General features: G+C 42.7%; 1 protein-coding gene across 7 annotated transcripts; it reads left to right on the top strand.

The window, feature by feature from the left end:
* The first annotated feature begins 30082 nt into the window (after positions 1 to 30082).
* On the top strand, positions 30083 to 106642 carry FGFR2 (fibroblast growth factor receptor 2). Of its 7 annotated transcripts, none has more exons than XM_042863667.1 (18): positions 30083 to 30149; positions 33877 to 34130; positions 48240 to 48506; positions 49180 to 49254; positions 56498 to 56667; positions 62438 to 62561; positions 76936 to 77126; positions 77774 to 77921; positions 81411 to 81613; positions 89237 to 89388; positions 92307 to 92428; positions 92989 to 93099; positions 93849 to 94039; positions 97471 to 97593; positions 98816 to 98886; positions 100510 to 100647; positions 101576 to 101681; positions 104897 to 106642. In XM_042863667.1, exons 2-18 carry the CDS (start codon positions 33956 to 33958, stop codon positions 105059 to 105061), a joined length of 2532 nt encoding a protein of 843 aa, XP_042719601.1. In that variant the 5' UTR covers positions 30083 to 30149; positions 33877 to 33955; the 3' UTR covers positions 105062 to 106642. The 7 variants fall into 7 exon arrangements, with proteins under 7 accessions (XP_042719601.1, XP_042719604.1, XP_042719603.1 ...); XM_042863670.1 differs by lacking the exons at positions 30083 to 30149; positions 77774 to 77921 and adding exons at positions 31468 to 31854; positions 79248 to 79392 and having other exon boundaries at positions 81411 to 81607; XM_042863669.1 differs by lacking the exon at positions 30083 to 30149 and adding an exon at positions 31468 to 31854 and having other exon boundaries at positions 81411 to 81607.
* Positions 106643 to 144179: the final 37537 nt, after the last annotated feature.

Below are 144179 nucleotides of genomic sequence, written 5' to 3'. Positions count from 1 at the left end.
TGAGTAATCCTATCTGTTTTGCTTTCTGGCGTTGTCTCCCTGATGTGCCAGGGGTGAGGGGGGCAGGTGAGCTGACAGCATTTGTCTGGGGTGAATGCCAGCAGGGAGAAATGGCAGTGGAGCAGCAGAGCTGCTGAGACGCATGAGGAAATTATGTGGAGCTGGGACAGATGTCCCTCTGGGTCTTCCCCGCATTTTAAAACTTGAACTGCAGTCTGGGGGTTGATTAGAGAGCTTCTACCTTCCTCCAGCTCCATCTATATGGATGAGACAGTGTCTGTTCTGCTGAGTTGAAGGTACTTTTGTTATCCCAGTACCTCTTCTGTTATTTTCCCCCCTCTAGAACAATAAACATGTGGCTCTGCGCATGGCAAGAGAGGATTTGAGACTTGTGTTCAGGCCTGGATCTGTGAATGGAAAGTCTGAGCTCTGCTCACCACTGAGCGCGGCTCCTTGCAGCTTTCTGCCCAAAGCTGCATCTCCTGTGCCAGCTCTCCACTCTGCCCAGCTTTCCCAGAACGCTGTGCAAAAGCCATCTGACTTTCTGCTCCTAATTGCACAGAGCTCAAAATTAGGAGCAGGATGCGTGGCTCAAAAGTTGAGTGATCTGTTAGGTATTGTCATGGTCCAGCTCTGGAAAATGTGGTGGATAGGAGAACACCACTGAAAATATCTGACGCTGATCCTGCAGAGGTCACCCGGTGTGATGGAAACAGCTTTCGTGTGGGTCTGCCAAAGAAGAGCAGAAAGAGATTTTTAAATGCTTCAACTTCTGCCTAGGACTGTTGCAACCCTCCTCTATTTGCTGCATCACCCTCCATCGTGCTGCTGGATGGGTGAGGAATGCAGCCCTGCTGTTTAATCGCTTGCCTTTACTGCTCACTTGTGGCTCGTACTTGCTCCTCAGCATTGTGAGTGGAATGCAGTAGCACTGCTTTGCCTTACCACCGTGTAGCTGAGACTCAGGCCAATATCGTCAAAATTCAAGGCATTCCTTTCCCAAAGGCATTTTACATGGAAAAGTACCCTTAACTCTCTCTAGTCCCAAATACCAGGCTGGAGAACCTCTCTACTTGCCAATGATGCTGGGCAAACTTACAGCCCAGATAAATCACAGGCAGCTGGGGAATGGGTGGCGGCTCTCGTTTCACCACATGAAAGGCAGCCTTTAAAAATTGGTTGGAATTCAGCCTTTAATTTTGCACCCACAGATTTGAACCCATAATAAGATGTGAGCGTGGATTTGCAGATCCCATCTGTTGGAGAATTAAGGACATCACCTTGCTTACTGCCTGCTTAATCCGAAAGAACAGTTAGATAATTAAATGTCTCAACGTCTTTACTTTTTCCCACCACTAATTATGAACAGGGAATTAAAAGGCTTTGGCTCCTCTGCACAAGCACTAGGTAAGCACAGTCTTATACCCCCTATCTCCAGGTCACTTGCTCCGTATAGACGAGTGCTCCCTGCAGCTTTCCCACTTTATTCCAGACTGCTTTCCTAAAGGAGCCCTCTGACATGCTGCTCCAAACAGAATTGTTTGTTTAACAATCAGAAACCCAAACCCACACACTTCCTAAAATGGGACTTAATTTACAGGGGAGTTCTTTGAAATACATAAACTTTCTTTCCTTTTCCAAATCCAAACTTCAGAAATGGTTCACATGCGGCAGATGCTACAGCCGTGGCTTGGGGCTGTGCCTGCAGGCAGCACCTCAGCACTACTGCCAGGGGATGCTGCTCCTCACAGCCCAGCACTGAAATTTCATAGACTCCTTAGAGTTGGAAGGGACCTTTAAAGGTCATCAAGTCCAACATCCTTCTAATGAACAAGGACTCCTTCAGCTCCACCAGGTGCTCAGAGTCTGGTCCAATTGAAATGAGGACCAAATCCAAATGAGCTTGGATGTCTCCAGGGATGGGGCTTACACCACATCTCTGGGCAGCTTGTTTCAGTGCCACACGGTAAGGACTTTTTCCTTATATCCAACCTAAATGTTCCCTCTTTTAGCCTGAAACCATTTCTCCTCATTCTGTCACCACAGAGCCTGCTAAAGGGTTTGTCTCCTTCTTTCTTCTAGCTCCTCTTTATTTAAATGCATGGATTTTTGTTCTGGGTGATGCCATGGCTAACTAACTTCATGCACAGAATGGTGAAATTCAACTTGTACTACAAACGAAATCCAACAACACCCAGAATGACTGGATACACCATGAGGTAGGTGATTCCCATCTATGTTGCATCCATTTTTAAGAGAAACTAAAGTCCTGCAGGACCATGATCTCAGTGCACTGATTTCCATCTGGATGAATGCCACTGGCTGTGAGCACCATGCCCAGCCACCCTGCACATGGATGGAGCTGCAGACTACTCCAGAGCCTCATGTCTAATGCTGTGGCTAGTCTGCAATGTTAGATTTTTTGTAACTGGGCACTGAATTTGCTTTATCGTCTTCCTGACTCATCTGAACTTGTGTCCAGCAAAGCCCTTCTCCTCCCCTGGAAAAGCTCTGAATCTCTGATCATGCTTTCTTTTTGGAAAGCTTCTGTTTTTCCTCTCCCTCCTACCTTGCACTCTGGAACTTGCAGCCCATGTATGTTTGTCATAAGTAGATACTATTCCTTAGGACTTGAGATTCATATCCTTTTTTCCACCCTTCATTTGCATTCTTTACTTTGCTTTGTTGAAATTTAGACAGTAATATCTGTGGGGTAGGAATATGTAATTTTACTTTTGTGTGCAAAACACACCTACCGTGCTATGGAAATAATGCAGGATCTGTAGTGTGTATTTTCATGGGCTGCCAGTGTGTTCTCTGGAAGAGATCTTCTTGCAGATGGACAGACAGCATGGAAATCAAGAGGAATTTGCAACTTCATTCCCAGAATTTAATTACTTTGTGCTCTTTGTAATGTTCAATTCATATGGAGCACCAACGCTCAGGTAATGTCAGATATCACGTAGGCCTTGTGGCTACTCACGAACCCCCAAGGATTTGGGCACTTTAAACATGAAAGCCAACAATCATCAATTCTCTGGGAGCCCTGAAGTGGTAGAGGTAACTTTGCCTCAAAGCCATGTTGCAACAAGACTCTGATCCCATGCAGCCCTCTGAAGTTTCTACCTCAGCCTCTTGGCTAACTTCCCAGTAAGGATAATTGGATATATTCTTTTCTGCTCACGTTTCCACTGCTTGTTAAGTGCTATGCAGTATTGACTCCACTGTTACTGGCTTAAATATGGAGCAGCATCGCTGAATGCCATTACCTGTCCCAATGGCAGTGGTGTGCGAGAGAATAGGGGGCAGAGAGAGGTTGTGAGGCTGTGCAGGCTTCTTCCAGATGAAAGACCTTGTCCTAGGAATATCAGGTTTTATTATTTATTTAAGGGATGTTTTCATGACACTGCAATTTCTAACCCAGCGTGGTGAGGCCATAAAATAATAGCAGGTCTGTTTGGAAGAACGTGTTTTATTTGGCACATCTTGGGAATGGCAAGTACAAAGAAGGAAAATAAAGTTGTGATGTTTATGGCAGCCGAGCTCTCTGTCCATTGGTAACAACTTACCACAAATAACTGCTCGCTGGTGCCCACACATGATATTTTAAGATGTGAGCTCTTAAAAAGAAGCTCTTAAACTTTGACAATATTTAGTGCCGTGCAGCCTCCTGGCCACCACATAATGACAGCAGTGTTTTCAATGAAAATGAATCTCATCACATTCTGGTCTTTGCTGAGACCTCACATCAATCACTCAACCCCAAGCAGTGCCTCGCACCTCTTCAGTTCCCACAGCCTTGCTCTTTCCATTACATTAGGCCTAATGTCTCTTTTTCGCCTTCTTCCTTGCCTCCTGCTCTCTGAGGAAATAAAGCTGCTAGATGAACAATTCTCCCACTGATCTGGAAGGAAACCAGATCCAGTCTGCATGCCAGATACGATGAGAGCATTGTTACAGACTGCTTCTTACAATAAAACAAACTGGGCCCAGGTAGCAACAAGATCAAAGAGCAGGTAAGGCAAGAAAATGTATTCTTGCCCCACACAAAATTAACTGTGGGACTCACTGCCACAGGATGTTGAGAAGGACAGAAATAGATTTGAAAAAGGCACTGAGCAAATGAACGGAGGCTGGATTCATCGCTCGCCATAAGCGCCATGACTCAGGTGAAAGCAGCTGCTGAGGAGCACTAGGAAGCCAGCAGCCCTGGGCATCCATGGCTGGTCCTGCAGGAAACATTGGCTCAGAGCCTCTCCTGTGTACATTCCAATTGTGCCACTCGTTAGGACTAAAGCAATTACAAAACATAATTACACACTCTTGCAGGTAATTCAAGGTAAAGCTTTGCCATATGGATGGAACAACTCAGTTCTTTCAGTTCGTCGTCCACTTTCCTCCCTTTCTGCCTAGTACTGTGTTTCTCCTACTCTGCTGTCACACATTTTGTTCGCATGCTCATCAGGGATCTGGCTGTTTTTGTTTCTGCAAAGTTCTCTCGTGCAACTGAAAATAAAAGCTTTGTTCATTTGCTCTTACGTTCTTCCATCCCTTGATATTCCCACAAATGATGGCTCTCCTTGCTTCTTCATGTCCTCTAACCAGGGGACAGTAGTGCTGTGCCAAGTCTTTCTGTCAAGCGTTGCTCTGGCCTTCATAAGGAGCTTGGTACTGGCGCGGTCTGCAGGCACAGCAGCTGCTGGTGGAGCCCTGGTTCACAAAGAAGTGAGGCCAGTGCTGAGTGTGCTGGGTGCCTGGAAACTCTTTCCACGAGGCTCTTTTGCTTTGAAAATCTCCCACCCACTAGTTGTTTTGAATTAGGGTTTTGGCCAGGGATCACTGAGTTACACAACGTGGCATGAGAACGTATATTGCAAACAGAACACTAAGCTGTGCAGTGGCCATTAGTTGCTTACACGGCACTTTAGCAGCACTGAGCACGTCGTGATTTGGATAGCGTAGCTGCAGTCAGCTGAAGTTTTTACTCTGAGATGGCAACGTTTCTTATCAAATATTACGATACTATGAAGAAAGGGAAAAGAGAGAGGTCACTGCTGCATAAAATGAGTGTATTTCGTTCATTTTCACTTGAGATGCTGTACAAAAAGAAGTACTGTTTGTTTCAACTCATTGTTGGGGAGGGCAGCATCTCTGCAATGCTCAGTGCCACAAGTCACCAGATGTCCTGGTGCTACAGAGCGCAAAAGGCCCCCAGCAAACAACCGTGGGCACAATGGGGCTCTAAGGAAAGGGTGGGTTTGTACCAGGGCTACCAGCAGCACCCGCAGTAACAACGGGGCAATTCAGCTTCTTGGGGTGGCAGACTGCAGCAAAAAGAATGAATGAATGAGGACAGATGAGCAAGGCTTGGCTTGTGCAGGCTGGCACACGATAATGCTATTGGTCCTGTCATTTGATGCTGGATGAAGAATGCAGACAGAAAGTGCTTTCAGTCAGCTAAGTCAGCGTAGGACGTTGGTGGGGTTATTTTCTGGTATTTTCTGCCACATTCCCTCCTCCCTGACTCACTCCTCATCTCCTTTCATCTTGTTATTCTCAGCTATCAGGCAACAACACGATGATTCCTGGTGCCGCCGCTCCAGCAGTCACTGTGCTGATCGATACAGCCAGAAATTCTCTGCTTGCTTCAAGCAGGTTGGGCTGCCCTTGAAAGCACCAGAAAATGGGTGGCTGGCCTGGGGCATTCACAGTGGAGGAGAGGTAGAGGTAAGACCCCGAGAAACTGGGTCACTCTGCTTGGGATAGAGTCATAGAATGGTTTGGATGGAAGGGACCTTTAAGATCGTGTAGTTCCAACTCCTGCTACAAGCAGGGACACCTCCCTCTAGACCAGGTTGCTCACAGTCCCATCCAGCTTGGCGTGAATGCTTCCAGGGAGGAGAAAGTGAGCATGCACTAAGGAACCCAGTGCTGGGCAGCTGGGCTTGGAGAGGTTGGTTTGTTCTCTGGGTGACATACTTTGTAAAACAGAAATCTTAATGTAAATAGTAGCAGATAAAGGATTTTTAAAATGGCTCATTGCCACAAAGAAAAGGAGTTAGGCAAGCAAACAAGCAAATGCAGCTGAGAGAATGAACATCCCATAACTCACAGGACGTTTATTTACTTACTGGGACACAGGTGTGAGGCTGTTCTTTGTTTCCTTCTGAGGGTTGGAAGAAAGCCTGTCTGCTCCTGCCACGCAGGTAAAAGAACTTGAGTATTGGGGAATATTCTTTAAAGCTGTGCTTTGCTGCCTTTATTTTTTAATGAAAAAGCACATGCCGTGTGGAAAAAAAAGAAGCCCAAGGATCTGCCGAAGTTAAATAAATAAAATCTGCCAGCAGTTTCACACAGGGCTCTGACAACAGCTTTCATTTATTGTCTCACTTCTCCCAGAAATGAGCTGAACTTTGAATGTTGGTGGATTATTCTCCCCAGCTCTGCTTCCTGGCATGGATCTTTGCGCATTGTCGCCTCTCTGGCATTACAGCTCTCCATAGCCCCCGAGCCTGCAACGTTGTTTGTATTTTGTTTGTGTTTTACATCTTTCAAAGGTTATTTTTTTTAAGTACTTTTTTTTTTTTTTTAAATTTTAATTTTAATTTTAGCCAGCTCAGACCCTTCCACTGAGTTTTTGACCATAGCTTCTCTGAGCACGGGGCAGGTAAAAATTTGGTGTCAGGGGAACTGATTCGGGGGAGAAATGGTCACATTCAGCTCCAGGAGAGGGGATGTGCCCTCAGAACTAAGCCCAGCTGTGGGGCAGCCCCAGGAGGTGCCTCAGGATCACAGGGTTACCAGGTGCCTTTAATGGAAGGCAGGTGAACCTGGCGATGGTCACCTCTGTGGGCTGTGAAATGGAGTCTGCTACGTGGAGCTGTGGAGGCTGCAGAGCAGGGAGAGGAGCAGCTTGGGCAAGATGCACCGATCTGGCTAATGAGGGCAATAAAACAGGATTATCTGCTAGCCCTGAGCTGAGATTGTGGCAATTGTCAGATACTTTGCTTCTCCTTTGGGAGTAAATGAAGGCGGTGGCACGTGGAAATTACTTTTCGAGGCTAATTAGCTGGGAGTTAAGTCTCATCAGATGTTAACCTATCAGGTAAGTACAACCTGCAGCCCCCACACATTTGCTTGTCCCGTTGGTACCTGTCACCATAAATGACTGAATTCCCCCTTCAGTGCTTCAAATGCTTGCTTTCAGGTTGGTCTTTGCCTATTTCTGATGCTGCCAGAACGCATCAGGAGCTTTCTCAGCAAGAAGGAGATGTGCTTCCTGCTCCATGGGCTGCATGATACGAAGGTAGGAGATTCAGAGAGAGCCTCAGTCAAGACAGCGTGTTGATACACCTTATGTAACTATATATCACTGGCTATAACTATACAGCATGGCTGGAAGGTTTTGAGCAGGAGAACAATCCCACCTTTGGAAGGGTCTGTATTTGCAGGTTTGGGCCTCACGGGGTTGCTGGGAGCTTGGTAAAGAAACCAGTGACTGGGGAAAACTTTATTAGAGCTGACTCATGTGTTCTTGCCATACCTTGAATCAGAACACTTGCTTTTACTGTCAGTGTCCTCTTTCTGGCTGCTGTGCCTCCTCTGCCATGTTTGTGGCACAGATGGTCCTCTTGTGATTTCTGTGTACATCCTCTCACAAATATGTTCTTCCAGGGGAGCCTTGTTCTAGGTGATGCTCTAGGCAATCTAGTTTGCAATGCTAGGTGATGCTAGTTTGGAATGAGCATTAATTGGACAAAGCAGCAAAGAAGTGGGCTGGCACATGAAAATCCTTCTCTTGATCTCCCTGTGCTTATCTTTAATACCGTTAAGCTTACAATATCAAAATAAGTAATTAAGGTAGCATTTCTGTGGTCAGATTGAGAGTGCTTGCTTGGCTCACAGCTCAGCACAGCTGCTCAGCTGACATGTCAGCAAGCATTTGCTGTGCAGTGCATATGTGGCATGCTGCAGTCCTGCTGGCTGAGTGCAGGAGTTTATTTTGCAAACTGCTAATATCTTTGTTTGCACGTGTATTCCCTTTGCTGAGTGAGAGTTCCTATGATAAGAAGCTGTTTTGGAGGAAAGCAGGTCTTAATGCTTTGGACACCCTTAGATAAAGCCTTCAGCCCATCCACTCAGAGGGAAGCATGATGTCGTTTGCAGCTGGGCTCCATAGGCTGGGTGATGTTTGCTAGGGTAAATATTTAGCAGTTAGGAATTTGGGAATACAAATAGACTAATGCACAGGGTTATTCAGGGCACTGGGTTGCTCATTTTGAGGGTCTGGTTCTGGAGCCATACCCAGCTGTGCCAGGAATGCCTTAAGCCGATTTCTGAAGGAAATGGGGCAGTGTGCCTTTCTCCCAGCTTCTCTGTGCAAAGTGCCCAACTCTCAGTACCGAAAGAGAAGGGGAATTAATGAGCCATCCCCACAATGTGTTCTTGTAACTGTGTTTAAAAGGCGGTCTGAAGACACGAACACACTCAAACGTTTAAATATTAAAGAAATATTAATATATGAAGCGAACTATAAACTGTGTTCTTTATTTTGGTACTGCATACAGAGCGTGTTGTATTGCCTTCACAAATTAGCCCAGACCAGTTAGCTCTCATTACAAGTTTTAGTAATGCTGATTCCCATATATATCTCCAGCTTCTATTAGTGAGAGAGGCTTACTTATATGAATGATAATTTAGAAGAGGGAAAGCTGAATTATGATGGCATTTTAACTGAAAATCTTATTTAATTGTATTTGTTTTGTTGGTCAGATAGCTTGTAGGAGCTCAGTTTAAAAAGGGGAAAAAAAAAAAGCAGTGCTCATGGATTTTATTTTTTAATGTCTTTTTTGGATTGTGCAAATAATAATATATAAAATCAGGCGTATTTCCATAGCTGCCATTATCAAGTGAACAAAGCTTGTTATTAGATGTCCAGTTTGTCTGGTTTCAACTGCAGCCAGGGGAATAATGGCTTGGCATTGTCTAAAGCAATGCCAGCCCAAGCTTCTTTATGGAAACTAGAGAAATTCAGTCAGGATGTTCACGAGCAGCAGTATTCACTTTTAACAAACTTAAGTATGTAATCATTTTTGGTCACATATGTTCAATTTTTCCACTTTTTGTTTATTTGAAAAAGTGCAGGTTTTCTTAGATATGGAAACAATACTAGGAAAATCCATACTTGTCTTACACAAATGATTTTGTTTATATTTCCCACAATAAGTAAGCATTATGTACCCTCTAATGGGAGAGGAATCTTGCCTACAGCTGTTGCTGTAGAGAGCCATTACTTGAACAGATGGTGGAGAAAATACAGAGAACTTTGCTGATGGGTATAGAAGTAGGGAGAACAGGACAGGGAGCAGGAACTCAGTGCCTTGAATTGAACTCAGTTCCTTGAATCCTGAAAGTTCTCTAAGTACAACACTGAGCTGATCCCCATTGAACAGATAATATAGGTGTCTATTTATGTTTTATTGGCTTCAGTAGGGCTTGCACGTGTTCAGTGACAACATACAATAAGCGTTTGGTTGAACTGGGGCTCCAGCTGCGGTTTCTAAATTATGGATAATTGTATTTGTCCAGCTTATCCTGATAGGTACAAATAAAGCTACCCTGTCTTCAAAGCAGCATTATCCATGCTTGAAAATGGCAGAGAAATGGCCAAAGTTGGGTCGTTACTCTTGGGATCCCTGGAGATGCCTACTGTCATTGCATGGAAGTGTGGTGCTCGTTAAAAGATCTGCCATCTCCGTGAGTTAAGATATCTTCACACCAAGGATGGGCTATCTCCTGGTCTCAGTACAAACTCTGGTATGAAGCAGCATTTCACTGGTATCGCTGAGAAGCCGCCAAGCATATGGGGTCTGCCTGAAATGAGGGCAGACCAGTGTCACATAGGCTAAGAATGCAAACTCTCTCTCTCTTGCTAATGCTCCAGTAAATTAATCAAGGAGGCATCTCTTCCCACAGCTGTGAAAAACAGCAGACCATAGAAAGCAGGGCAGATCCTCCCAGCTGCTTGATGCTGCCTTGACTCAGCTAGGAGGGCCTGGCAGGTCACTGCTTGGGCAAGGGATCGTGAGCAGCTCTCTCCTGGGGCACTGGCACTCTTTGTTCCGCAATTCCACACTCACCATGGTGCATAGGATGCTCAAAGTCACACACAGCAGCAACAAGTTCAGCCAAGACCAGTGTGGCCCAAGACATCCTGGCTCTGTCTCTTTCCAGCAGCAGCAGGAAGTGGTTTCAGAGCTCTGAGTTTGGGTTCGTGCCACTGAAACAGGGATATTTTTCTGGTAAATAAAGAATTTGTGTGCAGCTTACTTTCCCTCGGTAAACACAGTGTGAGGGTATGTGTAAGCTTGATGCAAGCACAGAGTTCATGACTTTGGGAGGCTGGAAGCCAAGGAGCTACTGGCAACCACAGTCTGGTCCTTAGGTTTCACAAGCAAACAAGGCTGTATCGATGCCATTGGATAGAGCAGCACGTCAAGCAGGATCTTCCATGGAGGGACAGGCTGGGATGGGCACAGAGCCCTGCCAGGCTGCCAAATGCTAAGTCTCAGTATGCCAATAGGGGAAACCAATGAAAAGGGCAGATGGAGTGCAGTGTGCCAGTGGTTAAACCACGCTGTTAGGTGATGCAATTCATCCGTGGCACTGTAGTGTGTGCTCAGTAACAATCAATCCGTGCCTGATCTGCTAATTCTGGAAGAAGCAGCTTGGCTAGGAACTTTAAGGAAAGGGTAGTTGTAGTACTTAGGGGCATGGCTTAGTGAGCAGCATTGGTGATGGGTGGATGATTGGACTAGATGATCTTGGAGGACTTTCTTCTTTCTTGTCCTTAATGATTCTATGATCTATAAAGGGTCTCTTGCCTGTATTATGGATACAGCACATAGTACAGTTGGTTTCAGGAACGAGAGCCTGACGTTGCAGATCCCTGTAGCACACAGCAGAGTGGGGCTTCTCAGTCACTCAGTTGTTTTTCTAACGGCTGGCAGCCACCACTCGGATTTTCCTGACTAACCACATTCTGTCCCAAATATATTTTTCTCCCTAATCAATTTGCTATGGAAAAGAGATTGCAAACTTTGTGCACAGAAATTCCTTGTCATCACTGTAAATTTGTGTTTCCCTCATGAAACTACCACTTAGGGATGTTTGTGGTATCTTCAAGTCTCTTTTTCTCATGGGCAGCTTCAAGGTTAATAGCTGCTAGTAGCAGCTTTCTGAAAGCTTCACATCAGACACAGTAACTAAAATCTAACATTTTATTCTTTATTAGTTTGCTGTCTGGGGAAACTTCACTTTTTTTTTTTTTTTTTTTTTTTTTTTTTTTTTTTTTTTTTTTTTTTTAGGAGATTAACAGGTCGTCCAAGCAAGCATTCATGTGAGGTCAAAGACTTCTGTAAGCAGAACTATGTTCAATGTTTCCACTTCCAAGCAATTCTCAGCCCTCTCATTCCATCAGCGTGGGATTTCTGACAGCTTTTGGAGTGATGTTTCCACTCTGTATATGAGCAGAGAGCAGCCCTGCCAATGCTGCTGCCAGGCTGCATGCATTGCTCCTCATCTCTGCCTAATTCTGCATGATACTGCTGTTTGTCTGAAGATAGCTGCAGTTTGCACACACTTTCATTCCTTCCACAGATCTTTTTTTGATGTGTTTTGATCATTTGTCAGCAAATGTGTAACTGGCAATGACAAATGGACCCTCAACTCTATCATCAGGTTCTGCCAGGGAATATTCAGCAGCAGATCAGCAGGCATTAAAGGTGGGGACAGAGAAAAGTAATATGGCCCCGATGAGGCAAATTGGGAAAGCTCCCATAAAGTTCAGCAGGATCAGGATTTAATCTCTGCTGTTTGACAGTAGGACAATGCTACATGGGGGAGAAGCTTGGAAGGAAAAAAAAAAAAGGCAACAAAAAACCAAACCACCAACTCCTCGTTATTAAAGAACAGTTGTGATCTCATGTGCCAAATGCATTTAATTATGATTTTTTCCAGTATCTCTATAGAACTTAGGGACACTGAGTGGGACCTTCTTTTCTGTTTGCAAAATACTTTGCCCATTGTGGGCACTAAGAGAGGAAAAAATTGAAATAAGCTGTCTTCAATTGCAATGTAATGGAAACGTAATACAATGGGAGAGGGCCGAGACCCACAGGGAAGCCAATGGCACAACTCCCACTGACCTTAATGGGAGCTGGACCACATCCCACATGGCCTCGGAGACATTGGTGGGAAAAAAAGTCTACTGTAAAACTGAAAGATGAGAATGGAGAAACACATGAATTTCAAAACTTTGTGGCTCGAGTGGGAGCAGCGCCAAAACCTGCTGAAGCAAACACAGAGGCAACGGTCAGGCTGACTTTGACTCGCTCCTGTCTGCCTTTGTTGCCTGGAAAGGTTTGTCAGCTCACTAGCTGCTACTGCTGGAAAATACCTGTTCATCAGGTGGATTAATGCCTCACCAGCACTTCTCCTTTCTTATGCTTTGTGTAACAGATACGGTGGCGCTTATACAAAATTGTAGCACAGAGGATATTTGTGCATTTGCAGTCCGTGCTGATGAAGTCCATGAGAGCCAGCCCTGTGATCTCTGCTCTCTGGCATGCCCAGCTTGGAGATTCTTGTTGATGGCCAGCACGTGGTGTGACATCTGTGGCCAAGGCTGGGTCACCTCACAGTGTGGGGACGGCTGGCAAAAAGGGCTCTTGCAGTGACAAGGTCTTCATCACTGTGAGACAGGCTGTGGTGGTACGTGGATCACAGAATCACAGAATTGTAGGGGTTGGAAGGGACCTCCAGGGATCATCGTGTCCAACCCCCCTGCCAAAGCAGGTTCCCTTCAGCAGGTCGCACAGGTAGGCATCCATGCAGGTCTTGTACATCTCCAGAGAAGGAGACTCCACCACCTCCCTGGGATTCTGACATCTCACTGGCTATAGGGCCAGCAGCTAATCAGGGAGGAATTATCATTAACAAAATTTCTAGGTTTGAGATGTAGTCAAGGAAACGCTTAATGCTGGTTAGTTTGCTTTATGTAGGAAACAAAGAACTCCTAAAGGGCTGCAGGAAGGGGCTGAAAATGTCTTCTACATTGACAGCTTAGGGTCAGCCGACGCCAGAAGGCCTTCATGCTGCTATTGTCTGCTTACCATTTTGGCAACGTATAGAAAAAACAGCCAGTTTTTCTGGCATTTCTGAAGCCCAGTACTTCAGTTGGTGGCAATCAGGTGTCTAACCTACCAATGTGGACAGTGGGAGGTGAAGATCATATGAACATAGAGCCCAACCTTGGGTGCCGGGGCATGCTTTGCTCTGTGTCTCTCTGAGCACCCAATTCCACAAACTATATGAAACCTTTTTTCCCCCAGTTTTCAGAAACTTGAATAAAGCTGGCCAGCACCAGCTTTGTAGGAACCCTGCTCCAAGCAGCTCTCATAGGCAAAGCCTGGTTATCAAGAGTGAGCAGCAGGCAGAGGAGAGCCTGGCTCCTGAGCAAAGGGTTGCTTGTGCCTTCAGAAGAACATGCTAGAAGCCACGATGTGCCTTGGAAGGAACGGGGATCGTATTTCAGCTTCAGATTTTAGGCACACGTTGTGACAGCCCGCGGCAGACATGCCAGGAACTTCATTCCATAAATCACATTTCTTGCAAAGGAGGCCTCTGTGCTCGGTAGTAGTAGCGTTTGTTTCTTCTTTTTCTTGGCTGCTTTGCTTGGAAGTGGTGTAAAGACTTAACCCTGGTGAGAAGGACCTGCAGAGAAATAATGGAGTATGTGAGAGCTCCGGCTTTTGCCTTGTTAAATGAAACTCAGTCTATATAAACACCCTTGAAAAAACCCACTGGTAATGCTGCAAACACAGGATTCAGCAGCGGGCTGTTTTCATTTAGATTTTTGGCAGCATTTTTAACAAGAATATGTGTTTTTTTGTGACTTTCAAACCAGACACATCATCTTGGATGAACTATAATGGAAATAAAAGCATTGCAAATATCTCTATTTCTAACCTAGGTTTTGCTGGAAACATCTTAATGCTTAGAGGAGCAATGGAGCCTTCCTGTGTAGTAAGAACTTGCTTAGAAGTGAGAGTGTCCCAAAGTGCATTCCTGGTTTTACTCACACCCCAGCTTCACTCTTACTGTCCCTCCCTTGGTTTGCTCAGTGCCTGCCACACCATCTTGTTACAGATGGCTTCTCCTTTCATCTACCCCTACTGCAGAAACTTCAGAAGCTTGTGCCCTGGTGTACCTTGCCTTTTCCTTCTGAAGTATGTGGTGTGTTTGCTATGAGAGTGTTTCGTATACATTATGAGTTGGAGGAGGAAAGTCTGTTCAGGCAGCTGCTGAGGATGAGAAAGGTTGTAGCTGCTAGGATAGAAGATGTTGCAGTCTGGAGCAAGCTCTGCTTTGAACAGGGCTGTAAAAATATTTTGCAAATAACAGTGTATATATAGAAGTAGATTGTTCAGCTTGACTATAGTGGCAATCCTAAAAAAAATATATATAATAAAATGGTGGTGGAGGGAGTGGGTGCTCCTGTTAAATAAACCTGTTTGATGGTGACTGATGCGTGCAGCAGATATGAGTGGCTGCAGTTCAAAGTTCCTGCTGAACCCACCAGCTCTCCCAGCTGCCTGCTGCAGCCCTTGGTGTGTAGATCTGGCTCTGCAGCTGGGGTGGGAACTGAAAAGCAAGCTTCTGGGGGCTCTCCTTTTTGACTCCATGCTGACAGCTTGCTTCCAGGCTCAGGTGCTATCTCAACTTACCTGTGCCTCTCTGCTAGACTCTGCCTGTTCTTCTGTCCAAAAGATGGTGAAGGCCACCTGTGCCTGGGGTGCAAGTCCTGGTTTGTTCAAGCACAGCATTCTTTTACCCCCAGTTACTGAGCAGCCTACAGAAAAGCAGTGAGGGTTGGTCACTGGATTTAGAGTGGGCAAGTTCTGAGTTACTGCGATTCATTTATTTTACATAGTACTGAAAGAATGTGAAGAAGCATTGAAAAGTCCCCATTTCCAGAGTGAAGTGTACTCTCTCGCTGTAGAAATGAGAAAAATAAGTAAGACTTCTCTGCTTAAAAATGTCTGAGAATGGTCAGGAACTGGCTGAATGGGGAGAGTGGGGACATGACTTGGGTAAGGCAACAGCTCATACCCAACCAGTAAGGCCAGTGTTTTATAGTGCCTGGAGGTGGCTGAAATATGTTGCAATCCTCTTCCACTCTTTGACACATGAGAAGCAGTCTCTGTAGTGCAACGCCAAGAAGTACATCTTCTTAATATGAAAATGATTAGAAAATGCAGAACTCTTGGATCCACAGCTGTCTGAGAGCCAAACACATTTGCTTGTTGTCAGCCTTAATAATCCTGAGCTGAGTGTGGAAAATAAATTGCATCTTTCACAAAAATGTTGGGATTATAAGAATTGTAGCTAAAGGCATAATAATCATCAGGATCTCGCCAGTACCTCAGATACCTTCCCTTAACAAAAGCACAGGCTTGCTGTCTGTGATGGTCCAGACTCAGTATCTCACCACACAGCTGCTTGTTACCAGCACGTGGCTCTCAAGTGGTGATGAATCACAGACCTCTGCAGCGTCTTTGAGTGTCACAATGTGAGGAAGGAATGAGAGTGCGCTGATGTTGTTGTACCCGTCGCTATTTCACCCTGCACAGCGTGTCAAGGGACACACGGGGAGTTAACGTTGTGGTGTGCTCTCACTCAGAGTTGCAAGGCAGTTGCTCTGCATGGCTGCTACCCAACGTCGAGCTGCAACACGCAGGAGGCACCCAAGCACGCCTCTTCGCCTCCCCTTTCACCTCTCATTGCCTTAGTGCTCCAATATTGAATGGAAAATAACGATCAGGTGCTGTGTTGTTTATTTTCAGATTTTCTGTGCCAAGCACAATAAGCATTCCCCGTGCTGTGAAGCAGAGGTGGTCACAGAATCAGCCCTGCTCACAGTGTGTTTTCCTGCTGGTCTGTGACTACGCTTGGCTCTCTCTCTGTGCACTTTGGGTCCATGGTGAAGAAAGCAGTTCCATACCTGTGTGCTGTGGGGCTTCAGCATCACTTTCATCTTGCTTAGTAGTGTTTGGTCTGATGTAGCCTGTTGGAAGGTGGGATGGGGGCTCTTGCAGGGGCTGTTGCTGATAGTCCTAGCATAGTGCTGGTGCAGAGAGCTGCTGGAACACAACTTCCCTCTGCATGCTGTTGGTACTACTTTGTGTCTGCTTCTGTAACCGTTTGCTGCAAATCATCTCCCTCCTAAACCCACTGGGCTGTTTAATTAAAAAAGAAAATTGCTGCAGTAATGCTATGCTGGTTCGGTGACAGGACGAGGGGAAATGGCCTCAAGTTGCACCAGGGTAAGTTTAGGTTGGATATCAGGAAACACTTTTGTACGGAAAGGGTTGTTAAGCACTGGAACGGGCTGCACAGGGAGGTGATTGAGTCACCATCCCTGGGTGTGTTTAAAAACTGTTTGGATGTGGTGCTCAGTGATTTAGCAGAGGTTTGTTAAAGTTAGTGTAGCATGGTTAGGCTGTGGTTGGATTTGATGATCTTTAAGGTCTTTTCCAACCTGAGCGATTCTGTGATTCAACTCACGGTTTTGCTGGGGGAAATGGAGAGGATTACAGTGTATGGAGGTAACCTCTGAGAACAAGGGCTCGGTGGTGGGAACAAGTCCCTTCAGCACTGCTCTGTGTGGGGTGAGGGGCTACAGTGCTGCTCCCACCTGGGAGTGCAAGCCTGGAGCCACCAGCAGATCTGGGGCTGTGTTGTACCTGCTGTCGGTCAGGTGGAATAGCTGGTATGTGCTGGGAGCATGCTTACCCCACTAACCATGGGTTAGTTTCTTCCAAATATCAACTTGGTCTAAAGAAAAGAGCTGACCATCATTTTGGTTACCTGGGAAATCACTCTGTAGCAAACTTATATTACGTCTCATTCTGTGCAATATGTCAGCTGGAGTGTCACCCCAATTTTCTCTATGTGGACACACCATTTGTTCAATGCTACCTGTGTGGGGAAAGGGCTGTTTAATGAACCAATGTTATTATGAGGTTCTGTGGCTGAAAGCTGAAGCTGAAGAATTCAGGCCAGTAATAAGGTGTGCATTTTTGGCCACTGGAGAATTTAATATCTGAAAAAATTTGCCTAGGGACATGATGAATTCTCTCTTTGAAAACTTAAATTAAGATGGGGTTATTTTTTTCTAAACAATCTGGTTCAACCAGAAGTTATCGTCTTGGTGCTGGAGTTACTGGGAGCAAGTATATGACCCAGGCAATGTAAGAGTTCAGACTAGACCCTGCAAGCCTCCACTTGGGTGAAATACAACGTTAGAATGGTGTATTAAAGCACTGCTTACCTTAGTGTTTTGTATCTTAGCTAACTCGACCTCTTTTTTAGGAAGGGGGGTGGGGGGAGAGGAGGGAAAGAGAAAGAATGACATTGTCTGAATTTTCATGTGGGATGCATTTTTACTTCTTCTTTGCCTATTCCTCCAGTAACTGCATTGACATTTAATGTGTTTGATCTAAAAGTCACTGGATCACCTTTGTAACAGCTTTCAGACTCCTTTCCTTGTCTTGGGGAATGGGATATTGCCTACCTGGTAGAACACCAGAGCAAAGGGATAATTTACCAGGAAATACCCCAGGCCAAGCAATGAATTGCACAGTACAGCAGTCTTCTTTCTACTCATTTTCCTGCAAAAACAATCCATGTGTTTAAGTATTTCAGGAATGCAAAATAAAGTAATGGTAATGACTTTGAGCCATTAAGAAGTATATTTTTGTACTCTTCCCTTAGCGTACCACTGCACAGAAGGGAGCTTCACAAAAGTCCTTGTGTCTGGTGTGGCTCAGAACTCCCTGACCCCAGTGCTGCTCCTTGGGCCAGCTTCATAGAATCACAGAACTGTAGGGGTTGGAAGGGACCTCCAGAGATCATCGAGTCCAACCCCCCTGCCAAAGCAGGTTCCCTACACCAGGTTGCACAGGTAGGCATCCAGGCAGGTCTTGAACATCTCCTTCGCTGTCCTTTCTCCTCCCAGCTCTCCACAGAGCAGTTGTAGCTGCGTTCAGACCCCTGCCCCAGCAGTTCCTTGTATCCATGATTGACTGCAGCTTAGCCAGGACTAGTATGGCCACAACTGGAGGCTACTGGAAATGCCTTGGGGTAGGGTCAGGAGTGAGCAGTGTCTGTACCACAGCTGTGCTGAATGGTTAGCATTGGATTTTTAATGAGAAAGAAGGAAGAGGAGAGAGAGAACATGGTCTTTGTTATAACCCCACAGGAGCATCACCTGCAACCCATGGCTACTCTGCATACTCTTGGCACTGTACAGATCTGCTAAATTAATTTGATAGTGATGATCTAGATGAACCCTTGTGCTATTACTGATAATACTAAAGTAGGAGGAGCTGCTGACCCCCCTACAGGTAGAGGGGCCTCGCAGAGGGGTCTTGAAAGGCTGGAGGGGTGGGCAATTGCCAACTGCAGTAAGTTTCACAGGAGCTGGTGCTGGATTCTGCACTTGGGGTGGGGCAGCCCTGGCTAGATGTACAGACTGGAGGACAAGAGGCTGGAAAACAGCCCTGTAGAATGGGAACTGGGCATTCTGGTTGACAGACAGCAAGTTGAATCTGAGCTGGCAGTGTGCCCTGACAGCCAATAGGGCCAGCCATACCCTGGGGTTCACCATGCCCAGCACTGCCACTGGGGTGAGGGAAGGGGCTGTCCTGCTCTGTGCCAGAGCTCAAGGAGTGTTGGGATGCTGCTCTCAGACACTGGGTTTGGGTGGTGCTGTATGGAGCCAGGGGTTGGGCTCGGTCCTTGCTTTCCAACTCAGGATGTCTGTGATTATTTTAGCTGCTCCCTCATGAGAAGCCTGAAGAAAAAGAAGATAGGCCCATTTGCATGGTTTATTTGACTCTTCTCTGTCACTAAGATAGTGGTGAATGAGCACATGCAGGGACTGCAAAACTCGATTGTCTTGTATGTAAATTGAGGAGTCTTTTGTTAACACTCTACAATTAGTACGTAAATCAGGTGAAATCTATGCAGTTGTTTGAATATGTCCCATGATTTTACATTTTAAATTTATTCCGTTGGCTGGCTGGACTGGCACTCAAATCATGTCACTGCAGCTCTATCAGACTCCTGTTGTACGTTAGGGAACAATTCTAATTAATGTGGATTGTTTTAAAATTCTTTTACTATAAACAGTTCAGAATTAGAGAAGTGAGTTAGCTGTTTACTTCAGGTGATGTCTTATGAAAAGCAGGTAATGCTCAAGGGTTTGGACACTGGAAAATTATTCTTTGATTTTTTTTTTTTTTTAATGAAGTGAAAATCAGGAGCCATCATTTTGCCTGTACTAAATTATTCTTCATTACGTATAATGCAACTTCACAAATTCATATGGGTTTTTAAAACTTATTGTCCAACATTCATTGAAAGTAACAGAAGTATAGACCTGGGAGCTCTGCTGGTTGGGATCCCTGGCTGGAGCTCCAGGCTGGCAGCTGGGAACATCCTTATGTTCTGTCTCTGTGTCTTTCATCAACAGAGAGCAGCAGGATGGCTTTTAAAGGTTGTAGCTCACCTGGAGGCACATGCTAATTTGGGAGAAAACCCTGAAGACATGCAAGGCATTGATTTACACCATGAAGTTCAAAACATTGAATTGAGAACTTCACATAGATCCATCTTTGCTGGGCAGATGTTTCCAAATTGGCACGAGACAGACTTTGCTGCTTGGTCAGTAATTATTTAACGGAACAAACAGTTGATCCTTATTGTCCCAACCTTGACTTTGGCTCTCTGTTCTTCAGGCTTCACTCCAGAGCGAATCTTTCTGCTGACAAGTTCTCAGTAATGTTTCACGTTTTTGTCAAGGTCTGACATATTTCTTCAAGGAAATTTTTTCCCCTTTGTATCAAAAGGGGAATATTCACCTAAAGAGAAACTGAATGAGGGATGGGGATTTTTTTGCACATTCTCTAAGGTTAAGAAACTTATCCTTGTGTTTGAGTCTGGAAATATTTTATTGACTTTTAAACAAAACAAAAATACTCTTGATAAGGAAAAGAGCACACAGTAGAGCTGACAAATATCTGTATATTTCTAACTTATGTTTTTAACAATTAAGGCAATCATTTAACTTCCAGGAGATAAGGTGCGTGCAATGGCAAGAAACCCTCAACAAGGGCACAGCAGATTTATTGCCAAATGGCTGCTGACCGATGGCTTCTTTTGGTGTTTTTGTAAGATGCAGAGGGCCTGGGTGCTGGATACGTGCCAACACTGTTAGAGATAGCCCTATCTCAAAGTAGTCTTTAGTGTCCCCAGTCCAGGTATGGCACTGTAGAGAGCTGTGGCTCTGGCATTAGACTCAAAGTCACATTGATTGTTTTTGCCAGAGATGGCAAGGAGGGTCATCAACTGGAACATCCACCAGGTGTGAACTCTTGGGATACGAGCTCCTTTGTGATGAAGAGCTTGTCACATATAACCTCCCATGCATTGATGCTGCTGCTGAATACTCTGCCTTGCACTGATGCTGTATAAGTAAAGGAAGTCATGGTTCTGAGGGGGTCCACAGCAGCAGGGTCCACTCAGTAGGAAGAGGCCAAAACAAAAGCACGTAACTGAGCCCTCCTTCCTGCGTGTGATATTTTGAATGGAAAACTGATCTCAGGGAGATCAGACACTCTGCCCTCACAAGGAAATAATTTCCATTGCTTATCTGTAAGCCCCTCTGCAGTATGGATGAGCTGAAGTCAAATATTACACTTTAAAAGACAATTACGTGTCCTTCACTTCCTCGAGCCCCTCAAAAGCCAAACAGCACTATCTAATCTAAACCACCCCGGCTCTTCTCCAGCTCCTCAGACATATGCTGCACATTATGTTTCTACAGAAATCTATTGCAATCTGGCTCAGCAATCCCTTTGAAGTCCTCGGGAGCTTATCTGTACTCCAGTGAGACAAGGTGTGTCTCCCGGGCAGCTTGCATGCGGCCACAAAGCAGCAATCTACCCAGAGGCCACAGGTGCCTGGGTTTTGTTTTGTTTTTCTGAGTACTGAGAAATCCCCAGAATCCATCCCAGAATGAAGGGCTGCCTCCTGAGGTGTCGCTTTGCTGAGGGTGCTGCATGAGAAGGGCTACAGCGTGGCGCACATCACAGTGTCCCACAGGCTGAGGCACCATGTGCTGCCTTACACAGGGCAAGGAGGGGAAGTGAGCTGCAGATGTTTTGTGCCCACACGGCTGTGGGTTCCCTGTCCTGGGGTCCACAGATCCCTCCCAAAAAGCGATGGATGGTTCACTGCCACAGCTCAGCAGAAAAAAATGTATCAGACATCAATCTTTAGATGGAGATGGCCAAGCAGGTCTGTTTATGAGGGCTTAGGGCTGTTCTTGTTACATTCTTGAAACTACTGAGGTTATCTTGTAATCCATCTGAATTACAGCCTGTGACATTTTAAGCTAATTTTCAATCCTGCTGCATTTAACTGTTCTTTCCCTCCTGCCTCCCTGTATGTGCAGGAGAATGCACATTGTTTTTTGAATCCCCTGAATGTTTGAGGTCTATGCATTAACAAATGGAGACAGAGCCCTCCGTGAGAATAGAAATTTGGAGGGGGCTGATAAGACCTTACTGAAGGATGACAGCTTTACTATGCTGGTCTTGGGCTGGAGGAGGGCTCAGCTGAGCAGCACTCCTGCTTATTTTCTGAATGATTTGAGTGCATGCATGTCTCTACCTGTGTTTAGAGAGTGGCAGCGCTGACAATGGTGTTTATTTATCCACAAGATACGCATCATGCACACAGCTGCTTCTCCCCACAGCTCTGCCTTCAGCCCCAGCAGACCACCCCTGGCACCCAGCAAGCACAACTCCCTCCATGGAAGGCGGCAGCAGTCTGTGCTGCCTCTCCTCAAGCAAGAAGCACACTGTTAGGCATCTCTGCTGCATGAAGCAGAAGGATGTTCTGCCAACCATGCACTTTCTGCTAAGTGTCTCCAAACACTTTGGCTTGCCAGCCAGCACCTTCCTGGGTGTAAACAGACGGACAAATCTGACTTGCACCACATGTCCCAAAGCCTTTTCTGCAGTGTCCATTTGCTGCTCAAGTGACATATTTAAAAACTAACAATAGTCCTACATGCCTCTGAAGGACCCAGAACTGCTTCTGGCTATGAACATTTCCCATTGCTGGAGTTCTGTGCAGCAAGCAAGAACAAGCTTCTCAAAGATTCTTTTTTTCTATGTTGACTTTAATTTCCTTCTGTCACCATTAATAGGAGAACTCCAAATGGCTAACAGCTTTGTCAGGTCTTGTCAAGCCATAGGGAGCTTTCTCCTGGATCTGCTTGGTGACCGTCTCAGCATCTCATTACTGAAACATGGATGTAACATCTGAGGAGTGGGCAGATCTCCTAGAGGACAAAGCAGCCATTCAGGTGGATACCAATCTCTTCTGAGGAAGATTGGCAATGCATTGGCACTGCTGCCCAGGGAGTGGTGGACTCATCGTCCCTGGAGGTGTTGAAGAACTACGGAGATATGGCACTGAAGGATATGGTTAATGGGCAAGGTGAGAATGAGTTGATGGCTGGATTTGATGATCTTAGTGGTCTTTTCCAACCTTAGTGATTCTGTCATTTGGATCTCCCTCGTGTGATGGAATCACAACATGATTTTCCTCTGGGATCTTTTGCAAGCCATTACCTGCAGCAGATGGGGTTAACCAAAGGGATAACAGAACATCCTCTGCTTTAGAAGAGCTGAAGGACACATTCTCATTCCTGGTGAACTTTTTGTCACTGTCCTTTTGACTGCTATAGGAACCATCACTTGTGACTCTTAAAAGCTCTGTTTTCCTTCTTAAACAAGATCCAAACCTGCACTTCTACCCTGCATGAAATTAAAACCCTTCTGGACATTAACCTGCCTAGGCAGTTACTGGCATTGCTATACCATGCTGTTTCCATGCACGTAATTTTAAGTTCACGTGAATCTTAATCCAACTATTGCTTGTAGTTACTGTTGTCTTTTTGAGGAGGCAGGGTTGAACAGTGCATTATTCCTTATCTGTGAGTAAAGTTTTCCCCGTTGAGCACAATTCCAAATGCAGCTCCTTTGCTTTTGGTTTAATTTTTCACTGTTTGCTTTCCCCCTCCCCACTCCCTCTTCGTTGTACTGTGCAGATCACAGTAGTTTCTATTTAAAACATTTCAGCCTCTGTGTTTTCCAGACTTTGATTGGGAGCCTGTTGCTACATGCTGAGCAGGGTAAGACTAAGAGTCTTCCCCTCAGCCCCCCTTCAGAAAATAGATTGCTGAACGTAAAGCTTCAGGGAATAACATTTAAAGGAGAGCACTTGCCTTGTGTGTTTTTACTGTGCAGACACTTTGTTGGCCAGCACAGCCTTCCACCCTTTGCATGCCACAGAAAGCTGCTGTTAGCACTGATGCTTTCTGAAACTGAGTGTGCAGCAATTGTCCAGCTCTGCAAAGGAAGCGCTGTGGGGGATCAGGCAGATGCTTTGCCTCTGTCTGTCTGTGCTCTCAGGTCCTGCTCTTCCCAAGCAGCACAGGGTCAGGAAGCGCTGCTTCTGCCTTACAGGGCCAGCTGGAAGGCAGCACGCAGTGAGGTCCCTTGGTGCTCACTCTTCACTCAACACCTCCCAGCCAAGGGGAAAGCGCGTGCTGCAAGGTGGGAGAAGCAGGAGCCAGATGAGCTGTGACCCAGCCACCACCTTGCCATGGCTGGGCTGGGGGAGAAAGCTGTGTGACTTTCTCAGCCTCAGAGCTTTTGTGCAGCTTGCTCTCATTGATTATTTCAGATCGAGTGAGCAACAGACCTAAGACTTTAGGCACCTTGTCTCTGACATTCCTTTTGCCTAAAATGCTCGGGTTGCCTGATTGTCAAACACAAGGTCATCAAATAATCAAGCCCCTTTGGCTCTGCAAGGCTCCATTTGATAAATTAACCCTAACAGACAAGAAGAGCGAGCAGAAGAGTTTCTGCACATCTACCAGACCTGCCATATTCCTTCCACTAGAGGACGGCAGCTCTTCTATGCAGCTTTCAGCAGCATTTTACAACAGAAGCTAGGATAAAACAGCCCAACCCTGCCTGTAGAAACACGTTCCTTTCTAGTGGTTTTCACATAATGAATCCCAGTGAATATTTAACTAAGTCTCCCCTGTAATCAAGTTTCTGTCCTCCTCGCTTCCATCCACAATGTAAAACGTTTCCTGATCGATTGCATTTAGCAGCCCAGAAAGTCTCCCTCTGTGCCTGTTTCTCTGCTCAGCTGGCCCCAGAAGAGCCATGTTTGATTGTTTTTGGGTTTCCTCACCCAAAAAGCATGATGCAAACTGCTCTAACTGGTAAGGGATGGAAAGGATCTTTAGGACCTCACCTTGGCCATCTAAATCAAAAGCAGGCCTTCTCAGAAGCCCTGAAATGCTGCTGTATGTTCATACATATATGCATGCCCATTGCTTTGGGCATGAATATTCAGCAATCCAATTCTGGATTTCATGCAAACTGAGCTGTCCTGCAACCCTCCCTTTAAAATACTGGAATGTGAAGAGAAAAGGTGCATGTCTGGGTCTGTGTGAGGGTGGGGTGGGCTTGTAGTGGCATGGGAAAATTTTCTGTGATAAAACCTACGGCCTTTGCTTAAGGAACTTCATGTATATGTAACAAACAGTTCTGTTTGTGCTTGGCTTTTGTCTGTTGGACAATTACCTTTTAGTCCCAGTTACGGATGGCAGCTTGCAAATGCAGTTACAGAGTCAACCAACATGGGCTGTTAAACCTCAGGCACCTCTGTTTACATGGAGGCAGAACACTGGCTTCACTCCAGGGCAATCCAGCTTCTCGAATGCAGTTGTGGGCACCTCAGTCACCTGGCAAAGTGGGCAAGGAGGTCTTCCCCTCCCACCTGGGGACTGGTGGGGGTAAGGGCATGACTTTCACTGGGAGAGACATAAATCAAAATCCTGTGAGAACTCTACTAGGAGACCGAGATTGTGTGCAAAAGGTGGGGAGTACATGTAGTGTGAAGGGCTTGCAGGAGCTTGAGGGCTGAGAAGAAAGAGAAAGGATGTTAATTGTAGACATTTAATACTTTATTACCAACGTATTCTCCAGGGTTATAGAAAGTTAAAAAATGACTTTATCTTGCTTTTGTAAGTGTTTCAGCCACTAAGCCTGGCTGATGTCTGCAGGTGGGCCTCCATGGTGAAGCTGGAGATAGAATCATTAAGAAAAAGACCTCTGAGATCCCCAAGCCCATGACCACCGGTCTGTCTGGTTGGACTGCAGAGTTTTAGTGAAACAAACTTGCACCTATTGATCAACTGGCAACAGAAATGAAAAGCGTGCTGGCCAGCAAAGATTCAAGAGCTGCAATGGAATGACAAATGGTCTTGGCAGCCTTTGTCTTCTTGTTTTCGTAAGTCTGCCTCTGTCTTGCTGTCTTGCTAAGCACTGAGATTTTTATTCATTTTGTTTCTGCTCGGAGGATTCACTGCTCAAAGACATTCACCAATGGGTGCTGCTTTCCTCTGTTTTAGAAGAGATGCTGTTCCCCAGTAGCCAGAGGTGCTTTGTAGGACACCGTGTAACAGATTCTTTATGAGGGAACACATAATAAATTGAGGATTTTCTTTTATTTTGATAATTCAGTGTTCAATATCTGCATTATGGAAGTGCCTGGAGGTTCCAGCTGAGCTCAGTGTCTTATTGTTCTAAGCCATGCATAAAAGCGTTGTCTGAGATGAGGAGCTTACCATCTAAATAGATGAGATGAATAAAGGGTGGGAGACAGGAAATAGCCATTATCCTCATTTCATAGCTGGAAAGTTTGGACATAAGCAAATTAAGTGACTTTCCTAGGGGTTGTATAGGAGAGCTGATGTAGAAAGGCAGAAAGCACCAAATGCCCAATACCCAGGGTAATACCCTGACCGAAACACGGCACGTTTCCTATTTCAATATATCTCACAGCACTGAGCAATGACAACTATTATTTTTTGACTTTTTACCTTAGGACGTAAAAAATGAGGAGTATTGAAGAGGTTATATGGCTACAGGGCATAACAATCTGGAGGCAGTGCTAGTACTCAAGTGCACGGTGGTGAAGATTTCTTTTCTCCATCTGCCTGGTATTACTCTCTTAGATTCTGATGTGCACAATGGAGAGAGATCAAACCAAAGTGAGTTTGGTTGTTGCAAAAAAGTTCCTTTATGAATACTCTGTTCCCATACATGTTTTGTTGCAAAAGAACTTGGTAGCCAACGGCTTACACTTTCATGGGTAATTACTGGATCTATTTATTTACTTTAAATACATTTTTGTTTTTCCATTTTAGCAGCATCTTGAAGTAACACAGCGAGGATTGGTGATGGAAGTAGCAGTTTTTAAAATTAGAATGGACTCATTTTACATCAACGTGAAATTATTTTCCCCCAAGTCTCTGACAAACATGTGGAGCAACTTTGCCTATCTTTGAAAGGAATGTGAGCTACTGAGCCCAGATTTTCAGAAGTGGTTTGTTTTGGCATCCTAAAAAACTGTTTGCTGCTACCAGGGAGGGGCCCAGAGAAGTTGTGGATGTCCCATCCCTAGAGGTGTTCACGGACGGGTTGGATGGGGCCTTGGACAGCCTGGTCTAGTGTTAGATATGGAGGTTGATGGCCCTGCATGTGGCAGGGGTTTGGAACTTGGTGATCCTTGTGGTTCCAACCCAAGCCATTCAGTGAGTCTGTGAAATACTTTGTAAACCAGGTAAATATTTTAGCTGCCAAAGTTTGGGTTTGGGCACTTAGCTGTAGAAGAACTTCAAAGAAAATACATCTTGGACAAATATTTACTTGTATCCAGCAGGGTCGAGAAGAAATTTTAGAGTGGACCAAAATAACAGGGAAGAAGTGTTGCTTTCCCGTTGTCCTCTGAGGAGTAGCTGAGCCCTCGGTCATGTGCATGGCTCCATTGGGATGCAGGTGATTTTTCCCTGTAGTCCCCTGGAGCTTTAATGTGTAGGCTTTTCTTCTTTCTTTCTTTTTTTTTTTTTTTACTTCTTTATTCGTCTTCCTTCCTTCTTTCTTTTTATTTATTTATTTTTTTCTTGGTTGGATTCCCTTTTTCTTTGTTCTCTGTTCTATTTCTATTTCCATCCGATAGAGACGTGGCACGTTAGGGAGCCTGGAGGGCGGGCTGGTATTGGAGGAGCGCTCCGTGCGCTGTGCGGAGCCGTGCCTTGCGCTTCGCTGCAGCTCCTATTTCACCTCTCAAAGAGGCTGCGAAGAGCCGAGCAGAGGAGCTCTCAGCAGCTTTGCCTTGCGGTTCTTTCTAAGGTGGCTTTTCCCACGTTGCTCCACGGAATTAGCCGCCTGCCTCACCTCTGGACAGACACAAGTGCTTTGTTTTCTGCTTCGGTTCCATTCTAGAGTTGGACTCCGGCAGCACGGAGTCCGGCACGTTCCCAATGCGAGACCGCACTGTGTGGGAGCATCCCCGGCTTTCCGGGCCCTGCCGTGCCCCGAAGCTGGGAGCACCGCGCAGCCCCGCACCGCCGCTGCCTTCGGATGGGACCCTCGGCCCAGCTGACAGCGGTGACAAAGGGCTGGCAGCGCTGAAAGATTCAATTTAACTTGCTTTCTCCTCCTCCCCCCCCCCCCCTCCGCCTCCGTGTGCGCGGGGACGGCACCGCTGGCGCTTTTGAAAGTAGCGGCGCAAAGGAGCATTGGTGTCCTCATTTTCCTTCCTCCCTATTGATGTATCATTGCCAGGATGAAAAAGGACGTCTCAAGAGCTTTTGAAAAAAGGGGTGACTACTCAAGACATTTTATAAAGGAGGAAGAATGGGAAAGAAAATAGAGCTCGGTAGGGGGTAGAAGGAGCCTGAATGCGCGCCTTGTCTGTCCTTTCTTTCGCCTGAAACCTGGAGCTGTTGTTCCTATTCCAGTTCAAACTGTCACCTTTAGTTCGTGATGGCTTTACTGCCCTTGCTCCTGAACCTCAACAGATTGGGGCTTATTTACCTATTCACACTCCTCTGTGGAACCTCATTAATAGGCTTATTAGCCACACCATTCACGTGCAGGAGGGCTCACAAAAAGATCCCAGCCACTTTGAGAGGAGGAGGAAAAAACTGTAAAGAGATTATGCCCTCATTCAGCGGCCTCGCTGCTGTGAAAGGCTCCCTGGGCCCACTGAGATCTCTTGAAGGCTAAATATGATGACAGAATTGATCCCCCCTGCTCCCACCCTGCCCCCCTACCCCCCCTTTTAATTCCAAACATGCTTCTGCTTTTCTCAGATGGAGGACTCGGGCCGCTGTGGGCCACTTTAGGAGAATGAGGCTCCTTGGAGAGAATAGGGTGCCATTGACAGACTGCTATCTTTTCATCCCAAAAAAGAATAAATTCTGACAAGTGCTTCCAGACACTGAGGATAGGTGTTCTGATTTGTCATTTTTAGAGGAATGCTTCCTTTTCTTTCAGAGCGTGCAAAGATACCGATGAATGGGGAAAGGTATTGCAGCTTCCTGTGTCGGCCAATAATTTATGTGAGAATGCATTAAAGGGTGTTTTCAAAGGGCAGTGGACATGCCTGGAGCTGGGGAAAAAAAAAAAAAAAAAAGTCCTTGAGATAAGAGACAAAACAAAAAAAGGACTGTGACATCGCAGCTCCTCAATTAGAACATTGAAACGTCTCTTGCTTTAGGAACAGCAGCAACAAAGTAAGAATGAAAGCTGCGCTTCTGATCGGCTACAAATTCGTCTGCTGCCCCTCGCTGCTGCTGGTGGCAGTGGGAAAGGCACTATTTGGGAGGTAGGCACACGGTGCACACAAAACTTGTTTTCAGCTTTTGGTGCTTGAAAGTGTGTAAATACGGGGCACCACTGCTGTGCGGCCGCAGTCCTTGAGAGCCTCCAATCAATATTGCACAAAACAGATCGGATGCACGGCAGAGCTGAGCTCACATAACATAACGTTGCATTGATCAGCACTGATTTAATTTGAGGCGAGCACCGCTTATCGATTCAGTTGTCAGGCTGATTCGACAGAGCAAGCACTGCACGGACTGCGCTCGCAACCTTTTAGTTAATGGTATCTAAAGTAAAAGCTTTATTAAGTCATGCTCAATTTTAGATACCGATGTTATGCACCGCCTTAAATGAGTCTGCAGTACTACCCGGCTGCCGTCCTTCTTCGGGCACCGCCGCTGCTCTCAAACATCACCCACACGCACAGCCGACCCCACGCTGTGCATACGGGCGGTGTTTGCTGGGTGTCACCAGTAACCCCTCAGGACCCCCAAATCCTGCCGGGTACCACCCTCGCAGTCAGGTGGCGGCGGTGGTACCGGGAGCGGGTGCCGACAGGGCGTGAGGGCTGCGTGCGGGCTGGGGGCGGCCGCCTCGCCCTCCCCGCCGGGCCGAGCAGCGACCGGAGCGGGGCAGGAGCCGGGACCGAGGGCGCAGCGCTGCGGGCCGGGTTGGGCGACGGGGGCAGGGGCTCCGTACCGCGGCCGCAGCGATTGGCAGAGCCGAGCAGCGCCGTCCAGGAAACGGCTCGGGTTGCAGCGGGGGGAGTGACCAGGGGAGGAGGGAGGAAGGAGTCGGAGGAGCGTGTAGAGTGAGAGAGAGGGAGAGAGAGAGAGGGAGGAGGAAAAAGAGGGGGAAAAAAAAAAAAAAAAAAAAGGAGGGGGGTTGTCGACTTGACAAAGCTGCGGCGGCACGGGGAGGGCGGCTGGATGGAGCGGAGCGGGACCCGCGGCGATGCCCGCGCGGGGGAGGAGGCTGCTGGCGCCGAGCACGGCGGGCTCGCCCCTGTGAGGCGGTAGCACCGCAGCGCAGCGAGGGGACGGGACGCCGGGCGGGCTCCTGCCTCGCCGCCCCGCCGCCGCCAGCCCCGCGCCCCGCGGGGGATGCGCCGCGCTGCCCTGCGGGGCCCCCAGCCCGCCCCGCCGGGGCTGCCCGCCGAGTGAGCGCGGCCGCGGAGCGCTTCGTCCCCCCCTTCCGTGCCGCGGAGCCGCAGCTCGGCGCCTCGCCTCGGCGGAGCCTTCCCGCGGAGCCCTTCGGCTGCAGGTAATGGCACGGCCGGCGGTGGGGAGGAGCGGGAGATGGGGGTGAAGGCGAGGAGGCGAGGGCTCGCGGCGCCCCCGACGGGACGGGGAGGCTCGGGATGCTGCGCTCCCCCCGCGGCTCGGACTGCGGTCCCGTCCGGTGCGGCGAAACCTTTAGGGGACGGTGACAGCGGGGCTGAGGGCAGCGGCCCTCACGGGAGCTCCCCACGGAGCGATGCTCGGCGGAACCGCCCCCGTCCCGCACCGGGAAAGAAAAAAAAAAAAAGAAATCCTCGGTGATATATAGGTTTAAATGCAAAACGGCGCGTTCAAACAGTGAGCCATTATGCGGTCGGTGTGAAACGCTATCAACATTTAAAACTTCATTGTCTCCTTTGTACCAAATCCCTGTAAATCTTCCACTAGCCTTTACTCATTTTCATCTGAAAAGCCTGTTTGGGCTGAATAGACAGCAATCAACAGCCTCTGGACTTCTCTCTCTCTCTCTGGAATGTCAATTAAAATGCAGATTTTTTTTTTTTTCTTTCCTTTCCCCCTCCTCATCTCTTAGTGGTAAAAGACTTGAGAAAAACAGGACAGTCTTGGAAAGCGAATGAAAGAAGTTCAAACAATGCGAAAGTACGGAGGCTGCCAGCCGGTTCCCATTAGTCGTCCAGAATTAATGTTTAATAGCTGTGATGCTCAGATTTGCTCGGAGACGCGTGCGTACGTATGGCTGCATCTCTGTATAAATAGGTGTCGGTATTTGAACGCATCTGTGCTCGCTGGGGAGCTCGGTGTGCCTGGATGGTTGTGGGGAAGGCTGCTGGGTGCTGGCACTGGGCGAAGGTCCGTATTTCGTTCAGATTTCGCTGTTCCCCACCTAATAGGGAGCACTGCTAAGAGCTGCCCGATGAGCAGCGTATTGATTTGGTTAACATGCTCTACAAATTGGACTCTCCCTGGGGAGTGATAAACATCTTATAAACAACAATGGGAGTAGATTAAAAAGAACGCTGAGCGTTGAATTTAATTAATGCCACTGCTGAACAAGAACTACTTGTTTGTGCGCGAGTGTGCTCGAAGTGGAGGAGAGCTCGGAGGAATTTGGTTGGGCTCCCAAACCAGTCTGCGTTCCCATGCTCGTCAGTTTGGCACAGAAATTTGGGCAGGTATGTGACGAGGTGAAAATTGACTTGATGAGCGAGTGGCGAGGAGAGCCATCAATCATTGGGGGCTGACAACTCCTCCCCGAAGTGTAGGCTGAGAGGAGAGACAGAGTTCCCTTTCAAGGGGAAAAATAAACACTACGTGTGGCTTTCACTGAGTCTGAGACTCCAGGAGGGATTATGGTATTGTAGTCAGGAAGCCAGAATTGTGGAGGCCAAAAAGCATGCTGGGGCTGTGTTCCAAACATTGAGATAGAGGTACATAATTACCCAGCGCAGGAGGTCCTTCCAGGGAGCCGTCCCCTGGTGACTGTGGCTATCAAACTATGAGAAGAATTTGGGTTCGTTTTGTCTTCGTTGGACTCCGCTCGATTTGGGAACAGGAAGCACTCAAACTGTGATTGTAGAGTTGGGTTCTGTGGATGGACCCAGGGCTCCGACCATTGCTTTGCTGCACCTTTTTGAGCCTCTGCTTTGAATTTAGTGTTGCCCTGCTGAGGAAGAGTCCCTCCGTGCTGCTGTTGGATGCTCAGTGCGAGAGCTTTCAGCTGCTTTCAGGTGAGCAGTGCTGTCAAGTGGCCTTGGGCTGCCATTCGGGATGGGCGCTGGGGCAGGAGCAGGCACAGGCTCTAAACGGCATTGGGTGCAGCCTGAGAGTCCTGTGCTGCTGAATTGTAGGTGGGATTAACGCTGTTTAGAAAAGAGTCTGGGAATATATGCTAGCGTTCTGGTATGTTTTCTTTTTGCAAAAATATGGTTAAGCTTTGCATTTATATATATAGCCTTTAATCAGGCTTTACAGGATGATTTATGGAAATTAAATTAGCTTTACCTCCAGCCTGTTAATTAGGATTTATACCCGCTTTACAGCTGGATAAACTGAGCTGCAGAGCTGGGGCCGTGGGGCTGTGAGTCAGAGGCTGAGACCCGTCCTGGGGGCAGAACTTTGGCTCCACACCTGCATTGCCCTCTCATAGGAAGGTGCTCTGTGGGCTCTTCTCCAGTGTCTGTGAAGTGGTCTGGTGGTGGTTCTGCTGGAGGTAGAGCAGTTGCGCACTTGTGGTCTCATGCTCTTCTTCCATCTCTGAAGAAGCAGCAGAGCATTGAGCTGGGATGGGAAAAGATCCCATCCCCAGAGGTTCACCTGAAATGCTGTGTATGAACCTCTTCCCCAACTTGATCTCTTCTAAAATCTGCTTCTGCTGACCCTGGGAGTTCCAGGGCTGCCCTGCAGAATGCCTGGCCTCAGTGCTGGGAGCCGGGGTTGGGTTCCAGCCCTGACCAAGAGGTTGAAGAAGTCTGAATTCACTCCTTAATGGTGGACTCCATAAAGGGAGAAGGTTTGTTCATTTTGCTGAGTTCTGCATGCTGTGGTACTGCAGCTCAGGCTTCTTTTTTCCGTCTCTATTTAAGGATGGGGGCAGGAGGGGACAAAAGAGGTTTTATGCTATTCTTTCCCCAAGACCAGTGCTCTCTAAGCTTTAGTTGTGTCTCATTACTTCTAAGACGAATTGTTGGCTGATTTGAACAGCTTGCTTGATTTGTCCATTGACAGTGGTGTACCACCTTGTATTTTTTGGGGGGCGAGAATGCAGTGTATAGTTGTCAGGGTGAGCTGTTGGGTCACCCTGTGAGGATGATCTCAGTGTGGTGCTTGTGAGGTCCCCTAAAGTTTCTTTGGCACTGCTTCTCATCTCTCTTCCATCAGCCCATGGCAGTGCTAACAAAACACTCAGCTCCATCTATTGAAATTAATTTTACGGGGAATGAAATGAACTCCTATCTGAAACACGTATTAATGAGGACCGTTGAAAAGAGGACGCTTGTGTTCATGCGTGTGTGTGCTGTACAGTTGAGCACATAGAAGTGATGCTGGGGAGGTCTTGTGTGCAATTCCTGCCCAGGTTTATATGTCTTTTAGTTGCTGGAACGCAGTGTAGTTAACCAGTACCTCTGTGAAGATGGGTCCCTGTTACCTGCATGGAGCGCTCAGATGTTAAAAGGCACTGAACTGAGGTGGAAGAGGGTACACCTATAGGAGAGCTGGAATTGTTGAGGCAAAGTGAGGTTTTATGGGCTGTCTGAGCCTACGGAGTGTTTTTCAACTGTTATTATAGTGGAAAACTACTGAATTATTGAAAGTTCAGCTGCCTGCAGAGCTGCCTCGGTGAGGGAATGAGAAAACTTACATAAACCTTCAAACAATAACAAGAATATAATTTGTGTAATTGTGGTAATTTTGCAGCATTACAGGCTATGTGTCTGTACATGTGTGCGCCTTTATTATTTGTTTTAAACTGTATATTTTTTCTGTCAGTAAAATAGCTCTCTAAATACGTGCTGAGAAGTGATTTTGTGAAAACAAGGAGGACTTGGTTACACCTCGGGTGATGATGGAAACTGCTAACAGAAAATGAAAAGTCACTCACTTTTCACATATACTTGAAGCTGGAAAAGTATTTTTCCCATCCTCCTCCTCCTCCTCCCCTCTTATCCTCAGCTCTGTTTGGGGCTTTGTGGGGTTTTTCGGTTTGCATGCAGGATGGTTTTGCTGACAGCATTTAATCTCTCTCCCTGCAGCCGCCGCCGTTCCTGGTGAGGAGGGATTGCCCTGGCCGAAGGCACTGCGTTCTGTCCATGCTCCTGTAGAGGTGCTCAGATGGGATTAAAGTCCACATGGAGATATGGAAACGGACCAGGAACTTACTCTAAAAAGATGGTCAGCTGGGATTTGGGTTGCCTTATCTGCCTGGTGGTGGTCACCATGGCTGGACTTTCCCTGGCTCGACCGTCATTTAACTTAGTTGTTGAAGATGCCACTTTGGAACCCGAAGGTAAATCATTCTAGAGTACTTAATTCTGCAAAAGGCGTTAAGTTTAAATACGTCAACATCTGAAATTGAAGTCAACAGCTTTATGTGCGTTGGTAAATAGAAGGCAAGTAACAGATTTGCCCTCAAGAGTTATGTTTTCCAACTTTCCCTATTCACACGCAGACTGCGTTCATGCAAGCATGCGTTTATTTAATCTTGTGCAAGCAGTGGTGTCAATGATTTCACTTGGGACTGTCATCGCGTTGTATAATCACAGTGTACAGCTGAAAGCTTTCAGGAACGGGTCTTTAAGGAAACCTGCTGCGCTTATGTACCTGTTATATATTGCTCAAGAAAGGACACTGCTGGGTAGCTGTACGTCACTGTGATTTGAGCTACCTGGAAAGCTGGGAGGAAAAAGAAACGCCAGTTGTTTTTAATCACGCGCCCTGATTGTTTAGCTTTGCAGGGCGCTCTGCGAAGGCAGGTGTCACAGCCCTATTGGTGTGTGTGGCTGGTTGCTATAAATTTCCCTATTGTTGTTAATGTCCAAGAACAATCAGTACGCTGTCTGGATCGCAGGGTATGGAAGTGCACATGAGGAGATCTGAATAGCAAGGAGAGGTTATTGCTATGAAAGCAAAAACTAATTGAAACCTTTGCACTGAAAGAGACGTTCTGATAAAATCTCCTGCCTTGAGCCTGCACCTGTTGGTATGTTCTTGTAGGTTATCCCACCCTCAAACTTCCCAAAGTGTTTTTCTTTATGGAGCTAAGGAAGGGCTGCTTTTCTTCTTGCCCTGAGCCGCTTGTATTGTGATCTTATGAGAGCATAGGATCGTTTCTGCCCACTGAACACCCTGGAGAAAAGCAAGGCTTCCTTCTTATAGTTTTATTTGTCATTTGGAGGGCTGATTGCACTTCTATTAACTGTCCAAACAATGTAATAACCCATAAACCATATTTCGTCAGGCAAGCTTTCTGGGGGGAATTTGGCCTATCCGTGTCCTGCTACCCACGTCCAGGGATACAGCCTTGTTTTTATTTAATCCACTTTCATGCAAAACGTATTTGTTTCTATCCACTGCCTCTAAAAATAGACGTCACCAGCTAACGCATTTCTAGAATCTCTTCCAAGTACATTTTTATTGATGGCAGGGGAAAAATTATTTAGAGACGATGAGCCCTCCTCCCTAGCAAGCATTCCTGAAAAAAAAATTAATGCAGTGTAGCAATATTGTCATCTGTCATGGACAGGGACTGTTGATAGCAAAGCCTCTTTGGTTCATCCCCTCCCCTTTTGAAGGTAACATGAGAATTTGAGAAAGCTCAGCTCTCATCAGCACTTACTGTATGATTTGTTAATTGGCACATCTGGTGCCTTTTTTGGCTTTTCAGAGGAGAGACAAAATAGGGATAATCCTGATTTCAGATGAGCTGTTTATAGGGAAGTCCACTAGTTTTAGGGGTAAATGGGGAAGAATGTGACTGCATGAATCATGCAGGGAGAAGGGTTAACATTTTTGACTTGTGCCTTAACAGTTTTCTTTTAAAAAATGTTTTTTCCATGAGGAATACCCAGCGGGTGAGAATCAAAGTGTAAATTGCTAAAAACTACTGAAAACTTCTTCCCTGGGCCGGAGTGTTAACTTACATGAGATAATCTTAGACGTAAGAACTTGAATCATTACCAGAAAGGGGGAAAAAGAGCTCCTCAGTTAATGGTATAATATTAATGGTATAATAAGAGCTTTTATGCTGTAGAATACAGGCAATTGTGTGGGATTTATATCTGAGATTTGGGAAATAAAACCTCTTTTATATACTTTGTTAAACCCTTCTCTAAAAAAAAAATACCCTCTCTTTACTGAATCACCTTCATTGGTTCCACTGCTGCCACCCACAAACTCTCCGTGCTGAAAGGAGAACAAAACGCTCTTTTAAAAAAATCTCTTCAAAGACAAAGCTGACTTTTATTGTTATTATTTTTTTAATTTAGTGAATGCCAAACATTTTGGTCACAGCTAATTTGAGGCAGTCAGGTGCTCCAAAAACATATGCTTTTGGTTGGGTTGCTGACTGAGCAGTCGTTAGAGCAGTGACATTTTGGACCAGCTGAGAAGGTCGCCAGGGCTGTGACCTTTTGTGACATACTTTGATCTGTTCTTTAGTCTTCCTTCGTGGACATGCCCTGGATTTTGTCTTTTTTTTGGTGCTAAGTGCTTGTATTGTTGTTCTTTATTGTCTTAGTGACTCAGAATATTCAAGAAGCTGCATGCAATGTTAACAGGAATTGAGATTGTAGCTTTTGTTCTTTTGGCTGTAATAAATAACCCCTGGTTGAAATACAGTCATCTCTTAGCTAAAACACGACTTTAAGGACACTGCAACCACTTTCTTCAGGGTCTGTAGTTAAATACGTGCTTTCGCACAAGCAGTATTCATCTCTCGGGGGATTCAGCTGCATGGCTGTGTGTACACGTGCACTGAGGTGCATTGCTTTGTTACCTGCAGTATATCTGATCCTTTTGGTAGCACCCTTCTCTGAGCTGCTTTCATACAGCATCGGGCTCTGGATCTGATCTGTGCCCGTTCGCTGTTACTCTGGGACACGTAAAGATGCTCATGCTGAAGAGGGTATCTTGAGCCATAGTAAACTGTAGTGTCAATATTGTTATCATGGATACCCACTAAGGACTGGGTCCTGGGTCTCTTTATCATTGGTTGCAGTGCTTCCTTTCTTATTCTCTGATGGCAAGAACAAGGCTGAGGTGGTGTAAGCAGAAGCATGACCCGTAGGAGCTGGTTTGGAGACTGTCAGCAATCGATTTCTGCCTTGTATCAAGTGTTTACAGATATGTTTTTTTATCCCGGGGAGCACAAAGACTTTCTGCTTCTAAATATTTAGAAATGAGTCTGCCCCAGCGTGCATAAAGGAGCCATTCTCTTTCTGTGTACCCAGCCCTTGAAGGCCTTTGACAGCCAACGTTACAAAAGGGCTTTGACCGCACACATGGCTTGAAGGGTTACTTTGTGAACTGAATAATTAGTTTAGACGTAAATTTGATAAATAGCAAGCTCTCCCTTGACCTTTCCTTGCCCAGGCTGTGTGTTATCGTTCTGCTGGGCAGCTAATTTAGCCTCTTCCCCATGCAGTGATGCTAGCCTTGGAGTGCCCGCTCGGAGCCTTCGCCTGGTGCAATAACAACGTGTTTCAGTTCTTTTGATTTAGGTCAAATTTCAAAGGACTAATTTAAGCTTTCCACAAGGGACAGCCTAAGTCTGTGTCCCACAAAAACATCATAGTTTAAAACGGCCCTGAATGCTTGTTTGGGTATCTGCTAGGAGCTAGAGCGACCAAAGATTTGTCACCTGAGCTCTATCTCAGTTCATGGACACTGAACAACATACAAACACGTTCAATGTGGTACCCAGAGGAGTATGGAGCTTTTTGTAAGCACACCGCTTTATCCGCAGGCTTGAAGGGTAACGTTGCAGGTGGTCACAGCGTGGTGAGCTGATGGGGGTTGCTTCATTAAATGTTGTGCCCCACCTGATGAGGTCATGGGGTCCTGCAGGGTGTCTCAGGAACCATTCTATGATGATTCTGTGACCATGCAGCAGATGGAAGGAAGGCTGTGTGGCAATGGGATGTCTGCTGTCACCCGGAGCAGTGTGCACTCTTGGTGCGCCTGGCTCTCTCTGTGCTGTGGGCTCTAAGGCCTGGATGCACCTCTGGGTCAGGTAGGGAAAATAAAGCAAAAGCATCCAACCAGAATTGCCTTGCAATGTTGCAGTTTTCAGAAGATGAGTGCTTGTAAGTTGAGATTAACACTTCAAACTGATTAGTTAAATCCGAGGGCAATTACTGCACACCATTACAGAGGAATGTGCCATCCCTATGGATTCAGGTGGATTGGATGTCCTTTTAGAGATCCAATTCCATAAGTTTTGGCCCAGGGCAGGAATTGCTAGCTGAGATTTTGGGGAATCGGACAGGTAATCAGATTTAATTGGTTTTAATGCGTCCATTCTGCTCTGAAAATCCACTGTCCATCAGCAGCACCGCAGCCTGGAGCTGCAGGCAGATGGACTGCAGGCATGGCTGCTGTTTATGTTTGGTGTTGGTAGGCACTGCAGACTGGTAATGGGTCAGCATGGCAACTGTTTTGCAGAGCGGCACAAATAATTGGATATTTCAAACTAAACTGCCAATTTAAAAATCATATTTTTTTGGTGCATGTTTTCGTAGGGGGGAGGGCTAATTTTCTGGAATTTGATTCCTTCAGTGTTTTTTTGGAGCCAGAAGGTTTTCAAACACGCTGAGCTTTTTTTTTTTTTTTTTTTTTTTTTTCCTCCTTTGACTGACTCCAATGGCAACACAGTTTTTAATTTTGAAATAGTTGTTCCTTGGCAGAGGATGTGCAGTGAATTTCAGGCTATCGTAACTTTTTACAGGCAAGTTGCAAGCCTTTGAGAGCAGCGTTTACAATGGAAATGCTGACAGCCCCGGTTATGCAAGGTTGTGTATGCATGAGATGATGGACTATTGTGGTGTTGCAATAACAACTGTCGCATAGCCCTTAATGAGTGTATGGCTATATCCAGCTTCAGCACGAATGATTGCTTGCCTTTTAGGAAATAAGTTCAAAGTCCTTTTTTTTTTCTTAGTGTGAATATCAAATTTAGGTAGAGATGGAAATGTGAGAAAAACACACAGCAACCCTTAACTGTCAGATTTTAATCTGTGAAGCATTTTGTGAGCCCTTATGATTGAAGCTTTACAGTGAGAGCAGAGACTTTCCCTTTTGGAAGCAGCACTCTTTAGTGATACAAATCCATATTTTTTCAAAAGAACCATCATTCACTTAGGCAAGTTGCATCTTGTCTGCTTGCAGTAGCACACCTGGCTTAACTAAAAGAGAGAGCTTATTTCAGTGCAGTTAAATGCAAAACCTGTGCTGAAAATTTGCCAGAAACCCCAAGCAAGTCTGAAAAGATGAGACGTGTTGCAGCAGTGTGACCTTATTCCCTGGTTTTTGCCCAGACCTGGTCAGATATGAGTGTTTTTTGGTCAGAGTGTGGTAATTTGTGCTTGGGATGGCTGTGGGGAGCAGGGCAGTGCTCAGCGCAGAGCCTGTGGGGTGAACTTAGTGAGTAATGCTCATCTTCAGTGTGTCCTGTCTCATAGCTATTGTGAAAGGTGTCTTTGTAAGATGAACCCGTTTTGTAGGAACACAGAGTGCTGGCTTCCTGTTTTAGAGCATCAGAGCATCCAGCACCTAGCACAGAGATGTGCCCCATGGATTTCAGTTTGTCCTTGCACTGCTTGTTGCCCCTCACATGACATTATCCATATCAAGGAGAGGGACAGAAGGGCAAGCTCGGTGCTGGCAGAATTCTACTGTGCAGCTTCCTTCGGCTGCCATGCTATTTTTATTTTAATTGTATTTTTAAAATTACTGTACTGAAAGCATTTGGTGAACCTCAGAGAAGCCGAGGAGCTCGGAGATGTGACCTACTTTAATTCCCTTCCTCACATGCCATTGCAAGTTCTGTGTAATTATTGCTTTTCCTCCCCCACAAAAGAACTGGCTCATCAGTTTGGGACATTGACTGATTTCGAGCTGCCTCGCCTCACAAGCTGAGAGGAAAGGAAAGTCAGTTTGTACAAGGGGAAAACAGCCTTCCTTTTGGAAAGTTCAGTGGGGTAGGCAGTGTCGTGTGCTGGGGGACTGGTGAGGAGGAAAGGGAGAGGATGAGACGTTGGTTGAGGAGGAGAAAATTATGGTGTTTTTTTTTTTTCTCCCCACTGTTTTCTCTCCCTCTTAGTTTTCGTGAGTTTTGTTTGGAACAGGGTTCTGTGACATCGGAGTTATCGCCTTGGACTTTCTCCCGGGGGGCTTGTCCAAATTGTGGCTAAGTTTAAATGGGATTCGGGGCTGGATGCTGCGGCCAGCCACGCTGTAGCAGTCTGTGCTATGCAGGATGTGTCTGTAGGAGGTTAAATCATGGTTGGGTGGAAGAGAAGTGGGTCAGAACACCGTGCTACGACTCAGTTCTCGCACGTAATAAAATGATGTGGTATATAAAGGAAACAACAACTACATAAGGTTCACTATATTCTTTAGGATGGCCTGGGCCGAGGTGAGCAGCTGGCAGGACGGGACAGCCGGGCATCCAACCAGCTCTGCCAGTTTGCAAAGTGCCCTGCTCAGTGTCTGTGTTGCAATGTTTAATTTGTTTCAAGAAAAGCAACATTTATAATTGTGAAGGCTGCTTTAGGCCACCCAGCTGTTTTTAATAATTAAAGAAAAAAAAAAAAAGTTTAAATGTTGAGCAGTTCCTGAGCTTGGTTGTGTTGAGCATTGTTTAATCACAAAAAAATAGCTGTGCTTAGATCCTACGGTGTTGAAGTACCCAGATTCAGCTGATGTTGTTTACTCAGCCGGGGAGCACAGGTATTTCAGCCGGGCGGGATTAGCACGGAGGCATTGTAATAAATCTGCGGTGCGTGGCTGCTCGCTAATAGCCCTTCTACTAACAATTCAGAAACATTCGAACCATCTTCCATTAGTATGGCACAGTGCCCAGGAGTGGCTGCTACAATAACGAGTGACCCTGGTGTCTGCAAGTTCAGAATAACCCTTTGTGGGATGCCTGGAAGGGCAGCCCTCCAGCCTGGCTTTAACTTTGGGGCTCGCTCAGTGCTCCTCCTTGCTGCCAGGTACGTGGTCCTCACGCTGCAGAGCTCCACTACCTGCTGATTAAATACTACAATCAGTTAAAAGTCTTTTTTTTTCTTTTCTTTTTTTCTTTTTTTTCTTTTTCTTCCAAATCCCACCTTAGGAAGTGGGGAAGATGAATTTCAGAGGCAGAGTGGGGAATAAGCAAGATGAGACTTCCAGACGAGCTGCTGAAATTAAAGAGGATTTGTATAGTCAAGTAAAAATGGGACCATGTACGAAAGAAACAACTGCCGACTTGCTTATAGGCAATCTGAATAGATGTTCTCAGCCTCCAGAACTAGTGCTTGAAGGTGAAATTGTGCAATTTTTAACCTCTCGGTTGTAATTTACTACTTTTACATGTTGAATAGTAATAGTCCCAAGCACAGCCTTTGGCAAACCTGGAAAAGAAGTAGGGTTGTGTTTTTATTGTCTGGATTTATGCCGTGTTCTGTTTTGTTTTTATGCTGCTCTTGCAATGCAAATAAGGGACCTGGAGAAAAGCTGTAGATGGGAATGGATGCAAGAAAATATGGAAAACAGTAAAACCCTATTCAACTAAATATATATGCTCATACCTTTTGCCTAGGCTGTCTGTAATAAACAAAGCCTTTCCCAAGCAAACTCTAGCACTAAGCTGGACAATGAAGTTCGTTAAATTGCTTTGCTACTTGGTTGCATGTAGAATATGGTCAGGAAGATTTCACATCCTGTTGTTGCTGCAAGTAAAAACACCGACAAATGATCCCAGCCTCTTCCTGAATTTTACCTTAATGATATAGAAATTTCTTTCTTTTTTTTTTTTTTTTTACCGTTCTTCATTTGAGATTCTGGAAAAAGGTGATACGTTTCCTTCCCCTTTGTACTGTATAATAGATTACATGAGAAGATTCTTCTGTAATGACTCTTCATTAGTTAATTATTTTTGAGATTGCGTTACAGATATGTTACATTCATATTATATTTCCCAGTGCTCTCAGTTAGCTTAGGGACCAGAACTCTGTTGCTTTGTGCATCTAATGGAGTTTTTGTCTTGAAGTGAAATTTGATGCATGGAGCCAAAGGTTCAAATCCTGGAGGTGACCTGTAGCTTCTCATCATATCAGTGACATATTCAAAGGCACTGTAATCATTTTAGGGTTTTTGGTGTGGCGATTCAAGCTTGGGGGTGATTTCTCTCTCCCTTGTTATCAAGCCTTTGTGCAGAAGACATGCTGATGTTTTACTGCCTCTTACTTTGTCCCTTGTCTGGAACCATGTCTTATGCTGGCTATTGTATAAAGAAGTCTTTATCCTGTAAGGAGCAGACCGTGAAGAACTGGGACAAACAGGAAGAAATCACAGGGCCGTTCCCAGCAGCAGGAGGTGGCCTTGCTGGTCTCTCTGCTGTTTACTTTGAACTTGGCATGCTCCATGTCTTCCCTGGCTTGGCTTCCAGAAACATGAAGCACACAGCCAAGCCCATGAGCATGTGATAGTTGGCATTTTTGATGTGTGTTATGTGGTTGTGCAGCCGTAACTCAACGATCACAGCCATAAAGACAGGTAGGAGCAAGCAGGCTACAAGTTATAGGAATCTTAATCTCAGTACAAAGCCTGGACACGTACAGATTTTTTTTTTCTTTCTGCTTCTGAGGAGCAGTCTGCTTGCTTTAAACACGGGTATGGGGTGTGAGGTGTCAGTATGACTGATTTGCAGCCATGTCAGCTGGGCTCAAGAACCTTGGGCACCACAAGAGAATGGGGCTGAGGTCCAGTTTGCCCCCGCAGCTCAGCCCAGCTGGGCCTGACTCAGGCCCTTGTGGTTCGATCTCCCCTGGGGTGCTGCAGTTCTGAAATTGCTGGCATGCTACAGAACACGATGCATAGCAGATAGATGTATTCATCTGTTGATAACTTTTTGGTGCATCTTTGCTCTTGGCCCAGCGATCTGCAAGTGATGGAACTCTGCTGATCACCAGAATTATTTATTTTTCTAAGTCTTCAAAGCTTAGGAAAACAAGTTAGGGCCACGTAATATTTTCCCTTAGCAGTGATGACATTGGCAAGTATTTCAATTGGAGCCAATTCTTTTATTTCATTTTTCTTAATGATCTTGGTATATGCAACCCTCAGTAGGATATTGGCACAGTGCTGTGGGCTCAGAGCAGAGCAGGGTGGCTGGAAGCTCTACGCTTGCTGGGGTACCCTGCATGTATAACGTGGCAATACTTGCTTCATTTTGCAAGTCTTCACTTCCAGAGCAAAAGGATTCTTTCTGTACTTCACATCTTCACCTCAGCCCATCTTTTGCCTGGTTTTATCTCCCATGCAACCATCAGATGACTTGATCCTTATAGAGCAGGGATAATAGGGTTAAAGAAGATGCCAGGAGAAACACCTCCGTTTATTTTGGAGTCTGCTGCATGATGTTTTTGGAAGTTGCTGTGTTTTCAAATAGAACATCCCAGGAGCTTGTTTTAAAGCAAGAGGGGAAGACTTAGACTCTGCCACTTTTTAATGTTTGTAGCTGTCACATGTATCCCCTGCTTGTTGTGTGGGTTTGGTGAAGGTTTCTATAAGGCCTTTGTGGTTTCTATAAGATTTGAACAATTACTATTTTTAAACAGTAAAGGGGAGAAAAAATGATTTGCGCTCTTTAGAGTGCTGTTCATAATGACAAGGGGTGTTTTCATGTTTTAAAATTATGAAAGGAAGATGAGTAGCTCTGAAAGGAAAGTATTTTATCAGAGCACAGAGACTTCCTGATTTCCTGGCCAAGGCAGAGCCTGGCATAGCTGGCAGCTAGCTGGCATAAGCACGGCACAAATAGGACAGCAGGGAATCCAGTGACTTCGGAGAAACAGATGGATGAATTGCAAATGCTGTCTTGTCATCCTTTGTGTAAGGAGACGTGCTCAGCCTTGGTGACTTTGGTTCCCTGTTGGCTAACAGCAGTTAGTCACAGCCGCCAGGATCCACTCTGCATTTTTGAACCAGTGGCCATTGCTTTTGTAAGCTGAGTTTGCTGTCCATCATCCTATGAGAAGAAGACGTGGAGCTGCTCTTAACATTAGGCTGGCGCCTTGTACTGTAGGCTTGGACCAGGGAGATGAGAAGGTTGCAAACCTGGTTGATACCTGGGCTTTCGTTGATACCTGGGCTTTCATTAGCTCCAGAGGCGATCTCCTGCAGAGAAGCAGGAAGTTTTGGTGTTTGTCTCAGTCCCTGGGGTCTGTGGCTATTCTGCTTCAGGCATAGTTTAGTTCAGTGTTTCCATTCCATGAAGCTCACCCAGAGTGGTTTCGGATCTTCTGCAATTCTCAGAAAAACAGCAGGGCAGGAGAAGCAGCGGGAGGAGTGTTTGCCAGCCTGGCATCTCCCATGGGGACATTCAATTTTGCAATGAACCTCTTGGATTTGTGACAGGTCAGGTCTGTTGACCCTTCTGGGCATGCTGTAGTGAGTGTTTAGTTATTTACTAAAGCCTTTTGAAGCGAAAGTGGCTTGATGGGATCTGAGGCTTTTGTGTTATGGAGAGTTGTGTGAGAATCTTTGCTGGGGTTAGCTATTAGCTGATTGTTTAATTATTTGGCTCTGTAACTAAGTAACTAAATGCCTTGAGCTTTAAGATAAGCAGCTCTTTGTTAACGTTTTAATAAATGGAGACAATTAATAATTATTTAAAATCTAAGGAAGTATAAATCTCTCGTTTCAGTGACCAGTCTTGAATAGAAATGTGACTTGGAATATAATTCTGCACCCCATAATAATATTTAATGGGGCTTTCAGAATGTTCTCAGTTCTCCATTGTGGTCGCAGCTTTCATACAAACAGTATTTACTCCATTTGATGGCTGGGTTGCGTTAACCATGCTGTGACCACGTGTGAGCAGGTGAACAAAAAGTTCCCATCATGTGTTTATTTATCAGGGACTTAGTTTTCCATGGGGTGCTGTTCAGTGGCTCCACCTATAAAGTTTCAATATGCTTACGCTGATTGCAGCACTATTACAAATAAGGATGTAGCTGGGAGTAAACAATAGCAGAAGCAGTGTTCCTTGCCTTGTCCTCCAGTGCTTTAGAATGTCAACAGAAATGTTACACATGCCTTTTGTTTGTTTGTTTTTTAAGGGTGACAGGCAGGTGTTAAAGCACCTTTGCAGTGGGATCTGATGCCACAATTATAGGATTTGCAGGTGAAGTCCCTAAGAGAGGAATCCTGGGCTGTGCAGTTCTCACCAAATGAAGTGTTGGGTGATGACTAGCAGCTTATGGGGATGGCTCAGGGATACAGTTTTAGGCAGGAGGAGCATAAACGCGTTATCGAGTCATCAGATGTGATGCCAGGTCATCAAGCCTTGCTTGGCAGCTTGTGCTCTGCTGGGCCATCTCCTCCTTCCTCCTGCCTGAGACATAGCTGGTTCTTTTTGCTTAGGATCTTTATGTTTGAGAGAACTGCAGAGGACGCTGCCCCAAACACCAGAGGATGGGTGTGAGTGAAAGCTGAGCATGGCTCATTTCTTCAGTACGCTGCAAAGATGTGCAAGTGGGGAAATAATCCTCGTGTAATCCTCAGGGGTGGCGTTGCTGTGATTGTTATACAGTGTGCAAATGTGTCCCTATATCTTAGAGCAGTGTACAAATGGCTTCTGAAGGGGTGCAGTGTCCTGGGGGAGTTGACTTTGCAGGGTACGGCTGTTTATGCACTGCTGGGAATTTGTTAACAGTTTGAACCTGTCGATTTTCATTGTGAAGCTATTGGACAGGCTAATAATGCCTCTGAATCCCACCTGTTCTCTGTTTGCATTTGGGCACCATTTCAAACCCACACTGGAAAAGTTTATAGGCAAACATTATAAAAAGTGACAGTCTTAAGTGCTGCTACATTCTAGTTTGGCAACACAAAGGCTCACCTGAAAGAGCTCACTATTTCCAAACATGACTTCATTACTTCATGACAACGCTTGGTGATGGATCTTCTCTGATACTCTGATGAGAGAGACATGCAGCAAGATAGCATTTACTAAACTCTAATTCCTTAATATCTCCTCTTTTTTTGTGTGTGTATTATTTTTATGTTTTGCTGCTAGCTTTCCTTTTAAAACTGTATTTGAGTTTGGATTTGTGTTGGAAGAGTTTAACTAAATTGGAGATAGTCACTTTAGAAAACAAGGATGAGAAGTAGAAAATGATTTTATTTGCAACCTGTGTGAGCATCCTGCAAGTGTCCCAGTGCTGCTCAGCACAGCCTCACAGGCACTTGGGGGAGGGCTGAGCTGTCCTCACCCATGGTGGCTTTAACAAAGACCTTTTAAAAGACTCTCAGTACATTTTCAGCACAGTGTAAACTCTGTAAAAGAAATGTACTTTGCAGGTGGAGTGCATACAAAGATGTCTTGTAAACGTCAAAGTAAATTAGCAAGCCAGTGTCAGCTATTTTTTTTTTTTAAGCTTATTTTGACACTGGATTCTGTATTACAAATATTCTCCTGTATACTCAAATGTATTTATTACAGATGTATGTGCAGCAACAGTCCATGCTTCTTCTGGAAATGAGATTTTGAGCAGCACAGTGCTGTGCTCAGTGAAACACCTGCACTGCAGACCCATGGATTCCTGGCTGCATCAGCAAGACTGAATGAGTTTGTAAAACGTGAAGCTGTGTTGTAGCGTGTTGTAGGCTTCGAGATGGAGTTTTGCACTCTGGGAAATGCAGAGACCCAGTTATAAGATCTAAATCTGTGAAATGTTATAGTGCCCATAAACGGTCTCGCTCTGGTTTTGCTGAAATGGTTCTCCCAGCCACTGCCCTGCTGTGACGTGTGCCACTTCTGCTGTCTGAAAAACACACTTGCCTTAGGGGAAGAGATGGGAAGAGCTTTGCTGGCTTTGCAGGGGCTCGTCCTTGGATCTGGTCTCTTTTTGCATCAGGCAAACTACCATCCAGCTCCCTGAAATTGTGCGGTTTCCAAATGAGCGGGAGGGCAAACTGGGCTCACTGCTTTCAAGTAGAACAAAAGATTGAAATGCCCAAGTGTCCCACTGGGGTTCTGAGAGAGCTTCAGCATGACCAAGCATCCACCTAATGGCTAGCTTGGACCTGGCGCTTGTTTCAGCCTTCTCTGTTGAAGGTGATGAAGGCAATGTGAGAAATGAGCACATGGGAGGAATGTGGTTTTCAGGGCATGGTATTCTTAGAAGCAAGGGTGGACACTGAGGGAATATTAAAAGGGGTGGCTCCCAACAAACAGAAAGCAGCATGTGTTGTGCTTATTTGCACACCCATGGGAGCACAGTTGGTGTCTGTGTAGGACACGTGTCAGGATGAGAGCAGCAGCCAGCTGGGAGACGTGACCATCAGGAGCAAGCAGAAAATGTGTTCACGTTTTTCTCCCATATTTGCTATTTTATCCTGACGAGGGAAAGGAGGTGGTGGGAGAGGGATGCTGTGGCTGTCAGGTGAAACCAGTGACAAAAGCAGTCCCTAATGCACGGCACTGTTGGGGTGCTTCATAGTGGTGGCTTGGAGAGCTTCCTTCACCCCATACTACTGCCCCATGGGGATGATGCACCTGTAGTAACTACAGGCAGATGTCATTTTGCAAGGATTTTTTTTTTAAGACTGTGGTTTGATGCGCTCAATGTTTTGTTACAAAAGGGAACTGATGGATGAGCAGGTTTGCTCTGAATGGCTGGGAAAAACATGCCTTCGGAAGTTTTGTGTTTCTAGGTGTCTGCTGTGCTCTGCTCAGAGAGGTTGTAAAGTAGGGAATGGAGAGGAAAAAATAAAAAAGGGAAAAGTTAGTGTTGCTTGGAGCAGAGCTGGCAGTGTAGAGAGCAAATGTTGAAGCTTTGGAAAAGGTGAAGACTAAAGGGCACCGTATAGGCTGTGTATGGAACTTTGTGTTTACTAGCTTACTGTGGTTTTCTCGGCTATTTTTCTCCAAAATAGCTCTCTTCAGGTTTAAAAGGAACCCGAAATCTAAAATCAGATGAGGACAGGTAAATGTTGAATTACGGACAAAAAAGCTGTGGTATGGAACTGAAGTTTTTGTTTCAAGCTCTTCCTGCCTCCTCCAAGCTCTCTATGTGCCCTTAGGTTCAGTTCTCGTCTCGCTGGGGTTGGCATGGTGTGGCTGTAGGGTGGATTCTGACTCTGTGGCAGCTGAGATAAAGGGCATGACAAGGGACCTATGAAAGGGGAATGAGCTTTCTGTGTGGTCATTTTTTTTTCTTTGAAAATACAGCTTATCTGTATCTTCATGTGATTCAGTTTTACAAGGCAGGTTGCTGGGCTAATCTGGATGAAACTTTTTATTGAACGTGATTTCTGTGGATAAAAAGGGCCTTCACTGACTTGTGTTGGAAATTCTCTCCTTTCCTTCCTTCTTCTTTTTCCTCCTTCCCTTCAACCTTCGCAGAGCCGCCAACCAAATACCAAATCTCTCAGCCAGATGTACACTCAGCACTTCCAGGAGAACCACTTGAGTTGCGCTGTCAATTGAAAGACGCCGTCATGATCAGTTGGACTAAGGATGGGGTCCCTTTGGGCCCTGACAATAGGACAGTGATTATTGGGGAGTACTTACAAATTAAAGATGCTTCACCCAGAGATTCGGGCCTCTATGCTTGCACTGCTATTAGGACCCTAGACAGTGATACTCTGTACTTCATTGTAAATGTTACAGGTGAGTGAGCTAAACATAGGTTTTGCATGTAGAAGCTGTAAAATGTCATATAAAAATATATAATAATATAACTTGAAACAGTCCAGTTGGGCACAGAAAGTTTAGCTGAGTTCTGCAGTTGAGGTATTTTGGGTATTTTCCCCTTTGTCCTGATTCTAAAATGGCATTGGTTTGTATATACAACTTCTGCTTCGTGGGGTCTGTACTAATAGCTGCCGAGTAGCCCTCTGTTTTATGCCTCCATGACAGGTTTAAATTGTACAGAGTTGCTGTTATGATGATGATAAAACCAGTAAAATGAATATGAGGTTATTTCCCCCCGGTCCAAAGAGGAAAAAAGGCTGTCCTACATCCTTTTACATGGCTTTGTTTAGAGACAAATCGCTCTCCAGGCACTCAGTTCTGGTCAGCTGAATGTCTCAAAAAGAAGCAAAGCTTTTTCAGTCCAAAGATTTTTGGAGTTAACGGGGTCTCTTTGGAAGCATCTGTAGCGTTTAAGGTTTATTAGCTAGTTTTGTTAGGATTTTGTAAGAACACACATTTGTGCATTTTCTATAGCTTCTGCACAACTAACATAACTTCTCTTCTTGGTAGATAATATAAGATGTAGCATATTGGTTTATCTGTCTATAAAATACTCTCTTTTAAAGCCTTGGTTGTTTTTAATGTGCAGATGCTCTTTCTTCTGGGGATGATGAAGATGACAATGATGGGTCTGAGGACTTTGTGAATGGCAGCAACCAGATGAGTAAGTAACAGCACGCTGCCGGAGGTGCCTGGCAAGATAAGCTTCACATGGAAAATAGCATCCAGTTTCTTGCACTCCTGCCTTCAGAGCTCCTCGACTGTTAACTGCATGTGCTATCAAATAGTATCTTTTGTCCTCTTCCATCTTCTGTTTCTCCTGGTTCATCATTTGGAGCAAAAAGATAAAATAAACTAATATAATTTTAAACACGCTTTCCTGGTCTGTACTTTCTGTCTCCCTTCTTGCTTGCATTTCTGAAGTTTCCTGTCTTCTTAAATTGCAATTTGGTCTTTATCTGTTTTAGTTAATCTTTGAGAATCTTATGTTTCTCTGTACCTGGGCTGAAATCTAGAAAAAGCAAACATCCAACTCATGTTGTTAAAAGGTGGTAGTGTGGAAGCCTTAAAAATGTAATTGAGGCTTTCTGAGGCAAACCCCTCAGTCCTTAACCAGGGCAGAAATATCATGGGAAAGAAGGGATTTGGATGCAATGGATTTGGTTTTGTTGTTGCTTTTTTTTTTTTTTGTCTGCAAAGGACCTCAAGGTTTGTCACAAATAAGGCAATCTCTCACCAAAACCACGTTTTGTGTTACTTATGCATGGTGAAAATAAGGCTAAAAGAATCTTAAACCTAGCTGGATGTTCAACTTCAATCCCTTTGGAGAATTTGGAAAGCTATTAATAGACTCTAAATAGAACAGCCGCTAAGAAAAAAAGGAAAGTAAAATACATATTGGTTCCTTATGTTCCCATGCACCACTGCAAAAGCCCATTGGGTGGCTGGTATTTCGCTACTACTCATGCTTTGGAAAGTCAATAACACAACAAACACAGAAGTCCTCCATGAGAGATGTCAGCTGGTTGCAGAAGCAGTAGCCAGCAGTGCGTTTGCTCCGTGGATGTGTTAGCACGTGGCAGTGATACTAAATACTTGAAGCACTTGTTGGGATGAAGGAGCACGTGCCTTATTTCAGCTACCCTAGTTAGTAACTACTGTATACGACTGCCCTGTTCTGAAGCTGTGAAACATTAGATGCTATTTAAAGGGATATAAGCAGTTAGCTGCCGGCTTGGTCCCTGCCATCTGTTAGTGCATTACCCCAGTCTGATGCACAGGTGCAGCTTGAAGTGGCCGGAGTTAAGCAGATGTAGGCTGTTTGGACAAAGGAATGCAGTGGCAGAGATAATTGGTGAGTTTGGATAGGAGACATTGCTTTTAAAAGGAATTGTATGGGCAAAGCCTCCAAGCCCAGGCAGTGTTAGTATTCCCCTGAAAAGGGCTTGTAGGGAGGAATTCTTTTTAGGAAACATCCCTGTATCTGTTATCAATTCAGGGTTTTATTGGTGCCTGTCAGAAAATGGCTTGCAAGATTTTCAGAGCACAGTTGTTCTTAGGAGCTTTGGAGATGAACTGGGAAGAAATGGATTTTGGAAGCGCGTGCAGCAGGACAAAGGCAAGGACCTGATTTCAAGGCAGCTGGTTGATGTGGTAGTCATTCCTCACCTTTCATTGAATGGGGTTAGCTACACTGTGGTATCTCCAGTAACGCTGCTGATACTGTGGTAATACCAGCATCATTTTGAGCCACTGTGAATGCATCTTTATTCAGGAGCTGTTGGAAGGGTGCTGACAGCTTCTGCTTGCTGGGGATGGGCTGAATGCTTTAGCAGGGGTCAGCCACGCTTTCCCTGCTCAGAATGAAAGCTGCCTCTGAAGCGTGACTCTTCAGGCTTCTCAGGTGGTGGGGAGCATGCAAACTTCTGCAGAGTGGAACTGAGGCAACACCAGCTGGGTAGATGGCACCCAAGCAGAGCATTTCCCAGACAAAGGCTCATAAGAGTGCCTTTCACAAGGTACCCACAGGCTGCTGGTCCCCTTGTGAGCTGCAGGTGGGCACAGGGTGCAGCCCAGCCTTCCTTCTCCTGTATGAGCATTCAACAGCAAGCGTGGGATCCAGAAAAAGGATTGTGGCATAGCATTCCTGCAAACAGTCTGTTTTCAATGAAAAGTTGCATCATAGTAACTCAGTTGGTTTAATACAACTTTGCTGAAAGATGATTGTGATTTGGCATGATCAGAGCTGCCTGAAAGTTAGGAGTGGGACTCAATTTGATCCTTTTGAAAACCACTGAAGCTTGCCTATCTGATACCTTGTGAGCCTTCCCATCAGCATTCTTGGCCATTACTCTTGTACTACTCTTATAGATTTTGTGTTGCACCCGAAAGGCCACATCTAAATTAAGAAATGGAGTTGTAAGACTCATTGAAAAGTGAATGTGGAGTTGAAGAGTAGTCTATGCTGAGAGTGCCATGGGAGAGGCAGTGCTGTGCAATGCTCAAACTCCTTTGCCCACCTTCCTGCTGTTGGGCAGAGCCTGCGGAAGTCGGGACTCCACCAGTCGCTGGCTGCTGCTCCTTAAGAGAGGAGCTCTTTAAGTGTTTCCTGAATCAGAGTTTGAGCACTGCAGATCTAAAACCATTTAACTGATAATTTACATGCAAATTACAGCTGTGATCATTAAGGATAAGCAATGGAAATTGGCCTGGTTATGCCTTTAGTGATGGAAACAAAAGGCCATAGTCTTCAAAGGTTGTTGCTTTTTGATGAAACAGTTCTGATAAAGTCCAGCTGTCTTGGCATGTTAATTATAATGTGATGAGGCAGGAAATGGCTGCAGTGCCTTTCAGGGAAGCTGAACCTTGGCATCCTCATTCCTGCATATTTAAACCCAAAGTGAGCCTTTTAGAACTGTTTTATTTACTAGTTCAAGTACTCCTTTAAGCTTTTTGAGAATTTTTCTTTGCCTCTGTTACAAATGTATTTACTGAGGCCAAGGTTTTCAAATGCAGGCGAAGGGATTGAGGAGGAAATCCTGTGCTCCAAGGCTGCCCTGAAAACACAACTGCTCCTGGAGGACTGAGGTGTGGGTGCTCAGGAGCCTGAGCAGCAGCTTGCTCTCAGGAGATGAGGGCACTCGTGTTGCACACGTGTGCATTCATTCAGCCATTTGGCCTGTGTGTATTTTTAAGTAAAAGGCATGCATAGCAGATTTCACACTGCGTTTGGTGTCCTCCTAGCCTGACAGATATCTTAACTGTCTGAAAAAAAAAAAACACACACACAACAATGTGGTAGATTTGTTCCAGACTGCATCCTGAATAGCTTTTTATTACTTCCAGCTTTTGTTGAAATGATTAGCGCTCACAGGGAAGGTGCAGGGCTGTTGCACTGCAAAACCAGTCCTCACTGTCCACACAACGGCTGTGTTGGATGCTCAGTTCTGCTCCTAGTGAGGTGCCTCAGCCTGCTGCCAGAGGGCCATCTCTAGGCGTAGGCCTAGACTTCCTATCACAAAGCTGAGGGCTGTCCTCCATCAGTTCTTACTGGTAGTGGCTCTTTGTTGGTGCTTGTTGCCTTGTCATCACTGGGATTTTGAGAGATAACCCTAACTTCAAGTGTTCCTATAGTCCTGACAAGGTTGCACTGACATTGGGGTTGCACCGAGGCCAGCCAGCAGTCGTTTGCTGGGTAACACAGGGTAGCACTGAGGATGCTTCTGGTCTGCCTTCAACTCTGATCGGGTGATGGGAAGTTTATAGCTTTTTTTTTTCTTTCTTCCTTATCATCCTTTAAACAAATTCTTCTGGGCCAAGCAATGGTAAATTGGCACTAAGAACAAAAAGTATCTAAATGTAATCCACATGCTGTGCTTTTCATGCCTTGAAGAGTTTCGGAAAGGATAAAACAAGATTCAAATTCATCAGATCCTGCAGAGTGGAAACCTGCTTAAGGGAGCAGCAAAAATTGGATGCTGCCTAGAAGTGTTTTTTAATTAAAGGTCAAATACAATTGCACTGAAAAGCTCGGGGTGACTTGGTGTGGTCATTCCAGGTGCACTGAGTGGCTCAAGGTGCTCCTCGGGCGAGTTTGGAATGGACTTCTTCTTTATTTCTTTGTATTAGGTGTACTCAGAGAAAAAAAAAATAATCAAGAAATTCTGAACTGGTCCCCTGGGCCGCCTAATTTCAATTTCACATGCAGGAGATTTGCCTGATTAGATGTAATGTATTTGCAGCAGAGTGCAGTGAGGGTCAGCAGGATATTTTCTTCACTAATGAGAGCTCTAAAAGCGATCAGGAATTCCCACTCCTTCCCCTGCTGCTTGCTGCTGCTGCTTATGGGGCTGGCACTGGTTGTTAGCGGGAGCTTCTCCAGAGATGTGTCCTTCATCCCATAAGCAGGGTGGCATGTCACAGAGGTGGCCTGTAAGGGGTCAGCCCGTGCTGGTACACTACATTTATTCTTCATTTTAAGATGGATTTGCTCTCAAAACAAAAGCAGAAATATGCTTTTTGGTTTTGTTAAGTTTCTCTATGAAGAGAAAGGCCATGCATCGCTGTAAGAAACCACAAAAGGAGTGTGAGTGGCACAGTTTAGGGATATTGCTGCCTTTCTCGTTTTCCTTAAATGTGCTGGTGAGCTGCCAATATGCACTGCTGGTACCTAGTGAAAAATGGCAGAGTATCCTACTGATCTCAGACAGTGGTTTCAGCATGTGATGTCTGCATGTTTTTCTCAGAGTTCCCCTGTAATTCAGGAACTCTAGAGGGTATTCTGATGTGAAGCTTGTGTGAGGGAAAGCTTTCCAAGTACAGCCCTTGCTCCTAGCCTGGAGTTTCCCTCCCTCTCTCCATCCCTCCCTCCTTCCCTCTGTGGCTGCTTTTCTTTATTCCTGCCAGCATCCTCCCAGCCTGTTCTCTGCTCCCACATTTTCCATGGAGTAAATTGTTTCTTCGCTGTGTATTTCTTGCATGTGAGAGTTATCTGGGCACTTCTTTACAGGAGACTTTTCAAGGATGGGTGAACAAGGGAATATTGTGCAAGACAACCATAGGATGAGCTGCACTGTAATGCAATACAAGCTAGTATTTGTATAGAACGTTTTTATAAGAACTTGGCTGAATGAGGCATTTGAATACTGACCTACTCACATGCCTTAATCCTCAGTTGGGCCCCATGGAGAGCTTCACACTGAGCTGGGTGCAGGCTGCAGAGCATTGCTGCCTTGGAGGGGTTGTGGAGCCTGAGCTTAAAGCTCCTGCTTGCCCATTGGTGCTTCCTGAGCAATCAGTGCTTTGGACACATGCAAATGCATGAGATAGATGCGATGAGGAGGGACAATGATTGCTGCAGAGCTTTGGAGTCAGAGGAGCCTATTTGGAGCATAGAGTCAATTAATAGTTTGGGTTGGAGGGGCTTTAAAGGCCACCTGCAGGGCAGGGACACCTCCCACCAGGCTGTCCAAAGCCTTATCCAGCCTGGTCTTGAACACCTCCAGGGATAGGACATCCACTGCTTCCCTAAATCTACCCTGTTTTAGTTTAAATTCGTTACCCCATGTCCTGTCACTACACGAGCTGCTGAAGAGTCCCTCCCCGTGTTTCCTGTAGACCCCTTTAGGTGCTGGAAAGCCACAATAATGTCACGCTGCAGGCTGAACAAGCCCAGCTCCCTCAACCTTTCTCCATAGGAGAGGTGCTCCAGCCCTCTGATCAGCCTCATGGCCTCCTCTGGACCCTTTTCATCAGCTCCACACCTTTTCCTGGGCTCTGAGATGGCAATACAACCAGTTAGGGTGGTTGAAGGTCTGACGTGCTGCAGTTTGGTATTGGTCATCTTACGTTGCCCTGTGAGATGTATCTACACATCCAGGGAAAATATCCTTGTGACATATCACCACCAGCCTGTAATTCTGCCCTCGCCGCATACAGACCTAATGTAATTTGGTCTTTGAGTGTAGTATGTAATTCCTTTGGTTGGCTTTGTTTAAACTCTTCTGTTGGTTTAATGTGATCCTGGTTTCAGCAAATAACATTAGCAGTAATTTTCCTTGCATTTCTAATTCACTTTAGTCTGTGTAACAATTTCTTAGTGTGCTAGTTAAATTTCCAATAGTTACCTGATTTTCTGTTTTGATTGCATGCACAAATTTGCTTTGCTTTTCTACTTCATTAGTTTTAACTCTAATTGCCACTTCAGGCAAAAAAAAAATCACTTATCGTTCTTAGCATCATTTTAAGACTTGCTTTTGGAATGTTTTCTTTATACAGAAAGAGATGTTGTTAAAGAATTTATTCCTGTATTTTCTATCCAGCTGTATTTTTATTTAGGGAGGGGGGCAGCAGGATTTCTGAGTTTACACTGATTGTAAGAGCTGCTATAAATATTTGAGGAACGGAAGAGTTTATTTATAGTGGAGTGTAAGGCTGCTAATGAAGGAAATGAAACAGGGCTGAGAGAAATAGAGTTCTTTTTCTGGACCCCTCTAGTCCTCAAAATTCCACAGTAATCTGATTTGCTTCGGGAAAATGCCATTGTAAAATAAATTAATGTTTCCTAGTGTTAAACAGATCTTGAATACTTAACTTTTTTTTCAGCTGTAATAGGGATATAACCAAAGTGATGTCAGGAAAGCACTGTGCAATGTAGCCAAAGTGGCATATGGGTTCAGAGCGTGGGCTGGTCTTCGGTGTTTTGGGTAAAAATGTATTGGGTAAAGGAAGATGGGTAGACATGTTCTGTTGTGCTGTGTTTGTCATTCTAGTGCATGACAGAGGATTGATGTATCAGACAATAGAGGCATTTTCCACGCTTCTCTGTGCTGGTGGGCACTAAATGACAAACTTGCTGAGTTTTGCTGATCCTCTCTACTCTTTGGTTAAGTTTTTGGCAATATATTCCATTTGCAGATAGATTTTAATGGCATCTCAACAGCGCAATCAGCTTTGCCATGTTGCTCTGTGACTCGCAGGCTTTCGGCAGGTAGTTGTGCTTGTCTCCCTTCAGATGGGGAGAAGATTAAGGCTGAGACTTCAAATGGTTCTGCCTTTGTCCAGATTCACAACTGGGCTTTGCTGAGTACTTGAAGTAACTCAAATGGGGATCCTGATCACTGGAAGCTTGACAGAGGGACTGAAAGCTTGGTCCCTCTGTCTTACTCAACATCCACAAAGCGAGGAATATCTGTGGTTAATTATTGGAATTCTCTCATAAATCATGTATTCAAGGCTGCAGACTGAGCTGCTTGCAAAACTCTTGCTGCAGATGATTTTCAGTCCTGTACCCTTCCCGGAACACACTGTCCCCACTAAAACACATGCAGCTTCCATCCATGGAAGGGGCTGGAAAGGGAGGTTGGGTGCCAAGCACTGATGTTTCTGGATGTTTCTCCTTGCAACAGGGGCGCCTTATTGGACACACACAGACAAAATGGAGAAAAGGTTACATGCAGTGCCAGCAGCAAACACTGTCAAGTTTCGTTGCCCAGCTATGGGAAACCCAACACCAACCATGAGATGGCTGAAAAATGGGAAAGAGTTTAAACAAGAACATCGTATTGGTGGCTATAAGGTAAGAAGATCTCATTAAGTTATTTTGCAATTTCTGATCTTGACCAATGCTGAAAAAAATGCAAAAACCCCCAACAACAATTTGCTGAGGTCAACAGAAAGTCTTTAAATGGGCTTGGATCAAATTTAGAAGCAAAAAAACATAATTGTTTTCTTCTGAGGGTGGTTTCTTTGGCTGCTACTGAGCTTTAATTCTGATTTTTTTTTCCTAATATTCAATACCAGTGCAACTAAAGTTTGTTTATAAAGACTTATTTGGAAAACTAAAGACTGACGCTGCAAAATGCAGTAAGATCTGAAGATTTTTCTTCATTCATTTTCACCTGCATTGTTAAAGCCATGACCATCCTCAGTGGTGATTGTAGGCAGTTTAATAACAGAAGGGTCGGAAGTCAAAAGTTATTATTTTCTATACAGTTTATGGTCTGTGAAACTGAAATGGGAAGCAGAATTTGAGGGAAAGCAATAATTACTTAGAAGGGTTTGTTTGAATTTTAAATAGGTTCAGATTAGATGTCTCATTCAAAGCTGGTGGTTACTTATTATGAGAGTGGTTTGGGAAGGCCAGCTTGTTCTCTGGCTTAATGCATGGACCTTTAACCTCCAGGTATCTGCCTAGGTCAGGTCAGAAGTCAGAATGGGGTCATCTTATCCCAGGGAATGGGAGCTCAAGGCTTGGATGCCAGGTTGAGTTTGTGAGTGCGCTGTGCCGTCCGACACCAGACTTCTGAGCCACCCTAATTTCTGTTATGGGCTTTCTGATGGTGTCCCTGGTATGAGGTATGAGATGAGAAGTTTCTGAGTTTGTCTTATTTTGTCAAGTTGGTTGTAAGCTGCAATGTACTGCTGAGGAGCCCAGAGCAACCTGCAGCCATTGCTTCATGCTCCAGGCGCCGAGCTTTGCAGTGTGTGGATGGAATGAGCATGGATGTCGCATTGTGTGCTGTTGACTCAGATTCTGCTCATTACAAAAAATGTTTTCCAGTGCAGAGGAGGACAAGCCGTAGCCTCCTTTCCTCTCTAACTACATTTACTGTAGAAAGTGTCAGTTTTTCCAACGTTTGTGTTAGCAGAGAGTGAAGCCCAGTAAATCTCCCTGCACGAACGCTAATTATCCAAGTAGACTTTTCCATCTATTTGCTTACACCATAAATTGCTGTTGCTTATGAGAGTACACCTGGCAGCACCTTCTGCCTTTCATAATGCTATGGAGTGTTAACGAATTGGCTACAATTCAGTGGTTTTCACCTTTCTCACAGTGCTTATTTAAAAAAAAAATTAAAAAAATCAATTAAAAAAAACTCTTAATCCTGTCTTGGAAAATAATAGTAACCACTTCAGTACAGACTGAGATGTTGTCTGTACACTCTGCATCTCACGAAGGAGAAATGCAGATATCACACTTGAAAACCATGAAGGAAAGATGGTGTCTTGTCAGATACCTGTCTGCTTTGGAAAAGTGGTCTGTAAAGGGCTGAATCCCTGCTGCTGCTGTTGGCCTGGGTGAGAGACCTGGGTGAGCTCATTCCTGCTCTACAGTAGACATACATAAAGCAGCACAAATTAAATTTTTGGTCATGTATATTAAATGTGTACAATTTCCTAGGTACGTATGTGCTTTGGAAAGAAACTACAGATGCCTATTTCTAAAGCCAGCTGGATAAGTGAAGTATATACCTATAATTCTAAATCATAAAAACTTCTTACATCTCCAGTAGAAAGGAAAAAAGGAGGGCATGCAGCTGTAGGTTTTAGGCTTTCTTCTTGCTCATAAATACATCAGCTTTAAAATGATCTGGAAGCATTTACTTATCATTGTCATTTTGCTTACCAAGTCCAAGTATATTCCAGATTCTTTTGGTGTTTTGAGTAACTGTGCTTTTAAGGTGGAAACGTTATCAATGGGTGACTCCTCAAAAATGAGGTCTCTAGAGCTACTGGACACTGTGTTCTTTATTTGTTGGAGAGGCTGAGGTCACAGCAGGCTTGCTCAAAATTACTGGGGAATAAAGAGAATTGTGTCTTCTCGGCAGCTTTATGCTGTGTTTTCTGCAAAGGAAAACTCAGAGAAGAGTCAGTCTTCCTGTACTGGCCCACGTGCAGCCAGCGTTAACAGCAGCCCATAATATTTCTTGTACACCAGCTTGTCTTAAGCCTGGGCATTGCAACATATGAAGTGCTTCCGCCATAGATCTTCATACACAAAATACTCTGAGCAAATAGCATGAACCAAGTTTGGCCATATCTGCCATGACCAGACTTAATGCTTCCTTTTGGAAGGGGCTTTAAGAACAAAGAAAGGCAAGGAAGAAGTGAAGTTCTCCAGTAATCCTCCAGCCACCTCTCCCCTGCTGCTTTGAGCCACGATATCTCTGCGTTGTATGCTCTGTATCGCAATCAGATAGCAGCCTGTAGCACTTTGTCCCTCCAAATGGGGAATGTCTTGAGTCAATTTACATTCAGGCAGGCTAGCAGAAGGGTGTATGCACTGGCCAAGATAGCTCCCAGTGTGAAATTCCTCCATCGTGACTAATTGTGGGTGGTGAAATTCAAGATTCTGTTTTTCAGAGCATACCTGCAGCAAGGAGGATTGGTTATTGAATTTCTGAGCACCTTTTTTTAATGCCTCCTCAAGTAGTGATTCTCGCTCGTATGTTTTAAGGTATTTTATGAGGTTATTTTAGAGTGAATGCTCTAAACCCTCCTTGTGAGAATACAGCAGCCTTCACTTTTCTATACACCACCCGGAAAGTAAATGTACTTCTATCAGTGGACGCTGTTTAAGTATTAACAGGTGTGTGTTTTCACATATGTCTTTTGATAAGCTTCATCTCTACGGTGGTCTTTTCCGCATTTAAATTCAGCCATATACATATGGAGTAAAGGAAAGAATGCTGGCTTCTTAGGAACTACAGAAACCTGTGGCTTTTCTGTGGATATTCTGTACTTCATCTAATTCCCTGAGCAATACTTGTTTGACTGAACTGTGCAGACTTTGTGGGGAAATGAATTTTAGTTTCTGAGCTTTTTGCTTTGAAATTCATTTAATATTGACCCATTCATACTATTTTTGTTTTTTTGCTAGATGAAAACTTTTAATCATGAATCTATGAGATTATTTTATTATTAAAATTAAACAATTGTCCACAATTATTGCATATGTAAAAAGCAAAGTATTTCTATGACAATCTCCTTATCCATTGCATTGATTCCAGTTAGGTTTGCTCACCACCAAGTTATGCTTCAGAGATAGCTGTATATATTTCACATTGGTGATTTGGTTTAAAAATTAGGTTATTTGGAGAGCCTATCTGAAAGGATTGGTTAAAGATGTCATGGAGAAGATTGCCCAAAAAAGCATCTCAGTGATTTGCTAGAAGTGTCAATACCCGATTTTCAGGTATTCAGAACTGAATGGTGGTGGTCTTTCAGTACTTAAAGGGAGTTTATAAACAGGAGATAGGCATTTTACAGTCTGGTAGTGATCAGGCTGTGCAGAGAGGTGTGGATGTCCCATCCCTGGAGGTGCCCAAGGCTATGGATGGGGCACTGGCCTGCTTGAGCTGCCCCTATGGCACAGGGTTGGAATAGGGTGGGCTTTAGTCTATCTTCCAACACAAGTCATTGTATGACTCAGAATGAGGGCTTCAGTTTGGGAGCCTTTGTTGGGAGAAGATGCCCTCATCCCTGGCAAATGCATTCAGCTGGGCTTTGCAGTGCTACACTTGTAAACAGAAAGCAATCAGCCGAAGCCGAATCCTGCTGAATCCAGATTCACAACATAAATCCAGTAGTATGATAATCTGTCACAAATGCTTTGTGCTGTCATAGCAGTTGTTTAGCTTAAACTAAAGAGACTTTGGTTTTTTATATAAAAACATCACTTGCAACTCATTGGATTTGCTGAATTACTACTTACTGGCATTGCAAGAAGCGAAATTACACAAATAGATTCTAATATTTCCATGTAATATATGTACTTACTACAAGTAAGATACTTTCTTATTGAATGCTACTCAACTTCTTGTGTTCTATCAGTTAATTACTCACAGCTTGTTACCTTTTTTGTTTTAACTTTTCAGGAACTCTGTTCTGTCCTTTCTGTTTTGTGATCAAAGAAGTTAAAAACTCTTGTTCTAATTCTGAATTTATAAGTTTGTAATGGCAAAAAAAAAATTAAATCAGTTAACTTTGATCAAGTCTTACCCAAAACAACTCATAAATTAGTAAAATATTGATTTACTACTGTTCTAGAGTAATTCTTTCAGCAAATGCTGACTTAGTATTCTGTTATCTCCTTATTAACACATTGAACTGATTCTATCTTGTTAAACTTATTTCTAAGCTCCTGATGTTGTGGGAAAAAAAAACCTACAAAAAACAAACACCAATGCATTATTTTGATGCATAGCCCCAAAAGGGGGAGAGGGGCTGTGATTTGGGGCTGGAGGTCTTGGGGTCTTGTTGTCACACACCTGGCAGTGCAATGGTTAGCATTCATGCCCTCCACCAGATGCTGGGGGATCACCTGCATTTTATTTCCTACTCCAAGCCCACATGGCCAGTCAGGACTCCTAAGCTTTGGACTGAAGGGATTTTTACTTACGCTGTTGGCAGCAGCCCTGAGCAGCCCCTTCCTGCTGGATGTGGACCTACAGAACAGCAGAGCAAGGAGCAGGATTTCAGACCTGCAGTTGTAATGATCTTTCAAGAACGTATAGTTACTGGAAGTGCTGCTGATGGTCAATAAATTTTTCTGGTGTACTGTGCTGAATTACTACTTTCAATTCAGATGATTAAAATTACTGTACTAGACTGTGTTTTATTCTATTCTAAAACGTGTACTTTGTGGTTTAAAAACTGTACATTACAGCTGTGTGATGTTAAGGTTCGTGAGCACCTTGTCAAAAGGGTAATTCTGAAATAAGGAAGTGTTGGATAGCAAGCAAGAGGTCATGTTGGGCCTTCATTTATGATGCAGAGAATATATATATGAATGAGATTGCTCTTTATCCTTCCGGTATTGGGCTGGATCCTATTTTCTGTGAGACCATTGCCAACACTCCTTTAGAATTCAAATGGGAGCAGAACCAGCACCTGTAATGCATCACACCCAAGGAATGTGTGGAATAAGTGCATATCCTTATATTCTGTTTCAGCGAGGGTTTTCTTTTCAGGCATTTCTTTGGGGAGGTGCCACCATTTCTTCCAGCTGTGGTATCCCATAGCATTAGATGTGATTCCTTGTGTCCCTGGGAGGCAGCCCAGGCACTGCCCTTCTGCACTTTGTTTCTCAAAAAAGGCGGGCTGTGTAATTGAGCTATCAGAGCACAACACAGACCTGGATGTTATGGGATCAGATCCATCCCATATTGCTCGTGCGTAGCTAATATTATCAGATGATTGTTTGGAGACAGATGGGTAATATCTGGAGGGTGTGAATTCACGTTGGAGTAGATTGAGAGGTAAGCCTGGTAAGACAACTGCTGCTAATTGGTGCTGCTGTTTTAAGCCTGATCGAACTGGATGTGCACTGAAGGCTGAAGTGCTCAAATTAGGGCTGGGGGTACGTTCATAACTGAGTGCATGAAAGCTTCCACTGCTGCAGCCATGCTGTACCTGATCAGGCGTGAAGTATTTCAAAGTCCTGATGAACACAGGAGAGATTAATTTCGAACACGGACTACAAAAGATTGCTGAACAGCTGTTTTGGATGGGGAGAGGGGATGCTGTGCTGGGGAAGTTCTCAGTTTCTGTTTATAACCCTCCAGGTCCGCAACCAGCACTGGAGTCTCATCATGGAGAGCGTAGTCCCATCTGACAAAGGAAATTACACGTGCATTGTGGAAAACCAGTATGGCTCCATCAACCACACTTACCATCTCGATGTTGTCGGTAAGATGCCCTGTCAAACACATGAGGATGCTGTTAGTTAATGGCCAAGTTTCTTTATAAAAGCATTTAGAAGTAAGCTGATAGATTCTACTTAAATTTGACGACAATTTCATGGTATTTGGAAGAAAAGAATTCGCTGCATCAACAACTCCTGCATAACTTAATATATTATCTGTTTTCATAGTGTCTATAGGACTAATCTACCTATATCTTGGCAAAGCTGTAGTGTCTGTGCAAGGAAGCTCTTGGTAATTGCATGTTGCTGCAGTACACTTACAAGCTTACTGTAAAGAGCAAATAATAAATACTAATGCAGTTTTAAGTATTAGTGTTACAGCTTAATTTTTGCTGGTACAACTAATATTGGCACAGATTTTGTCCTGATATACCCTTGGTGATCAGCCTTGGATATAGTGTGGAATAGTTGGATAGAGTGTGGAATAGTTGTATTGAATCTGCAGAGGTTGCTATTCAAACTAATCAGTTTGGCTGTTACAACAGGACTTGGTAGTGGTACCTTTGGAGGTCTGAACTGCTGTTTCTGAAGTATGTCTGAGTGGGCTTTGCTATCCTCAGCTCGTGGGACCATCTGAGTGTTGTAAGCTCTGGGAATGAATTAATTTCAGTACAGACTGAAATTAAAAATGAATGTTATTATTGTAAGCTATTTCTGGCTGGTGACTGGCAGCCCAACTTGTTTTCTAGAGTGAATCTTAATGTAACTTTCAGTGTATTTGGTCAGAGCAAGACAAAGTTTTCATTTCGCTGTCTGTTGGTTATTTTCACATGAATAAAAGTGCATCCCTTTTAGGTTTAGGACCACTTAAATCTGCGGAAACTCCCCAGATTTGAAGGTTTAGCCTTCATGCAGTAGGAGAGGAAGAAGGGAATTTTCTGATGAGGACGCCCTCAGTCTGAAGCCACAGCACAGCTTCTATATAGTGAGCCAAGTGGCTGACAAAGCCATATTTGCCTGAACGTTTGTTTAGACACAATTTGCTGAGGGTGCAGCAGCGGTGGCTGCTGGTGCAGGCAGTGCATGGTTCCCTGCTGCTGCTTGACCTGCCTGGCCTTACGGGGGAGGATGAGCACCCAGGGACTTTTGGAAGTTCTGTAGAAATTATTTAGCTATTTTCTTAATCATTTTGGGAATCTAGATTCGTTCAACTTTGTTTTTGCTTAAAGCTGCATAAAAGGAAAGAAGCCTCTTTTGCAATAGTGGAATTTTCTTTGCTCGAGAGAAACTGATCAAAATTTCCCCTTCTTCCCCTGTTCCTTTTCCTCATTGCTGCCCCAGTCCCAGCCTGGCATGTTTCAAGGTGACTATAGATTTCTTCACCCATTTCTTTCTAGCAAATGTGTTCATGGTTGATGCGGTCACTTGAGCAAATATTTGTCAGAAGTCCTCTCACCTCCTCTCTCCCTTTGAGCTTTTTGAATGGCTTACATTGAGGAACATTGTGTAGACGTCTATTTTTCCTGGCAATAACTTATAGTGACTTGTGTGAATGAGTGGAATGGCAATAAAGATGATGTCACTTAGTGAAATGTCTATTCCTTTTCCTATAGAGAGGCAGAAATGTAAATAGTGAGGTCAAGTTCTTCAAAAGTGACTGCTGACCTGGGGTGCTGGAGTACACAGCTCATGGCACCCAAAGGACACTTGATTTTCCCTGGGGGTAAATTCACCTTTTTGTGATACTTGGGCCCTAGGAGATGGGAAAGCCAAAGCCACTTCTGCAGATCACAATCAGCATTATGGAACTCAGCATGCTTCATCGTTTCACTCCCTTTTTGCATTTGTTTTGGTGTGTGAAAGGGTATCATTGTTAGTTTAATTTGAAAGCATACTTATAGGATTGTATACCCTAAGATAACTAATATTGTGTGTTGAATATACTGAGAGTCTCTCAAGAGATTCTGCACTGGGGCTTTAAGCTGAAAGGGGCATTGATGCTAGAGAGCTCAGCCACTTCTGTGCTGCTGAAAGCTTGTGATAATTGTGGAGGTTGGGCAAGAAACCATTGAAGCAGTAAATTACAACAGGCCAGAAGGGGAAACTTTGACAGTTTTCTAGTTAAGACAGTTATACAGAAGTTAATTTTCTGGATTATTATTAATTTTTTTTCCCTTTTTTCCCTCTCTTTTTTCCTTTATATGAGTTTTCCATTCCCATAGAGCTGTAGAGAGTTATGGGTGTTTGTTTAGAGGCTATTGCACATGTAGACAACATCTTACAAGCTTCAGGTCATAATTTTAGGCCAGGTTGTGTGTGGAAAACTGTCAGTTGAAAGCCTCTGAAATTGCTTTTCCTACATGGTTTAACTGATTCCAGAGTTGATTAAGTGTAAGTAATAGCAAATGGTATTAAACATGGTAATGTATTATATGAACACAAGAGTCTGACTATATGGAGTAATGTGGAGAACCCTCTGATTATGTCACAGATTTGGGAAGTATCCCAGCAAAAATCCTGCCAAGTAATGACACAATGCTAGTTAGGAATATCCAGTATGACTTGATGCCAATAATTTTCCAAACCTTGAACTCTTTCAACAATTAAAAGCCTGGAGCCAGCAGGGCTGAGAAGTTTTTCAGTGCAAATGTAGGTGTGAATTATTCTCGTTTTTACCTTGTAATTACTTGCAAGAACCCTTTTAAAACAGTCAGCTCTGCTCAGATGGTCTTGTTCAAATTTACAAACTTGGCAAAGCACTTCTACTGGATTTTTTTACAATGCGAGTTAGAAAATACTGAAAAATAAAGCAGCGAATTGTCAGCAGCCTCTCTGTGCAACACCAAATACTTGTCCACATTGACAACATTAGGGGGAAACCATGCAGTGAAGTTGGGCAGAATGTTCTGTGCTGAACGAGGTCATTCTTGAAGTGTTTGGGACACCCTCAAGGGCCCCTGCTCCTCGCCCTTCCTGTCTCCAGGCAGGGTCTCAGGGCTGCAGCTGTGCTGATGGCATCAGTGGCTAATGGTGACCGTGCAAAATGCTGTTGGAAAGGAAGAGGAGCAGTCTCCAGCTATTTATTGGAGTGCAACCCAGAGGCTTCAATTAATATCAGCTATTTGTTGCCCAAAGCAGCATGCCAGCATGTAGTAATTGCTTACAACCCAAATGCAGAGACTGGGAGAAGGGAATGTCACTGTCTGTTTTATAGATGTGAAAACCAGCTGTGGAGCAATGAAATTTCTTGCCCTGGGTCACACAGGAAGCTGGTGGCAGAGCAAAAAATGAAGGCTGGTACTCGAGTCCTCCTCCAACACCTTAATTAAAAGAATGTACTTGCCCTTGTACAATTCAGCCCATCAGCTGCTTTCTACATGAAACTCGAGTGCCTTTCTATTCTTTTGTGTTTAATAGCAGGTAGAAACTCAAACTCACAGTTTTATAGTAAGCTTGCTAATCAACTGACTCCATTCTCATTACACATATATAAAGTCACACGGTCTTAAGGGAGAGTGCTTGAAAACTGTGATTTTCACTTATGAGTTGTATTGTAGTGAATCCGGGTTGTAGAAAGCAACGTGGGAATGCAGCCACTGAGACTTGTACATAATTAGATCACTGTTGGATTGCAATTATCGTTGGAGTACAATTTCAGCAGCGGCAGTTCTGCTTAAGCGTGGAAGTAACTAATTGAATTTATATTCTAACAGCAAAAAAGGCTTGGTCTGTTCCGTGCATACTGCAGGTAGCCATTTCTGTCCTATTTAATGTCATCATCCAGGGAAACGAACCTCGTTTTGGTTTCAGATGGAGTTCTGCACATTACCTCATTTACGGGGTCTTACGAGCAGCTGCCATGGCACGACACATCTCCCAAGAATGTGGAGTAAGAAGACCCTGCTGTTTACTATGAAAGTGAACATAACTTGTCACAAATGTGCATATATATATATTTAAAAGTCCTTTTGCAACAAGTTTAACTTTACCTTGAGCTTCTAGTTTGCATGCTAGCCACGCCTTTGGCTCACATCATTAAGGAATGAGGTCTAGAGGCATTTCAGATGGCTCTCAGCTTACGCCTCGTGCCCCAGAAATTCTGCTTATGAGTGCTTTTACCGATGGTTGTGCAGAAAAGCGCTTGTATTCTGAACCCTTGGAGGTTTAGAGGGCGTTGGGGTGAATTTTACTCATGCTTTTTACAGCGTGTTGTTAAACAAACAAAATCTCATTAAAATGGAATCTTCTTTTTGCTCTTGATACTTGTTCACTGTTTATATTTCCTTTTGTTTAGGCACAAGAAAAAAAAAAAACTTCTCTTTTGTTTCTAGTCAGCTTTATTTTTGGGTTTTCCTGTGCTCTTACAGTCTCTGGCTGTGAGCACGGAATGGGCATGTTTTTTTTAACGACATGTTTCCACTTTGCTGTTCCTGAATTCGTAAAAACATATGCATTGTTATTTGTTTTCACCAAGGCTTGTTTTGTCAAAGTGAAATTCAGAATTAGTTTGACAGAGCAGTAAAATGTTCCTTAATTTCCAAAGGATTATTTTTAGCAGCCAGGTTACATGCGAAAAGAACTGACAGCAGCTGAACTCAACGCGTGCCTCGTGCCTTGCATCACTCTTGCCTGGCAGGAGTTAAATGTAGGTATTGCAACCAAGCCCAAACTTGTGCTTCTGGCGGCTGGATTTGCAGTTGTTGATGCTCCTTGTGGGGACAAGCTTTGGCTTGACATCCTCACCCAGGTGCCTGCGGCCTGTGGCATGATGAGACGGGCTGCAAACATGCAGGTATCCCTGCTGATGCCTGCCCTCAGGTGTTGGGTTAGACCAAGAGGGAAGAAGACTTTATTTCATGTACTGATAAGGCTGAGCGTGGACTTTACACCTGGCACTTGGCTTTTGGCAAGGTGTGCACACCTGAGAAGAAATTACATAGATTGTTCAGCGCTGGAGGCTGTGCAGTTTGCTCCCAAAAACAAAGGCCACAGTGTGATGGTTTAGCTGAAGGAAAAGGAAGGCTTATGGGTCCCTCTCTTCTTTCTTAATAAGGCAAAGACATTCCCAAACCCGAGTTTTATAGCACTGAAGCTTCTGATTTCATTGGGGTAGTCTGGCTAAATTACATTTTATGAACAAATACTGGTGTCATTACTTCATCTGCTGGGTGAACGCTGCATTTGTCATGTTTGGAGTGCTTCCTGCAGAGCCTGCTGGGGGAGGACTGGCCTCCCTGTCCCACTTTCTGTCTTATTACAGCCCCTAGGCAGGCATTTCTTTTTCTTTTGATGAATGAAGAACAGGATATTGTTTCAGCCCTTTTATTATCATTTTTAATCATGCCTCCTAATTCATGCAGTATCACACTTGTGGAAATATAAGGAGGAATTTGCAGGAGTTGCCCGAAGATGCTAAGCAGACTGTTGTGTTGTTCAGCCCGCAGTTGGCACGTGTTGAGAGCCATGTCTGTGCCTGCAGGTAATCTCACAGCCACAGATTTTAGCTGGGATGCTCGCCCTTGGGGATGTTTTCCAGGGACACAAGCATCATAGATTTTGGGGGTCAGAGTAGGATTGAAAGAGATGTAGAGTTGGTGGAAGCGGACAGGGATGGAGCTGAACAGCAGGTTGGAGTGGTTAGATGTCAAGGGTTGTTTGTGGCTGTAGCAAGGTGAGGTTGAGGGCAGCGGGGCTGGGAAGATGCTGCAGTGTAAGGGTGTGGGGTCTTTTGAGAGGCTTACAGTGCAGGAAAGTAAAGATCTTGAGGGACAGGTAAGAGGGTGAGAGATCTAGGAGTACTGAAGTGTGGACAAATCAGTGAGATGTGGCATTCTGTGGCTGTTAGAGAAAAGGTTATCATGACAGCTTTGATGTGGGTGTCTTCTAACTGCTGTGCCAACATGTGTAACTTGGAATCCAGAGGTGGCTGTATTTTATGAGTTTTCTGGATTTAAATTAATTTGGTCATTGTTGGATTACTCCCATTCCCGTGGTGCAGCTTCAGCAGCAGTTGCTCCATTTAAACGTAAAAACAAAGTGATATATGATTTAATTGTGATGTAAAAGCCTCATTAAAAATAGTAGTTTGTTAAGTACTTTTGGATGTTAAACTACTCTGTAAATGTAAAATGTTATGATTATTATTTCATATTACTATTTAAAAGGTTTCATGAATATGCTGAAATTTGACTGCGTTCATGGAAGGAAAAACACAGATACCGTCAGAGTTTGAATAATGAACTCAATGTTGACCAGTTTTTACCATTTTTATAAGATGCTTATGAAAGTTTAAAATGTGTATTTATTTTTTTTAGTTTACAATCACCATTGTAAAGTAGGTGATCAAAGCAGTAGATTGTAATTAGTTCATGTATTCTGTATTAACAAGTTAATGCATGTCTATTTGTTCACTGTAAACATCTGATAGATGGTCAAGTGGGAGGAAATAGCTGTGCTGATTTTACACTTGAAGGAATCTCTCCATTAGGTTATGTATAATCCCAATCAGAAAAACAGTTGTAGAAGTGTGACTAATAACTGTAGAAGATGAGAGATAAAAGATTTCTGGTTTTGGAGCACAGACTTTGTGTCCATGCATGGCCAGGCGTGTCTGGAAAACTTTGCCTGGTAATCCAGGTAAACCTGAATTACTAGAAATATGATGGCACGTCTGTAATCGGGGTCTTATGTGGGAGAGATGGTATTTGGATGGCAAACCTCGGGTAGAACCTGGTGGGAAGCCCAGTTTGCTGGATCCCGGTGTTGTCTCTGTGGCTTGGTGAAACAGCTGAGTGCTGTGAACAGTAGAAAGAATGATGTCTCTGCATGTAAAACTTAATGCAGTTTCTGGAAATGGACAGAGCAATAAGATATTACCACTTGCCTGTGAGAAGCTGCAAGTTGGTTTTCATTATCTCTTGTAGCCTTTTTTTTTTAGGGCATGGTGGAAAGAATATTTCAGCTATTCTTTGTTCTGTTTATGTTTTTCTCACACCAAAGTAAGACCTCTCCTCTCTTTGTTTAGACATGCATGAAGATTTTGCTTATGCATGTGCTGTGTCAGAGGTATTGCAAGTTTCAGGGTTAGCGCTGAACATCACTGTGCTATGGCTGCTTTTGCTCCATGATGCCAATGAAACACACATGATGTGATCCTGACAGTTTTGCTTTAAGGACAAACTGCTCCTAAAGCCTTGTTGGTGGTTTTATGTTTTACAGCAAGAACATTCGTGTTGTCTGCCATAGGCCTTGGCTTTCTGGACATTTCTCTGTCTCATTTAATCCCCCAGTATACAAATTGGCTTAGTGGGTAGTTTTAGCTAGTTCTGATTGTGATTTTTCTGCTGTTCTCATTGACAAGAACAGGATTTGTGTTGAGCAACTCATTCAATCTTATTGCAGCTTTTTCTTCCTTGGCTTGCTGCCATGTGAGAAGAGGTGTGCAGATGAACTGATGCTATAAAGGTGCTAGGCAAAGATGAATTTTAGCTAGGATGTGTATAAGACCACAAGCTAAAGCTCTACCGTAGGCTGTCCAAAGAGACAGATGGGAGAACATAAGTGGGAACTTTGCCTGCTGTAATAACAGTGCCATTACTTCCAATTGGAGGTGAAGGTGGTGAAGCCAAGGGCAAAGAGTTTGAATACATCTGATTCATTTCTGCAAAGTTTTAAAAAGGCACTGCCTCGTACTCTGCTGATGTTGGTTAGCAGGAGGGTTTTGATGGCACGGGAAGGTTGGGTAGAATGGTAAATATTTTGCTTTGAGTAGGAGGCTGCCTGCTTTTGATGCTTGTGACAAAATGTCTGCAGAAAGAAATACCTCACGTTTATATAAAAGATTCCTGAATTAAAGGAGAGGTTAGAATGTAGTTGTGGATGTCAGCTACCTCACTGCCCTCCCCGTGGCCCCATGCTGCTCTAGGCCTTGCAGGTTTCTATGTGATGGCCAGGAGCCCTGACGCCCCTCAGAGCTCCTGGCCACTGAGACTACCTCTCTGAAGCATGGGAAATGCTGATATATGGAGACTCATGCTGCACAGGAATGTTGGACGAGAACTTGCTGGCTAGTACCTATTGGTAAAAGGTGCCAAAATTTGCAAGGCATGATTTCATCAGCACTGGTAATGCTGGTCTGATCTGCAGGCTGTTCTGCTTGTCGGTCTGAAGGCTCCTGCTCTTTATCAAATGCTCTTGCCAGGGATGGTTGTTATCTCTCAACATTTAATGACAGTGATCTGTTACTCCTTATAGCCTTAAAGCTTCTCATGGTTTTGCGGAGAGCTTGAGAAGGGAGCATCGTCCCTGATGTGCCGTGGATGATACCTTGGTGTGCATAAATTTCCTCAGAGGTGGTGGTTTGAGGGGTGTGTATGTATGCACCTGTAAATGGAACATGACAGTTCAGCAGCACTTCTGAATTGGCTATAAACAACACGCAGGGCTTCATACTAGGCAGAAGGGAAACCAAACTGACATGCAGCTGGTAGAAGCTGCTCAGCTCCTGGCTCACGTATATACCGTGTATGACATTAATTAGCAAAGGCATTTTGCCTGCACCTGCTCAGTTGTTTCTGATCTTCTGCAAGAGCAGCCAGCACCCAGCCTTACTCCTACACACCACTGAACAAATAGTGGGCTTAGCAGTGTTTGCCCTCCAGCCTTTCATAGAGTACAGACCCCATAAGCAATTGCTTGTTTCTAAGAAGGGAAGTGAAGGTTTGGCTTGGCCATATGTAGCAAGCTACCTTGAAGGAGAAAATTCCTCTGGGGGCTCTGACATCTGTTTGGTTAGACCCCTCCTATGCCACTCCACCTAGGGGTATGGAAAGCAAGTGCAATTTCAAGGCAGATCCTTGGATAAGACTGTTTATAGGGAAACCTGAGTGGCAGTTCCTCATGCCTTGGCTGCCTCTGGAAATCTCCTCAATGGTGCTCTCTAATTCAGAGAGCAATAATTAATCCAGCCTCTGAGTGCTTGTGGACTGGGGCCAGATTAGCAGTTTGTGTAAGTGGGATTTTTCGTGAAGGACACTGACTGTTGTGTCTCTCCTTCCAAACCAGTTCATTGATTGTCAGCCAGAGTAGGCTGCTCTACTGGTAGAGCTTTCCTCATTTAATGTGAGGGATTAGGCATTCATCTCTTAATGGTTGATATTTAGCCCAAACTGGTAGTGATTGCAGACTGTGGTCAGCCCAGTAAATGTCCTTACACACTGAAATATTTAAATCCAAGTATATGAATGGAAAAAGCTGTGCTTGTGTTTTTTTTTTTTTTTTTTTTTTTTTTTTTTTTTTTTTTTTTAAGGCTAAAGAGTCAGTCCTGCAAGTTTGAGGTGCAAAGTGAAAGGCATGGCAAGGGCACATGATTACTGCCTAGCCTAAAAGACTTTAGGATGCTTTTAGACACCTGTAATTTACAGATCATGAATGCTTTTCAAAGCAACAGATGTTGCACAGTGATTGAGTGTACAGAATCTCTACTGAGGTCTCTGGATCCAGAATGGTTACTGATGCCACGCTTAGAGGCATTATTGGAGCTCTCTGTAGCTTCACAGCATCAACTGTCAAGATGATTCCTTAGGAGTTGGTAGTATTTCAAGACTGATGATAAAGGCTCTGGTAAATGTGTTTGTCTAATGAAAAGCTTACTTCTAGTTTTATTTTCCCCTTTTAATTGAGAATCTCTCCATTGTCCCCAGAACTCTTGCATTTGCTATTCAGCTTTTATTTTCTTAGCTTGCACTTAAATCACACGCTTGCAAGGAGAGGAAACAAGCACATTCAAAAGGAAAAAATAAATAGTTTCCATTTTTCTTTTTCTTTCTGAAATGAATCAAATGCCTTATCCAAAGCCCATTGAATTCCATGTGAGCTCTTCCCCTGACTTCAATGGGCTTTGGTTCTGGCTTTTAGCTCCCATGAAAGGTCCTGAACTGTCTGTCCTGGGATGGCAGGGAGGCTTGGATAGACAATTGCCAGAGCTCTTCTCAGCCCTCGATACAGCCAGGTTGCTAAGGAGACTTGGCCTTTAGATGGGACCTGGAGCTCATTGCTTCCGGGGTTATTGTCTCCTTTCCCTGCCAGCACACTCCAGGAGCGGCAGTGTCACTTTTTCAGTCACAATAGGCTCTCTCTTGGTTCTGGCAGCAGCAAGCCCTGTCCTACATCTTTCTTCAGCTGGCATGCTCAGCGAGCAGCCTCTCTTCTGTGTTTTTTCATTCCTGCACCTCCAAGATGCCAAGACCAGTGGTAAGATCAGATCTTCTGGTCACTGTTGGCTGTAAAATTTGTCTTCTGGCCCCTGTTGACTGCCTCCATCTCTTGGCATCTTCATCTCATGTCCTTGCATCATGATGTTCCTGCCTCTCACCTCTTAGATTTCCCTCTCCGTTAGTTGCTGTGGGTCAGCAAAAATACTGGTGGAGATGAAGCCAAACACTGGAGACAGGTGACGTTCTGTAGGAACCACCTGCCCAAGGGCTTTAAACTTCTGAAAAGGCCAGTTCTCAGGAGCTCTTTGGGAAGCATGCAGGCTCCAGTAGTAGCTTCCAGGCTGGCTTCCCTGCACTGCTGGTGGCAGGATTTGCTGCTTGCCACCCATCTCCTGGTGTCCATTTGTGCCCATTTTTAGGAAACTTGGAATTTTCCAGCTGCCTTGCATTCTTTACAGTTTCCTGTCTTGGAGAAAGGCATTCTAAAGTTTTAACATTAACAGACTAAATGAGAGTTTCTTCTGAGCCATTGGGCAGCTCTCTTTGTCCATTGTCTTTTCCGACAGCAAACTGTTTGCCGATAGATAAGCTATCAGAACTGTTCAAGCAATTTTGAGCAGAAATATTTAAGCCCTGGATGCTTTTATGGTGGTGTAGACTTCACTTAAATGCTTGTAGCCTTGAATTTGACATTCCTTACACGATCAGCCAGTTTCACTGCTGTCTGTAGATAATTGTCTCCCCAAATGGAGCCGTTCTTATTTTGAAGCAAAACTGCAAATTGGGGAAAACAAACTGGTGTCTTCTTTTTAAGCAATCTTTCTCTCTAGGTCAGCCCAAGCCATTCTATGAGTATATGAAAGATAACCTACAGAGATCTATACACACTGATTTAGTTTGGCTTGCTTTCAGATCAACATACAGAAAGTATTCTTCATTTTTAAACTTCCATTGTGCTTTAGTATAACCAGAAAAGTCTACTCAAGCAAGCAGGGCGTATCCATGAAAAAACTTGTAGATCTATATGTAGTTGACTAAGTAATTAATATTTATGGTAGCAGAACTTGTATCTACTACTTTTTATGGTCTTCATAATGTAGTGTTTAGTGTGCTTGAAGACAGTTAATCTTTGGGGGCAATCTTCTGTACTATAGCATAAGCTGTTTTTGAAAGGTTGTGTTAGCAGTGAGAATGGAACACTAAATTTTAAGTAGCCAGATGGCAAAGATTTATTTCTTGAGGTTCAATTCAACAACGATGAACGAAGGGCCATATTGAGACCAGTAGGGTATCAGAGTTGCAACCTTGATTGCCAGCTTATTCAATATGAAAATGTTGTTTGAGTGAAATAACTAGGGATATACAGAGTCACTATAGTTTAGCGATGGTCCTAACTGTAATTAGTACATTATGTAACATCACATTCAGCAGCTTGTAAGATATTTGAGAAAGCATCTTTAACTCTTATACTAGTATTTAATAAAAAGGAAAATACGATATTCCATATAACAGTAGCATAGCCAGTTGTTTGAGTGGTGATAACGGCTTGTATTTTAAATGTGAAAAAGTGATGTGAGATTTATGAATGCGGTTTGTGACAGTACCTACATGTATGTAGTTTGGTGAGAAATAGCAAAGACAGGATAACATCCTGGGGTGACAGTTTCCAAGCAATGATACTGTACAGAATTTAGCCATTAGTGGAAGTTCCGTCTGCATTTTGTTACTTTCCCCAGCACACGTATCATTTCTTATGGCCCATGGATTCCAGGATTGACATGAAAGCCCTCTGAAGGAGCATTGTGATATTTATGGTCCTCTGTGTTTCTTGTGCGCAGACAGGAGCACTCCCTTCTACTGAGGCAGGGGAGCTGAATGAGTACTAGACATGGCTCTGCATGTTGGAGGGTAACTGAAGTTTCTTTTTCAGCACACATACCCTCAGAGCAGAAATTTCACAAACGTTTTCCCTATACATGCGCATACTCTCTTTAATTGTTTAAGGAATTTGGGATAAGAATGTAAGAACTTTGCTTTTGCTTCTCTGCTTGGCCTTTTCTATTTTGGTAGAGGAGACGTTTGACAGTCATTGATAAAAGATTAAATCACTGATGGCTATCAGGATAAACTAAACACATTTCGTGTGTTGGTGCTGCCATAGTGGGAACTTTTCCAAGATGTTTCAGGCCTCGTTCTCTGGTTTGCTTAAGGGCAGCGAGTAAGGTCACAAAGGAAATCAAACCCTGATGTGGAGAAATGAAACATGAGGCCTACTGACTTCTAAAAAACATTTTAAATAACATTCTCTAAGGTTTCATTTTATACCGAAGGCAGCTGTAATAAGTTTTGGAAGATGGTGTAAGGTTTCTATTAAAGAGAGATCTTGCTTGCTGTTTTTGTACCCAAATGAAGGGGTGAGGGAGATGGAATTAGAGCTTATTTAGGATAAGGTGAGAAACTTCAAAAGTTTTCTCTAGAACGGGTAGAATAGTAATTTGTACAATCTACTGTAATTCACAAGTAAAAACACAAAGTTAAACCGTTCCTAGGTCTTTTGAAAACGACATACATAGCCATGGAATAATTTAATAACTGCAATACAAATGCGCTTTTGCCACAAGTCAAATAAGAGTGCTGCTTTGTAGTGTGCTGCCAGCATAGCCTCAGTGAATAAATTCCCAGTAGATGTTTGCCGCATGCCAAATATATTGGACGGTATGAAAGATCCCATTGTTCCATGGGCATCATTATTTGCTGTTACACTCGCAATGTTTGCTTGTGAAACAGTTTATTGGAAACTAGTGTGTTTAAGAAGGAGCACTTGATTTGAAATTCAGTTGATCTGGCTCTTAACGCCAAAGCTTTCGCAGCGCACAGCCTCTAAAAATAAATATTTAGATTTGCTCCTTTTTTGCTGATCTTCAGAAAAAAAAAATTCCTGGAGCACTGAATCTCAGACACTGATGAGCAGTGGGCTCTTCGCTTCTGATTCATAGACTGAACCTGTGTATGGGTCAGTATTAACTTTATACTCATGAAAAGATATGCGTAGAGTTAAGCTTTCATATGGGCTGCCCAGGGACGTGGTGGAGTCACCAGCCCTGGAGGTTGTGTACAGGGACATGGTTTAGTGACAACTGTTGGTAATGGGCAGATGGTTGGATTGGATGGTCTTGTAGGTTCCTTCCAACCTTGGTGATTCTGTGATTCTGTGATGAGAAAATGAGTTCCCACTTACAGATGGATTAAGAGCTGCAGTTGGCTGAAGGGTTGCTGTGTCCAGGCTCATGCCCAGATCATCACCAGGGAAATTTGAGCAGCATTCAGGTTGGGCTTGGTGGCAGTGGTGGGAAATTGCCTCACCTCGTAACTGAGGAGAAGGCTCCCATCGATGCTTTGCTCAGAAACATCCACAAATCCAGGCTTGGAACGCTGGCTGCAATGCCTCTCTGGATGCCCAGATGAAGAATGTATTCAGTGATGCCAGCTCAATGAACAGCATTTATGAAATGCTTAGGCTAGCAAATAAATGATAAACTACATTGGCTCACATTAAGTATATTATTTTTATTTATTTATTTATTCTAAATGGCTCAGTATTGGTTTGAGTCCTGCTCAGGATAACAAATTAGTATTTCTGCTTCTCAATCTGAGTAGAGTGTTGCTGTAGTATTGATCAGAGTGTTCTAAAAACTGAAGCTGTCTGGGATGTGTCGTGTATGGTGCATTCTGGAGCTGAGAGTTTTGCTGCTGCATTTAGGAAATATCTTTTGGTTTACTGTAATACCTTATTGGTTCAATTAAAAAAAAAACAAACCTGATTGTTTGCCCCAAATTGGTGGAGGTTTAGTCCAGTTACAGTGTTTCGAAACTTGGAGGTACTTCATCAGACTAACTCTTGAAAAAGAAGATATTTGCCTTGCTTGTCTGCACTACAAAAAATGCACAAAGCTTTTAGTCAAGGCTTGTCCCCTCCCCCCAAATAACTATTCTTTACATTACAAGTGTAGTGCTCAAGTCATCTCCTTTGAACTGTAGTTTTCGTTATACGTTTTGGCTGCAGTGTTATTTCGGAGGAGTCAGCCAACAGGCTTACAGGGCTTTTTGGCTCGAGTTCACTTACAGTTTTCTTGGCAGCTCTGCTTATTTATGCATCTTTATTTCTCTCTCTTTCTCTTGCTCCTCACCCTCCCCACTGGAACAGAGCGATCACCGCACCGGCCCATCCTCCAAGCTGGCCTTCCAGCAAATGCCTCAGCTGTAGTCGGAGGCGATGTCGAGTTTGTCTGCAAAGTCTACAGTGATGCTCAACCCCACATTCAGTGGATAAAACACGTAGAGAAGAATGGCAGTAAATACGGACCAGATGGACTGCCTTACCTTCAGGTTTTAAAGGTGAGGCATTGCAGATGCTGCTACTGCTGGTGACAGCTTCTTTAAAAAATGTATTTGATGTAAATCCAAGGATTTTGAGATCGGAACTTCTTTTGAAATTGGAAGTGTTTGTTACAAATGAAAAGTTAGATAAACATTTGGTAGCTTGAATGCTAATTATGCAGCTTATAGATGCTTTTGATTTCTTTTTTTTTTTAAACTTCCTTGAAGTCCTTCATCTCTAAACATTTCAGGCACGGCTCGTTCAGAAAAGAACGAAAACCCTCTTAAATAACTTCACTGATGTTCCCTCACCCTGTTTGTTTCAAAGACTGTTTAGACACATGACACCTGTTGCCAAAAGTTTGTCGGAGGGTTGGGTTTTCTGGATGCTGAGCCTGTGAGGATGTCCATTTGTCCCCAGTGTGATGTGGCATATCGGTGGCACCGGGTTGTTCTGCACCGTGGAGTTTTCCAAGCTGGTTGGCGATGCTTCGGATTAAAAAAAAACAAGCAAACAAAACTCAGACCCTAAATGTTTTGCCCATGATGCTTGCATGAAGTGGAAATCGTATTCGTATGAGGTGTTGGTGGTGGGACCTTAGACAGATTTGTGTCCTTTTTGGACAGCAGTTACATTGTTCTCCTGTGTTATTGGTCTATTCTAGCATTCGGGGATAAATAGTTCCAATGCTGAAGTGCTGACACTGTACAATGTGACAGAGGCGGACGCTGGAGAATATATTTGTAAGGTCTCCAATTATATAGGGGAGGCCAACCAGTCTGCCTGGCTCTCTGTTCTGCCGAGTTTACAAGGTAACAATGTTTTTTAAAGAAAGCTGGATGTAGAAGCTGGAAAAAAAAAAATAATGGTGCTTTGGGAGACTGCAGGCAGCTTGTAGGATAACTCCTTGGCCTTGTGGTATATTTGTAATCCTCCTTTGGTGTTGCAACTGGTATTACGCCAGCAGCCATGGAAAAATTCCCACAATATTCTGTGTGCTATATTCAGTGGTTTCTGACGTTGGTCTTTATTCTCTCTTGTGTCTGGTGTCTGTGTGTTCATTTATGTTCAGTTTTGTTGTTAATCCCTGCGTACTTTGCAGTTCTCATCTAAGGTACTTGATGGGTGATGTAATTACAGTCTAATTGGTGTATCACATGCACACACATACACATGTGTGCATGCACTTATGAAATGTTCACATAAGTGCCCATTGAAGCACTTATGGCCTCCATTCATCCATTCCTGGTGGGGTAATAACCCATCATGAGCAATAAAGATTGGCAACAGTGTGACTGCAACTCACAACTAAATTTACTCAGAAATGGTCTTGTAAAAATACTTTTATTTTATCATCACATACTTCAAAGTAATGTTTTTGGGTGGAATACAGATAACAAACAACAACCGTCTCTATTTAAAATGATTTTTGTAAATCTTGAGAACAGAAGCTTTGGCATGGATTCTTGTTGTACTCATCTTGGGACATCTAGAGAGTTCCATGTCTAAGAGTCTCTGGGTTTTGGATTCTGTCTATTTGTAAAAGATTGGAGAAGCACTGAATCCCTGATAGGTTTGGTGCATAATGACCTAACAGTGCTTCTTGATTTAACTTCACTGCAGCAGATGATGCAGGGACCATCGGCTGCGTGAGACTTCTGCCAAGTGGTGTCATTTGGAGCAGAATTTACCCTCTTTTGACTTTTTAATAAATATATACATATATATTTGTAAACTAATTCTTCTGATGCGGGTAACTACATATAAAGGATACCACATTCTGTGTCTGTTTTCTCTTTGCTTTTCTTTCAACACTCTTTTATTGAAAACAAGGGAGAAGGAAAAACAAAACAAAACAAAACAAAACATTTGTGGGTTAATTTTTCCATGTCATATGATTGCATGCATGTCTAGGTGGTGAGTTTTGGTCTGGTGAAGGGTGTTGATTACTTTCTGAGGTGAGCTGGGACCTGTTGGTAAACGCCTTTTGGAAGAGGGATTGTGGATGGGGAAGGAGCTTTGCATCTCTCTACCTCTGCCTTTCCGAAGCGCAAAGCCCTGTGGCTCCATCTCCCTATCCACAAGAGTTCTCTCAGTGTCTAGCTTTTTCTCTTGCTTCCCTCTTTTTTTTTTTCTAGGCTGCCGGTGTTAACACTACGGACAAAGAAATTGAGGTTCTCTATATACGGAATGTAACTTTTGAGGATGCTGGGGAGTATACATGCTTGGCGGGTAATTCTATTGGGATATCCTTTCACACTGCATGGTTGACAGTTCTGCCAGGTATACACTGCTTTCTTTCAGTGGTTTTTCCTCTTTTTTTTCCCCCTTGTTGAGTTCTGCAGAATTAGCACAGCTTCTGTCTCAGAAAATGACTTTGGGCTTCCTCAACATTTTTATGGTGATTATACAATGATTGTATGTGCAGTCACACTTGTCGCAAGCCAGTGGATTGTCTTGTGACACATTCTAGTCTACAAGTCCAAATCCCTTTAAAAAAAAACAAACCAAAATCCAGGCAACTTCTATTGCACTTAAATTATGTTTACATCTGTTAGAAGTTCATCAGAAATGTTGAGGAACTGCATTTCTTTCTCACTTCAGTGGGATAACTGAAAATCAGCACATAAATCCTTGTAAACTTCAAGAGGAGGAAATTCAAAGTTATCCTAAGAAACTTGGGGACTGATTTGGCCATAATCGTCTAATGGTTCATCTGAATACACAAGCTATTCAGGATGCTTAATTCACTGTTACTTATCATCCAAACCTTTTATGAAAATTCTGATTTTGATGCCCATGGATTGTGTACAGAAGCAGTGCCCTTCATCTCTTGGGAATCAGCTCCATGCATCTTTGAACATCGCATGCTCTAAGAAAACGAGTAGTCATTTGCTTTTACTGCAAAGCATGTCTTGCTGTTCTGGGGTTGATGATGTTTCTGTCCTGAAAAGAAACAAACATCAACGTGCTTTATTGCCTGAAAATTGTTATCAGCTGTTAGAAGATGTAACCATAGTTGGTTTTGACGTTAGTCAAATGTTCTTGTTTATAGCTGTTGGCAGCTGCCTTAGGAGTTCCTTTGAAAAAATGTGAACCACCTGAGGTTTGCTGGGTCATCTTGTGCTTACCATTTATTAATTGCTAATCCTGAGTAAGAGGTACAAAGCCTGCATGTACATAATGCTGAGATTCATGGTACACGAGTGAAATTTTCTGCAGATATTAACCATTATCAAAATGTATTGAATGGCGCCATGTTATTACATGTCATTCTGACACGAACACCAAGCCTGCGTGGTCTGCCACCAAGCAGACAGCCAGTGCCTGTGTAAATCTTGCTTCTGCTAGCAGTGTTTGCATTTTGCAAGTGCTTGAACAGCGTATTTTAAGCAGTTTTCTTGAATGAAATATTTTGTTGGCCTAGAACAAGGCACAAGAAAATTTTGGCTTGAACGTGCATTGCTTGTGGAGTGACTGCTGATTGCTGTGGAATGCTGCCTGCCTGGGGGATGAACCCCAGATAAGGGATTAGGGACTGTGTTTGTACATATAAGTATCCTGAAGATGGTTTCAAAGTTGTTTGTCAGGGTAACATCTAGGTAGAACCACTCCCTCTGCAACCAATCTCATAGACTAGCAACCACATTCCTTAAATATGCAGCTTTAGTGTGGCTGACAAAGGAGGACTCACAAAGGCATATTGCTAGCAGTTCAATTGAATTTAAAAGTATGGTGAGGGACCAATTTATCCTTCTGTATTATAAGAGCCCAGTGAGAATTTTGGATAAACAAGCAATGCAGACTCAAGCTCCAACTTCTATTTGCACGTTGTGATAAAATACTTTTAGACTAGCAAATTCTTTTCTTTTTTGTGTCTTTAAATATGCCCTTATGTGGTTAAAAGGAAGTACAGTGCTTTTGAAGGTTGACTTGAGCAATACAATGAACATGTACCTAGTTTGAGCACTCAATTCCTTCTGCTCCCCTAAAATAATAGGGGATAATTTGATATTTTGGTGAATGTGTCTCCTCAGCAGGCAGACACAAGTGTATGCCTATATAGGTCTATTTACGAGCACACACACTGTGGCTGAGATGTTAAAATGGTGATTTTTAGAGAGGAACAGCCCTCAGATTTCAAGATGGCCTAACTATCCACAGCGATCTATATGTCGCAAAGTCACTGCTAGAACTGCTGATGTTTGAACTGTTTCATGTTGTTCCATGTGCTGAGCTGTGCTTGTACTGTGTGCTAACTCTGCGGCATGATTATTCCCTCCCGAAATCCTGCAATCCAGCTCCTGAAAAGGAAAAGGAATATCCAACATCTCCAGACTACCTGGAAATAGCAATTTACTGCATAGGGGTCTTCCTGATTGCCTGCATGGTGCTGACGGTCATCCTGTGCCGCATGAAGAACACCACCAAGAAGCCTGACTTCAGCAGCCAGCCCGCTGTCCACAAGCTGACAAAGCGAATCCCTCTGCGCAGACAGGTAACAGAAAGTAGATAAAGAGTTTGAAGAACTTTTATCAATACCCAAAGCCAGCACATCCTTTAGTAGGAACGTTGGAAGGAGGAATAAGGGCGCGTGAAAGGAAATTGTAATGAGGGTCGGATTTGGCACCAAAGAGACTGGCATGGGAAGAAAGTGCATCTTGCTGCAGCGATCTCAAAGGCAAGAAAGTCAGGGATGTTGGAGCAAAATGTGAAAGATGGAATATATTCTGTATTAGCAGTCCTATAGATGGAAAAAAAATGTATTGCAAGTAATTTGGGGCCTGACCCCACAGCTTGTTGAAGTCAATGGAAAATTTTTTGCTGACTTTGGAACAGAATTCTGTTTAATTGTGTATTTATGGTGTTTCTAAGGTGACTTCTATTGTAGTAACTAGGTATCAGATACAGAGAGGTATTTTTCAGGAAGAGGAGGAAATTTCATAGCTAAGCAGCCAGGGAACACCTCAAAATGGAAAAGCTGCAATAAAGTAAAAACAGGGGCAATATTAAATCAGATCTCAGGCAGCTGATTAAGCTGCTGATGTTTCTGAGTGAGAAACAAAAGTGAAAGTCAGATGTGAAATGCACACAACAGAATTGCACAGAGCATAATTTGCAATTGCTTGTTGCTGGTGGTGAGCATTGCTGGAGAGGGCAACACTATGAGCAGCAACCCAGCTGAGCAGGTAACATGCCTTAGGCTTTGTCATAGGCCATCACCTGCCTGAACAGCCTCTATTCTACAAAGTATGGCCTCCTAAAGACTTTGGATCCAGGTCTGGCCAGGGCAGCGTGGATCTGAGGGTTTAGTTCAGGTCCATCTGCAACCTCATGGATTGGGTTGAATTTCTGCATGTGGTTCTTGCAGCCAACCTGGGATGTTTTCACTATCATAGCAATATCCCTTCCCTCTTCACTGTAGGTGTTTGATAGTTTGGATGCACACTTTGGGGGATCTTGGACTTGGGATTTCAAATGCATGGCTAGAAATATGGCAGCGAAATCCCTATGTTAATGTGTTGAAGATTGTCCCTTATGTTGCGGTGTCTAACAAAGTCTTGGTGTGAGGGACGTGACTGTTATCCAATCTGAAAAATATTTGGTTTGTTTTATAAGCAAAAATGATCATTCTTATTTTCTCTGGCTGGCTTTGCCACTTAAAAAAAAAAAAAAAAAAAAAGTTTTAGTCATTTGCTTGAAAATCACCAGAGAAGAGAGGTACGTTGGCCTGTGAGTATATCCCAGAGAGATGAGAAGCCTCAATTTATGCTCAGTTTATGCCTCTGTAGCTAAAACTCAGTGTAGTTTTGTGGATAATGAGGGCTTTTCAGAAGCTGTACACTTAACTAGGCAGAGAATGATAAATATCAGCTGCTTAGAGAAAAGACATTTATTAGACTTCTGCTTGAATATAAGAGTATCATAATAACCCAGAGATGAATGGATGGCATAAAAACTGCTTGAGGTTTGGTGTGAGCTCAGTTGTGTCAGTTGCAAATGGTTCCTCGATGGGAGAGTGTTATTTCACTGTGTGTGACACCAGTGCCAATCACTGCCCTCAGCTTTGCTGTTTATCATTAAATGATGCAATATGGAACTTCTCCAAAGCTATTGTTCTCACAGAGGACAACATCCTTGTCATAAAACATGCTTGTCAAGTCTGTCATTTCACTTGCTTTTCCTCAGCCATAGCAAAAAATGGCATTTTGCTTTTAAAAGTGGGAGAATATATTTGAAGAACAGTTTGTTTGAAAGTGGGAACCCCTAAGCAAACCCTCTGCAGAAATTCCTGCGCTCTCAATTCTCCGGATTACTCCCTCACTAAGAGGAGCTTCTCATTCAAGGGCTCTCTGCAAGCACGTCTTCACAGAGGAAAAGAGCTACTGTAAATGTTGAGAAGAAATCTGCATCTTTGTTCTGATGATTTCACTGATCAGCTCACTAATTGTATCAGGTTAAGGGAGCAGGATAAGGCGAGCAGTCCCTGGTGGCTTGCTTGTCTGCCGTGAATATTCCTCAGACATGGGTGCAGCAGGCTTTCATTTGCCTGTGTGCTGTGCTCTGCAGGAGAGGGACAGAGGAATGGCCAAAAAGCTGAGAGGATAAGTGTGAGTGAGCAGGGGGAAGTGCTTGTGACAGGTAGGTGGTGTGAGCGCAGCAGAGAGCCTGGCCACTGGATGATTTGGTGGGATTCCAGGGAAATGAGGCCATGGTTTGGGGAATTCATGATATTGTCTTGGAAGCTCTCTGCTGTGAGGTCAGGCTCCCCAAGGATGTGGGTATGAAAAGAATACTGGTTCAAGAGGAGGCATTTGCTTGGCTGTGATGCCATCTCGTTTAGGAGTCTTGCTTGCTAACATGTGGTTTGATTTGCAGGCCTGGATTCTCATACATTGGCTATTTAGTCTGAGCTACTATGGGATTTTATCACTTCTTACATGCAGGCATTCTTTTCCTGCCAAAACACGATTCTCTTCACATTCATAGGAAGGATCATGATGAAGTTGGGAATTATCGGTTCCCTCCCCCTGCAGTCCTACCCCTCACTCAGCTCTGGTTCTTGCTTTTCAAGATAGAAACTGCTCACAGGGAAACGTAGCAAGCAGTTGCAGAGAGCTGCAGCGCTCCACTGGTATTGGCCGTGTTTGCTTGGGAGTGCCAGCTCACCAGGCAGTGGGAAGAAGCACTGCAGGACTGAGCTCACACACCAATCTGCAGCAGAGGCTGCAGCTGATAGATTCCCTGAACTGATGGGCAAAGAGCAGGCATTGGTAGGAGGTGCAGTTATTTTGTAAAGCTTTTGGACCTCTCAGTTGTGTGCTTGTGTGTGTGCGTGCCTTAGGAGGAAGAACAATTTTTTTTACTATATCTTAATTACGTTAATGTTAATTTACACATACAGGGGTTGGTGGTTCTAATCCTGTATAAAGGTATGGTGCATACATTTGTGATGAGCAAAGGCCGATCGAGAGCAAGACTTCAGCTCACCAGGCAAAATGGCTGTGTTCAAAATGATGTTGGCAGCTGGAGCCAAAGAGAAATCTGGATCAAGTAAAGTAACACAGTATTGCATGTAAGATTGAGCTGTGGAAGTTTAATTCACTTCATGGAATGGACTCTGAAATGCAAAGATAGATACGTAACTTGTAGTAAAATACGTTCCAAGGAATTTACTGCCTTACATTCTTTAGTTTCTTGCTTTATCCTTTGGTTTCTCTATATGGAAACTATTGCCTACGTGTATCCTTTGTTAGTTTGTTGCTGTGTGTTTTGAAATCTGTTCCTGAAGGAGTTGTGCTATGCCAGTGCTTACCTTAGGAATCCTCAGGCTCCTGTAGCAAATTTAATTTATTTTGCTAGATCCAGGCACTCAGATGAACTAGTTTTAACTGCATTACTTACCAATTATATACGTGTATGCAGATGACTTCAAATTAACTTCTACAGCAGAGCCTTCAAAAAAGACTGACGATTATAGGAAGTCTCCACATGGCTGCTAAAATCTCACAGTGTGAGTGCCAGAGCTGACAGATACAGGCTTCAGGATATAGCATAAATCATCAGTGGAGGAAAACACCCTTCATAATCAATTACAGACAATTACACACTGCTCTGCAGCTGATTTTTCCACATAGCATCTGAAGATTCATTTAAGTTTTAAATGCTGCTCTGCTTAAAAATGCTTGTGAAGTATTTATCTCAAAGCTGATTAAATGCAGCATGTTGGCTGAGAGACAAATATTTAGTTAAAATGGGGATATAATGATGCTAAGTACGAGGTTTGGAGACAGTGGGCTTTTCTCCTTCTGAAGTGCAAGAATGGGATTTGAGATGTGTCTGAGGCTGATATTCTGCTTGATTCTGTCCTCCTAAGAGCAGAAGGCACACAGGAAACATGTTATGGTGGAGGACTGCCTTCCTCTTGAGATTAACATATAGCACAGTAGTCCTTCCAGTGTTCTGCTTGTGTCGAGTGGACTTCTGCCTTCCTTTCTTTAATCAAGCACCCAAATAACTCTTCAGGGTAACGTAACCACTTAAAACAGGCACTATAAATGTGGTGAGTAGGCATTGGAGATGTCTCATTAACCTTTATCAAGTGCCCCTTGCTTCATTCCTCCTGACCAGCGATGTGCTAAGAGAGAAACACCTCTTCATGGGCTGGGTGGTTGGCCAAGAAGGTTGAGCATTTTGGACAGATGTCTGCCTTCTGCTTTGTGGCACCCAGTGGACCCAGAGGTGGCTTTGGGTCTGTACCCAAATATAATTGCAAGCTTGTTGGGAAAACTGAACATGGCCTATGATACCCCTTTGTTGCTTTGAATTGTTGCATAACTGAAAGCAAAAAGAGTACATGGAACTAAGGAGAAAGCAGCTCTGCACCCCGAGGTGTGGGGATCGTGGCAGGATCACCAGTGGTTCTCTAACCTGTGTGAACAGGGGGAAACAGCAGGCTGGAAAAAGGCTTCTTACATCCTCTTACTTAAGCATACCCACGTAGACTAAAATTGACCATGCCTACTGAGCTTCGAGTATGTAAGACTTTCCTCGTTGTTTTATAGTGCACTCTGAAGCAGTGAGATGCTAAGAGATGTGTTCGAAGGTTAATTACTTACTATTGTGTGAAAGGGAAAAGACTGTTTTAAAACAGAAAATCTCTTTTAACTGAAGCCTAGGTTGGCTGAGCTTTTTCTGGAGCAGGCTTTTATAGCCCTTCAGCTCCTATAAGTCTTGGTGTGCTCCAGCTCAGTCAATCAGAAGAACGTTCCCTGGGAGTGCAGTCCATTTTTCTCCCAAACACTTGAAGGGTTCCTCTGGATTTCTCATCATTCCAAGTGAGTGTACTTTGTTTATCTACAGCATCTCCAGTCAATCTTTTATTTATTGTGCAAAGTAAACACGTTCAGCTTTGTTGAATGGGAAATCGACTGTCATTCATCTATTTTTCTATAGTATTATTGTTATTATTTAATGTCTGTGTTTGAAATGTCTCACCAGGGTATTTCAGTTTATTGCAAGTTTACATTTCCCAGTTTTTACTACTGTAAGGCTGCTGAATTGTGAGTGTTAGAGTTAGAGAAAAGACGGAGCTTTTGCAGAGATCTAAACAGTGTCAGTAAAAAATACTCTATTATGAGGAAAATGACCCTGGAGCATTTTTTGGCCAATTTCTGATGCACAAGGGCACTGTCTAAATTTGCCTTTATGTTGTCCCATGGAAAGACGTTGGATATATATAAATGTCAGGACTTGAATAAATATAATGGTAGAATGGCCGGAGAACAGGGGGTGGATTTTGAAAGTATGGAGGGAAGTGGTCATAGGGAATTTAGTAGTAGGTTTCCAGTGAGAGAGATGAAAAGATGAATGAAATGGGAGAAAACTGAAGTGCAGGTGAAGACCTGCTGTTGATGGAGATTTGCACATTTCTTAGTGCTGAGCTGATTCATTCCGTGGAGCATCACTTTTAAACTGTAGTGAAATCATGAAAATAAGTAGAAGTCTATTTCTGGTGCTGGTTCTCCAGCTAACTTGCCATGCAGATCTGAATGAGCAGTTCAGCTTCAGCAGGTGTGTTCCTGCTGTGGGCTGGGCATGGCAGCATCCCTCTCCAAGGGCACTGTTCAGTATTCATTTACTGATTTATTTACAGCTCCGCAGTCCGCATTAATAGCAGTTTTCTGTTTGGATCCCAAGTGGTCACTGTATTTATTATTCTAGAGGAATGTGCCAGGTACTTTTATTTGCTGAGAATAAATACTAAGGCTAACGTTGGTGGGATGGATGGGGGGAGGAGGTCCACCTTCCCTGGCTGAATGGCAGCTTTATTTGTGCAGCTGTACTTCTTGTTCCTGGGCGTATCTCAGGAGTAGAAGCTGGAGTTTCTGATCTCAAGGAAGGTTCTATCAGTCAACTTCAAAACCAGTTACCAAAGTTAATCTTTTGAAAGCAACCCTTAATGCTTTCTTCCTTATGAAACCCTTTTCCAGGCTTAGTCTTTGATCTGTGACAAAACTTGTCAAGAGCCCAAACCTGTTTGATGGGATGGTCTTGAAGTTGCCTACCTGCAAAAAAGCATCTAAACCAAAAAATGTAACAAGGTCATCATGAGAAATTTGAGAGCTTTAACCTTGTCTTGTCAAAATACGTTGTGCAAGAGTGTGTCATGGTCACAGAAGCCTTTCAGCCGTGCTCGGAGGAGCTTGAGTCATTCAGTGGGCAGTGACTGTAATTGTTAGTTGGACTTAATATAACTGAGCACTTATCAGGTGTCATTGAAACAAGAGGATTTTGTGTTCGTATCACTGTGTATCACTGACAAGATCTGTTTGCTTATAAGAGCTTTTTTATCTAGCTATAAGACCTCTGGCACAAAACTGTGGCCCAGTGACGTTTTACATAAGCAAACCTGGTGCTAGAGTTGATTCCAGGTGATAAGGAGAAAGGCCAAGAGCGATGGTTGTAGCTCTAAGCTGCCACCAATGATGCTGCCCAAGATGTGTCTTCTACCACCTGATGTGAGGATGGGTGCCAGAGATGGCATTGCAACACAGTCTTCGCCCCACCATGGTGGCCAGCTTTGGGCTTGGCCTGAAGAGAAGTGGAGGATTCATATTTCAAGGAGAGGACAGAGTGGTTATGCAAGCAATTTTGGATGTATTTCTGCCATTTTTAAGACAGCGAATTGTTTGCTGGTGTAAGGGAAGATGCACCTTATGGAAGATGTGCCATTTTCACCAACACAATTTTTGTTACGTGGATGGAGCAGCTGGTGCCTCCATTTTTAGAGTACTTTACAATTAAGTGGTGCTCTGAGAAAAATTTTTGAAGCCAATGATGAATTCCAGAGTGAATTGTATTTTGAAGCATTGGACGTGAAATGTTTTGTTTTTTAACGAATTCTTTACTGCCTTGGCTGTGGAATCTTTACTTCAGTTTTAAATGAACTAAATTCTTAAGTACCCCCTTACCATTGTGATAGCTTTTTGATAGTTTCAATATTCAACATTTAGGAAACATATGAGAGGAGCCTACATTTCTTACACATGCCTGTGACCTTGGTCATTGATGCTAGTGGATTAAATAGGGGAACATTTTTGAAAATGCCATTTGCCAATTAAAAAATGAAAATCTTGGTTTAATAGCAACACCTAGAAATACTAGATTGTGTACTGATCTCAGAAAACAAGTGGTGACAAGGGAAACAAGAAGTGAATGGAAGATACTGATCGGTAATTTCTGCTCACGGTATAGGCTGCCACCTAGATACCTAAGGTTGGTGATTTAAATACTCACTTGATTAAAAAAAAATAATAATCCAGTAAATTGGGAGAAATATTTATACAAATTCCCTTCTGAGTGAATGCTTTTAGAACTCTGCATCTGTGGGTTTGAAACTCTGAGACAGACCTATATTTGGGGCAGCAATTGGAGTCAGTGTTGTGCTAACGTGGGAGGATTAATGTAGGATAGTGCTTTACACATGAGTTCAGATTCAGCCACTCTTCACCCTAGCACCACTGTTCTTAGCTGGCTTGGTTCTTATATGTCACTGCTTTTCAGATATTGGGCCAAGATTACATCTCTGCCTTTCTGTTTTTTGCATCTTGCATTGCAATAACAGGTGTCGGCTGACTCGAGCTCCTCCATGAACTCCAACACGCCTCTGGTGAGGATAACTACTCGCCTCTCTTCCACTGCTGATGCCCCAATGCTGGCAGGGGTCTCGGAATATGAACTACCAGAGGACCCAAAATGGGAGTTTCCAAGAGATAAGTAAGTAGCCTTTTTTCCTTACCACCACCTAACGTACATCTGTAAAACATGACATGGTATGAGAGGAAGCCTCTTGCTGAATGTGTATCATGGTTGCTTTTGTTAAAAGAAAATCTCGATTACTTTAACCTTCCCTGAAGATCAAGATGTATTCAATTATCTGCGTTTTAATTTTTCAATAGAAATGGAATTTTCTCTGCATGTTGTTTGGGTTTGTTTTCACTGCAAACGAGCAGTTGAGAGAAGCCCAAGCAATACCTCTGTGTGCTAAACCATATTTCTCAGTAGTTTAGTGCATAATTGATCAATGTTTATTAAAGATGTGATACAGTATAAAACAGGAGATGGGAAAGTCTAGAAAATGGTGTTAGACAAACAAAATGAGCTGCTGAATGAGCAGAGGCACAACCACATTTCTTAATGTGAAATGGACATGTAAAAGAGATGGTATTAACACAGGTGAGGGCCATGATGTTATACTGAAGTTGATACTAACTTTAAGAAGTTTTCAGGAGGCTTTGAGAAACTGACATCTTCTGCCCTAGAGTTCTTTGAAAGTTCAATGCTATGCCTTTTGGATAGTAGAGCTGCAATTTTGAACCTTCTGACAACTGTTCTGGAAATTACTTTTAATTATGCAGCTGAAAACTAGTGGAAAACACAGTAATTGCCACCTGCAGTATTCTAGTCAACAGGGGGGCCTGTATACATACTCCATACCCTTGGGGGATACACTAAATGCGGAAAATTTTAGTGTGCTAAACATTTAAAACTGGCATTCAGCACAAGTGTAGGTGGAGCGGATTTCCAATGAAAGGAAGCTATTTAGAGGCAGTTTATTAAGTTGGGGGGCAGCAGGCACACAATGAGGGGTTTGTTACATTAGTCCTAGCAGGGCAATAGCACATAAATTAATCAGTTTCCAATGCAAATGTTTGTTCTCTGCCAAGATCCTAAATTCAAATTCAGTTCTGGATAAAGTGCAGGATGACCTCAGCATAGCATTTGCTGCCCTTCAGTCTTTGCACCTTTTTAAGCCAGCGTTTGCTTTAGAAACCAATCCAAAACAGATTGAGGAGTTCTCACCACGGCTAAGATTGTACTTGACACAGTGTCCATGGATTGCTCTGGGGAGAAAGTGCCCTTCACCTCTCCTTTATGCCTGAGCAGATAAGCAAGTGGGGTTTGCAAGCCACTTGCCCCAGTCTAAGAGCCTTCTGTTGGTGCATGGCAGTGTGGGAAAATATAAGGCCATGATTTTCACAACCAGCTTTACCTACATTATATCTGTGAGTCCTGCTTGTGGCCATGGAAAGCCACAACTATAGCAGCTTGGTTATGAAAATGTTTGCCAAAAGCTGGCCAACGCGTTGGATAATGCTGACTACTACAAGTTCATCAAACATCCTTCATGACATCTGCTGCAGCGTTGCTCTGCAGTTCAACAGCATTATCTGTGGGTGAAGAAGACAGAATCTGGCCCATGAGCTCTGAGCTGGAACCCAAAAGATTTGGCTCAGAGGCTTTGAAGTTTGTTGTATTTTATTTTTTTATCCACCTCAAGTTGAGATGGAAGCCTCTGTGCCTATTACAGCTGAGCTGGTTTAGCATCCATTACAGAGTGGCATATGCAGCTGATCCAAATAGCGATGGTTCTTCTCACAGGGTTCTTTACATTGCTGCTGTGATGTGAATGGAGCTTCAGTTTCCTCAGTCTCTGCTTCCCACTCTGAGCTCAGCATGGATGCTGCGGGAAGAGAGGCATCTTCTGCTGCCCTCATTCATGACATCTGTGGCAGCAGCAAGCCTGTAGCCAAAAACCAGCCTGTGGGTGGATAAAGGCTCCCGTCTCACCCCCTTCAAAGGATCAAAGCACTGGGGGAATGTGTGAAGATGTAAGAAGAGTGATCTTGCTGTGGACAGGAGGTTGTGGAGAGAGCGGCGTGCAGGGTGCACCAATCCCTGCCAAGTGCTTTGTCCTGAAGAAGGTGCTGCCTTTTGTTGCTGGTCGTGTGGCTGGGAATTTGAGGCCCTGGGGCAGTGGAACTGCAGAGCAGAGCTGGCAGTGGCTCAAGGCACACGAGCATCCCCCTGGCTCCCCCTCATCTTTGTCCTCCCGCCCCTTTCCTTGCAAGAAGACGGCTGTCTGGCTGCTTCCTCAGCTGCAGGGAGGAGGACAGGGGTGATAACGGGGCTGATAACCACCCACAGCTGAGCTCAAGCACAGCCTCTGCTGTGCTGTTCTCTGTCCTGGCTGATCCCTTAGGTGCAAGAGATCATTAGGCAAACATTCATGACCCACATCCACAGGCAGAAAGCAAAAAAAGGAATTCTGAGCAAAAGTTAGGCTGACTGTATGTTTGATTGCTCCCTCTCTGTGCTGGTATATCTCAGGGTTAGTGATCCTGAAAACACCCACCTGGTTTTGATACCACCCTTAACCACACAAGGCATCAGCTGCCTGAGGTTGAACAAATGATGACGTGCACAAAGAACCCTTTCTTCCATCTCCTCACAGTCTGCATGAAGAAGCAGAAGACGTGCCACACCAACCACCACAAGAAGCCAGACTGTGCCTTTCATTCCTGCACTCTGAACTTCAGTTGCACCCAGATGCTCTGCAAGTTCAGCCCATGCACCATACAGTGCAGCCTCTCCTGTTAGAGGCAGAAGGGCAGCTTAAAAGCTGGGTTTAGCAACTGATCTGCTGGTATTAGATGTTCACTATGGTGTCACTGAGAAAACAAACCGTGGTGTGCGTGAAAACCGACACATGCCGTGCATTTCATTAGTTCCATATGATAATTGCTTAGTGCTGCAGTAAGTTGTTGAAAGCCTTTTATATTTAGTTCTGGAATTGTGCTGGCTGTGCCCCTGCCCCAGATGCTGTGTGTTAATCCCCTGTTTAACACCTCCAGGCTGACGCTGGGTAAACCCCTGGGGGAAGGTTGCTTTGGGCAAGTGGTGATGGCCGAAGCGGTGGGGATTGACAAAGACCGGCCCAAAGAAGCAGTGACTGTGGCAGTGAAGATGCTGAAAGGTAAGAAGATGGGCTGAGCAAGGTTTCAGCCTGCTTTCAGCCATGAAAAGTTTCCCTTGCAGTGTCTGAGCTCTGTCGTTGTGGGGGGGTCAGAGTGCACATAGCTGACCTCAGCCTTCGGTGGTTTGTGGTGTAAATCTGGGCTCTTGACAGCCTGTTTATCTTCAGCCACAAGTATTTGGACGTGTTGGTGTTTTGCGAGTTCATAGCAGCAGCTGTCTGCATGCAGATCCTAGCCCAGGTGGTTAGTGCCTGTTCGTTTTGAATTTTATTATGAAGTCAACTTTTAGGAAAGACATGGTTTTTAAAGGTTGATAGTTAAGGACAGGATTTTAATGCTTTGTATTGGTTAACGTATGATTGAAGAAGCAGTCAGTCTGTCAAAGAGACTGAGACTAATTTTTATTAGGGCATAACACATGCTTTGTACAGTGCACAATGTGCAGCGTATGCAAGAAAACCAACCCCGTGTTCTACATTTCAAACCACATGCTGGTGAGCCATAGAGACGCTCAGGCTGGCACAGCAGAAAGTAGGAACTGAACTTGTGTCTTGTGCAGATGATGCTACAGAAAAGGATCTATCCGACCTGGTGTCAGAGATGGAGATGATGAAGATGATTGGGAAACATAAAAATATCATCAATCTTCTTGGAGCCTGTACCCAGGATGGTGAGTAGAGAAAAGAAACTAAGCCAGGACTTTCACACGGGTCTCCAGAACTCTCATTAATCATCGTTTTTCAAGAGTTTTTAAGGAAACTGTCATGCTGTGATGGGATTTCTAGATATTTCCTTAGCTTAGCAGCAATATTTTAACTCCTGTGTCTCATTATATTTGCAGCTTTAATATGAGAAGGGGCACTATATCATGTGAAAAATCGAATCCCTAGCCGTAAGGAAAAATGACATTTTATAGTGACTTTACTCACATCTGTCATTCTGAATGGTCAGTCTTGTTTTAGCAAAATTTGTGCCCTTTGAATTTGAAATGAGCAGCTTTATTATTTAAAGACAATGATGTTTTTTTAAAGATAATTATATATTAAAAGTTATGCAGAAAGACATACAAATTCTGGAAATTAGAAAATCTATCAAACACAGCAAAAGTATTTCTTTAGATCTTGTGACATTTTGGGTCTGAAAATGTCTGTGTTTCAGTACATGGCATGGTCTGGAAGGAATAGGATTTAGGTACTTTCAGTTGCTAATGCAGCTCTGCCACTATCCTTCTAAAGAAGCCTTGGCCAGCCACTTAGCGAAGCCCAGTCTTCCTTTTTGTTCAAGTTGTGCTTAGTGGATTCACACTTAAACATTTATTAATCCAGTTTGTTTATTGTAGAGCACCTGAAGGTTCTCTAAAGAAAATCATTTTACCTTTTGACTTTACTCCAGTTTTGACACACTTCTGTTTATCCCAAGGTCCACTGTATGTGATTGTAGAATATGCTTCCAAAGGAAACCTGCGTGAGTACCTGCGAGCGCGCCGGCCTCCTGGGATGGAGTACTCCTTTGATATTAACAGGGTCCCAGAGGAACAGATGACATTCAAGGACTTGGTATCTTGCACGTACCAGTTGGCAAGAGGCATGGAGTACTTGGCTTCACAAAAAGTAGGTAGAACTCAGCAAATGCGACACAAAGCGTTTGGTACATATTTGGTTGTAGGTTAAGTTTGGTTCTTGTGTTATTTATGGTCAATAATGAGCTGGGAGAATGACTTTTCTGCACACCTATCTGTACTTTGAATAAGCACAGGTGATCACATGATTATACAAGTCTCATTATTTCACCCACAAGACAGCAAGTCATCGTTTGCCTTCTGTTTCTAGTCAGTCTTACCAAAATTGGTTCAGATATTGGATATTAGGGAGAATTTCTTCTTGGAAGGAGTGGTTAGGCATTGGAACAGGTTGCGCAGGAGAGTGATGGAGTCACTGTCCCTGTAGGTGTTTAAGGAAAGAGTAGATGCACTTAGGGATATGGTTTAGTGGACACTATTGGTGGTAGGTGGATGGTTGAACTAAATGATCTTAGAGGTCATTTCCAACCTTAATGATTCTGTGACAGTGATGTAAAATAAATGAATTCAGTTACTGAAAGGGTAGTGTGGAGAACATCACAAGGGCAGAAATTGTGAACAAAAGAGTTAAAAATAAAGGTAAATGGAGTTCACTAGTCATTGTAAATTAAGTACTGTGCTTGAAACTTGCCTTTGGTAGACCAACAAGCTTGTTGAAATAAGTTATGCATCATGGGATGTCTCTAGACTCTTATTTCTTCAGCTTTTCTTTGGACAAATTTTCTCAGGTTGTACCTCAGTTAAATTACAGTTATGGAACCTTAACTAGCCCTGTATAGTGGACTCTGTAAACATGTTGTGCCTTAATATGAAGGCAATCATGGGTATTCTGGGCACTGTTTGGACCCAGTGTCTAAACCAGAGCACCAGATACTGATGCTAAGTACCCCCAGGAAAGCATGGAGTGCTTAGTGGGATTTATACCAATTTCCAGTTCAGACCACTCCCAACTATGGAGCTGGTTTTAACCAAAGTTTAGAGCTGAGTTTGAACCTCCAGTCCTATTGTATGGAGTTATGGGATTTTATTGCTTCTCTGCAATTGTAGAGAGAGGGGAGGGGAGCAGGAATTGAAGTCTAATTTTGCATTTATTCTTTTGTTTGAAAATAGTAATTCTTAGTTCAGTAGAGTAGACAGGGAGACACGCATGACAGTAGGACGAAATCTGTAGAGTGAGCATGAGTATTGTATTAGGTAAAGCACCTTAGAATATCCCTTTTGTAAGATTAATGAAACATTTGCCTGGCAATGAGCCACAGCCCAAGAAGAAAAGGACCATTGTGAAAGGAAAAAAATAAATCTTTTGGTTGGCAAATCTTGAAAAGCTCTGATACGCTGCTGCAGGATACTGCAAGAAAGTGTGCGCTCACACAGATGTACACAGCAGCATCATTTCTTCTGTGGTCCAGTTCCTTTGCAAAAACACTTATCAGTGCTGTGCTGAACTTGACTGAATGCAAAGCATTGCATGAGGCACAGGGAAGAAGAAAAACAAAGTCAGCACATAGTAAAAACTGTACATTCCCATTCTTCAGACATCCCACCATTTCTGTTTGTATTTCTCCAATTCTTTTCCCCTTTGGGATCCCTTTGCTGAGCTGGAATAATAAGAGATCTAGTCTTCTCATGGTATTTTCACCATGCAGGCACTGTGAGAGAGCCAGTATTCTTGTTATTTCAGTCTAATAAATGGCTCACAGAGACTTAATGGAATATATATAGAATATGATTTTAATAAGTAAAGAAGGTACTCGGGTGTCAATCCCAGTTTTTGCCTTACAAGCAATTGTACGTTGGTTCCAAGCTGGATAAATACTTTTAAGAATTCTGTTGATGTGTCCTCTCTCTGATGTGCCAGTATAGCACAAGAGCTGCAGGGGGTAGCCCCAGTCACTTCAAAGAGACAGCAAATCACTGGGGCCAGAGAGCTGGCTGTGAAGCCTGGCAGACATGGCTGTGAGTCATGGCACCACTTTGAAACAGTAAAATTGCAGGGTATGAGAGAGCAGAAAAACCCTGAGAGAAGGTAGTGGGATTTTATTCACTTGCTGGATTCACCTGGAGGTGCTGCCTGCTGTTTGAAATGTTCTGCCCACTGGCTTGCTGTTCTAGAATGGCAGAAACATCTGCTTTAGATCTTGTGCCACACTCATTAAGGCACCTTGCCTTATCAGTGGACATTAGCGATGTGTACTTGGGCAAGTGCCTTGAGTTCTGTCTCATCATAGCAGGTTCTTGTAGGGTTCGAGGACAAGGGCAGGGTGGGAAGGCTGCCTATGTTATTTCTGCTACTGTGGCATTGCTGATGCTGAGTTAGAAGCCTGATTTGACTATGAAGGTGTACTCTTGTCTAGTCTCATCTGTGTGAAGGCACTGCTGGTGCAGTTTTTCCTTGCAGCTCCCCATAGTTGACCCAGTAAGGAGCAGAAACTTCGTAGACTCATTTTGCACGTGCAGGATGAGAGATCTCAGAAAACCGCTGGGACAAATTATGATGCAAGAAAAGATGTGGGCCCTTACTAATTGTTTTGTAGTGGTTCTGTCCAGCATGTCCATGCACAGGCTGAAATAAGGTAGACAACACAGAGTAAACTGAAATTGAGCAGAAGAAGAAGAAACACAACTATTTGACTTAAGAAGTAGTTGAATATCCTGGGAGGACTCTAAGTGCAACACTGAATACCATGACCCTACTGCCACTCTGTATAAACCCCAAAAATGTTCCTTAAATAATACCCAGAGCTGCCACAACTTCCTTTCAGTGTCAGGAATATCAACTCCAAGTTTTCAGGATAATGCTGCGTGAAGAAAGAAAAAGTCTGAGGAAATACTGGTTGGGGTTTCAGTATCAGAGCTGTTTGAAAAGCAAACAGCCGAGCCCAAATTGCCTTTATTTTTTTTCCAAAGTGAAATTGCTGTGGTCTCATGGTTGAAGTAAACATACACACCCTAGACATCTGGCTAAAAATGATTTACTAGAGATACATCTCTTAAGAAGATCTTTTGTACTAAAGAAGGTTGCACTGATCTGGACTGTCAGGTTTTAGTCCAGTTGATCCAACTTAATGTAAGAGAAGCAACACAGTGACACTCGTTAACAGACATTTGCAATGAAAATGCTGTGTTACCTGTATCTGGGGTTTGTGTCACAAAGAGTGGGTCACAAACATCTTAGAACGTTTGAGTTCTCATCCTTGGCAAAATACAAGGCTTCAAAGGAAGGCTTTTCAAAGGGATTTTTGGGCAGCTGTTCAACCTGGAAGCACCTGGCTGGACCTGAATAGGTTGCAACAGGGTAACTACAGCAATCTTACTGCACAGACTCGGAGAAAACCTGTGGCTTTACAACCTAAGGATTTGGGTTAAAGTCTTTAAAGGAGGCTTAAGTATGGTTAGAAATAATTCCATTTTTTTTGCAACGGTGTATTTCAGTGGGTATTTTTGTCTTGTCTATCTCTCCAGTGTATCCACCGAGACCTAGCTGCAAGAAATGTTTTGGTAACTGAAAATAATGTCATGAAAATAGCAGACTTCGGTTTAGCCAGAGACATCAACAATATAGATTATTATAAAAAGACTACTAATGTAAGTGGATGGTTTTCTTATCTCTGGAAACAAGTGTTTCTTTCAATGTTTCACTTCAAAACTATGGTTATAATCTTAACGGGCTTCTTGTTCAGGAGACTCGCTTTTAATCAGACAGAAAACAGACATCAAGGACATAAGCAATTCTTTCCCCCTCTTACACTGACGTTTAGCTTAAAAAGATAAACAAATAGGCTCTATTTTTTATGATTTATTATAACTGCTACAATATAACTATCCATGTTGTGTGTCCTTGACTGCAATCATTTGAAATAGATGGAAACTTGATTCTAGCTCGTTTTGAACCAGTACTAAGATCTCAAAAAACACTGCATAAACAGTGATAGCAGTAACCATAATAAAAATCCTGTTTGTGAGGTAGTGCCACAATACAGGATTATGCATTTTGCCTTTGCTTGGATGTAAATAACTGTAGTATTGAAGTTAGATCAGGCTTGAGAAAATGGATTTTCTGTACCTGTTGTTGTTTTGCTGTTAAAGCTGTCCTGAATCAAGATGGGAACTTTGCAGAATTCTTTCAGTTCTTCAGACTCTGTTAATATTAAATAGATTAACACAAAATATTAATTAATCACACCGCCTGGCTCATTTACAAACATAAAGCACTGAGTGATGAATGGCATTTGAACAGTAATTATCAGAGTTCTGCATAGTTCCAAAAGGCAGAGCAGCCAGGTGGGGATTTGTTGGCACTGGAGGGGATCTGAACGCATTTCATATCAAATTTGGTACAACTCCTTGGCTCGAGCAAAGCAGAGCTTTTGTGTAAAGCTACAGGCAGTTGTGGCTGCAAGCTCTGGGGAAAGGAAAACAAAATTCCTGTCAGTGATGAACTCTGTGCAAGCAGACCCGATTTTAAGAAGTTTTTTTTGTTTCTTATTTCTACTCTTTAAAAACCTGTAGTGAAATAATCTTTTTCCACTTAGATTTGCTTACCCTACGTGTACTTGCAAGCAGCATTTTTTTTGGAGCCCTGCACATTTTAAATTTTATCTTCAGTGTTCATATCTATTTTTTCTTAATAACCTTCCTCCTTTCATCCATTTTATTAATATTTTCTTAATGAAAGTTTTCAAAATAAACTACGTGTTTGCATTATAGGACTGATCTCTGAGATTTATTTGAAGCAAAAATCAGTATTCAAATCATCCAGCCAATGTCTTCCATTTTCATTTCTCTTTCCTTCCCCCCAAATATACAGGGACGGCTTCCAGTAAAGTGGATGGCTCCAGAAGCTCTGTTTGACAGAGTTTACACACACCAAAGCGACGTGTAAGTGACTTTATTTTTGTGTAATCTGGAAACTGGTTCACCTTCCTTAAAGTTTGGGATACTTTAAAATGTATTTCCCTGCTGTCCTTTCCCTTTAAGCGTTTTCAGTTTGTTTCACGTATTAATAGATGGAACAGGACTTGCCCTTAGAAAGTGAGGATTTTATGGTAGACTGCTAACCAGCGCTCTGTTACTAATCTGCCTGGCTTCAAAGCACATGAAAGGTGGAAAATGCTAACCTCCTTCTGTCAGTGCGGAAGTTTCCCCCCTTGAACTTATTTACGGATGTGCAGCTACAAAGAGTCTATCTAATGTGCTTGGCTTTCCACATACTCTGCACTTCCTTCAGGTTTAAAAAAAAAACAGCAGTGAAAAGAAAGAAGGAAAGAAGAAGAATGAAAAAAAAAGAGAACCTTGTCAAAGTTTGTGCTGTGGTCATATATAATAAAATATAGCCTGGATATACCAGAGGTGTTTTCCCTGATTTTAGAGATATTGTTGCTTCCCAGCAGTGTTTCACATACAGAAGGAAATCATTGGACTCTGGCACTTGAGGATCTTGTAATGTGCGTGGTGTAGCTGGCTGATGCAACAGCTCCCATAATTCTGCTTCCTATTAAAGTTCCCTGTGTAAAGATCCTCAGCGCTCGCATGCATTGAGCTCGAAGTAGATGTGTATTTTTTACTCAGTGCAGATGGAGATCTTATGTTTTTTATTTCTCCAAGAGAAGATGTTAGCCTTAAAAGGCTGGATGCTTCCCAGCACAGGTGTAAAGGCTTACGCATGACAGTGCAGAGTTAAAATAGAAAGGAGCAGGGTGGAGAAAATAAGAGGTGCCTCCTCCTCCTTTAACTTGGATGCTCACCCCAAGTTGTTCCCTCCATAAGAAAAGCATTTACTGAGGCCTTTCCTGCCATCTTTACGTTATTTATGAAGGAAATTATATACACAGGTTAAGGGTGGAGCCAACTTTTGCTTTAAAATAACATCTTGACAAAATATTTAAGTGAATGTGAAGTAAATGGCTTGGCTGGTTTAGAGCTGGAAGTCATTGTGAGCTCCCGACAAGCACGGAGCACAGGCATTTCAGTGTTGGAACTGGAAGGCTTTTTGGCCCCGTGGTGCCTTTGGATAATATTATTATAAGTTTGTGCAAACAGTTTACTAAAATACATTGCTGCAAAGCTAGCAGAACTGCAGAGCAGCTTGGGGCCAGGGCAGGCTCTGTGCTGTTGCTCACCTGGCAGAGCAGCCTGGCAGTGGGCCTGTGGCTGCCAGCGGGACGTGGCGAGGCAGCTCTGGAAGTGGGGAGCAGGCAGGAAAACTGGCTGAAGTTTTCCCTCCTTCATTTCCTTACAAAAAAAATAATAATTAAAAAAAAAAGATATTAAAAGGAGCAGAATGATGCAAACTATTTTTGTTTTGAACAGCCTTTCTATCTTCCAAAATATCCCCCCATATACTTGCAAGCCAGCTCAGTGGTGTGGATGTTCTGTAAATAACTAAACTGTGAAGATGTAGGTTTTATTTTGTAATGGCTCTGGTGTGCATCCACTGCAAAAACATCTCTGTTCACAGCAGTAAGGCAATTTTACTAATGCGGCTTTCTCTTTGTTTTGCAGATGGTCTTTTGGTGTGCTAATGTGGGAGATCTTCACCTTAGGAGGATCTCCCTACCCAGGAATCCCAGTGGAGGAACTTTTTAAGCTGCTTAAAGAAGGGCACCGAATGGATAAACCTGCCAACTGCACCAATGAACTGTAAGGACCGAGGGCTGCAAACTGCATTGGAATCATAGAATATCCCAACTTGGAAGGGGCCCATCGCAGAATGTAGCATTTTCAGAATTGTTGGCTCTAAAATAGTGGATGTGTGTGCATATAGATGTGTATGGTGGAATCATAGAATATCCCAACTTGGAAGGGGCCCATCGCAGAATGTAGCATTTTCAGAATTGTTGGCTCTAAAATAGTGGATGTGTGTGCATATAGATGTGTATGGAAACGCTATGGAAAGGTCTCCAGGAAATGTTTGGTGGAGGACACTTTACACACCCTGCTGTGATCCCTTTGAAAATGGATGAGATCATCTGTAGACCAGTCTTTGTCAGTGCTTTTACACCCTTATTTTCTCAGTTTTGGTCCATTAAACATGAAAATTCATAAATGGCACACATAGCCATACCACACACAGGCTCTTATCCTGTATAAGCTACACCCAGCTGGTTTTGTACACAAAAAAAGTGTATTTGGGAACTTTTGCATTAACACAGCATTATCTACCAGTGATAGTGGAAGAGTGCTTTCCTTTTCTGATGCTTCAGTATTGCTCTTGATAGTTTTTTGCTTTTATTCCCCATTTTAATTTCTTCACAAAGGCTGCAGTCCCTTACACGATAAAATGTTTAAGCACATGTAATTTAATACTGCTGAAATGCCACAGAAGAATGCAGACTCAGGTCCACAAAGAGGAAATTTAGATGCTGGGCAAGCAGAGATACAGAAATAGAAATGAACCTTTGAGGGAAGTGACAGCATTGTATGGTTTGGGCAACAACATTGGTCCATGTATAAAGCTTTGGAGTGCTCACTGCTTTATTTATGATGAAGAATATTGGCTGTGTATGAAAAGGCTTATCAGAAGGATGTGTGATTTTAATTAACCCAGGAAAATGTGCATTTCTTACAGCTATATGATGATGAGAGATTGCTGGCAGGCTGTGCCTTCACAAAGACCAACTTTTAAACAGTTGGTAGAAGACTTGGATCGGATCCTTATTCTCACAACTAATGAGGTAGGTAGATTGTTTCCTTCCATAAGCTACCAATCAGGATGAATGGTTCAGGAAGCAGATGGAAATTATACAGTTATGAAATCCTATTCAAGTTCTCGTTCTGTTTGTCACCATCCTCTGAAGTTAGAAGCAGCTTAACTATGTATCCTATGAAATCCTCGGTTTCTTGTCATTATGTCTTGGTCTATGTAACAAAACAAACACATTTTTAAAATGTTTTTGTTAATTTCTCTTCGTATTTTTTTTATGTTTTTAGCATAGTGTTACTGAGAAAATACACATGGCAAACTGAGAGGCAATGTTTATATTTCAGCATGAGTTTCGTGTAGAGGAGTGTAGGAGAGTTCATTATGTTTTTCATTTATCAGCTCAGTTTGATTCCCAGCCATGATATCTAGGTCAGAAAAGGAGAAATTGTCAATAGTAGATTTCAGATTGTGTCTGGGAGTGAATTAGGTTCACTGAAGTAGCTCTCAGTGGAGGGAAGAAGGGCCCACTGGGAGCACGTGAGCAGCCATCCAATTATCCAAAGGTCCTGCCTACCACTGCTTCAGGTTGGGCTATATGAATGCATTTGAGCAGCATTCTTTCAGAGGACTGAAATATGATTAGTTCTAGCAAGAAACACACTGATTAGTGTATCCACACAGGAATCAGTTCTTACTTATCACATGTACTTTAGAGGAAGATCATGAGTAATGGAAATATTGATTCTTTTGGTGGAAACTTTGAGAGAAAATGTAGAAAAAAGGCTTGGATCGTGTTATATGTGTCACCATTACTTTCTAATTTTTCAGAATTCTCAGATTTATTTTTCTTAAGCAAGATATGCTATTTTTTTTACAGACACCATTTGTCTAGTACAGTAGGTTTACATTTCCAGTTGAGAAGATTCTTTGGCTTCAGTAGCAGCTATAAATTTATCTGAATTACTCTTCTCCAAAACATGGCACCTTCAGGAATGGTTTGGGAATGGGGCAGGAATATGTGCTCCCAACTAACCCAGCAGCATAGCTCTGTGTACCATTACAGTTTCCCCCCCATCCAACACTAACTGAATCCTTTCGTGCATCATTTGCACACGATTTCACAAGGGCGGTTGGCGGCGGGCTGGCTGCCATCACAGAGTGCTTGGTGGCTTGGATTGCATCTGCATTTGCAAAGTCTAGAGGGAAACTCTGGGCTGTAATTCTAAGCCTGGAAGAGGATATTTCTTTCTCTTCTTGTATGTTTAAGCATCTTGCCTTCCAGTTGTGTAGTGCCTGTGGGCCTGGAAGGATCTCAAAGGTAACCTGAAAAGGCCTTTAGGGTTATGTAAATGATTTCAGGCTCAAATTGTAGGGAAAAAAGCCTGGAAACACCTCAGGAACACATCCAGTCAATCTGATCAGCCTGCAGCAGGATCTACTGTACATTTATCATGCCTGATGTGTTTGTGTAACTTTGTCCTTGAAGGTCTCCACTGCTGCATTTCTGCATTGCCCCACAACAACCCATTGCTCTGTTTTGTTACTTTTAGCTCTTGAAGGCTTTTCCTAATATCTAAGCCTTCAGCTTAATCCAGGGCAAAAGCAGTATCTTAAGAAAGCAAGTTACTTCTCTTGTCTATGAGGTCATGTGTCCCATCTTCTGCCACTGCATGTGGTTTCAAGACCTGATTTCAAGTAAGCTGTGCAGTTTTCCTGAAGCACAGCTCCTCCATGCCGTACTGACCGTACTTTTGCTCATCCACTCCACCCTGGTACCTTGGCTTTCTCACACATGCAACTGTTGATAAAGGGTCAACCTGGTTTGCCCAGCAGCTCCAAAATTGACCAGCCAACAATATGTTCTGCATTTGTGTAAGTGATTGTTTTGCCTAAGCCCCCCTCTTTATTTTTTATTCATTGAAATCCCAGTGCTGGAGACTTTATGTCACTACATGACTGTATGCTGAGCAAAGAGACTGGAGAGGAGATAAGAATCCCACCTTCAGTTCTGAGCTCATAGCTGAATTATATCAAGCTTTCAATATGACAAGCTGCGTCTGCAATTCCACAAGAAAGCTTCAAATGCTGGAAGACTTTTCTCATTTGTCTAGAAAGTGCTCGATTGTTTCTGGTCACGTAGGGCTGCATTGCTTATACATAAATTACATGCCAGGATTGTCCTTGTGGATCTTCTGAACACCTAGGGAGCAAGATAGGAAGTAATCATTGATCCAAACTGCATTCCCTTGCTGCCTATTACATTTGTCAGCATTTAAAAGCTTATATTTTCCTCCTTTTTAAAATGGTGACCATTTTTTAGGCAATAACATGGCAACGATCAGATTTCTGGCTTAGGAAAAAAAAAAAAAAAAAAGTCAACCAAAGAATGAAATTACCCCAACCCAAAGCACAGCAGCATAAAGCACTGACTGAGGTGGAGGACTCGTCTCATCAGTGTGATCATAACTTGTGGTTTAGCAAATGAAGAGATTGCATTTAAATGAATGCAGCTGCCTTTAGAAGTTGAAAGAGAAGGAACATTTCAAGGGAGAAAATAACTTTCTTCTCCTGCCAAAACTGTTGTTTCTAGCAAAAGAGCCTTAACCCAAAACTTGGATTCAGCAGATATTATTTCCTTTTTTAATGACTGCTTTGGTCATGGCTACTCTGGGGCATGCAGGCATGAGCACAGACACACAGAGAAGAAAATGTAGTATAAAGAACCCAATCAAATGAATTTAATTTTCTTTCAGTTGTTTTTTTGCACGTATGTCTGCCACTGCATGTTTAAACACAAAGTTAATATCACAGAATATAAAACAGACATCTAAATTGACCGAAGGAATACAAAGTTGGAAGTATCTTTCCCTCTCCAAATCATTACCACGTGCTGAAGAAAAATGGTTCTATTTAGGATGAAATTTCATTTTTATCATTGTAAGTGAAAAGTCCTCTTTTGATGTGGTTGGCATGTTTATTTCCACTGACGCGGCTAATGTGGATGCTGTTGGACTTCACAAAAGTACTGTGTTATTGGCTTGGCTTTCCTTTCTTTATTCAGGCTCCTTGTTTTATGAGATATTTGAGCTACAGGCAGTTTAGAATGCAATTGCATTAGGGAAATGAGTGTTGTTTTTAAACTGTTCTTTTACCCACGGCATGATTGAGCCAAATCAGAGCAGTTGGAACATGCTATTGCCAGTTTTACTCGCTGGTTAAAAACTCAGTCTATTTCTTTTGTCACAGGAGTATCTGGACCTCAGCGGACCTCTGGAGCAGTATTCACCTAGCTACCCTGACACCAGGAGTTCGTGTTCTTCAGGTGATGACTCTGTTTTTTCTCCTGATCCAATGCCTTATGAACCTTGTCTTCCCAAGTACCAACACATGAACGGAAGCGTTAAAACATGAAAAGAAGCAAGAACATCAAGCTACCTACAGCATACAAAACAACATGGTTTCTCCAGGACCCTAAAGATTCTGCTTGTACATATGAAATATGGGAGGAAAAAAAAAATAAATGGGGAAAAAAAAAAAAAAGAAAACTTGGAGGAAAGCAGTCAGATTGTACATTAAAGATCTCATAATGTGCAACTTTTATTAAATTTTCCAACGAAGAAGAATGTTTATGAGCTGTGTCCAGATACCCATCACTATCAGTTTTCTGGCTTACCCTCAGCTGCGACAGACTTTGTTTGTACAATGGACCAGTTGGACTTGAGGCAAACTCTGGGTCTGCCTTTCTTGTTTATTTTGTAATATTTGGAGAAAATATATGTTGGCACACACTTACAGAGCACAAATGCAGTATATAGGTGCTGGATGTATGTAAATATATTCAAAATATGTATAAATATATATTATATATATTTACAATGAATTATTTTTTGTATTGATTTTAAAAATGGATGTCCCAATCCACCTAGCAAATTAGTCTCTTTTTTAACAGCTATTTGCTAAATGCTGTTCTTACACAGAATTTCTTAATTTTCACCATCCACGGGTGGAAAATACTTTGCTTTCAGGGAAAATGGTATATCATTAATTTATTAACTAATTGGTAATGTACAAAACAATTAATCGTTTATAGGGTTGTTGTGTTTTTGTAATTTAAATGGCATTTCTATGCAGGCAGCACAGAGAACTAGTAGATATATTGCTCAGACTTTACTAGTTTTCAGATCTTTTTTTTTAAAAAAAGAAATATTTACAGTATATAACTAATTTGGGGGAATTAAACTTTTGATTTATTTGTGTTTGAAAACTGCAGTGTCAGATGATTATTCTTACCAAAACCAAATCCTTTAACAAGAATGCCTTTTATTCTCAATACTTGTCACTTGAACAACTGAATTCTTGAGGCAATGTTTCCCATGGTGGAAAACCAATCATTCCACCAAGAAAGAAAGAAAAAATTAGAATGGATTCCTAAAGTAAGGCAAGTCATTACCTTGTCTCTAACCATAGCAGGACATACTGCTCTAAAAGGAGCTGAGCTTCTACCCCGGGTTGCACATGCAACAGATTAAATAGATTTCTCTTCACTGGGTTGGGTAATAGGTTCCAGATCTTTTGGCCTGGATCTTTTGCCTTTCAGACTATCCCTCTATTGTAACTTAAGTTTAAAAAGAGAGAGGTTGTTTATAATGACAGTTTGCCATAGGAATATCAGCATCTTTTTAAAGGATTAATTCATGCTGACTCCAGTATTTCCTTCTGATTCATTCCATAACAGTAGGTATAGCACTGGCCTCTGCTAAAATATCACTGTTGTTTGTATCTTTGTACGGAAGTCTCGTGTTTGTACTTTCAGAACCCTCACACTGATACGGCCATGCAATATGAATGCAAATTACACTGTTCTATGTGTGTGTGTTTTTTTTTTTTAAATTGGGTAAAAGAAGTATTAAAATCTGTTAACTTTTGTACTGACAATAAAATGTTTCTACAGATATTAATGTTAAAATTACAAAATAAATGTCATGCAGCTTATTTTTCCTAATCCTTTGTGTCATACAAAATGGTTTCCTGAACATCAAGTGATGGAACGCATCCAGAAGCACTTCCTTCTGCCCTTATCACAGAATACTACATCCCCAAGCAGTTCCTTCAGGAATAGTATTTTTGCTTCTGCCTTGTAGAATATTGGCTCATGAATAATGTGGCTCATTTGAGTAGATACACAAACAACCTCTGCTGTTTGTGGGATGAGATGCTATGCTAGAAAATGGTTTGAAGTATCCATAGTGTAGGCAAAATATATTCCTTTTTTTCATTTATTCAGTCTGTATCTTTTATCTAGTGAGTCATTCATATGGGAGAGTTTGGTGGATGATTTCTGTGGGAGATTTAAACAAAAAAAGTAACAACTGATGGAAAGACAGTCCTCGTGGAAAGAATATATATATATATATATTTTCCTTTCTTTTTTCTTGAAAATGAATAAAAGGAAGATTGACTAAAGTAGCTCACGCCACTTGAGTGAGGGAACATTCCGGTCATGCTACTCTTGCAGCTTACTCAGAGAAGGGTCTTTTCCACATACTACAGAAGTGTGTCAAGCCTGATCAATATAATGGAAAGGAGTCATTTAAGAATGTAGGATTGTGTATTTAATATGGTTTTGTTCTAGGTTGTTGTGGTTTTTTGGCCATTTCTGTGTTCATTTATCTCTTTTAACTCACAAAGATAAAGATCTGGACGTTGGAGATGGAGCACAACTTTACAAACTGAAATATACTGTGCCACTTTCCTTTTCCCAGCTTTATAGTGTGCCTCCTGGATTAAGGTTTTATTATTTTCTGTTGTCTGAAGATTTTCTTTTCTTCGAGTATACTGTTTATATAGAGTAGGACACAGAAGGACTCCGTTTTTGGTGGAAAAGCAGAAAAGTGCATGTGGAATTGCAAGAGGAGACTAGAGGGCAGGAAATAAAGCCTAGAATTTGTCCAAAGAGGGCATGTCCTTTATTGACACAGTACCTTGGGCTCTTACAATGAGAAGGAGGGGTTAGGAATTTAAATTGCTATCTCATCTGAAAATAAAATCACCACTGATAAAGTAGGAGCAATAATGAAGAGTAGCCCTATGCCAGAAAAGAATTTATATTGATGTGGGTAATGAGATTTATGCTCTGTGTATAATCACTGTTTCCTGCAGCATCTGATTGTCTTGTCTCCCATTGAAGTATTGATTCAAATCAACTCTGCAGTGTGTGAGAAAACACGGATGTAGAAGCCAGGTTACTGTGGCTGAAATACATGAATCAGATGTTGCATATTTTGTTTTTCAAAATTTAATGTAATTCAGCAAGTAGTGTGGGCTTTATACAGCAGACAAGAAGATAACTTTTGTCATTTTATCTGTTGATGTCATTTGGTATCTGTTCTGTTATGCTTTTACAAAATGGAAGCACTGAATTGCGTTGTGCATTTCAAAGTTGTTCAAGGATGAGTAGGTTTACTAATCTTATTTCAGCAATAACGTGAGCAAAACTGTAGAAAGTACTTTCTGTGTCTGTTGAAAGGATTTCCAGAAAAGAGCACCAGAATAAGGATGAGAGCCATCACTTGTTTCAGGGAATTTCTATCTGCATAGAAAAAAAACAACAAATGATTGACAGTGAGACAACATGACATTAGGATAAGCTGCCTGGAGAAACACTGGAGTCTGTCTCGCTGTAGATAGTCAAGACTTGGCTTGGCAGTGTTTGGTATCCTTATCTGAGGCCCTACTTCAACACCAGGCTGGCCAAGATCATCTCCAGGGTCCTTTCCAGCTGACAATTTCTATGATCCTGCAAATCTGCATTATTGGCCAAAGGGAAGCTGGCTCATGTTAAATTTGTCAGTGGGATGTATTGTTCAGTAAATTCAGTTCAGTGATGCATTTAACGAGACAGATTCCTCTCTATTAAGACATTTGGATTTTAAGAACCAGGTCCTGGCTTGCCTCTGATTATTATGGCTGCCAAAGCCTTTCTGACTTTGAATAATTATGCAGTGAAAAGCCCTGTTTTGTCAAAAAACTCTAAAGCACGAGTGCCTTGCAGAAGATAAAGTATTTTGACCTTATCAGAGTGGCGTGACCCCATCAGAGTTATCTTGTCAGAAGGAAATGAAGTCATTTTATGTTGAGTTTATTTCATAGTGGGAGATAATATATAAAGTCAAAATGGAATACGTTGATTTTTGTCCAAACAGAACTATTAGCCTAACTCAAAGTGACACAAAGTCCTGCAAGCTCAAAAGTCCTGCAAATAGTTTCACTTTTAAAATGTTTTCTTTTCAGTTCAGATTGAAAATCAGGTTTGGTTTTGTTTGTTTGTTTGATTTTCCAAGAATTTCTTGATGAAATTTCTGATGAACCAGCTGTGGCACAAAGCCCACTGCCCCTGCCCAGGCTGCTGTGAGTGAAGGCAGGGCTGGTGACTGGGATTGTGAGGAGTCTGACAGAGCTAAAGGATGGGACAAACTATTCCAAAGCCTCACAGGATTCCAAAGGAGGACTAATATTTGCCAGTGGCAGTGGAGGAACTCATCTCCTCTGCTATGGTATCATGCCTTAGCATTGTCTGAGGCAACAAGGAGAGACTGAAGGCACAGGACAGTGAATGAAAGCCCTGGTGCTTTACAGAGAAATCTCTGATTTGATTTACTGGAACCCAAATGAATTAAAATTTATGGAAAATAGAACAGTCCCTGGCAGTCCCTGATTTGTTAAAAATCCCTGATTTTTAACACATCTCAAAGAAGAAAGTAGCCAAGGTGCAGTGTTGTGCCAAGGCACGTTTCCCTGGCACAGCTATAATTTTAAGTCTATTCAGTAGCATACATCCCTTTCTTTTCCAAAAGCTTGCTGCCACAGCGACGCACAAACTGAAAGCTCAATACTGCTAAATTCAGTAGATGAGGGATCTGAGATGGGAGCAGTGCTGGGGAGCATGCAGAACAGCAGGCTGTGTCCTGGTCTGTAAGAGCAGCTGTGACATGGCTGGAGAAAATGGCACTGCATCTTCTTGCATCATTTCTGATGATCCTTCAGAAGGAGCCCAGATGTGATGTGCTAAGGCTCAAGTACCAGCTGTGCTTGGGAGCAGCTTGTTGCTGCAGGGGCCCTGTGCCCATGCACCTGGGGAAGCCCTGGCCAAGGCCTGTGGCCTGCAGTGGGGTTTTCTGGCGAGCCACCAAGCGTGGTGGCATGAGCACATTGTTGTTCCTTGCTCTCCTTGACAGTGGACAGAACTTCACACATAATGCATTCATTGACTTCTAGTTAAGTTGTTCCATCTAAGCTTTCTGTAGCAGCTTTCTCCATTACAGCTGCCTGCTCCTCCCACCAGTTATGAGGAGTACTGCCAGTCTTGCAGAGGACAGGACAAGGCTTGCAGTGTGCAAGGTCCACCTGTGCACAGCTAGTTCACAGATGAGGGATTTTGGGGGCTGCCTTCCTGCTGGTGGTGCAGAAGATTCATACAGAGGGCTTCAGCTGAATGGAGAGTGATGATCCAAGCAATAAATTGGAGGGGAGGATCCTTCCCAGCTGGTACTGGCTCTTAATTCAAAGCGTTTCCTTGGGAAACTGCTCATTTTCTCCTCACCAGCTCCAGGAAGCCACCAGCTTCTGAAGACGTGTGTGTGCTCATCTCCTCAGGAGCTGCCAATAGGCTTGGAATAAAACAGCCGTCATGCAACATGCCTGCTGCATCCAGCTTTTCTGAAGCATTTTCCTTCATGAACACTCCCTCTCCTTACCAGCTTCCTTAGCTATTTTTATTTACTTTCATTAAGATATTTGAAGAAGAATTTGCATTTTTCAGATCACAGATTTTAGGGAAATAAACAAAGTATAGTGCTAGGGAGTTGTAAATAAATAAAAAAATTCTAAATGTAAACTTCTTCCTATCATTTAAAATTTCCACAGTTCTTATTCCTGACAGCTTTTGTGCCAAATGATGGGCTTCTTCAGCTGATGTAATCCAAGACACAATTCACAGGAGAGGAGATGTAATATTCTACTTATTAGCAGTCAGTGAATTATGGTCCACTGGTTTGTTAATGCTCAGTAGCCTTTTGGGGTGATTTTTCAGTAAAAATAAAATGTTTATCTCTCATTATCTGTAAAGATTGGATCTGTACAAGAATTCTTGTAGGTCCGGCCCTACGAATTGCTAAATCCTGAGGCTAATGTCATATAAATGTTCAGTAGTCATATAATAGATGTAGTCATGACAGAGTTTTGGAAGATTCAATAAAACTGTTACAAACCAGAAGAAATTCTAAGGGAGAAATGTTTTTATTATGTAAGTAAAAAGCAGTTTTTCCCTCAGTATTTGGCAGTGCTTGCTCGCTCCTCTCATTTGACTTTTTGCTTCATTGTTCACAAATACTCTGCAGATTCTCATCTGGTTCAGCAATTGGGAAACAACAATCACATCCAGGGTGGTTCCAGCAAGTCTTAAAATGACCCCAAGAATTTCATGCCCAGTCTGCCTTTCTGACCCAACTGTCCCAAAGATGAAGGATCCAACTTGGATCCAAACTTGAAGAAATCATCAGTTTCTGGGCCCATCTAAAGCCTACAATCCTTATTTTTCTGCTGTCTCTGCAGTTTCATGATAGGACAATAAACAAGAAGACAGAATCTATTCTGGGTTTCCTTATGCCTTCTTTCCCTGGTTGCAGGCAGACGAGAAATGAGAGCTGCTTTCCATGGCCTGGCTCCACTGCTGCTCCTGCTGAAGCTTCCCACATCTCCTGCCCTCACATCCATGGCCTGGAGCACATGTCACATCGCTGGTTAGACAGCATACGGCCTCAAAGATGTGCGCGTTTGTTCCGATTTCTTTGTAACTCAGCTGAGGACAGCCATTGCTCCATTAATCAACCCCCTCTGTTTGACAGTCGGTAGATTTATGACATCAAGTTTATGAAACCAAAATGCAATTAAACGCAATCACTCAGTTCAGCTGGAGTTGCCAGATACTGCTAGTGAAATCTTTTGCAAACATCACTCGAGCTGAGGCTTCAACAAGCATGGAGTGAGAACAAAGGATGAAAGGTTTTCCTGATTCTTTTTAAGTCGCTTAAAAAAAGCCACCAAATGTTCTGAAAGCGTTTTTTTAAGCAGTAAGGACCTGGGAGTCCCTTTGCCATTTCAGACTTAGGGCTTTGCTTTCACCTGTGGGGCAGAAGTGGGAGCAAAAGGAACACTGAATGACAGAGTGGGAAGTCAGAGGGTTTTTTTGGTTTCTGCAGGCACGATGGCTGCTTTCAGTCCGAGTGGAGCAGCAGGCATGAATGACATGTTCCTATTGGGTGGAACATTCCCACTTAGTTAATTCATAGCAAAGATATGATCCCAACATAGCCAAGCTGCATGCTGAATTTGTAAACACTTTCTTAAATAGCTTTGGGTTTCTTCTTCTCCACGTTGTTTCTCAGCACACCCATACCCCAGCAACTGACTTCCAGAAAAATAGCAAGCAGTATAAGTAACTATTATTACTACTGAATGCAATTGTTTTTCCTCAAATTGAGGGCAATAGCTGTGTAATGAGTCCCAGACATTTTGAGGTTTTCCTCTTCCATCTATTTTATATCTTTTGAGAAAGAAACGCTTGGTATTCCTTGAGGTTAGGCGCATTAACAAATGCAGTGGCAATAATGTTGTTGCTATATCTGTTGCTGCTAGAAGCATGTATGATTAAAATGTGCTCCTCATTTAGTTGCAAAATGGAAAGATGCTGAAATATTAGTGCCTGTGCTCCTTATGCTGGCTACATATTGAGTTGATTCTCATTTGGGGATCAAGAGTATATTCCTGAACTCAGTGGAGGAGGATGTCCCAGCATATTTTAACCCAGTGGAAATAACCCAACACTTTTCTAACAATGAAAGATGAGACTAAACTTCCAAAGAGATAAACAAGTTAAACAAACAAGAAAAAACCCACAGGTTTCTCTTTTTGCTGCGTCCATGTGTTAAGTCACTTAAATCTTTTGGTGTTTCTGGCGCCTACGTGTCCTAGTTCTGTGGTTAATAGTTATGAAAGGGCAGTAATAATTGTCATAAATTTATTATAAATTATACTGCTATCTTTATCTGAACTTCCATTGTGACTCCACTATGGAGCCAGCAACTAAGGCTCAACTTTGAGTAGTAACAAGGGTCCTCAGCAAAGTCTTGGTGCGTTTGCTGCCACTGAGAACCATCCTTTTGCTACTAATGTTGTGGTTAAGTTTCTCATGGTGTCAGAGCAGTGCAGAGAGGAAGCTGCCTCCTTCTATAAATCCCTGCTCTGAGCTGTTGTTTAAGAGGCAAATACTGAAAGGTGCAATGCTTGTTTTTAGCATACCATTTTGAGAAACATGCATCACTGACTAGTAAGCTTCTGCTGAAGAAGGACTGTCCGTGTATGTCTAAATAAGTGCCAGCATTTTGAATGCTGAGGCCATCAGTTGGATTTTGTGTTGAGGGACATGGTTTAGCGAGTACTGTTGGTGACAGGTGGATGATTGGACTGGATGATCTTGAAGGCCTTTTCCAACCTTGGTGATTCTGTGATTCTGTGATCAATCTGAAGGGAACTACTACTGTGTACTTACTGTCCATGTACTTGGCCATTTCATTACAATAATTTGCTAGAGAGAAGCTTCAAATAAAAGGAATGTGTTTACTTCTTCTAAACCACCAGCCAGCCATACAGAACCACAGCTGCATGGCAGATACTATGGCAGGTGTGCTATTTCCTATCTCATGTGGCCATGGGCCTGGCAGTCAGCATTTACCAACTGGAGCTGCCTTGCCGCAGTGATCACTGCTTCCCAGATCCAACAGAAAAATGCTGGTTTCCCCCCAGAATCTTGTGGAAGCTGGGAAGAAATGGTGAGCACGTCTGCTGCCTCTCCACTGAAGGGCTGCTGAGAGGCTTTGGAGAAAAGGCACTGTAAGTCCAAAACTAAGTCCCTGAGAAGAATGCTGTATGAGAGTCACCTTCTCTGCTCTCCAGGCTGCTCTTCCTACAACAGCACTATCAGAAGAAGCAGCAGCATATGGGGTAAAAGTGCATTCTTCCCCGTTTGCTTTCTTCCCCAGAAGGGCCCCCCATCTTTGCTGAAGCTCTGCAGGTCACGTGTACCTGATCCACGTCAACACTGCTGGCTGCAGGAGCAAGCAGCTTTCATCCTGGCTGCATTGGCTGCCACTTGACCTCCTTAAAAATGAATCTCAATTTTGCTTTAGAACAAATAACCACCTTCCAGAGCTTCTGCAATATGATCTCCTAGAGACAGCTACTGTACTGACTGTATAACCTGGACACTGCACTCTAGATTTTGGATGTGTTTTGATTTTGCCAATTATTAATTTTATAATGCGTCCCTCAGGTCCCGTATTAATGGACAGCTTACAGAGGAGGTCTGGGTTACTGTTTATCACAGCCCTCAATACTTTGGCATCCCTTGAGTCAAATTTAGCTCTCTGGATTCTGCTTGCCAAGTTAAAGCCTTTAGCATTTTTATAATCTCCAAACACACGTTTCTTCATCTCTCAGATTCAGCCTTGGTGATTCAGTACACGTTCGCTGCTTGAAATCAAACCATGATGAAATCTCTTAATAGTCACTCTACGAAAATATTTTGTTTAAAAAACACTCAAAACTTAATTGGAATGAAAACACCAGCAGCTGGATTGTAGTTTGAAGCCGTAAGTCTGAGACGCAGCTGGAACAGCAGGAATCAGAGAGACACTTCTAAATCTTTCTCTTCCTACAGGAACGTTTCAAGGTTTCTGCGTTTTGGCAGGCAATGCAATGCACCCACTTGGGTTCAGCCTTCTTTGACCAATATCGTATGCTGCTGTCACATCTGTCACTTAGATTTGCAGATAGCCAGAGAGCACAAATAAAGGGCTGTATCTTTTCCTAAGCTCCACAAAGGGTGCTCATGAACATATGCCAAAACATCGCTACTGCCAGCTCTGAATAATGACTTTAGTAAAGTAGTTAATTTCTTCTCAGCACCTCTAATGAGACTTACTAGAAGATATGATGTAAAAAAAAAGATTATGGATAACTTGTTAATTGGAGGAGTTGTATTTATCCTTTATCTGCATTGTCTGGCTCTTAGTTTCGCTCTAAAACTGAGATCTAATTAAATTAATGTAAACATTCATGAACTTCCTAGACAATTTGTGCTGTGTTTTATTTACATTAGGTCAGTTATCCAAATGGTTTCAAATCCTGTATATTCACAGTGATATTCCTGCTATGAGTTCAACTGGCAAAATGCTGTAAGTTTTCAGAACCAGTTCCCTGTTCAATTTCTGCTAGATAAAATTCCTTCCACCTCAAGAACAAATTGATAAGGATGGAATTAAATGCCTGGAGGCATTGCCATTGCCCAGGAGAGTGAATATTTACATGCCACATAGCAGCATCTTGTTTATAGTTGGAAACACTGGCTCTTCAATTTGATCAGAAGAACATTTTGGTTCAGATAAAGAGGAGAACAAATTTATGAAAAATGTAGTTTCAACACTGATGCTGTAGGAGGGACATATGGGAAAAAGAATATCCTTAAATTAATGCAAATGTATTGAAGCAGCTTTTGGATAAATTCTTCAATTTGGATGTTTGCTTTTAGGTTACAACAAGCAAGCTATTGGGATGTGTATGGCATTTTCCAAAATTACAGATGCAAAGATACAAACTTAGCTCATCACGCAGCGAGAATATCAGCAGCCTCACGGGTCAGAAAGGAGGCAGTCCCTGCTTCTGGAGGAGGGCCCAGCCCTACCAGCAGCAATGCAGCAAATCTACTGAGCGCTTTGGAAGTTTAAAAAGGCATCAAAAGGCATTTAGCCATGACTGCAATCTTAATGCTGCTGACAGGTCTTTTGTTTTATTTTGGTTTTTGATAACGTGGCATGAAAACTGAGATCAGGTGGTCCTAACCAGCTGACTGTGATTGCAAAGCAGTGTAAATGGTTAAGGATATAAAGCAGACTTTCAGCTTGAAGGAATTGTCCTTGTTTGAACTACTACAGAACCACATAATTATTTTAAGACAATTACTGCTACGAGAATAAGGAGAATTGGAGGCAGAATGTTTTAAAGCAGAAGGGGAAAGGATATCTCCTGTCACTCTGGGCCACTACACCTTTACAATGCCATAAATAGTTCATTAGAGTATAACTCATGCTCTCTTTATACGTATTGCTTTTGCTTATTCTTTACCAATGGTATTATTGCAGTGTTTTCTGTGTGAGATGGAGATGATCTGTGGGGAAGGGGTTTTAGGTGTCTTTACTGCTTCATGTCAAGCAAGATCAGCTCACGGTGACAAAGCAGCTGTCTCTTCACAGACAGGAGCGTGTCTGGTGCAAGTAGGACATCCCAGAACTCTGCACTGCCTACCACTGATCACCTTTGCTAGGGCCAAAGTTGCCCAGAGGAGGAGAAACTCCATAGCAAATATAAACAAGTCCATTTTAATAGCTGGCAACTATTAACTTTTTCTTTTTTTTTTTTTTTTTTTTTTTTTTTTTTTTTCCACAGAATCACAGAATTGTAGGGGTTGGAAGGGACCTCTAGAGATCATTGAGTCCAACCCCCCCGCCAAAGCAGGTTCATCCAGCTTCCAAACTCTGTATTGAGAAGTTGCCTTTCTGGACAGTGCTGAGGACAGCAGGAGTCTCTCATTCATTTGGCCTTATGAGAGGGTCACAAATCAAATGTAGGTATGAACTGGACTGTAGAGATTCTGGCAAGTATTTGCCAAAATATTTGAATATTTGTTTGGATTTTGAACAGAATTCACTTTGGCCTCATTCTCTCTTCTTTGGTGCTCTCGCATGATGAGTCCTGAATTCTTACTATCTCTGGACATTTAGAAAAACAACCTTTAAAATCATTGGCTTCAGCAGAAGCTACATTCTGTGTTTTCTTTGTTTGCATCAGAGGTGCTTGCCCAGGTGGATGGTAACTGCTGAGTCTGAACCACTGATTGAGCACCTGGGGAAAGGACCCGGTCAGCCCTGGGATCACTGGTTAAGGCAATTCAGCTGTGTGATCAGAAGGGCTGGAGCCTCGCTGCACCTCTCTTAGACCCCATTTAAGGGCTGACTGCCACTGGGGAAGGTTCTCTTCCTGGAGATCCCTCCTTGGTGAAGCTTTCTCATGTGAACCTAGAATCTTCTGGTACAGGTGAGTAATCATCTTCCCTTCTTTTATAGTGTGTTTTTATTGTGTCAGGCTTTTTGTCATCACATCTCTGTTGTAATGCTTTTCCCATCATATTAATCTGTCCAATTGCTACACCAGGTCTCTGAAAGGAACAGAGGGAAAAAGCAAGTGCAGCACTTCTGGCTGACTGTAGCAGTGTTAATGACTAAAGAGTTAATGTTGATAATTCTATCTCATAAGCATAGTGTAAGATTAATTTTAGGAAGAAAAAAGGTATAGGGAAACACAGTTGGTCTTCCTTTTGCTGAATGTGAAGTTTTGGTCTGAATGGGGCAAAAGATGTGGTAGCAGGATGGAAATACCCTTGGGGAAGTGGGGTGAGGAGCAGCTGTGTATTTATTAATAGGTGTCAGATGATGTGGCTTTAGCACAGGGCATCCAGCAGTTCTCTGAGCAGTTGAATGGTGAATGAAAGGGAGAAAGGAGAATGTCAGGACAGAAGTCCTGGCCTGTGTTTAATAACAGCAGCATCTAGTTGGGATGTAATCTGTCTGTGGATTCTCTGCATTCAGATGAACTAAATCAGTCAAATATTATATCAAATGTTAGTTAGGGCAATCAGGGAGTTTATTCAAATCCTAAATAAGCACACAAAGCAACAGACAGACACTGTTTTGAAATCTAGTTAACTGTCAAATTGTTGAAAGGTGAGCTCCCAATGAAGTCTGGTAAACCTGCTTTCCTTTATCCTTCCGGAGTAGCCAGATTCACAGTCCCAGATATAGTTTATCTTCCCCAGGACAGAAATTGGGAAAAAAAATATTTTACCACATATATCTTAAGGCTAATGAACAAACTGTTTTGGGGATTCAGGTGCCATGTCATCATTGGGTTGATCAGCCACGATACGTTCAAGGCACAGAGTTTTTTCTTGAGGTTGTATTAAATGTTAGAGTAAGGACTCTCAGAGTAGCTGGGGTTGGAAGGGGCCTCAGAAGGACCTGACCAAGTAATATGTTTGTATTAGCAAGATAAATGAGAGCATCAGCAAGTGTCAATGAACATAGTAATATAAGCTAATAGCGAGGATGTTTGCATCCATACACACACAGAGAGTCTGTGAATTGGACTTCATTCTGTACCAGTGGAACCTTCCTACATCGTGTTTCTAAAGCAGGATTAAGTTGCTGCTATGGTTTCTGGTTGTGGCTATTTGATTACAAACTAACTCTGTTCTAACAAAAGCAGTCTTTAATACAAATGGTGTATTTGGTGTTCAAAGCTTTCCTCTGTTGTGAAGGTATCAAGTAATCAGCAAACCTCCATTTCATCATTCTGAGTATAGCCTTTAGCATAACAGGTTCTAAAATCTGCTCTAATGGCTGTTGGAAGACAGCATAGTAGGGGGCATGTATGTTATGCAATAGCTCAGGAGAGGCAAGATTATTGCCTTTAGAGCTATTTTTAAATTAACTTTTGAAAGTGTAGTGTTTGAGGAACTGCTCAACACCTACCAGTTCTGGGCTACATGTGAAGTCTTCCTGGTATCTATGATTATGTGAGCAAAATGATGTTGATGTCTTTCCTGGATATGTCTAATTAGGAATAAAAAAGCTAAAAGTGCCAATCTACTGATGTCTTCTAGGAGGTATTACAGGTTTCAAGTGCCAGTTTGAGTCAATATTCTCCGAAGCAATACTGTAAACTCAAGGGCTATAGCAGTAGTCATTGAGTTTATGGTATGCTGTAGCAGTTGATAATATTTCCTACAAGCATTAAACCACTGTTACAAATGATTCTGTGACCTCCTTGCCATACCCCTTTATTTATCCTTGTTATTAGATTTTTCTTCCATTTGCATGTCTTTCCCATGCTAAAAGTGTTATCTTAATTACTGTAAGTCAGATGAGAAACACCTGCTCAGTATACTGCTCTAAAGCAACATAAACACCAAAAGTATTTGATGGAAGTAGGATTAGGTGGATTTTAGGGTGGATGTGTGTGCTTAGTGTCTTTAGTAGAGTCTCTTGTGTAATTATCATTGTTTAGGGGTTGGTAAGTTCTTTTTTTGAGTAGAAATACTTTCCTGTGAGGAACTTGAAAAGCCAGAGAGCAACAGAGAAATCTGCTTTTACTTCGTTTCTTATTCAGAGGGAGCATTTCCTTTGCTGTTTTCTTAACAATCATAAGATGAAGACAAAGGATATTTAAAACATCTCATTTAACAGTTACAGAAGTTAGTGTGGCTCTATACGAACTAACAGTTGATCTCACATTCCATTTAACTTTATGGTCATCCCAATTCTTTGATATTTCCCAATGATAGTGAGATTTCCAAAGCAATACTCTGAAGGCTGAAATGCTTATGGAATCTGGGGGTTATGAAGAACCCCTGCAGAAAGCAGCCACCTCTTGCTATGCACTTTGGTGATCAGGTTCAGCAGCTGCAAGGAGTTGAGTGGTTTGGTGATTGTAGAGGGGCTGCAGCTGGGTTGCTGCTGGCTCAGGGTGCCTCCCTGGTGGGATTACTTCATTATGGTGTGGGAATACACCAAGTAAAGTGTAGTTGCAGCATTTTTGGGGAGTATTGGTGAGTGTGAGATGCGTCTTCAGCTGAGGCTGTGTGAGGTTTCCAGAGATGCAGCCTAGCAGGGGAGCAGGTAAGGCTGCACCCAGGCCCACACCAGGAAGGGCTTCTGTTGAATTGTTTGCCTGGAGAAATGCTATGAGGAAGAGTAGGAAAACCTCCGCTTTCCTGGAGCAGCTGGCTCTTCTTTTTTGGTTGCAGTTCTGCTTTTCTGCCTGCTTGTGGCTGTGTGAACCTACAGTGTGAGAAGTGCATCAGGAGCAGCTGTGTAATCTGGGTGTACATCCCCATGGGCTGGAAGGTGTGCGTGGCTGTGTTCCTCACTCTGAGGATGATGCTGCAGTATGTGCTAGGATGCTGCAATATATGTTAGGCCACTGCAACTGCACTGCGATGTGGTGAAGAAGGAAAGGGGCTGAGCAAGGGGTATGTGCTGTGGCAGTGCATGTAGCATGGGCTGTGGCTGTTGGCCCATGCTAACAGCAAGGGCCTCCATTTCCTGCAGTCACTCCAGCCTTGTTCTTTCTCCATGAGCTGATTTGTCTTTGTTGCCATTTTTGTTACTATTATTATTTCTTCTCTTTAACAGAGGAACAGACTTGCCCTTGTGGTCTGGAAGGTCAGGCATGTGCTGGCTGCCTGTTGATGGGGATGGGAGCAGAGCAGCAGGCTGGAGGAGCTGCTTCACACTGTGCCATGTCCACCTGCCCTGAGGTGAGTGCCCACGGCTCCACGGACCCCTGTGTGAACGTGCTGTGAGTCTCTGCATTGTCGGGGCAGTGCTTCAGCTCTTGAGAGCTCGGTCAGTGTTTGCATAGGGTGCTCCTTGTGCTGGCTGCCGGCCCAGCGCTGTGATGTTTTTTTATCCCATGTTGCTCTGTTGGCACCAGGCAGGCGCTGGCAGTGGCTGTGTTTGGGGCACCGTGCAGCTGGGTTTCATGGCGCCTGTTGGGAAGGACCTTTGAAGTGTTGTGCAGAAGTGTTTGTTTCTGTGAAGTGCGAGATAGTGCTGAGGCCCTGGGCTGTGGATGGTAAAAATATGTGCTTTGAGCTGTGGATGGTAAAAATTGTAACATCTGATAACTTCTTCTAATGGTGAAGTGACTGAACCCTCTCCTGCCAGTTATTTCTCTGTGATGAAAACTTATGTATGATTTTCTTATGAAAGCTATATAAATATAGATCTTCTGCTGCAATGCAGTAGAGTTGCATTTCTAAGTGTGTATCGGTTTGTTCCTTTAAGTTAAGCTGATGAAAAACTGAGGGCTGGGCACTGTGGCAGCTGTGTGCTCCTGCAGTGTCACCAAAGTATTCTGGCTCCCTACAGGACAGTTCATTTGATCTGCTTCTGAGGAATGGACCTGTGGATGTTAATATTGCTGCATCTCTCCAGCTAGTTAGCACTCACAAGTTAGGAGGCATTGGTTGGACTTGTTTGCTGAGTCAGATTTCTACCAGTCTCTTTAATTTATGCTGCATTCTGTTATAAGCTTATGACTATTTCTGTGATGAGCTTTCTAAGAATACATACAAATACTTGTTTTCACAGGTCAGAGCATCCAGACACGAGTGCCATGCATGTATAGAAAGAGTCATGTTAGACTTTATTTCTGTTGTGTGTGTGTTCTGCCAGCCTGATCCTGACTTTACTGTTGCTTTCCAATTGTGTTCCTATTCCAACTCCTGTGCTGGATTGGCTAGAAAAAAGAGGTACAAGGGGAAGGGAGGACTGGGGATGTATCTAGTACCTATCTGCAAACAGTGTTGGTGGAATACTGTGAGCAGGGCAGTGCTGCTACTCAGGCATGTGCAGGATGGCTTAACTGAGCCAGTTTTGCTTGTAGGTAGTGCTCAGAAGGCACAGGTCCTTGTCATGGAGGCAAGGGAGCAACGCTGCTCTCAGAGTTGTCCTCTTGTGAGGAGCTACAGGCCAACATATCATTTGGCCCTGAGGGCTTTGCCAAAAAGGAACTCACACAGGGCTTTGAAAGATCTTCTCTGACTACACACAGAGCTTGTAGGTGATTTTAATTAAACGTAATAAGCACTGCTGCCACGCTGAAGGAAGATTAAGGGTGATCAAGCCATGCAAGAGCTGCCCCTGAGCTCCAGGGCTACTAGTGGGGCAGGTCTAAAATATGTCTGTAGTGCCTATGAGAGGCGCTTCTGCTGTCCCTGTGGGACGCTCTCTTCAGTTCACACTTTCTATGAGATACATCAGAACTAAGAATTTAATTTCTTCCTGAAGAACCCTGGTTTTGATCCTGCCCTCTTTAATCTGTTTATTGATTGCATTTAAGTGCTGCTTTGTGAAATGCATCCTAAGTGAAGGAAGACATGATGTGAAATAGGGCCATAAACCCTAACTTGTTTTGTGATGGATCTTCCTCACAAATTATCTAAGTAAACATGGAGTTCAGAGAATTAAAATAATGACTCCACTACACTCTGGTTGGTCCATGTAACTTTGAACTGCACTTGAAGGAGGCTGCGTTCACTTTTTGCGGTGACAAATGGATGTGAAAGCTGCAGAAACAAATTCATGTTCTTCTTAGGACCAGATGCTTTTCTGGCAGACGACAAGACCCGTGCAGTTGGTCATCTTGCCCCCTAAATCCATCCCTTAGATTGGAGGGATGCATACCATGCCACCATGTCGAGCTCATCTCTCAGCTTCTCGTTGTATTGTGAAACTTGTGTGGTCCTATTAAACCTAATAGATCTGTTGCAATGCTCAACAAACAGTTATCAGTTATCTTATGTGCTTGGTTCACTGTGTAATTTGCTAATAGTATTTTCAATACCTTGCCAGGGAAGTGATTGGGACTGTCTGACCTCACAGCTGTACTCAGTGAAATGTATAGTTCAATGATTTCTTTTATACAAACCTGTGTTTGGTTAATTTTTAAAATAATATTCTGAGTTTTCACAGGAATGAATTGGAGACACAGTATGTTCCAAGTGGCAAGCTAGCAAGAAAGCCTTCTCAATTTAACTGCAAGAACTTCACTTTTGACAGGGCATAAATATTGTTTATGGCTCTCTGTCCTAATCAATGTGAACCTGGTTAAATATGTCATTTTTAACTAAGCTTTGCTGTCGTTCTTTGAGTAATATCCCATGAAATATAATAATACCCCATGAAATAGAGTTTCAGTATGTTGTAGTGTAATGTTCATTCTCAAATATTGCAAGGCTGAGAGGGTTGGGTGATCTATTCTGAAATGAAAGTTCTTACGCTGTAATGAGGCATAGGGTCAGCTGACAGATGGCTCCTTTTGCATTTGAGTAATGCAGAATCACCTCAGTCCTGTCAGGGTTCTCTGAGAATTCCATTCTACTGAAAACTCTATACAATACTTCCACCTTTTTCTTGTTTGTAACTTATCACTGAGAAGCACAGCTGATAGTTTATATCATATGTTGCTGCAGCAGTGTAAGTGATGAGCAGTGAACAGGAGTGTAGGGAAGGTTTGTGTGTGTTGAATCCTTTTGAAAGGGCTTTGATTTTTGCAGGTACCTGGGCACCAAGACCTCAGTCTTAAGCAATATTAGGCAATGTCTTGGTCAGGTCCCCTGCCTATCTAGTCTGCAAGGTGAATGCCATGGCAACTGGGCAAAACACAGGTTACTTCTGGGGCTCGGGAGAAATACGGAATAAACCAACATCCCTTTTCATATCTAGTATTGTCATATGCTTGATGTGTTTCTTTATACAGTACCTAGTAAAATGAGACTTTACAAATTGTATGGGTACAAAAATTAGCATTACATAGTCAATAAATCATGCAAGAAATTTGGTATCTGTATACTTAATCTAAATTTGTTAACACTGGCAAGATAGAAGTCATTTTGACTCTATGCCGACACTTGAATCTGGAACACAGCTCAGAAATTTGAGGTTTCTTCATCCAGCTGTGTACATGTGCCTTGTTATCTAATACTTTAATTGCTAACTAAACAGTGGGTAGTAGAGAATATACTGTTCTATGTCAATATTTAAGCAGGACTTTACTTATGGCTTAAGTTTATTCACCTTGCAGAGAGAATTTTTGCTTCGCTTCAATAATTGGGCAAAGAAAAAGCAGGGTTTCAACTTGCTCCTGTGGTCTGTAGTTAGTGTAGGCAAATAAAGTATGTGAGCTATTTCTGTAATCCATGTCTTTCACGTCTAGTGTTTTTGGAAAGCTCAGGAGCTGTTGAGACCTCTGAAACATCTGGGACCTTTCCCCTTTTCCTTTCCCTTCCCAATGGATGAGGCAAATTAAACTGTCAGACTTGTTGGGACAAATATTTGTTAGAAACTCCTAAAATTCTTCTGCAGTGGAAATTTGGAAGTGTCATTCTCTCTAATTCACTTTGTGAAAAGCTGAAAATGTGGATAGGGACTTCTGTCACTGTGAGCCATAAAAAATTATTGCAATGACAGTTAAGGAGAGGCTTTAAAGATTTGAGGCCTGCTATGTGCAGAGGCTCAGTTGAGATAGTTTTGCCTGGAATCTGTTCACATGTTAAAAAGAGTTATGTCCTTTTAATACCTTGCATTCACAAACATGTGGTAGGATTAACAAACCAAATCTTGAAGAAGTTGCATACTTTGATCATTTTCTTGTGCTTCCTGAGAGCATCACCTGAGCCAATCTTTCTTCCAACTTCCCTTTACATACGTGGGTTCAAATTACAATATCTTCTTTTCAACAGTTCATGTTATGTTGGGATGTGAAATAAATAGTGAAAAGAAACCCATAGATTAAGGCAAAAACAACAACAACAAAAAAGGGATACTAAGCTCTTAGTGCTTTTGTTCTAGGAAATAAGACAACGCTGTAAACCAAATGTAGCATACTTATAGCTATACTTTGCATTGCAGGACCATAGATACCAGGAATCAAGATGTCACATTCTAATACAGGTCTCATTATTGGATGAGTAGCTTACAGCCATACAGATACAGAGTGGAAGAAGCAAGCAAAGAACACATACACCATAACTCAAAGCGACTCAAAGGCAATTGAGGAGAGGAAGAAGAGGCAGCAAGCTTTGAGCAAAGAATTTTTTCTGTGCAGAATTGTTGCACACATGCCATGCCTTTATAATCTCTGCTGAATCAGGCCAGGGTTGTTCAGGAAGCTGACTGGAACTTGTCTGTAGATCTCCTGGATGATGCAAGACCCTAACTAACTCTGCTGAAGGGAAATGGGAATTACTGTTACCCAGTGCTGTCTGGGGTCTGCATTGCTGTTTCTGTTGCAGGAAAATATAAAGGGAAGTAGAGTGGGCATTTGGGCTGTGCTTGGTAAGCGGGCCAACAGTTTTACTCAGTTGGATCCCAGTTTTCTTTCAAGGTGAGTTTTGGAAACATTTTAGTTAGTTTCAAGCTGTGGCAAATCCCATCCTGGCTGCTGTTCGTGAAATACTTTTCCTTCCATATCCGGTTTCTAATCCAGATTTTCCAGTAGCTCAGAGCAATTACTATTGACAAGTCCAATGCCAAAACACTACATTTAAATACCTAATTGTTTTACAGTCAGTTCAGTTCTTCTGTGTTTCCAGTAGGGGTACTTATGAAAGGGCAATATTTATTTTGCCACGACACGACGTTGTGGCATTATGTGCAAGGTAGTCCTGTTATTTGCTCTGAGGATCAAAATGAGTCCTGTAGTTCACTGCTGTAGTTCAACCTGAGTATATAAAACGTTTGTTCCATCTTCCCTGTCTCTATATTTAGTTATGTGCTAGACACACTAAAGTCTGAGATCCTTTTTATTATACTTGAAAACTGCATTTGGGATCTTTACAATGTGTGTTTTTCTGAAGCTTTTTGGAAGAGCATGCAGCAGAAAACTACCTTCTAAGATAGGCTAATGTTCTTTTATGATCACTCTAAATTCTGGGGAAGAAAATACCAAACATGGATTAGAATGAGGAGTATGAGATGTCACCTAAAAGGATGAAGTTAGAAACAATATTTCCAGATGTGAAAGAATGAAATTCATTGGGTTATAGAAAGCTTGAAACCCGACCAAATCCAGCCATGTTCTGTACCATGTCATATTCATATAACAGTAATTCTGAATGTATTTTTTTCTCCCAGTTTTGAGTATCAGCAGGCTGCAAAGAACCAAGTATTACCCTGTGTCAGTTGTTCTCAATCATTCTTGTGATAATATTATCCCTGTAATATGGTCAAAATAGAGTCTACATGCAATGTATGAATATTTACATGACATATTCTCCTACGTATCCTCTTAGTAAAGTTCTAAGAGTCTTTCTAGCACTGCAAAGTATCTTCTTGCTTTTCCCAAGTAGCAAATCTGAATGTAGTCTTAATAGGTGCAGAATCCTGTGTGTTACAAACAATTCTTAGGCAATTTATTCCAGATAATGGAATTTAAAACAAATGGTTTAACTAGTGAAGTCTATCGCTTAGGGTCAAAGTCATATCAAAATTTGTGTTCCTTTGGGGCTTTAATCAGCCACTTTGGCATTTAATTGTTATTTTGGCAGACTCAAGGAAGGAAATTGGGATTTTTAAAATTTCATATCAAAGTGAACTGAAAACAATTTGAGAATGAAAGTTCTTTTTGGCACAGAGCATCTCTGAGTTACAACTGTCAAACCTTTGAAAATGCCAGAGGTTTTTACTTATTTTTATAGCTTGTTAGGCTCCTTTATGATTTCAATGGCAGGCTCCCAGTTAGACTGCATCCTGCCTAGCATCTCATCTACCAACTGTTCCATCCCAATAGACCTGCTTCATGGATGGCTTTGTGGGGCTTTGAAAAGTAACATACCCAGTGTCCCCTTTGCCAAGCTAAATGTTCCTGTATGTCCCTATCCTGGGTCGCATTTCCTACAGCAGCCATGCATTACAGTCTCACTGACTTTGACCTCTCTGCTTAGTATCATAAGTACAGCCTTGGCCAAATGTATTGTTATCAAATATCTGTCCTCTGCTGATTCATCCACTAAAAAGCAATGGTATGGTTCTCAGTCTAGAAGGTGGGTGTTTGTCATCAATATCCACTCTACTTTAAACATTTTTAAGTGTTGGAAACCTCAGAAGCCACTATTCCAGTTGCTTATAATGTGTTCTTTGTTTTCTGCTTGGCTTATCTTTAGGCACAATACAATCTTAAGGAAGCACACCCACTCCCTAATGTTTTCTTTGGGAGCCAGAAATGTGTGCTGCAGTGTATTTGTGCAAGTCAAAGAGAAGTGTATGTTATGAAAGCAGGAGGTGTGGGGGATGGTAGTGGTGGGATGCAGGAAATTATATGTGGACTAAAAACATTTATGAGACGTTCGGATTCAAAAGTGTGCACCTGAAGTACAAAATCTCAACTAGCAAATGCAAAAATGCTGAGCTTCCCTTGTTTAATGGATGGCTTTTTAAGGCTGGTACACCTTGTGTTAGTACAGCCAGTCTGCTAAAATGATCAGCATTATAATCAGCAGCTAAAATGAAACTAACCATTGTTCAAATACTTTTGTAATGAGAGTATCTTGTTTACTTTAATGGTTTTCCTTCCTAATAGGCATGCTGTGTGTTCCAACCCTCATCAATTCTGCTTCCTTTTCTAACATTTCTAAAAGTGACTATTTCTGTTTCCTCAAATACTTGTTTTCTTTGAGATTGTTTTGAGAAGAATGGTTTAACTCCTAGATTTTATTGTAGCTAATGCTAAAAGACTTTGTGTGTAGAAGGCTTCATACGCAGCTGGGAGATTAGTAGTCTGGATATATATGTGTGCATGTGTATGAGGAATAAAACTGTAAAAGCACAGTCTGATGTCTGATGATGCTGCAGGTATGAGACACAGCATCACTGTGCATCATGTCAATCACAGCTACATGTGGCAAATACAGGGTACTGTGGCCAAAACCCAATCTGAATGTGAATTCAAACTTGTACATATATGTGACCTCCAATGGTTCATCTGTGACAAGACAGCAACCTATTATGGTGCTATCACTGGGGGTATTCCACCTCCCGGCTCTGAGGTGCTTACTGTTTGCTCTGAACATCTCACTGCTCTTCAAAGCTACACGGGGCCAAGGTGGTGATGAAAGTGATTGAAAATGCATGAACTTGAAGTCATGCCGTTGTTTTACATCCCTCCTTAATACACATGACAGCAGGAACCAAACTGAATTTTAGAGTCACCAAGCAAGAAGCCTCAGTTCAGAATCCCATCAAATGTCACTGTGATTTAATCTTAATGCTGTTCAGTGAAATAGCTTGTGATTTTTGTCGATGCTTGAAGGCAGACTTTCTTGGAGCTCTATTCAGATGCTGCTAAAAATGCCATTGAAAAGCTGATTTTTGGAAGACCTCTGGTTTAACAGATAGCATATAAATGGTGTAAGGAGTTTTTCCTCCAAATAAAGCTCATAAACTTTGATTTACACTTAAATTTTGTAAAGCTGAATGCTGTGTGTGAACAACTGCTGATGTCCTGCTCCATATAAAGTGAAGCAAATTAGGGTCAAGGCTGTTTCTCTACTGAGTAAATAGACATCAATATTTTACTGATAGTTTTCAACTGGAAAGGTTGGCCCCACTGTTCCTAAAGCAGCAGCATATGTATCTGAAATGTAAATAATTGATATTAACAGCAACAACTGTGGTGGAGTCGAGCATTTGTTACAATGGATGGAGGAATAAACAAGTAGATCCCCCAGGATCTCTGTCCCATTTAGATCTGCAAAGAATATTCATTGACTAAATTAATCCATTTGGTTGTTGTTATGGTAATGCTATTCTTCTATAGAGATTATATTTTTCTGAGAGGTAGCTTGTAGCCAAGGAGTACTTGAATTTAAGTAAAACAGAAAAAACTCCATACTCTCTAATTGAGAGATTAAGTGTTAAAAATAGCTTTATTAAATATCATTTTTATGCTGATTTAATATTTCCCTTTTTGTTCTAGCTTAAAAATCTTACGGGAAAAATATGGCTTCCCTTATATTTCTGATTTCTCATTTTCCCTCATCCTTTCTGGACGGGGAAGAAGTAGGAAAGAGGGAAAACCATAACCAGAAGAATAATAGGGAATAATAACATTGTTCAGTTCTTAGAAGCTGAGCTGAAATATTTTGAGCAGAAATTGAAGTGTTTCGTTAAGTGAAAATGAAGGAAAAACTCCCCCAAGTAGATCTCTAGGTGTTGGTCAATCTCTTCCTTCTGCAGCTCTGTATGCTATGAGTACAGCAGCTCTTCCTTATTTTCTTTCTGTCCTGGCACAGAAAAACACTTTGCAAGACATAGAACTTCCATTTGACCATCTCTTTTTTTTTTTTTGAGCATATTCCTTTACTATTATAACTCTCACACATACATATTTCTGAAAGTGGAAATGTGAAGGACTGTGGGATGCCCCTGTCTGTGCACTATCATGTACATCTGTGAAGAGTTTTAGACTGGGGCTACCACTACTTTGATGCTGTTTCCTGGCAATTGGGTGGGCTAAGTAACTAAAATAAATCTATATTGATAAAAAGTTGAAAGTAGTACTTTATTTCGTTGCACTTAAACAAAAAAAAAAAAACAAAAAAAACAAAAACAAAAACAAAAACAAAAAACTTGGGTTGTAGATGTTCCCCCTACTCATGGACTTCTACCATTGCAGCTACAGCTTTAATATTCAGTTTCTAGGTTTTCTTTTGTATGGCAGAGGAGGAAAACGTTTTCTTTTCCCCTTCCAACTCTTATTGCTAAGTATTATTTTGACTGATTTCTTTTTTTGAAGTATTAGGAAAGATAAGGTGTGTAGTGGGTGGTGTTAAATATTGGTCCCACTCCTTTGCTTGGTTCTATGTGATCCAGTAGAGCTGCTGATGTCTGTTGGTCTCCATAGCAGTGCTCACTGCAGAAGACTGCCATTGTGACAGTCTATACCTGCTGGTGTTCATGCACACTGTAGGTCTGCCTTTTAGGTGGCTGTTAGTGCTCTCTTGTCACTTTTTATGCCTTTTTCCCTAAAAGTAACAGTTGTGTCTCCTTTGATGCTGCCTTCTACTCAGGCCAGCACAGAAGTGGGTTTTTTTCCTGTATTATTCACTAAATGAGCGATTATAGAAACGTTACAAGATTTTTTTAACTTAAATCTCATTACTGAAAGCAGTGAACTTCTGTTCTTGACATTTTGTACCTCCTTGATAGAAGAAGGGGAAATGGTTTCAAATGTAAAGAAAGGGGGTATAGACTGCATATAAGAAAAAGGTGGTTTGTTCTTTTTCTTTACAGTAGAGGTGATGAGGTAGTAGTGCAGGCTACCTACAGAAGGTAAGGTGAGCAGAGATGAGCTCGCCCAAAGATTAGCAACAGCTCAGCATCAGCTGTGTGCTTTGCTAGAGCAGCATCCATCACAGACAGTGGGGATACAGCAGTGTGGTTTGCCTTATCTTCTCTTTCCCGGCAGTTGTGTGTTCTCATACCTAGACGATTGGCTCATTAAATTGAGTGTGTTACTGCTGAGCTCAAAAAAAAAAAAAGACAGCCTTTTTTTAAGACTTGAATTTATAGCTCTGTGTTGTAATCGGGTACCACAAATTCTTTCACAAGCCACCATAAAACAAGTTTTCTCATGAGAGGCGGGGGAGGGGAGTAAAAAGGCGAGTATGCTGTCGTACATTAAACAATTGTGAATTTCTAGTTTAATGCAAGCTGAAGGGAAAATGGGGACCTAGCAGTAAATCATCTGTGCAGCTCTCAGCCATAAAGTTTCTTGAGCAGTCAAAAGTGCCAGGACTTGTTTGGATGACTTATTCTTAGGCAGAGGGGGATGGAAGAAAGTTTATAATACAGCTGCAAACTTTTGCTGTCTCTGGTGTCATTGTTGTTTATATTACGTGATAATGTGCTACAGAAACCTCCTCTCGTTTCAGAGGTGACATTTTCTTCTCTGACCTTGTGCTGAGATAATTTCAACCAGCCCACAGAGCAGAAAGCTGTAATTGTCCAGCACTGGTACGTGTCGGTGGGGTTGTTATAGAGAAGGAGGGAGTTGATAAGTGTCACAGCAGCAAAGCCTGTCAAGCATAGTTGGAGTGAGGAGAGAGGACTGTGAGTCTGCTTGGGTTTGGATCAGGCCCTGAAGTACTCTGATGATGGCAGAGGTGGTGTGGGTTGGTATCCAAGTGAGAAGACTGATTATGGCAATGCTCGTGCTGAGGTTGGTAGGGACAAGGGTGCCAGTTGGCTTGGGAGGCCCATAGCCCTTGTGTAACCTGCTGCTCTGGAAAGGCTGCCAGCCTTAATCATTAGATCCTTCCTGCTGATGCTAATGTTTTTCTTGCTCATCTTAATTGAGAAAATATGATAAAAGAGCTCTGGCGCTGTAAAATATTTCAAATTTTACTCACTGGAAACTGCGTACTGTAGTAGGAGGGTTTCAGTAGGAAGAAATGCTTCAGTGATGTAGTGTTGTATCTGATATCAGGATGCCTTGGGGAGCAGATCACTGTAACATATGCATGCATTGATCTGCTTATGCAGATGGCCACTGCCTGAGCTATGGGAGCTGATGTGTAAGAAAAATACTACTGCAGAGCAGCACAAATTGCCCCAGTACAACATCACATAGGCACATGAACGTAACTACTTGTCTCTCATAAATCTGAACTTGGGTAACAGTTCTTCCCTCTGGGGAGAGTCAAGGAAGAAAAGGGCCTTTCTTCTGCAGAGGACTATCACAGAACATTAACGTAAACTGCACCATCACTGCCTTTCCCCAGGAGCCAGAATTAAGATGTGCTGTTTAAGTCAGGAGGGCTTTCCAGAGTACAGATATTTCAAGTAAATGCTTCCTCAGTGTGTCTTGTCTGTTGACATAAGTCAACTGGCAAGTTAGGGGAGGTTAAATGTGTCTCAACTGTGTGTTTTGGATGAGCAACCTGTGAATTTGATTATTAATTTACGGTTTGAGGGGGAGCTGGGAGGTAATTGGAAGAAACCAGGCCTTAATAGGGACCGTATTCCTTGTGCTTCTCCTGGTTGTTTTTTCCCCCCCTCGCTTTCCTATGTGCAGTTACAAGAAAGGCACACAGTACCCTGAGACTTCTGACTGAGACTTAACAGATGAGTATCTTTTAAATTAAATAAAACTCAGCCTGACCTGGCTCTGTCTTAAATTTCTTAATGGTATGAAATCTACCCTTCAAATGATTTTAGCCCTGTGGTTCTCCCTTCTCCCCTTATTCTAAGGCATGATTAGTGCTTAATGGACCCTGAAAAGCCCCTTTTTTATAATTGCCACAGGTTGCTCTTGTCTAGATATTATCTCCAGTTTTTTTTCTTGCAACAAAACCCAAAATAATGGGCCACATACTTGGTTATGATGCTCATATATACTACTATTTATTTTTACAACCTCTTTATATATATGTATACACACATACACACGCTTTCTTTATGCCAAAAACAATGGACCTCTTTATGCTGAGCAGGGCTGATAACAAGATATCCATTACACAGACACCCAGGGGTTTCAGGTGGCAAGAAGCACATTTCATGGAAGAGGACATCTGAGTCCAGGGCACTTACTCTGCACATGTGGAGGTGCAGAGGGAGCAAGAGATAACATTCTTGTGCTCACTATGTTTTGCTACACAAAGAGCTCAGAAATGATCACAATATCAGCCTCTATGAGAGTCAGAGCTAGATATCTGCCTTGCATTACTTGCTGAAATGCAAGGATAGAAGTCCTTAAGCCCAGGGCTTTAAGAAAAGCAGCCCAACAACCAAACCAAAGTCTGATTTCTGCAGCGTTTCCTCTGTTGAAATAAAGACTAGCGAGTCAGACTTGAGATTTAAAGAGAGAAATCTGCACCAGTGATATCTGTGCGTATGGTTGAGTACAGTTACAAACATTTATTAAGCTAACTTCCAAGTCACATCCACTCTCTCAGAACTCTCCTAAGTCAGTGCAGACTAGCAAACAGAATGTGAAGTTTTTGAAGCTAGTAGATCTTGTGTGGCAAAATAGTAATTACCTTTCCTAATGATGTTGAATCCCTCTGATATGCTAATCACGAAGTATCGGCATGCACATCAGTCTACCTAATTAAATTCCTTGGGAATGGATTAGTGTGAAGCTTTTTTTCCACAATGGCATCAAATCCTACTACAAACTGTTCGAAGTTCAGATACTTGTATGTTGGTGGTATAGCTGAGGCTCATTTCTGTTCTATCAACAATAATGTTATGGCAATATTAGTGTTCCAGCTAAGATGGGCTGCATCATCCTCTGTAGTGCCTGGCATATTAAGCAAACTAAGGAACAAAAAGTGTCTGTGTTAGATCTGGAATGAGCAGCAATGCTCTCCTGAGTTCCTGCTGAATTACTTAATCAGACAATAATCTTTTTCAATGTATTGTTTATTATTTTGAATAATGTTCAATCTATAACGTACAGTAAACATTCACCTCCATTATATCATTTTCAGCTATGCTGATTTTCCAGTAACTAGAACCCCAAGGGCTGGATACCATCTGATTTACAGTTCCAAACATCCTAATGTTTAAGGACAGATTTAAGGAAAGCTTTAAAGGGATTTAAGTGCCTATAAAACATTGATTTTTCATGCTCATCTTGCTATTTAGACCGTGATGGCTTTTGTTGTTGTGAAAGAGGTTCAAAAAATAACCCCCAAAAAACCAAAGGAGCTAATGTGCTGTCCTTTTCTGCCTGATCTGTGCCAAATCATGAAAGGTGACTCAATCTGTTGATTGAGAGTCCATCATTATTCTCTAAGCTTCAGTACGTGACTCAACAGATAAATATTCAAAAACAAAGCAATTTCTCAATGTGTTTTCACTGGGTTGTTTAAATGGGCTGATGAGGCCAGGGAAGTTTTGAGTTCAGATCAAAGTAGAACGTATGGTGAGGCAGTGCAGTGTGAAGGTGGTGCTGAGAAATTGCTGCCTGGTTATACAACACATCCACCATTTAATTGAGTATATTTGGACTCTTCATAACTGAAACATTTCAGAAATGTTTTCTTTTTTAGTTATACAGATAATTAGTGCTGTTCTTGAGTGCACTAATGCTACGTGGTTTAGTGTATAAAGCAAATACAGCAGTAAGTGAAAATTGTGTAGAAGAGTAAAGCAAGGAAAAACAAAATTTGATATGAATGGGGGAAAATATATTCACATTTCATATCTTCTGAGTAGCAGTCTGGAGAGACTTAAGGAATCTAAAAGTCGAGGAATTAATGATCATAATAGACTGTAAAGATGAAATAATAAATGAGGTCAACAAATAGTGAGATGTATTGTGCAAAGTCATGAGAAATAAGGCTTTTTTAATGTAGTTTCATTCTTCCATTCCTAGAGCATCTCATCTTTGATTCTCTCTAATAGTACTTCCTGATTATTCCCTTTTCTAAACGCTCTCCTTAATCACTGCAAAGCATTCAGAGAATAATCATACTTTTTTACTTTGCATTTGGAATAACATCAGCACAGTACTGTATCACAGAGGCAGTGTACTTCCTTCTTCAGAAGGGAAGGTTGTGCAGGTGTGACTTTTACTGGTTGCACTGTTGGATGCTTCACAAGCAGCAGAAAATCCCAGTAACCTTTTAATAAGCTCTACTGAAGAGATGAAAGCTAGAAGCCTGCTGCAGGAATATGACAGCGATGCCCAAGTGGGAGCCTTGTCAGGGTCAGGATCAGGGAGTGGAACCCAAAAAGGTGAGCATACAAGGTTCTGGAAGTCTTCACTGCAGGAAATGGGGCAGTGAAGTGTCTGCAGTGGCTCCTCTTCTAATGATATCCTCTCAATATCTGAAGAAAAGTGCCCAGCAACCCACTGACTTGATGTTTACACGTGTATATTTGTATATAGGTATTTGTATTTCAGCTTGTATAATAAAGATGTTTGGTTCTTTTTATTACTAGCTGCAGATATTTGAAGTATTTGAAGTATTCTCTGCACTGCCATTTTTAGAGTAATGCTCGTTGTTTACGCATAAATTACTGATAAGGCCAAGGATCTTATTCTCACTGCTTGCTGAGAAATGTGAAAAATGTGAATCCTTTAGACCTACTTGCATTATCTGGTGGGAAATTAAAAAGCAAACAAATCTGCTCCCATCCTCCCCATACAAGAAATGGACCTGGTATGCTGTGATACTTTTTGCCAACCCGTGGTCGGAGGATTGAAGGGGTGGGTGCTATTTCCATACTTGATCCTGACTGCAATCACTTTTGTTTTTATTATTTGTAGAAAAATTTGATGCAATGAGATCTCAACTGGAGCAGAGTTTTAATGTTGATAATACTGGACTGTGCAAAAAATTCTAGTGCAAGTAGCTTAATTCTCCAGGTAGGACAGAGCTGAAGCAGAACAAATCCTGCATGCTGCTCACCAGAACAGAGAAGGGGTACTTAAAGAGGATCTGCCCTTGGATACCCAATGCTTTTCCTCAGACAGGACAGCAGAGTTGCAGCAGGTGTGTAAGAAATGCTCAGCCTGGGTTGCTTTGCCCCTTTAAGAAGAAAATCCAGTTCTGAAGGAGTCACAGCTAGGGTGCAGGGTAGGAAGGTTGGAGAAGTTTTGCTGTCGTCATCTTTGTTTTTATGCCCAAAGTCTGTACCAAATAAATCAGAAATTTGTCTGCTGCACTCATAACTTTCTGGCTAGAGACCGTGCTCAGCACAGGTTGCAGACAGAAATGCTTGTGGTGGGGTTGCTGAGAATCAAAAGCATGATTTGTAATTGGGGTAGGACCCTTTCACGTTAACCACCTGGATATTGTGTATATTGTGTATCTTTTATTGATTCGTATTTACAGAATTGTTTCTTTATTTTGCTTTTTGATTCTTGAAATACCATCACTCCTTGAACTCTCTTTGTGACCACAGCAGCTTACACAGGAGGCAGAGCACTCCTTTTAAAGGGTGAAATCTTCACGGGCCTCTCCTGGAGAGCAGAGTTGCAGCCACTTAAGTACCTTGGATTTAGCGACTTGAAACTGTCAGTTATTTGATATTTATTGTGGCAGTGATTGTATGACCATAGAAATACTTTCTGTTGTGCATCAGTGGTGAGTTAACACGGCCCAGCATGAGCTAGGAGAGAGGCACCTCACGTGGTGCTCTATTTTGCAAAGTATTTATGGAGTAAAGCAGGAATGACGTCATACTTTGTAATTTCGTGTGTTATCTGGTGCTGGTTGCTTCCACAAATTCATATTAAAACAGAATACTGTTGATACCAATTGTTGTTTTAGAGCTGGCTAGCACTTAGTATGCAGCAGCCTGTAGCTCTACCACCATCCTTTTGCTGGTCAGACCAGTTGCCCTCAGCAAATTATTATTGCTGAGTTTGTAAATAATTCAGCAATCCCATGCAAGGTTGTAGAGGCTGGGGCACCTTAAGTGGGTGCTTTACCTATGAGGCATCAATGTTAGTGCAGTGCTGTGCTGACTAATTGCTGCTCTGACAGTGGGAAGAGGTCATGTGTATTTCCAACACATAATCTGCCAGTGAGAGATTACAGAGGTCAAAAGAAGCAATTGCTACATTTCTGCTTTGCCCCTCTTCGAGGAAACAATTTCACTTCTTTTAAAGAGAAAAGCACTGAGCATCTATTGTAAACCTGCATTGATCTTTTGGTGGCTCTGGCACAGGCAGAGTACAGGTTGGCAGCAGAGCCCATCTGGTGCTGAGGGCAGAGATCTCAGAGCAGGGCAGAGGAAAACCCTGCGAACCAAACATTAGCGTGGGGTGGTGGAAGAGCTCAATTTTTATTTTGTTTTCACACATTAGGTTTTGTTTAGAGCAGACAAGTACCAGGGAGAGCGTTCTGAAAAGGGGCTTTGTATAGGAGCCGGGGCTCTATCCATCAGATTTGTCATTTCAGGAATGCAGCCAGATGTATTGACTTACTAGCAATTGCATTGGTGCCATCTGGCCTGCTGGAGGCTGTATTAAAGATGGAAAAAACGTAGCAGAAAGAAGTGAAATTTGTTCATCATGCCTTTACCCTAGCTGCTTGTTTAAAGAGGGGAAAAAATGTAACTACTTGGCAGGGGGCACACTGTTTGAAAATAAAATGTAAGGTTTTCAGGACCACGAACTTCAAAACCAAGTGCTGGTGTTTATAAGTTGACTTGAAAGTTGGGCCTCTCTGTTGTCATTTTGTGTTTTTTGGAGTGGAAAAATACTCTCAAATCTTACTGTTCTGAGTCAGAGAGCAAAGGACAGCCCAAGCTCCTGCCTGGACCACTGTGGCATTTATACTCAGCTATCCACAGTAGTAGATCTGCTGTCTGAATGCTGGGCTTCTCCCAGGAACTGAGGCTTGGATGTGCTGCGTTGTTATTGCCACACTCTGCCTCTGTAACCTTTGAATCATTTTTTTCCCAACTTACAACTTCTATGCATTCTAAATAGAAAACTCGTTCCTAGTTGCTAATAAAATCACATCACTACTTTTTATGCTTACCCTCATAAATGCTCTTATTTTAAGAAACAAATACGAGATCTTAAGGATTTCCATACTCTTCATCCAGCAAAGTGCTGTTCTTAATATTAGTTTGAAAACAGCTATTGTTATTTATTTGCATTCTTAGTCTTGATAAGAGCAAAACCCTTTCAGTCTAGCAGTGCACTGGGGCTGTATGGCACTCCCCAGCTTTTTTTTTGACTTTTATGCCCATGTTCATTTCCAGTTCTACAGCCAGTCTTTCTGAGTCGAAAGCTGGGGCTGCTGCCTTTCTGGGCAGCAGTTCCATTTGTATCATAAGAGAGCTGTGGGGCTGAGCTCTCCCACTGAAGATGATGAGGAAAGTCAAAGTTGGACCTTCTCCTCTAAGAGAAGTTCTTCAGTGCTTTCATAGTTGTGCTAGATAATTTACTGTCATAATAAAAGTTGTTTACAACTACTGACAAAAATGGAACAATGGAAGTTTCCTTTTTTCTATTTTTAATATTTTTTTCTGCTCTGCTCTTTTTACTTCTATTGGTTTTGTAATTTAAGATAGAAAACCCCTGAGGGCAGGGAAGTAGAACTCAGTAAAAAGCTGAACTACTTGTGGGTGAAGTCAGTGTTTTAGCACTCCCAAGCACATATTTTAGAGGAACACACAATAGTCTTAGGATTCTGACAACCATGAAACCTCCTTTCTAGCACCGCCTGGGTCTTCTCTGTGTGTTTTTAATTTTTCCAATGAGATGAGAAATGCTGGCACTAATATCGGAAAAGTCAGCAGTGACTGAATACACTTAAAGGAAGATGTAATGTTCTTACTCATAGCAAGTCATCAAGCTATAGGTGGAAAAAAAGACCCGCTTCAACCCTCACGAAAGAAGAAAGACTCCAAGCTGCACCTAGCTGGCATGGTCATGGGAAACATCCCCTGTGTGTGATGTGCTTCATCTCCTGAATTTGGGGGGGTGCTTACCATGAGCTTATCATAACTCCCTATATCAGGATGGAAAGATGCACCTTAGTTATTGAAGTTAGGGTTGGCCTGAGCAGCTGCTGCTTCAACACCCATAGCAATGTCAGTGCCTTGAAGAGCACCAGGAGGTTCACAGAATCAATGGCTTGGGTTGGAAGGGACCTCAAGCTTCATGGGGTTTTGTAGCTACTCAGCTTTTAGCTATTGGAAATATTCAGGAAAGTTAAATGTTTTGTTTTTTCCTAAATAAAAATGGTATCTCTCTTCAAAGGATTAATTAAAAGACCTAATCTCTGTGGCTTTTGTTTTGTAAATTCTGAATGTTGACATTATTTTTAACACTAATGTCATGATTAGTAGGAAAACAGCTCAAGCTTATGCCGCATGGGAGAAAATCTCTCTGGGCCAGGAACCACACACTGAGCACAACGGTAGGGTAAAAAATACTCTGGGAAAGGAGAAATGTTGACATTTCTCTGCAGGGGATCTGTGCCCATGCAGAAGTTGCCACCAGATATTGGTATTTCTGCCAGGAACAGAAACTTTTCCGAAACCCTGTGGGTACGTTTTAAGGGAAAGTCAAATATCCACGGGCCTTAAAGAAGAAATGAAGTGACAGGAGGAGTTGTTGGATTTACAAGAATAGGTTGCACAATTGGTTTAAGGAAAAATAATTTTCTTCCCTGTGTTTCTCACTCTTATACTGGTACAGTAGGAAGTAGTGCAACTGGCTTGAAATTGAGAGTATCTTCAGAAGTGTTGTTTTCCTTTTTAATCTGTCAGATTGCACAAGTACAATGTGCATCTAAGCTCATGCACTGCATGTGTATATTTATCAGTTTCAGGTGCAGGTTATGTGTACGATTGGTAATCCAGTGTTAAAGCTTATTGTGTAAGAGAAGCTACTCACTGCTTCACTCAGTAATGTCAATGCACGTAACAGAAGTCCATAAGAAGAATAAATTAAGAAACAATTCTAAATAAAAGCAAGTAATTAAGTCTATTAACTAGAAAATGTAAAGTGGTGTCTTCATTTTTTAATCATTCGTTAGCATGAACGTTAATGGTGTGTTACACACAGGTGTATTAAACCTGCACGTAACTTTTAGGAGCTGTTATTTGTTTTTTAGGTAATATGGCATTTATAAAGAAAAGCAAAGTCAGGGAGAAGGCAGGAAAGGTTTTTCTTGTTGTCTAGAGTGATTTCTTTGCTTTCCATTTTACTGCACTTCTAGCACCTAGTAACAGCATGCGACATTTGCTGATGCTCAGAAGGCACAGATATCACTTCATTTAGTAAGTTAGATGGGATTTTAATAAGGGCTGGGAAAATGCCTTTGTACACCAGGAATTTTAAGAGAAGACCATGTGGGGGAAAAACTCCTTTGAGAAGATTCTAACAACCTGTGGCAGCACAGCACTTGTATGTTAATAGTTCAGCCAACAGCACTGTAGCAGCCAGGGACAACTGTGAAATCAGTAGATGTTTTCTCCATGAATCTGAGAACAGCATTGTGTCAGTCTGTTTTATATTAACACAAGCAGGTTAGTGGCAGTGACATAGGTAGTGACATGAGGTGTACTTATGATAAAGAATGGACTGCCAAAGGGGAGAACTGTGCAAAGGACAACTTTCATCTGTTCTTTCTGGTGATGCATGACCTACTCTCACTCTACACACCTTTTATCATTCTTACATGAAAGAAACATGTTTGAGCCAAGTTCATGTGGACTTGATAGCTCTATCTTTGTAGCCTTTTATGTAGCACTCCCCAGTGGGCTGGTAATAATGTGTAGTCATCCACCTTTAGGGCATTGCTGGGTCAAATCACACAAAATATGCTGCTTTCCAGGACTTCAAGAACTTTGTATAGCTGACAGGAGAAATGAAAGCAAATATACATCCAGGCAAAATAGCTGAAGGTAATGAGGAATTGCAGTGGCAGTCTGAATGGATTGAATGCCTCTTTCAGGTAGGGTTTCCACCAGGACTTGTTGACAGCTGCCACTTTATGTTCTTGTTGTTGCCTTTCTGCATGCTGAGTCCTGCTGCCCATGGAGATCAGTACAGTCAGATAGTCTAAAACGTGGTATCTAAGAAGAGTGGAAGAAACTTTGCTTGTTTTATTCTGGAACTCTAAAGGTGAATACTATGTGGAAGTTAATCATGACTCCAGCTGCACCAACTCTTCACCCCTTCCTGAATGAATGAAGCTGCAGTTCTTAAACAACACAAACCATCAGTTTTGTGTACTAGGCTTGCAGTTAAGATGTTACAGTCTAACAAGGAGTGTATTCTTTCACACTGCCAAAAGCAGATACTGAAACAGCAGTGGTAGCAGTTCTTGCTGAAGTTCAGATTCCTATGTTGTTAAATGGCATATTGTGCTTAGGTGTTGGAATACATTTTACTGTTATTATTGTTGTTTAATTGAAATTAAAATAGTCCCTTTAATTCACTACTTTTTAAAGTGTATATACAAATCCCTGCCAGCATACCTTGAGTGTCAGGAGACCTAGCTGCCCTTATTCTTGCACTGCTCTTTGTCCAGTGATAGCTCCAGTATCCCTGTATTTAGCAGAAAGACATCCTTAGTTTTGAAATAAGAAAAAGTAATTTGATGATACACACAGAGACCAATGGGGCATGTGTGCGTGCATGCAAACACAGCAGTATCACATGGAAGCTCTTAATGAAATCCATATGGTACGAATAATACTCAAGTTACAAGTGTTACAGCTTATCTACTGCGTGTGGTAGGTGGTAATAACTCTGCAATTCAATCAAAGTAGGAAAGCAATTATAGTAAACGTAATATCTGATGGCAATTTTCAGGTTAATTCCTGAGTTCTAATGTGTAGTAGTCTCCAAAACCATCAGGTTATTTTCCAAATCCAATTTCCAGTTGGTGTTGGTGGTTTTTAATCATTAGTACCATTTTGCCCACCAGTTCAAATCCTTATTTCCTCATGTTCTAAGTGTGCCGTATCGATAAGGTTATAATTTTCTGAGCAAGCTGTCAGAGTGTACCTCATACTGGAAACTGAAATGTGATGTGGGAATCTGGAATATGATAACAGATTGACCTATATGTGTTTGAAGCAGAAGCCTGAAGACATAGCAGGTCTGTCTGCAGAACTCCACATGTAATATTTGCTATGTCTTACTGTAGGGGATCTTAGGGATGTCCAAGACCATTGTGCCTAGCAGGTTTACAACAGATACGGCAATGAACTTCACAGGTACGAAAGGTATTGTAAAGCCAAATACATTCAGGATATCAAAAACAACTGGCAATTCTTTGCCTCTCCGGTCACCGAAGTCTGTTAAGCCTATTTGGTTGCAGTCCCTGGTGCAGAAGATGCATCAGCTATTGGCTGATGAGGTGAGGAGAAACCCTCTCCTCACTTTCCTGTTAGCCAACATCCCTGGCTATTGATTCAGATTAAATAAGCTTCACTGGACTGAAAGCCTTCAAGGCTTTTTTTCATCACAAGAGAGCTACTGAAGACATGAATAGGTTGGTTTTGAGTTCAGTCTCTGGCCACTCCTCCTTGGCTTTTCCTATTAAAAAGTAAAGCTCACTAGATAATGGAGAAATTTCATCCCTCTTAAGAACTATTCTGCAAGTTTCCCTGCACTGGTGGCAGAGTTACCTCCTCCAAAGGTTGGTATGTGGTTGAAGAGAAGAATCACACCCCTACACCTCTTTATTCTCCTCTCTCTTTCTGTGCTATTTGCCTGCAGATGGGGAATGATGGTCCTTAATGCCTGCGGAGGATGGGGAATGCTGCTCCTCCCCTCCCTTAAGTACCCACAGGGACAATCCAGCTTTTCACTATTGCAGTCACTGAATCAGGCACTCAGCAACAGAATAGTATCAATGTCATTTGAAAAGACACATTTTTATTATCTTGACATAAAGGCCTTAGTCTATGAAAATTCTTCTTTAACCACGCCAGGAAAATAATTGGAAGCATATTTAGATGTATGTATGTAGAAACTTAGAGGAATTTCATTGGTTTTGTGGTTAGCTAAGGAAAGATGCAGAGAGACGTGTAGAGGAGGACTTGTACAATCCATGCATTCATGTTCCTGAAATTTGAGAGAATACATTTGACAACAGCACTCATTTTAAAAACGGAGTATGTTCTTTAGGATAGCTCTTGCATGCCTCTGGCTGCCTCAGTAATAGGTTTTGGAGAGGGAGTTTCAGTCACGGTTGAGATTTGTTCAGGGAAGGCAGCCTGGACCTTTTTGATGTTGATGCACTTCTATCCACAATCACACGCTCCTTAGGTAACGTTTCAGTGATTCTTTTCCAAACAGAATCTCTCTCCAACTAGTGCAGTCAATGCAAACTTTCCATTCAGATCAAAGCCCATGGGCTGGCTCTGTGTTATCACCTGACAACATTATCATTGGGAATATTAAGCTGTCAGCAGCAGATCTGAAGGAATCGTTTACCCAATCTGCAGTGAATTACAGAGGATGGGAGTCTATCACACATAAAAGACTTTCCATTTTCTAAGTCTGCATCTAATTCTTTCAATCTGATCTCAGACTAGATTTCCCTCTTGTTTTAAGCCATGATCAAGACACCTTCTAATAGGCTTAGTTACACGATCTGTAAAAATTGAACACATTTGCATACTTTTTTATGCGATCTCATCAGCTGTATTTAAGCCTCTAGGAACCATTTTTATGTCTGGGGAGAGTGGCATCTTTCTTTTTGCTGAAACAAATGCTACTGCTGTCTTACACGTCTTTCACTTTTGTGGTGCATTTCTGATTAATATGTTGTTTGCCTGGCTTTATGCTAACGTACACATCATTTGGGACTGAGTGGGTCAGTGTCAACTGTTACAGGATTAGGATGTGGGAGGCTGCTAACGTTAATGCTTAGCTACTAGGGTTAGGATAAAGCCGTAATTGAACAGTTCTGCTGACCTGGGGTTCATCAAGAGATTTGCAAAACTGCTTTGCAGTAGTATGTCAGGGAAAGGAACTTTTACACTACCAAGGCAACGGCCACATTGCAAAGCTCTAATTGCAAAGAAGCAGGGTTAAGCTGTTATCTCTTATTGATGTACAAATGAAAAAGTCTCTGCTGTTTTTGGCGTCACAGTCTGTTCTGAACGTTTAGAAGATAGGAGGACTGCAAGAAATTATAAAGTATTTTGTCAGAGAAAATTCACAAAATGGCAGAGAGACAATGGTATTTTGTGAAATCCCACTAAAAGACAGTATCTGATGGAATTTGAAGGGACTTGGAAGTGATTAAAAAAATATAAACCTCAGGGCAATTTGAAAAAGATATTTTAAGTGAACGACTAACTCCAGCAAGTTACAATTTTGTAGAGAGAAAATTTCACACACTTCTTTCTTCCTGCCAGTTTCTGGGATGGGAAGGTAATGCTGGCTTGAAGAAATACATCAAAGATAAAACTAATTGCTATGTACACGTTTAAAAAATTATGAGTAGGAGATGAGCAGTACATAGGCTTTATGGCTGTCTTCTGTACAGGGATGATGTGATAATATGATGTGATAATACACAGGAAAGATGGTCTCCCCAGTCTTGATTGGTCGCCCAAAACTGTAATGGATTATTCTGTTGAAATGTTCAAAATGTTGATACATTCCTAAAAATTGCATTGTTTTCACCTAAATCTGTGTTCCAGCCATCACACTCTTGGCATGTGTTATTGCAGGGAGAGAAATCTCATCTGTCTTGCTTGGCTGGGTTCTTTTTTTTTTTTTTTTGGGGGGGGGGGGTGGGGGAGCAGGATTGAAATAATAGCTTTTGATGATATCATAGCTATGGCTAACATTAAATCTACTCCCCTGGGGAGTGGTGGTGGGATTTTTGCTCTTTCAGTTTCATGGACATGTATATTTGTACTGTGCTGGCAGCAGGCCAGTTTCTATGATTGTTTTATTGGGTGTCCAGTGTTATTAAGTCTCTCTGTGTTTTTTCCCCTTTCACTTTTTACTTCTGAATTGCATTTCTGTAACCAATTTGCATTACTTTACGTTAAGTTTCACGTGCCGTGTGTCAGATAAATTATACACCAGATCTAAAGAATCAAAGCCCTTTGAATTCGTCTCAGTGGCTATGCTATATTTACTATTAATTCACTTGTACGCCATTGAGGAATTTCACAAGTTTTCAAATGTTTTCTGTGTCTGAAGACTTACATACAGGATAGATTAAAAGATGTATACATAAAGGGAACGCTTAGGGATATCTAGCAATACAATTTATACCCTGCTGTATAACAAGCCTCTTATATGTTGACTTTTATGTACATTCAGCAATTGCGTTATTCTGTTGATT

This window comes from Lagopus leucura, unplaced genomic scaffold (genome assembly GCF_019238085.1).
Source record: "Lagopus leucura isolate 7727_CA_CO unplaced genomic scaffold, USGS_WTPT01 Super-Scaffold_741, whole genome shotgun sequence".
Classification (NCBI taxonomy): Eukaryota; Metazoa; Chordata; class Aves; order Galliformes; family Phasianidae; genus Lagopus; species Lagopus leucura.
This window is presented reverse-complemented; position numbering and strand designations above follow the sequence as displayed.

Coding starts and splice junctions, on each gene's coding strand:
- FGFR2 (XM_042863667.1), top strand. CDS start 33,956: ATGGGATTAAAGTCCACATGGAGATATGGAAACGGACCAGGAACTTAC. Junction 89,389..92,306: donor TGGGAGTTTCCAAGAGATAA/GTAAGTAGCCTT, acceptor TAACACCTCCAG/GCTGACGCTGGGTAAACCCC. Junction 98,887..100,509: donor TACACACACCAAAGCGACGT/GTAAGTGACTTT, acceptor TTTGTTTTGCAG/ATGGTCTTTTGGTGTGCTAA.